Genomic DNA, 140,190 nt, shown 5'->3' with positions numbered 1-140,190 from the left:
TTACTGCCGTGGCCTGGTTGAGTAACTGGGATCCTGCAAGCGGTACCACACAGCATGACTAAAGTTAACAAAACAAAAAGACTCAGCTTAGTTTGCCCCCTTCACTCAAGGGGTTCCCTAGGGCTGAGAGAATTGAAGGGAAATAGGGAGTCAGTGCCAACAGGTACATCGTTTCCTGTTGGGGTGATTAAAATGTTCTTAATTGATGTGGTGATGGGTGCACAACTCTGTAGCTATATTAAAAAACAATTAATTGTACACTTTAAATGGATGAATTGTGTAGCATGCGAATTATATCACAGTAAAACTGTTACCAAAAAAATCATGTGATGAAAATCCTGGAAAATCAAGAGGGTTTGAGAATCTGTGAATTCATAATTTGTGGTAGGCAGAATTATGACTCTCTAAAGCTGTCTAGGCCCCAGTGTGTGGAGTCTGTGAGTATGCCACCTTATATGGTGAAAAGGACTTTGCAGGTATGATTAAAGTTATGGACTCTGAGTTGAGGGAGACGATCCTGGTTTACACAAATGAGCTGACTAATCATATGAATCCTTAAAAGCAGAAGTCCGATCCCAGATCCATCAAAGAAATGAACCTGACAGTAAGGATGAGAGATGCTATGCACTTGACCTGCCATTGCTGGCTTTGAAGACTGAGGAAAGGGGTCATAAGCTAGGGAATGTGCAAGTCTTTAGAAGCTAGGAATGGTCCTCAGCTGACAATCACCAAGGCACCAGGAATCTCAGTCCTAAAACCACAAGGATCTGATTTCTGCACCCAAATGAATAAGGAAAGGGCTCCTCATAAAAGGCACACAGCACTGCAATTCTTTGGTTTTAGCCCAGTGAGATCCACATCAGACTTCTGGTCTACAGGACTGTAAGATAACATATTTGTTTTGTTTAAGCCACTAAATGGTAGTCAATTGTTATGGCCGCAATAGAAAACCAACATGTATCTGTTACTTTATGTAGACTTTAACAAGCCAATATTTAAAACAAGAAAAGAGTGCCAGTCTTTCTCATGACTGGAGAGGAAAAGGTATACTCATGGCTGAAAATCCACAACACCTGTTCTTTCCTCCCTACCCCATGCAAAGACTGAAGGAGTAGAGCTCACTTAGTGACTGCTGCCCCAAAATAGAAACTGTAACATGATTTTATTTCTAACTCCTCTGCCCTCTCTGGTGAGTCATTCATCTCTCCAGGTCTCACTTTCCACATCTGGGAAGCAGGGTGAATTAACCCTGACTTCTGCCTACCCCACAGTTTAGAAAGAAAAAAAAATAAAAACACACAAAACTCAAACAGAGCTCCAGGGCACTCCTTGGCAGACACAGTTTGGGTCCCAGGACACCCTCCCCTCCATGGGGCATCATTCCTTTATTCTGGCTTCCTTCAGAGAGTTTTGGGTACACCTGGTCCCTCAGGATGTGGAGTATCTTGTCATGTGGCCTTGCAGCTGCTGTTAGCACAGAAGTGAGAAAAGCTTCAGGTATCCCAAGGTGCTGAAGCTCATCACAAAGTCCCATGGACAAAGTTTTTTTTGGTTTGGGGAGCCATACTCTCACACCTTGTTGTTGTTCAGTCGCTAAGTCATGTCTGATTCTTTGTGACCCCATGGACCGCACCATGCCAGGCTTCCCTGTTCTTCACTACCTCCTGGAGTTTGCTCAAACTTATGTCCATTGAGTTGGTGATCCCATCCAAACATCTCATCCTGTCACCCCCTTCTCCTCCTGCCCTTAATCTTTCCCAGCATCAAGGGTCTTTTCCAATGAGTTGGCTTTTTGCATCAGGTGACCAAGGTATTCAGAATCAGTCCTTCCAATGAATATGCAGGGTTGATTTCCTTTAGGATTGCCTGGTTTGATCTCCTTGCTGTCCAAGGGATTCTCAAGAGTCTTCTCCAGCACTACAGTTTGAAAGCATCCTGGGACCAAATTGTTTTCATGATGGAAAGAAAGCAAAGTAATGGTTCAGATCAGACTAGGAGGAACAGAGTCAGGAGGAGATTGAGATAGGACTCCAAGACAGGGAGGAGGGCAGAGAAATGAAAACATCTCAACTATGTGTGGGTGTGGAAGTACTTCTCTCATTAGGGAGAAGTGCTGTGACGCTCTAGACTCACTTCATGTTACTCCCCTGATCCACCCCACTGACACCTATGTGGACACAAGCATTTTCTTAATAAGCTGCTTATAGGTGACTTGGCTTTGGGATGTTTTCATTTATTTAAAAATTTTAAATTTTATTTAATGAATTTATTTATTATTGGCTGTGCCGGGTCTTCACTGCTGCATGCAGGCTTTCTCTAGCTGCAGTGAGCAGGGCCTACTCCCTAGTTGCAGTGCTCAGGCTTTCCATTGCGGTGCCTTCTCTTGTTGCAGAGCTCGGGTTCTAGATCACGTGGGCTCAGTTGTCCTGTCGCATGTGGGATCTTAGTTTCCCGACCAGGGATCAAACCCATGTCCCCTGCATTGACAGCTGGATTCTCAACCACTGGACTACCAGGGAAGCCCATGGGGTGTTTTTAAAGATGTTCTAGAGGTAACTGAAGATCATTCTCATGATATCTGTACAGGGATCTGGGAAACGGCCCCTCTGTTCATCCCTGTCTCTGGGCGCCTGCCTTCTTCCATCTGTACCTCCTTTGGCTTGGGTTTACATGGTATGTGAGTGCACAGTGCGCCCAGGGCCATGAATGTGGGAAGAGCTCTTGACTGAGTCCTGGCATTGTCCAATATGATCTGGCTGGCCCCTGCCCTAGACCCTCCTACCCACTTCCAGCTGTGGAGGCAGTCTGGCAGGGACCTGGCTCCTTAACTCTCCCCACAGTTCCCACCCAGCATGGCCAAGTCTTCGCTGACATACAGCAGCTCCCTGCAGGCCCCCAGATGGCCCCTGGCCCTGGTGACCATGGAGCTCAGCCCCGCTTGGCTCCCCAGCCTTCCTGGAACCCTCTTGCCTAATATCCTGTGTGGTAATCATGCCTGTTGGCCCTCCTTAGTCCTGCTGGCCACTGCCAAGTTCCTTCTGCTAGTTCCTGACATTCCTACCTCTAGTGAAACCTTCATGAAATAAAAAGCTACTAAAAGTTTTTTTTTTTTTCTGGTCAGAATGCCCCCTCTTGGGTGGTCCCACACTCCTCAGCACAGGTGACCAGGTATTCTCCTGTGTCTGGGATGGGAGAAAGGTGGGTCTGAAGAAGGGAAAGAGTTAAAATGCTCAGGAATGGGCATGGGATGGGGGAGCTATGTCCAGGAGGTGGTCCTGGGTGGTCCTGCATTAACTCAAGGTCACCCAGGGTCAGCTGAGAAGTAGGAAGAAGCAGCTGCTTTTCTGATGGCCATGGCCCCACTGGGGCACTAGCAGCAGTGTACAGCTGGGAGAAAAGTGATCACCAAGGTGAGGGTGAAGGTAGGCACAGCGCGATCACGGCGAAGAATGGGGCAAAGGACTGGCATACCATCCACTGAGTGCTGAGAGGCGGCTCACCGGTCATCTCCTTTATCATCACCCCATCATCCTACAGATAAGGTCTTCTTCCCATCCACTGTCTTGCTAATAAAGCCCTAGAGGTGCAAGCTACCACTTGCTGAGCACTTATCACAGGTGGATGGCTCAGCAGTAAAGAATCCGCCTGAAATGCAGACGCTGCAGAAGACGGGGGTTCGATTCCTGGGTCGAGAAGATCCCCTGGGAGGGCATGGCAACCCAGTCCAGGGTTGCCAGTCCATTCTTGCCTGGAGAATCCCATGGACAGAGGAGCCTAGTGGGCAACAGTCCATAGGGTCGCAAAGAGTTGGACACAACTGAAGTGACTTAGCACGCAGCACGCAGTGTCTTCAAGGTCACACGAGCGTAGGCAGCCTGTTCTCCCACCTCTAAATCACTTCTGGAGATTAAAAATGCGGGGCACCATGCTGCTCCTTCTACAGATGGAGAAATGCGAGGCCTAAGGTCAAGTGATAAGTTCTAGGTCCCACGGCTTGTGCCAGAATCTGACGAGGAGCCAGCAACTCGGCTCCACGACACAACGACTTCCCTCGGCCCTCCCGTGTCCAAGAAGGCGGCCCGGCCCCTACGACGCACGAGAGATTCCAGAGACGCAGAAAAAGGCCCGCTCACTTCGCTCTTAAGACCAGCTCATCCCAGCGAACCAGGGAAACATTTGAGAGGGGCCCGCCCGCCAACCCCTAGCGACCCGAGCTAGGGGGCGTGGTCTCGCCTGAGTCTCCGCCTCCGCCGCCAGCCCCGGCTCAGCCCCACTGCGCGCGCCCCTCGCCCGGTCCTGCTGCGCGCGCGCGTCCTAGGCCCGGGGGCCCCTCTCCGCGCGCCCCTGGCCCGGCCCTACTGCGCGCGCGCGTCCCAGGGCCTGGGCCCCACTGCGCGCGCGCCGAGGCCGCAGGGGTTTGACGCCCAGGCCCAGAGGGTCAGCCGCGCTCTCGGACACTGACGTGTCTCGGGTTGGGCCGGGACCGGGCGGTCGGGCCGGACTCGGCCTCGCCCCCCATCCCCCGCTCGCCGCCCCCGGCGTCGCTGGCGAAACCCGAGTGCGCGTTAGGCGCGGGGCCGCGTGACGCGCACCTGTCGGGGCTGGCCGGGCGGGCGGAAGAGAATGCGCCGGGCCCCGGCCTGGCCTGAGCCCGGCCAGCAGCACCGCGCGGCCCGCTCCGCCCCCGACGTTTCCCGGAGAAGCGGCCGGCTCTGACGGGCGTGATGAAGTAAGCTGCCTCCCCCGCTTTCTCTCCGGCTTCTTGGGCCGCAGGAGGAGTCTTTTACAGCCGGATGGCGGCTGCGCGCTCCCGCCCCTGCGAACCCGCAGGCCCCGGAGTCCAGCCCCGCGTGGCTGTAAAATCTTCGGGCGTTTGATTGGGAAGAGTCACCCCAGCCACCACCCACCTGCCCCAATTCTCTTCCCCGCGTTCCTTCCGCAAAATAAATTATTCACTTCCTGTTCCTCAGATGCCTTGGCGTGGCAGTGCTGCGTGGTGGCGGGTTGGCTGGAGGCAGCCAGGCCCCGTCGAGGCTGGTCCGGAGGGGCCAGCGGCGTCTCCTTTTCCTGGACTTTCTGGAATTCAGTTCAGTAAGAGGAGGAATTGGAGCGCCCCCCCGCCCAACTCCCTTGGGGATCGTCTTAATCTTTGGCACTAGCGCTCAGGTTTCCATCAGCGTTTCAAATACATCCATCCAATGAATGGTTTTCCAGAAGCAGACCTGTCTGGGTCTCTGAGAATCAGCGCGCACTCAAACTTGAGTGTTTAAACGGAAGTGAGAACTTCTGGAGAAGTCATAAGCTGAAATTTCTTGCCCACCCACCCCACTGTCCCCTCGGCAGGCCTGTGGCTCCTGAAAGGTAGTCAACGCAGGAAACCTTCAAAGACTGGGTGTATTTTAAGCTATGTTTTACACTAACTGGGGCTTCCCAGGTGGCTCAGTGGTGAAGAATCCACTTGCCAATGCAGGAGACACCGGTTTGATCCCTGGGTGGGGAAGATCCCCTGAAGGTGGAAATGGCAACCCACTCCAGTATTCTTGCCTGGGAAGTCCCATGGACAGAGGAACCTGGTGGGCTACTGCCATGGGGTCATAAGAGAGTCAGACACATTAGTACGTACTCTATAGTGATGCATAGAGTGTTTGAGCTTAGGAGGCTAATCTGGCAAGTTTTAGGAGCACCTGAGAGGAAAATGCTCAGTGTTGGGCATGAGCAGAGCTCACTTTTAGGCAGTGTTTTTTTTATGTAGCCCTTTCTTTGAGGTACATAGCTGCTCAGCAGATAAACACTCCAGGCAGACATTCAAGTTATTTTATCCAAAGACTAATAAAATTTACTATTGTGGGATGGTTTTAGGCCCTTTAAAGGGGAAACTGTCACATCTGTGGGCAAAGGGAAACCAAGAGGCATCTTTGGTCATCTGTGGCTAATCCACTTCTCATTTTCTTAAAAAAATATTTATTTGACTGCATCAGGTCTTAGTTGAAGCATGCTATATCTTTAGTCATGGCATGTGGGATCTAGTTCCCTGACCAGAGATGGAACCCTGGCCTTCTGCATTGGGAGCATGGAGGCTTAGCCACTGGGCCACCAGGGAAGTCCCTACCCACTTCTCATTTTATTGATGGAATTTGAACAAGGGAAAATGTCATTGCTTGTTGCCAGATTTCACCATGGATTCCGCCAGTCCCTAACCCACAGGCAGAGCAGGAAGTCTGGTTTTGCTTTCTGTTACCCTGAACTGGGAGTTGGGTGGCTCTTTGTCTACGAGACCTCTTACCAGCATTGCCTCCCAAAGTATTTTCACAGCCACGATCTGGGTTTGTTTTTTTTCTTTTGGCCAGACATTAAAATGAGGTGAATGCTACCCATCTTACAGCTGGAGAAAAGGCCCTGAATAGTTAAGTGAAAGTCCCAGGACTGCAGAGCTAGAGATTTACTCTACTGCTGTATTCTTTGGCCTGGATTATAAACCCCTTATGGACTGGGGCGGAGACTTCTTTAACCATCTCAGGTTTATGCCACTGTTGCTATTTAGTTGCTAAGTCACGTCCAACTCGTTGTGACCCCGTGGACTCTAGCCTACCAGGCTCCTCTGTCCACCGGGATTTCCTAGGCGAGAATACTGGAGTGGGTTGCCATTTCCTTCTCCAGGGGATCTTCCTGACCCAGGGACTGAACCCTCATCTCCTGCATTAGCAGGCAGATTCTTTACTGCTGAGCCACCTGGGAAGCCCTCTCAGCTTTATAGCCTTTTGATTTTTCATCAGTATGACTGGAAGTTCACAAAGTTGTCAGTGAGCTGTTCGTTGGCATTTTTTCCTGCTGTGTGAAGTCTGGTTTCCCAGCAGCTCCAAGAGACAAGCAAGAAACGCCACTTTACATGATGCTCTTGGTTTAATAATGACAGTGGCTAACAGTTCTTGGACGCTTACTGTATACCAAGCATCGTGCCAGGTGCCTTGTATGGGTTGTCTCCTTTTGTGTTTCTTATCAACTTGTTTTCCCACTCTGTGGTTGAGGTTGGTTAGTTAATCATGTCAGACTCTGCAACCCCATGGGCTGCAGCACGCCAGCCTTCTTTGTCCATCACCAACTCCTGGAGCTTGCTCAAATTCATGTCCATCGAGTTGGTGATGCCATCCAGCCATCTTATCTTCTGTCGTCCCCTTCTCCTCCTGCCGTCAATCTTTCCCAGCATCAGGGCCTTTTCCAGTGAGTCAGTTCTTCACATCAGGTGGCCAAAATATTGGAGCTTCAGCTTCAGCGTCAGTGCTTCCAATGAATATTCAGGACTGATTTCCTTTAGGATGGACTGGTTTGATCTCCTTGCAGTCCAAGGGACTCTCAAGAGTCTTCTGCAACATCACAGTTTAAAAGCATCAATTCTTTGGTGCTCAGCTTTCTTTTTGATCCAATTCTCACATCCATACATGGCTACTGGAAAAACCATAGCTTTGACTAGATGGACCTTTATTGGCAGAGTAATGTCTCTGTTTTTTAATACACTGTCTAGGTTGGTCATAGCTTTTCTTCCAAGAAACAAGCGTCTTTTAATTTCATGGCTGCAGTGATTTTGGAGCCCAAGAAAATAGAGTCTGTCACTGTTTCCATTGTTTCCTCATCTATTTGTAATGAAGTGATGGGACCGGATAGCATGATCTTAGTTTTTTGAGTGTTGAGTTTTAAGCCAGCTTCTTCACCCTCCTCTTTGACTTTCATCAAGAGGCTCTTCAGTTCCTCTTCACTGCTTGCCATAAGTGTGGTGTCATCTGCATATCTGAGGTATTGATGTTTCTCCTGGCAATCATGATTCCAGCTTGTGATTCATCCAACCTGGCATTTCACATGATGTACTCTGCATATAAGTTAAATAAGCATAGTGACAATATACAGCCTTGATGTACCCCTTTCCTAATTTGGAACCAGTCCATTGTTCCGTGTCCAGTTCTAACTGTTGCTTCTTGACCTGCATATAGATTTCTCAGGAGGCAGGTAAGGTGGTCTGGTATTCCCATCTCTTGAAGAATTTTCCACTGTTGTGATCCACACAGTTAACTGCTTTGGTGTAGTCATTAAAGCAGAAGTAGATGTTTTTATGGAACTTTCTTTCTTTTTTGATGAGCCAGCAGATGTTGGCAATTTGATCTCTGGTTCCTCTGCCTTTTCTAAATCCAGTTTGAACATCTGCAAGTTCTCGGTTCACGTACTGTTGAAACCTAGCTTGGAGAATTTTGAACATTACTTTGCCAGCATGTGAGATGAGTGCAATTGTGTGGTAGCTTGAACATTCTTTGGCATTGCCTTTCTTTGGGATTGGAATGAAAACTGACATTTTCCAGTCCTGTGGCCACTGCTGAGTTTTCCAAATATTCTGGCATATTGAGTGCAGCACTTTCACAACATCATCTTTTAGGATTTGAAATAGCTCAGCTGGAATTCCATCACCTCCACTAGCTTTGTTTGGAGTGATGCTTCCTAAGGCCCACTTGACTTTGCATTCCAGGATGTCTGGCTGTGGATGATGCGTGATCACCCTATTGTGGTTATTTGGGTCATAAAGATCTTTTTTGTATAGTTCTTCTGTGTATTCTTGCCACCTCTTCTTAATATCTTCTGCTTGTGTTAGGTCCATACTGTTTCTGTCCTTTATCGTGCCCATCTTTGCATGAAATCTTTGCATGAAATCTTTCCTTGGCATCTCTGATTTTCTTGAAGAGATCTCTAGTCTTTCCCATCCTATTGTTTTCCTCTATTTCTCTGCATTGATCACTGAGGACAGCTTTCTTATCTCTCCTTGTTATTCTTTGGAACTCTGCATTCAGATAGGTATATCTTTCCTTTTCTGCTTTGCCTTTAGCTTCTCTTCTCCCATGCCTCTCACGCGACTTGGGGAAGAGAGCCATGGCGCCAGGACACCTCTATAGAGGTTTCCCGTGACACAGACATGGCCACAGTCTGAAACGAGACAGATACCTAGCAGCACAAATGTTCCACCTGTGGATGGCATCAGGCTTTGCCATGCCGTAGTTCCTTTGGCCTAAGTATAATCGGTAGTTGAGGTTGGAAGAGGTTAAATAACTTATATAAGGTCACATAGCTACTAAGTAGCTAAGATCCCAGAAAGGAGGGCCTCCCCCCTCCCCCAACAAGGGCCTTTCAGGTTTTAACACAGCAACTCAGCCTTAAATGCAGTGTCCTCATGATGTCAGAAGTGAGGTGAGTGAATCACTGTTAGAGTGGACATTGGAGGCCAAGGCCATTCACAGCAGTTGGTGGTCAGGGCAACCTGACCTGAGGAAGCAGAGCTGCTGACCAGTTTGGGTCGCTTATGGGAGTGTTTAGACCACTGTAATTCTGATCTTGGAAGGGAGCAGAATCTGTGTCCACTAAAACAATGTTGTTATTGGCTTTTTTTTTTTTCCTAGTCTTTTTGAAAAATGTGTATTTATATATTTATTTGACTGCACTGGGTCTTAGTTGTGGCTCGCAGGATCTTCAGTCTTCATCACAGTGTCCGAACTCTTAGTTGCAGCATGTGGGATCTAGTTTTCCTTCCAGGGGTGGAACCTGGGCCCCCTGCATTGGTACTGTGGAGTCTTAGCCACTCCACCATGGAAGTTCCTCTAAAACAGCGTTTTAAATTTGTCATTTGGGGTTGTAGTCACACATTTTTTTTTTGCTTACCACATTGCAGCAGGTTTAATAGTGGCCCCCAAAGGTGTGCCCAGGTTGTAACCCCAGAACCTGCAAAGGTGACTTTATTTGGAAAAATGATCTTTGCACATGTAATTGTGGATGTTTAAATGAGATCACCCTGGATTTAGGGTGGATCCTTGTTTGTGTTCAGTCATGTCTGACTCTTTGTGACTCCATGGACTGTAGCCTGCCAGGCTCCTCTGTCCACAGAATTTTCCAGGCAAGACGGCAAGAATACTGGAGGGGGTTGCCATTTCCTACTCCATGTCACACATTTTAGAGGTAGGTGGGAAGAAGGTGCTGGAACTAGACTGCCTGGATTCAAATCCTGTCACCTCTAAGCTGCCTGACCTTCAGTAAGTTATTTTCTCTCTCTGCACCTTGGTTTCCTCTCTTCTCATTCTAAAAATGGGTACAGTAATAGTACCTACCTCATGCTGTTCTATGCTCAGTTGTGTCCAACTCTTGGCGACCTCGTTCATGGACTATAGTCCATCAGGCTCCTCTGCCCGTGGAATTTTCCAGGCAAGAATACTGGAGTGGGTTGCTATTTCCTTCTCCAGGGGATCTTCCCAACACAGGGATCGAACCTGCATCTCCTGTGTCTCCTGCATTGGCAGGTGGATTCTTTACCACTGCACCGCCTGGGAAGCCACCTACCTCATAAGCTGTGGCAAGAATTAAATGATGTGACACATGTGAAGCTCTTAGCCCCGTATTTTGCATTTAGTTAAATGCTCTGTAAATGTCTCTTTTATTATTTATAGTATCATTTCCGATAGCGAGCTGCCGCTAATGTGTGCTGTGTCACAGTGCTTGAGGTCACCATTAGAGATTCAGCATCCACACAGGGCCGCCCGTGCAGAGTTGACAGCGGTCTTGGGCGAATGGGATTTATTTGTTCATTCAGCAAATGTTTATTGCGTACCTTCTGTGGGCCAGGCCCTGCTTTTTTAAAAAATTAATTAACTGACTGATTTTGGCTGTGCTGTATCGTCATTGCTGGGCGAGGGCCTTCTCTTGTTGCCCAGCCCGAGCTCTAGGGAGAGAGGGCCCAGTAGTTGTGGAGCACAGGCTTAGTTGCCCTGTGGGCATGTGGAATCTTCCCAGATCAGGGATGGAACCCTGTGTCCCCTGCTTTGGCAGGCAGATTCCTATCCACTGTCCCACTAGGGAAGCCCCAGGCCTTGTTTTGGAAACTGGAGATAGGCAGTGAACAAAACAGAAAAACCCATGTCGTCATAGGCACTTAATTATAGGTTCTTGAGGGGAGGGGTGATAGACGATAAACAAAAAAAATCTGCTTATCACATGCAGATATGTACAGACATAAAGCAGGGGATGAGATGAGGGTTGGAGGTTTACACTTTTCCAGAGTCAGCTGAGAAAGCCTCACTGAGGTGACATTTCAGCAAAGAATTGAAATTAGTGAGGGAGTGAGCCACGTGGACATCTGCAGGGAAAAGTAGGTCAGGCAGTGAGAACAGCAAGTACAAGGGCCCTGGGGCAGGAGGATGGGTGGCTGGAGCCCAGAGAGGGGCAGAGTAGGAGAAAAGATCAGAGAGGTAATAGATGGAAGGCCAGAGTGTGTAGACCCTGCCGGCCACCGAACAGAAGGACAGGATCTGACCACAGAGCACTCCAGCTCCTGGGTTCAGGCAAAGATGGAAATGAGAGGCCAGGGAGGTGGTTTCACACAAAGGTGATGGTGGCTAGGACCAGAGTGGAGAGATGGAACGTGGCAAGAATGGTGAGAAGTAGTTGTATTCTAGGTAAATGTTGGTGACAGAAACCACAGGACTTGCTGTCACATCGGATGCCCCAAGGTCTCTGGCCTGAGCCCCTGGAAGGGGGGAGTTTCCGTTTACTGAGGATGGGCGATCTGCGTTTGGAGCGTTTGGGAGATAAGTCAGTTTGTTTTGAATGTGATACGTCTTGTAGACACCCAGCTGTTGGTGTCATTGCAGTTGACTGTGTGAGACTGAGTTTAGGGGGAGAAAGTCCAGGCTGGAAATAATAGCTTGGTGCACAGGCAGTTGTGTGTTGGTAAATGTTTACCATCCTCTGGAAGAGGTGGCAGTTGGTGGCCAGGAGCCAGCTTGATAGCATTTGCCAACACCTGCCGCATAAATAAATGTTCCCATGCCGGCCAGTTTCAAGCACGCCATTACAGAATACCTTCACCTTATAGATACCAGTCAATCCTAAAGGAATATTCATTGAATAACCCTGAATATTCATTGGAAGGACTGATGCTAAAGCTCCAATACTTTGGCAACCTGATGCGAAGAGCTGACTCATTGGAAAAGACCCTGATGCTGGGAAAGATCGAAGGCAAAGGGAGAAGGGGAAGGCAGAGGATGAGATGGTTGGATGGCGTCACTGACACAGTAGACATGAATTTGAGCAAACTACGAGAGAGAGTGGAGGACAGAAGAGCCTGGTGTGCTGCAGTCCATGGGCTCGCAAAGAGTTGGACACGACTTTGTGACTGAACAACAGATGCAGTAGGTTAAATAATGTCAAGAGCATAGATAATAGTAACATGAAGTAAATCAATTAGGGAGTATTGAGTGTTTAATATCTTTGTTTTTAAATATAGCTTCTTTGATTCTGAGTTCGTGTAATTCGGTTTTAATAGGGGCCGTGTTTAACAACTGACTTGACAAATTCCTGAAAATGTAGGAATTGAATCTCTCATGCAGCTATGTGATGGCTCTCACACACCATTTGAATTGCAGGGACCAAAGATTGACTTCACGAGGTGATGGGAGTAAGGATTCTATGAGTTTGGGGGGCATGTGGTCTCAGAGCCCATCTTGGGGTTCTGTCCCTTGTCTAGCTCCAAGGGGTTGAATGCAGGTCATAGTTGATGATTATGGGTTTGACTTGCCTCCACATAGGGGTGTCTGTACAGAAGGCCCAGAGAACAGAGGAGAGAGTGTGGGAAACATACTGGAGCTGGCGAGTATAGATGGGACCGGCACATCCCCTTGTACTTCAGCAAAAACTCCTCTTCACTTTGAACTTTTGTTTCACTCCCACACACTCTTGTAAAAAATACCAAGCTCATGAGCTGTGATTTGAAGAAAATTCCTCTTCCCCCTGCCTGGCAAACAGAAAACAGAGGTCAAAGGTGTGGATGTGTCACCAGGGAAGGGACAGAGTGCCAGCAACAGCTAGTGTCCACCTCCTGGCTCCTTTCTCCTGCCCCTTGCCTGCTGGGGCCAGAGGGTCAGAGCTGCTTCCTCCGGTGGTTTCCCAGAACCGGCTCTGCCACCCAAGTGCCCGCCCAGGCCGGGGCTGTGCCGAGATTGGTCTTGGGTGTGCCCCACGTCTGCCTCTCTCGCTTGGGAACCCTGCTTCTGGTCCATACCCTCTGACTGGCCACGTCCACGCTTGCAGCTTTGGGGATGTTAGCAGAACCGTACTTCAAAAGGTGAGTCTCTCAGAAGGTCCAGTAGGAACCCCTCACCCTGGAGCTGGAGGCAGCGAGAGGTGCTCTGGACTTTGGACATGGGCCTGTCCAGTCCCGACTCTTGGATGAGCCTGTCACACTCTGGAAAAAGCCTCCACCACACCTCACTTTGTAGCAAGGTGGGTGCTAGTGGTAAAGCAGGAGATGTAAGAGACGTGGGTTCGATCCCTGGGTTGGGAGGATCCCCTGGAGGAGGGCACGACAACCCACTCCAGTATTTTTTTTTTTTCATTTATTTTTATTAGTTGGAGGCTAATTACAATATTGTAGTGGTTTTGCCATACACTGTCATGAATCAGCCATGGATTTACATGTGTTCCCGGTCCCTCCTCCCATCTCCCTCCCCATCTGATCCCTCTGGGTCTTCCCAGTGCACCAGCCCTGAGCACTTGTCTCATGCATCCAACCTGGGCTGGTGATCTGTTTCACCCTTGACAGTATACTTGTTTCAGTGCTATTCTCTCAGAATATCCCACCCTCACCTTCTCCCACAGAGTCCCAAAGTCTGTTCTGTATATCCATGTCTCTTTTTCTGTTTTGCATATAGGGTTATTGTTACCATCTTTTAAAATTCCATATATATGTGTTAGTATACTGTATTGGTCTTTATCTTTCTGGCTTACTTCACTCTGTATAATGGGCTCCAGTTTCATCCATCTCATTAGAACTGATTCAAATGAATTCTTTTTAATGGCTGAGTAATATTCCGTAGTGTATATGTACCACAGCTTTCTTATCCATTCGTCTGCTGATAGGCATCTAGGTTGCTTCCATGTCCTGGCAATTATAAACAGTGCTGTGATGAACATTGGGGTGCACGTGTCTCTTTCAGATCTAGTTTCCTTGGTGTGTATGCCCAGGAATGGGATTGCTGGGTCATATGGCAGTTCTATTTCCAGTTTTTTAAGGAATCTCCACACTGTTCTCCATAGCGGCTGTACTAGTTTGCATTCCCACCAACAGTGTAAGAGGGTTCCCTTTTCTCCACACCCTCTCCAGCACCCACACCAGTATTCTTGCCTGGAGAATTCCATGGACAGAGGAGCCTGGCAGGCTCTGGTCCATAGGGTTGAACAAGATTCGGACACAACTGAAGTGATTTAGCATGCACTGCTGCTGGCAAGTATTTGGAGTAATAATTGTAAATGAGATTGCATCCTCCACACACTGAAGTTAGAGCTTCAGAGAGCTTGGTCTTTTAACTTCTGAGTGACTCTCAGTTATCAGTACCATGCTTCCTACTTCAGTCCTGTATTTCCTGCCCTAAACTGCCTATAGAAAGGTGATGGCCCTCTCCCACATAATAGAGAGGTTATCTCCTTTCCTTGGAAAACAGAGTTTCCTGGGAGGAAAGTGCTGTCGAGCTCCTCTAGCTGCCTCTCTTCACAGGTGGGGAAACTGCAGTTCCCAGCTAGGAACATGCAAGTTCAAGGTTACAAGATGTTTAGATTTTTCTGTGTACTAATCACCACATGTTCCAGTCCACAGTTGAATACACTGTCCTCCTGTCCTGGTGGCTCGTACATTGCACTCATGGTTTTCTTATTTATTAACTAAACATAGATGCAGTTCATAGTAGGATTGGCCGTTGGAATGCCACTTCTGTGGTTTTTTTGGCCAAGTTCAAGTATGTAATCTTAGGAGATGTATTTCATAGCCCATTGCTCTCAGAGGAGGCAAGGAAGCAGGAGAAAGTTTTTCAGAAAATCCTTCAGAAGAGGCTTGCAGCCCGAGAGCAGTTTAGGCCACAGGTGGCCATGGAGCCTCGATCCCTGTTACCTCTGCTCCAGGGGCTAGGAGCCTGGTCTTGACTTTGATGTAATTGGACTTCTCGGAACCTGTTTATTCCTCTGTTGGGGCAACAGAGAGGACATCTGTATACCTGTGTACCTATCTTCTCAGGGTATAAGGGCAAGCAGGGGGGGTGTCGCATAGACGTCTGGGTGTGTCTTGTACTGTCTGCAGGGCTGGGCTCTGGAGCTCCCGAGAGGAGGGAGCAGCACAGGTTTTCCTGGCAGCTGCAGCAGCCTGATGCCGTGCTGGGCAGGGGCAGGGCGCACGCTACATTAATTAACTTAGCGTTTGCTTTTTGTTGTTGTTGGCTTTTTATGTGTGTATGTGTATGCATGCAGTGTGTATGTGCTCAGTCATGTCTGACTCTTTGCAGCTCCATAGAGTGTAACCCACCAGGTTCCTCTATCCATAAGATTTCCCAGGTAAGAATACTGGAGTGGGTTGCCATTTTCTCCCACAGGAGATGTTCCCGACCTAGGGATCAAACTTGCGTCTCTTGCATTGACAGTTGGATTCTTCACCACTGCGCCACCTGGGAAACCCAGTATATATTATATGTACATTTGGCTGTCCTGGGTCTTCTGGAGAAGGGTATGGCAATCCACTCCAGTATTCTTGCCTAGAGAATTCTGTGGACAGAGGAGCTGGTGAGCTCCAGTCCATGGGGTCGCACAGAGCCAGACAAGACCGAAGTGACTGAGTGCACACACACACCACTGGATCTTAGTTGTGACATGTGGGATCTAGTTCCCTGATCAGGGATCAAACCCAGGCCCCTGCTTTAAGAGCGAGGAGTCTTAGCCACTGGACCACCAGGGAAGTCTCTAACTTAGCATTTGTATAGGGTTTTTGTCACTGGTGTCATCTCAGCTAGTCTTTGCAAACCTCCATTTAGTTTGGGGGGTATTAGCCCGTTTGATAGGTGAGGACTGACAGGTGACTTGATTGGATCACGCAGAGCTCGGACATGGCCTTAAGCCCAGGTCCTCTGACCCAAAGGCCACCTTCCTCCACTCGACTCGGGGAGCCATTTCACACAGCGCCTGGGGCCTCGGGCTCTGGAACTGGACAGTGGACTTGGCCTGCTGTCTGCTCATCTGTGAAATGGGATCCTTGCAGGACTCCTTCCCAGCGCTGTGTGGAGGGAAGGTTGAGACTGTGTGTTTACATCGTCTGGCACACGCTGACTGCTAGGTAGATGTCAGGTTTATGAGGCTCGAGGTTATCAGTAACCAGGTTTTGAAGGAGGATGGGTCCATTGCCAACATTCAAGGTGGCTTTGAAATGCCCATGTTTGCACCTGCCCTGGGCCCACTGGGGTCAGAGGTTCACTGTCCTGGCGAAGGCAGTAGGAGACAGGAATATGCATTTTGAGGTGACTTTCCTGGAGAATCTCCCCACAGTGCCAGAGACCCGGGTTCAATTCCTGGATCAGAGAAGATTCCCCTGGAGGAGGGGATGGCAACCCACTCCAGTATTCTTGCCTGGAGAATCCCATAGACAGAGGAGCCTGGCGGGTTACAGTCCATGAGGTTGCAAAGAGTTGGATACGACAGAAGCAACTTAACACATATACATGCACATGCATTTTGAAAACCCTGCAGCCGAATCAGATCTGATGCTCTCCTCTGACACTGGCCCTGACTCGGCTTCACTGCTCAGCATTCCAGACCCTACTTCTCTTGGTGGGCTCTTTGGGCCAGCTCTCAGCACCTTAGGCCCCATCCCCAGACCCTCTGCCCCAGCATCTGCATTTTTGAGAGAATTCTCCAAGAGATTCATAAGCACATTGAAGTTTGAGAAACACTGTTAAGGTTAAAAAACATGGTAATAAGAAAAGCAAACGCTCAGGACTGCTCCCTTCCTGACTCGTTTAGGAAAGGGTTGTTCCCTGGTTGTTTAGCAATCACAGAGTAAGCGGCCGTGTTGCAATAACTGATATTTCTGATGTGTATTTGTTTAAAGGGGGCTGGGGATGTAAGCAAGAGATAAGGGCATCTAACCTGAGCTCTGGGAGCCCGGAGAGGGCTGGGCAGAGAAGACTGCAGCAGACTTCAGAGTCAGAACAGGGTTAAGTGGAGGCCTGGGGGTTGGCTCAGGTTTTCTGCCATCTCCTGGGGTGGGGGTAGCAGTGCTGGCCCTCCGAGCTCCCTCACCTGCCTCAACAGGCCTGTCCAGACCTCTGGCTGCCAGTGTCCGATCAGGAGCTCCGAGATGCAGCTGCCAGCTGGCGGCTCCTCCTTCTCTAGGCTGTTCCCTGGGCTTCAGATTTCTCGCTGCCTCTTTCCCGCACTGACCTTGCAGCTTTTCCTTCCCTCCAAACAGGGGCGGTTTGCCAGTTAAGAAGGAAGTGCTTGATGGGCCAAGGATAGGGATCGGAAAGCAGAAGAGGAAAGTTGGATGGCCCCATGGTCTGAATTCGGGCCCGAGTGCTGATAATGGACAGTGGAAGAGGAGGCTGGGGGTGCTGTGCGTTGGGTCCCTTGGTCCTTCAGTTAGACCTCCCATGACGGGAAGGTCTGGTGTCCTATAGATTCTGGTGCAGACACTGTTGCTGGGTCCTCATCTTGGTTTGACCACTAACTGAGGCCATGTTGGAGATGAATCTCAAGAGAGGTGGGGAAAGAAGGGAAGGGCAGAGTGAGGGGAGGGGCCTGATGTCAGAGTGGGGGACAGATCTGGTCCCTCAATACAGCGGATGGTGTTGGGGTGAGGGGAGGTCTGCAGGGCCTTTTCAGAATTCCTTCTGTCTCTTTAAACCTCAGTTTCCCCATCTGCATAACTAGATTGGCACCTCATTGTTGAAGACTGTGTTAACCCTTTATGGGGGGAACACCTGCCATATAATCAGTGCCAAGCCAGTCATCCTCGTTCCTTCTTCAGTCCTCCCACACCCCAGGCTGGGCCCCAGGCCCCAACCTGGGTTTGAGAGCCGTATCACGTTCCTCCCCATTTCTTCTGTCTTTTCTCCAAAGCACTGGCCTTGGCGGGGACTTGGAGAATGGGAGAGCCAGGGAGTAAGAATTGAACATATCCAGCCCTACGGCCTCAGTCTGAACAGAAGGCCAGAGAAAGTAAACCCTCTTTGCGTCATGACAGGTCTGGGGCCTTGCCTTTCCTGCATGTCAGCTGCTTCAGTTTAGACTGAAAACCAGCCAAGAAGTTAGACTAACCTCAGGGAGACCATAGTGTGTAATTCCTGCCCATCAGCTCTGGAGTCAAGGAGCCTGATGCCTGCTTGGCTTCCCCTACTTTCTCACCACAGGACTTTCACCTGCCTGAGCCTCAGCTTGTCTATCTGTAGAAGTGGGGGACTGTGATAGTACTCCTCCACTCGTTCTTTTTTTCCTATAATATTTCTTTATTTGGCTGCGCTGGGTCTTAGTTGCGGCACATGCGAACTTCGATCTTTGTTGCAGCATGCAGGATCTTTAGTTGCAGCTTGTGACTTCTTAGTTGCAGCGTGTGGGACCTAGTGCCCTGACCTGGAATTGAACCTGGGCCTCCTGCAGTGGTAGCTCAGAGTCTTAGCCAGGGAAGTCCCCCCTCTGCTGGTTCTCTGCAAGGCTCTTGTCTGGATTCAGGGAAATCTGATGCACAGAAATATTTAGCTCAGTGTTTGGCACATGCCAGCATTCAGGGTTTGATGCTATTAACATACACTATAATGTATGCTAACCCATCCTAGTCCCATAATGATAGCCACCACTTATCTAGTGCTTAATAGGTGGTAGGCATTGTCCAAGACATTCTCAGCAGTCACTCATTTCCTTCTTTTAACAGCCCTCTGGTGTAGGTACCATGAATACCCTCATTTCTGATGAGGAAACTGAGGTACAGAGAGGTTAAATAATTGTTCAAGTTCAGGGTTGAGCTGGGAGTCAAACTCGGTTGGTTCCAGAATCCATGTTTTTGATCACAGTGCTGCAGCAATGATTAGTGGTCATTTTGTGGACTTCCCTGGCAGTCTGTGGCTAAGACTCTGTGTTCCCAGTGCAGGGGGGATGGGTTCTGTCCCTGGTCAGGGAAGATCCTGCATGCCGAGTGGCCAAAAAAAAAAAAATGTTAGTGGTCACTTTGTGCTTGGGGTCCAATAGATACGGGAAAAGCAGATGGAGAAGTGAGGGGGCGATGATGCCCCTCCAGCTCCAGATTGTCATCTAGGACCATGGCCTGCTGCTCTGATGACCCCGGCCACCTGTGCTCATGGACAAGACTGGTGTTGATCGTAGAGTGGACGGCTCCAAGCGCACGACCACGCTGGGGCCTCCCTGGGGGCTGCCGCTCCCGCACAGAGCGGCCCCCCTCCAGTGAGTGGCGTTATCTCTGCTTACAGGGCAGGCTCCCGGCCCACTGGCTGCTTGGCACAGAAACCAGGCTGTGAGGAGGGAGAGCGAAGCTGCGACTGAAACATTTTCCTGCAAAACAGGTGGCTGTTCCTTGCCAGGCAGGAAATGTTTGATAACCTAGGGATGATTTCTCCCCCCCAACATCGCAGACACTGAGCCATGTCTGATCCTTCCTTGTTGCTTCTCTGTCTTTCCTAGGCACCCAGGCGTCTGGAAGATGCTCATGGCGGCTGTGTGCGTGGCCCTGCTCAGCGGCTTGCAGGCCCAGGATCTCCCCGGACAGGTCTCCATCATCCTGCTGGGAGCCACCGGGGACCTGGCCAGAAAGTACCTGTGGCAGGGCCTGTTCCATTTGTACCTGGAGGAGGTGGGGAAGGGCCACCATTTTCGCTTCCACGGGACTGCTCTGACAAGCACCGAGCAGGGCCAAGAGGTTATCGCCAAGGTCCTGGAGTCCCTGTCCTGCCCCGGGGACATGGCCCCAGGTCACTGTGCTGAACTAAAGGCTCAGTTCCAGCAGCTGAGTGAGTACCGCCGGCTGAAGACGCCTGAGGACTACCTGGCCCTGAGCAAGGACATCAAGGCCCAGGTCGAGCACGAAGGCCTCCGGGAGACTGGCCGAATTTTCTACCTCTCAGTGCCACCCTTTGCCTACGTGGACATCGCCCGCAACATCAACAGCAGCTGCCGACCAGGCCCCGGTGCCTGGCTGCGCGTCGTGCTTGAGAAACCCTTTGGCCATGACCTCCACTCTGCCCAACAGCTGGCCGCAGAACTGGGGAGCTTTTTCCAGGAAGAGGAGATGTACCGGGTGGACCATTACCTGGGCAAGCAGGTGAGCCACAGCCCGGAGCCTGCAGGGTAGAGGGAGCTGGGGTAGGTAAGACCCTGTCCTCAGGGTGGCACCACTGAGTGTGGAATTGGCCCCGAAGGCATCGTGAGATCTGGGCTCCCATGGTCATTTTGACTCTGGGCAGGAGGTGAGTGGAAACGGCAGGACTGCTTGGCCCTTGCCCATGTGTCCTGTTATTTTTGTATCCTGTCTTCTGTTTCCCAGCCTGGGTCTGGGCTCTGATTCCTCAGCATGGCCCCGTGCTGTACCGAGGGGGCCCTGAGACTCTGGGGTCTGGGCCAGGCTTCCGGGTGGGCATGCTGTGAGAATTAGAATTAACCACATTACTCCGCATCCATCTGCCTTTTCTCAACACCTTTTCCTTTCCGGGTTCTGTTTTGAGTCAGAAGCCTGGTGACAAGATCTTAAAACAGGATAGGGACTCTTTGAATCCTTGCTTCTCATCCAGGCCCTATGGTGAAGCAAGGGGCTGGCCTCCTGGGTGAGGCTGGTCAGCTGGCCTGTTCAATCTGAGCAGACCCTCAGGGCCCCTCAGGACACCTCTCCCTGGAAACCAGAGCAGAAAACACATGAGCACGTGTGTTCTCTGGCCCTGACCAGGCCATGGGCCCAGGGCCACGTTGGGGTCATCACGGAGTCATCTGGGGTGGAGGCATTGCCTTACATCCAGTTCTCTTTGGAGCTACAGTGTTCCAAAGATAAGCCCTTAGACCAATGCCTGTCCTGGTAGGTTTTCACTTGTTTAGGGGAAAATTATATAAAAAAAAAATACAGGATGGTATTCAATTTGAAACTTTTCTTGCTCCAATTTTAGTGTTAAAACACCTTTCTTTTATTAAAAATGGATGGTAATAGAAGATCAATTCAGCTCAGTCGCTCAGTCGTGTCTGACTCTTTGCGACCCCATGGACTGCAGCATGCCAGGCTTCCCTGTCCATCACCAACTCCCGGAGCTTGCTCAAACTCATGTCCATCAAGTTGGTGATGCCATCCAACCATCTCATCCTCTTCCGTCCCCTTCTCTTCCTGCCTTCAGTCTTTCCCAGCATCAGGGTCTTTTCCAATGAGTCAGTTCTTCCCATCAGGTGGCCAAAGTATTGGAGTTTCAGCTTCAGCATCAGTCCTTCCAATGAATATTCAGGACTGATTTCCTTTAAGATTGACTAATTGGATCTCCTTGCAGTCCAAGGGACTCTCAAGAGTCTACTCTATCACCACAGTTCAGAAGCATCAATAGAAGGTAGAGAATCTAAAAAAGGCTGCTAACCCTGTGGAGGTCACTGAGAGGTTCTTGAGTCCTTACTGGGCTGTGAAGGCCTGGCATCCGGGGACTTTTGCTCCCGAGAGTGTTTCCTCTGAGTGGGATGGAGAGGTTGCGGGCCCTTCCGTGGGGTCAGGATTCCCTCTTGGTCCCCAGAGAAACCCACAGCTCCGCAGTCTTTCTCCCTGGCAGGTAGTGGCCCAGATCCTGCCTTTCCGAGACCAGAACCGTGCGGCCCTGGATGGCCTCTGGAACCGGCACCACGTGGAGCGGGTGGAGGTCGTCATGAAAGAGACACTGGACGTGCAAGGTGCGTGAGTGGTCCCCGCCCTGCATCAGTGGTTTGGCATTGGCCCCCAGGGCGCTATGGCCAGAGCTGTGTGTGTGCATGCTCAGTCACGAAATCGTGTCCAACTCTTTTGAGACCCCATGGACTGTAGCTCGCCAGGCTCCTCTGTCCATCAGATTTTCCAGACAAGAATACTGGAGTGTGTTGCCATTTTTCTCCGCCAGTGCTTGCTTAGAAGATTTCGCTGGTGTGCAGTCTCCTTTCAGGGCCTGTGTGTGCCCAGTTCTGGGCCATGCTCTACCCCAGGGTGCCCGCAGGCAAGCCCCAGATGGTGACGGCTGCCCTTAGGGAGCATGTAGTTGGGTTATGTAGACTTGGCCAAGGCACTGAAATGCTGGCTGGCAGTAAGCCCTGGGAGGTGAGCTGGCTTCCTTGTTGAGTGTGGTGGAGACCATCAGTGCGCAGGGCTCCCAGGCTTCTGCTTACAGCAGCAGCCCCCTCTGCTTTCATCTCCTCTCTTCTCTTTACCTCCCGTCCTTCCGGTTCATTCGTTCTCAGCTCAGTGGTTGCATTGTCAGGGAGGCCCTGCTGACTGTCCCAACAAGGTCCACTCCTGCTGCACATTCCAAGCGAACACGCCTCCCTTCCCTGTCCCTCCTTGGCCTCATCTCATTCCCCCGTCTGTCTGTCTGTCCCATTGGGCTGGAGGCTTCAGGCCACCTCCTTGCTGGCACCTGGCACGCACCTGGGAAGTGCTGACCAAACACTGCAGGAATCAGCAGTATTGACCTAGGAGTCAGGACACCTGCATGTCAGGCCCATCTCTTCCCCTGAGTGACCTCACTGCGTCCTGTCCCTCATCTGTGTGGCCACCGACTTGTGTCAACCACAGCAGCTGAGGCCCCTTGAGCCCTGGCTTTCTGTGACTCCATCACATCTCGTGAGCATTGGCTGTATGTGTTCAGAGCTTCGGTTCATTTACCCCAATGATAAAAGCTAGTTCCTACCGTGTCCTGAGGCCCCAGTAGCCAAATGGGAAGGGCGCTATTATTAGCCTCCACCTACGGATGAAGTTTGGTGATGAGCCCAAGGTCATGGCCGGATATGGTGTAGCCGGGTCCCCGTCCAGGCAGTCTGGCTCCAGCCCCGGGCTCTGCACCATGGCAGCCAGCTCATCCCCCAACTTCGTGCTGCCGCCCTAGGCTGCTGTCCCACCCTTTGATGTGGGCCTGGGCAGAAAGGTGGGCCCCAGACCCCTTGGGCCCAGAAGGGGCCCAGGAGGTCTGTGTCTCTTCTCCGCTCCGTTCCTCCCGTCAGCTTTCTCCCCTTTCCCCTTTGAAGTGTGTTTAGGGCTGGAAGCTCAGGGTGGGTGTGTGTGGGGGTTTCAGGGATGGGGACCCAGCTGCCTGCTGTCCCCTGATGCCTCATTGGTTCACCTGGGGATGTATATTGGGACAGACTCCAGAATGAATGATGCAAGTGGTGCTGTCAGGGCCAGGTGGGAGGAACAGTGGGCTAGGGTACCAGACAAGAGCCAGCCTCCAAGGGCCCTGCCATCCTAAAGAGGAACTGGGCTTCTCTGTCTGGAACCTGTGTGAGAAAAGGGTGCTCTCCCCACTGCAGTGAGCCTTCGTGGCTCTCCTCAGGCCTTCCAGATTTCCTCTCCTGTCCTCAGCAGGGGCTCAGGCTGTGGGTTTCCGCCTGGGGCCTGTGTGTGCCTCCTGTCCTGGCAGGACTGAGGGCTGGGCCATGCCCTGGCTTCATCCGCAGAGACATGACCTACAGATGACCTACAGATCTGGTGCCAAGCGCCTGGCTGGGGGCGGGTGGGGGCCAGCCCCTCTCTGCCTGGATGTGACACTGGGTCTTCTCTCCTCCCCCATTTCTGGCAGCTCCTTCCCCAGTCCTACCCTGTGATGTCTGGAGTCACCAATTGGTGTTGTTGCTTCTTATTTCTTCCACCTTGCCCCATCGTTCTTGGTTGTTGTTCAGTCACTAAGTCCCAACCAACTCTTTTGGACCCCATGGAATGCAGCATGCCAGGCTTCCCTATCCTTCACTATCTGCCAGAGTTAGTTCAAACTCATGTCCATTGAGTCGGTGATGCCATCCAACCATCTCATCCTCTGTCGTCCCCTTCTCCACCTGCCTTCAATCTTTCCCAGCATCAGGGTCTTTTCCTATGAATCAGCTCTTCACATGAGGTGGCCAAAGTGTTGGAACCATTCTTCTTGATATTTGATGTCATTTGTAGAATCCATATGAAGCCAGGAGCTAGGCAAAGGCCCTTCCTTGCAAAGGTACCTTTGAATGTCGGAGAAAGGAAAGCAGAAAGGAAGACAGAAAGGTAGGCCAAGGTCTGAGCAGATCTGTTAGTCGTGGAAAGCCCATGGCAGGGAGAATCTTGGGTTTGACTGCTAGTATGACGGCTGAGGTTTAGAGGGGAGGGCGGCCTGTGTCACTGCCTTCAGGGCTGTTATGTGGGACCAGAGCATCAGCCCGGTTGCCTTTGGGGTGTGGGTTCCGAGCAGTGGGTCTTATTTTTGCCAGCTCCAGAGTACATGCTGCTTCACTGGGCCCAGAGCAGGGCAGGTCTTGGGGACCCACCAGATGGGCGGGGCTCACAGCCAGGGCAGGGCTGGTTCAGACCACTCTCCTTGTCAAAGGTGGCCAGCGGCACGGCAGCTGCCTGGGTGCCGCATCTCCCTGGGCAGGTGTGTACACAGGCCTGATGGTGTAGGGTGGGATGACTTCCTGCCTCTGTGCTCATCCCTTCAGCGAGGGGCTATGGACCTGGGTCCTTGGGAACAGCCAGAACTGGGGGTTCTCTTCCTTGTGCCTCTGTTTCTCCTTCTCCCTCCCTCTCCTTCTGTCTTGTCTCTTTCCCCGGGGGCTAGGGGACCCAGAAGAACAAGCGTTCTCTGCATCCCAAGGGAGGGGCCTTGTGCGTCCCCGGCACTGATCCTCTCTCTCCCCTCCCGATCTGCTTCAGGGCCCTGCTGGACTCAAGCTCAGGCTGGAGAGAGAGGACAGGAGCTGGGGATCCTGCAGTCACCCCACCATGGCCAGTAACCCTGTGTCCAGCAGACCAGGGTCGTGGCTGTGCCGCCCCCTGGGGTTGGGGGTAGGAAGCTGCAGGAGGAGACTGCCCACCCTGCCTGAGGTCTCAGCATCTTGCTGTCCTGTGAGCTCAGCCGGCACGGTGCTGCAGAGGCCGGGGGCGGCCAGCAAGCGTCCAGGCAGGAGTCCCAGCCCCGTGGTCTGACCGTGAAGCAGAAGGACAGAGTGTGGGGGCCTTCTCCCCTCCCCCACTCCCCTCACTCACTCCTGTGCCAGGAGGCCCCCGAGGGACCCTGCTCCTAGACTGTGGCCTAAGTGCTGGAAGGGAGGGGGCTACGGGCCAGGCCTGGTCCCAGACAGACCCTGAGTGGGGGCGTCTGAGCAGCACGGGGGTTTGGATTTCTCCTCCACCCTGCCCCACCCCCACCCATCCCCTGGCTCCCTCCCTCCGTACCTCCCTCCCTGCTGTGAGAGGTTTTTTCTCCTCTCCTGCCGCAGCCTCTGGCCCAGAGGAGTTCGCTGCAGTTGAGGCTGCTGCAGAGGCAGGAGCGGGGGAATAAAGGAGGTCGGGGGAGGGGAGCGGTCCTCCTGCAGCCCCAGCTCCCTCTCATCCTTGTCTGGGCCACCCCTCTTGGAAGTCCCGTCCTGAGAGTCACAGAAGCCCTGCCCAACCCCCTGCTCCAGGGGTCTCCCAAGGCAGCCCTCTGGGCCATCCAGGGAGTGACATTGTTGGGGCCGCTAGCCCGTGTGTGGAGGTGACCCCCACCTGCCCTCATCACAGCCATAGGGTTGGGCTCTGCTGAAAGGGGGGCTGCTGTCCTCACGGGGCTGCCGTCCCCCCACCTAGAAGTGCAGGGAGGGGGTCCCAGGTCTGTGGCACCCCAGAACCCAGGCTCCTAATCACTGCGCCCGCAGCTTCAGTCTGTCCAAGTCCTCGGCAGTTGGCCTTCCTGCCAGACGTGCCCCGGGTATCTCTCTGCCACCCCGGTTCTCCTCGGGCTGGAAGGCTCTCCATTTTTTTTTTTTGGCAAGAGGAAGGAGGGAGCTTTCCTAAGGACCGTGTGGCTGTCCCTGCTTTAGGGGGGTCCCCGATCTGACATTGGTCACCCTGAGGCTTGGAGTGACTGTTCTGTACCCCTTGCTGAGGTACTGAGGCAGCCAGCATCTCCAGGTACACGGCAGCTGTCCTGTCTCCTGGCCTGGTGTCTGGGGGGCGGTGGAGGGGGGTGCTGGCAGCTTGCTCAGGAGGGCCGGCGCCCCTCCCGGCGTCTGCAAGGTGAGCCCAGAGCCGCTGCTGGGCCTCCAGCCCATCGGTTCGCTCTCTCCTCGGCCCTCTCCCCGTTTTTATTCTTAGCGGTCCCAGAACCCATTGGTAGAGACCGCAGCCAGCTTTTCATTTTGTTTTTGCTTTGCTGGGAAAGTCCAAATCTCCCACCCAGGGGAGGCAGCTGGGAGGGGCTTCTGGTCTAAGATCTGAAGGCTGCATCTTTGGCAGCCTCTGCATAGTGATGGCCATCCCCGTTACCTGTCCCTTGGGATTGTTTTAAGGATTAAGTCAGATAATGCGCATGAAAATGCTCTACAAATGGAGACTGCCATTCTCCTTCCAGGTGGGCTGGGAGGGGAAGCAGCAGCGTCTCTGACTCTCTGGGCACCAGGTGACTTGTAGGTGACTTGTGTTGGGTTATATAAAGACGGTAATTGATCTCCAGTTCTCTCTTATGTCAATTCTTCACCTAATATTTTCTCTCTCTCTCACTTATATATGTACTTAAATTTCCATGTATTGACAGCCTGCATAATGTATCCCTTTCAGTCGCTCTGTGTTTCTGTTCAGTCCTGTTTATATCACAGAATATGAATTGTTCTATTATTAGGCATCTCAGTTGTTTCCACTTTTTGCTATTTTAAATAGTACTTTGCTAGCTTTTAAAAAAAATTAAGGTATGATTCACATACCGTAAAATTTACCCTTTTTTAAAGTGTACCATTCAGTAGTTTTTAATATATTCACACAGTCATGCAACCATTATCTAATTATAGAACACTTATGAGCATTCTAAAAAGTATTTTTTCTTTAAGTGTACTTCTGAAGTGGAATGACTAGACCAGATGGGTCAACACGACCTTATGGCTGTTTTTACATCTTACTGGACTGTTTATCAGAAAATTCGCAACAGCTGCATCCGTCACTGGTGACATTCCTACAGCTCTGTCCACATCGGGCCCCCATCTTCCCTGTTCCCGCTGGCTTGGTGGGTTTGCAGCTGCTCTTCTCAGAGTACCTTGCATGGGGTGCTGCCTGGGAGGTTGTGAAGGGGAGCATGACCAAGGAGGAGAGTGATGGTCCCCCATGCCTGCAGCCAGGGACTCGATGAGCTCTGTGTGTGAACAATTCAGGAGCCAGGACCAGTGTGTGAACAATTCTGTGTGTGAACAATTCAGGACCAGTCCACTGGTCTTTTCTCCAGTGGCTTAAGCTGGCTGTGCTTTGTTCCAGGGGTCCCCGGCCTCTGGGATCTACTGCCTGATGGTCTGAGGTGGAGCTGATGTCATAGTAATAGAAATAAAATGCACAATAAATGTAGTGTACTTTTAATCATTCCGAAACTGTCCATGGAAAAATTGTCTTCCATGAAACTGGTTGGTGGCGCTAGTGGTAAAGGACCCGCCTGCCAATGCAGGAGATTTAAAGGATGGGGGTTTGACCCCTGGGTTGGGAGGACCCCTTGGAGGGGGGCATGGCAACCCACTCCAGTATTCTTGCCTGGAAAATCCCAAGGACAGAGGAGCCTGGCGGGCTATAGTCCATAGGGTCACAAAGAGTCAGACACAACTGAAGCTAGGGACGCACACACATGCTTTATTCTATCCTTGTTCACGTATTTTTAAAAATTAATGTTTTTGGTTGTGGTGGGTCTTTATTGCCGCGCTCTGGCTTTCTCTAGTGGTGAGCAGGGACTGCTCTTGGTTGCAGTGAGTGGACTTCTTGTTGCGGTGGCTTCTCTTGTTGCAGAGCACAAGCTCTCAGACACGGAAGCTTAGTAGTGGTGCCTCTCGGGCTTAGTCATTCCTTGGCATGTGGGATCTTAGTTCCTCGACCAGGGATTGAACCCAAGTCCCCTGCATTGGCAGGTGGATTCTTATCCACCATACCACCAGGGAAGTCCCCCTTGTTCACATACCAATGGGATTTTACCTCTCAGTTCTCAGCCTAGGAAAGATACTAGGAGTCATATGTGTCACTTTCAGGAAAAGGCAGTCCACAATAACTGGTAGTAACCAGAAAAAAATCACCTTGTTGGGTGCTGTCAGGAGGACCAGCCCCCACCTGGGCTTCACCGCCCTGCCTTTCCCCGATGAGGTGCCAGCCATGGGCTTGATCACTCCACTTTAACTGGAAAGACAGCTCCGCAGGAAAGGATCCAAGTCGACAAGTATATGGGCTGTGCTGAACACAGGCTCACTTCCCCTCCCACCCCCAAGCTTGAAATTAAGGAATGAAGGAAGCTCTCTTTTACACAGCAGGTAGTAAACCTAGGAATGCCTCCTCTCCAGGAGTGAGAGAGGATAAAAATAGGAAAAGGGCCACTTAGGGATTTGCTGAACTAATGACTAGTAAGCAGATAACAGGGCTCTTTAAGACTCTGCTGTGTTCTCTCAATCAAAAATTCAGCTGCTCTCAAAGCTTTAACTGTCCTCTTTGCACTCCTAAATCTACTCGAATTCACTGATGCCAGGATACACATTTTTTACATATGCGAGCCTCTCTGAAGTTGGGTCTACTGTGGATGGGGTGATAGAATTGAATTGGCAGCCTGTTTCCATCTTGTTGTTGTTTCAGTCGCTTAGTTGTGTCCGACTCTTTGTGACCCCATGGGTTATAACCTGCCAGGTTCCTCTCTGTCCATGGGATTTCCCAGGCAAGAATACTGGAGTGGGTTGCCATTTCCTTCTCCAGGGGATCACTTGACTCAGGGATAGAACTCTTGTCTCCTGCATTGGCAGGCGGATTCCTTACCACTGAGCCACCTGGGAAGCTAAAATATGAACTCCTTCAAGCCAGATCTTAGTTTCTGTCTCATTTTTGATTTGATGGAATTTAGTCCATCTCCAGCATTGTCTTTCCGAGCCCTAGTCTTATATATATATAACCTCCAGTTACCTCTGAGGTACTGATATTTTCACTGGATGTATATCACCGTGTCGGACCCAGCCGATTTAGAACTTAAACCATCACTGCATTGTTCTCATGAAATACTGTCTGCCTTTTCTAATTGTTTTTTTTGGCTGTGGTGGGTCTTCATTGCTGTGTGAGGGCTTTCACTAGTTGCAGCGAGCAGTGCCTGTTCTTCATTGCACTGTGTAGGCTTCTCATTGCAGTGGCTTCTCTTTTTGCAGAGAATGCTCTAAGAGCGAGCAGGCTTTGGTAGTTTCAGGGCATCGGCTCTGTAGTTGCAACTCGTGGGCTGCAGAGAGCAGGCTCAGTAGTTGTGGCACACGGACTTAGTTGCTCCTCGGCATGTGGGATCTTCCTGGACCAGGGATCAAACCTGTGTCCCCTGCGTTGCAAGGCGAATTCCTAACCACTGGGCCACCAGGAAAGCCCTCCAACTTCTTTATTTTCAAATAGTGGCTGTTCTCTGAGTTGTCAGTTGTCTCTGACAGGCCTTCTCTTGCAGCCCCTGTGATAATAAAAATGCTAGCCAGTGTGTATCAGTGCTTCCTGCATGCCAGGTATTGCTCCACACCCCATGCACTTGTTAGCTCATTGATGTTCACAGCAGCCCTGCAGAGCAGGCACTGCGGCCAGTCCTCTTTTATATGTGACGTAGAATCACTTGCCTGGGGTCACAGAGCTAAAAGAAGGCACAGCGGGTCCTTGAACCCACGCAGCCTGGTTGCAGAGACTGCAGACCATAATCCTGCACGGCCTTTCATGGATCCAGCCAGGCACCTTGCAGTTTTCCCTCATCCATTCAGTGTCTTTATGCTTCACTGTTTGCTCTGGCCCTTGTTACTTCCTTCAGTTGCAGCCAAAGCTGTCCATTGATTCCATTCCCACCTGTCCCCTCTCTGTTTATTTTGCAAATCATAGATGGCTTAATCTTCTCACAGCACCTCTCTCAGGGTTCCACCTCCCTACTCTAATAAAAAAAGAGTTTTATTGAGAGATAATTCACATATCATTTGTTGTTGTTCAGCCTCTGAGTTGTGTCTGATTCCTTGCGACTCCATGGATGGTGGTCTGCCTGGCTCCTCTGTCCATGGGATTCTCCAGGCAAGAATACTGGAGCAGGTAGCCATTTCCATCTCCAGGGGATCTTCCCAACTCACGGATCGAACCCAAGTGCCTTGCACTGGCAGGTGGAGCCCCCATCATGTAATTCACTTACTTAAGTGTAGAATTCAGTGGGCTTTGGTATATTCATAGAGCTGTGCATCCATCACTACAATCAGTTGTAGAACATTTTCATCAAAAGAAGCTCTGTATTCCCCCCCTCCCCTCTGATTAGCTGCCACCCTCTGATTACGCCCCTCATCCTCCTAGTCCTGGCAGCCATAAACTTACTCCCCGTCTCTATGGATTTGCCTAGACATTTCATGTAAATAGGATGTGACTTTCTGGGTCTGGCTTTTCTCACTGAGTGTAATGTTCTCAAGGTTCATCCACACTGTATAGCCTGTGTCAGTGTTTCATTTCTTTTTTTTTTTAATTAATTATTTTTAATGGGAGGATAATTGCTTTACAATATTGTGTTCATTTCTGCCACAGATCAACATGAATCGTCACAAATGTACATATGTCCCCTCCCTCTCCCACCCCATGCCACCCCTCGAGGTCATCACAGAGCACCAGGTTGAACTCCCTCTTAGTGGTTGTACGGAAAATTCCCACTGGCTGTCTTTTTTACATAGGGTGATATATATGTTTCAGTGCTACCCACTTCATTTATTTTTTATTGCCAGATAACATTCTGCTGTGTGGATGGATTCACCACATTTTATTTATCCACTTATCAGTTGGTGGACACTTGAGTTCTTTCTCCGTTTTGGCTGTCGTGAATAAGGCCGCTGTGAACATTCGTGTACAAGTTTTTGTGTGGACATATGTTTTCTTCTCTCTTGGGTGGTTTGGAGCTGCTGGATCGTGCAGTAACTCTGCTTAACTGGTGAGGTCGAGGACTTTTAATAGCTCCTCAAGCCCCTCAGTCTCCTTTCCAAAGCCCTTCCCATCTGTTCTCGATCTCTGCTTTTGCGAATCACAGACTGGCCGCTTCTGCCAGACTAGCCAGGCTCACCCCCATCCATCGTCTGACCTGTGTGTCGGGGCCTCTGCCCTCTGGCTTACGCTTGTCACCCCAACCAGGACATAGCCCAGGGGCAAAGTCGGCCCCCTACATACAGTTCTTTGAGACACACAGCAATTTAAAAAATCTGAATTATTTGTACACATGAGATTGTACTTAATGATCCAGTTTTTCGTGTTCTCTGTATAAATGACAAGATTCGGTCACTGTGGGCCCACATACCTGTGAGGCACTCCCCGCCTGACTGCAGCCGAGAGACACGGCCCTGCCTTGTCCTCCTCACACCTTTCCTGGCCCATGAGGTGCTGAGCCCCTGGCCCCTTGCGTCCACCCCCGCCACCAAAAAGCCCAGCTTGGTTTCCTGCTTCAGCCACCAGCCTCCACTTCTGAAAGCCACCAGGGCCCGTGCTGCTCAGCCCCACCCAGGCGCCCTGTTCTGCCTGCGGCTGTTTGCGTGGGAATCACAGTGGAGCCAGGGAGGTGGTGAGAACGGCAGGCTCTGGGACCTGCTTTGTTGTTGTTTAGTCGCTGAGTTGTTTCCAACTCTTTGCGACTCCATGGACGTAGCCCACCAGGCTCCTGTGTCCATGGGACCTCCCAGGCAAGAATATTGCAGTGGGTTGTCATTTCCTTCTCCAGGGGATCTTCCTGATCCAGGAATTGAACCTGTGTCTCCTGCATCTCCAGCCTTGCAGGTGGATTCTTTATCACTGAACCACCAGGGAATCCCCTGGGGCCAGCTGCCGAGGTTCCAATTTCATTTTTACCCCTTTACCAGCTGTGTGATCTTGGGCAAGTTGCTTGACTTCTCTGAACCTCAATTTCCTTACATTGTATTTATTTTTAATATATTGAAATATATATTTTATTTATTTGGCTGTGCCAGGCCTTTGTTGTGGCAGGATCTTTAGTTGCAGCATATGAACTCTTAGTTGTGGCATTCGGGATATAGTTCCCCAACCAGGGATCAAACCTGGGCCCCATGCATTGGAGTGTAGAGTCTTGGCCACTGGACCACCAGGGAAGTTCCTCTTTACATTTTAAAATGAGGGTAATAGCAGGACCTCTGTACATGTTGCTACTGTGAGGGGTAAATGGACTGATATATACATCTGCCATTATTGCTGTTATCTGTTATCTTTTTCTTGATGTCTTCTCAGTGATATTGTGAGTACTTTGGAGACCAGACCACCGTGGGGCCGGAAGCCGAGCCTTGGTTTCCCAGCTGGGGGCATTTAGGATAGTTTGGCTGCAGCAGCCGGGCTGGGTGTCCTGTGTGTCCCGGGATCTGCCTCCTTGACCAGAGCCGCAACCTCAAGCCCCACTCTCGAGGACCAGACACCTTCCCAGGAGCCGACTGTGGGTCTCACTTCCTGCCCCGTGACACGGGCGCCACTGCCACGCCTGGCCTGTAGGACTGAGCTCAGGCCAGGCGGCCCCTGCTCACTGTCCAGCTGGCCCAAGCCTGGCCAGGGCAGGTGGGCCAGGCAGGTCTGAATCAGGGGCCATTTCTTTCTGTTGGTTTGAATTAAGTATTGATAAGATAAAAAAAGAATGATTACACAATCCCAGGTGGCTCTAGTGGTGAAGAATCCACCTGCCAACACAGGAGATGCAAGAGACCCAGGTTCGATCCCTGGGTCAGGAAGATCCCCTGGAGGAGGGCATGGCAACCCACTCCAGTATTCTTGCCCCGGAGAATCCCACGGACAGAGGAGCCTGGCGGGCTACAGTCCATGGAATCACAAAGAGTCAGACATGACTGAGCAGGCACACGCACACACACACACACACACACACAATCTAGGTAACATGCAGAACTATGATGTAACAGATACCTATGAACTTGCAAACCTTGGGTCCCTCCCCCAGTCCTATCCCAGTTCCTCTTCTCTACAGTCCAGGTTTTAGGTGGACTTTCCCCTTGTTTCTTTATCGTTTCTGTGTGGATCCAGTTGCCTAAAAACGTGCTGTTTAATTTTGAAGAGTCAACACGCTGTGTGTGTGTGTGTGTGTGTGTGTGTGTGTGTGTGAGAGAGAGAGAGAGAGTGTGTTGAGTCTTTCTGTCTCTTCAACCTGCATTCAGGATAGTCTGCATGGATCTGTCTTCTAATAACTTTTTTTTCCCCCAACCTTTCGTAATCCATAAAACCTGTCTATGGAATTTCTTATTTCCCCTTGTATTTTTCATTGATTTGAAATTCTGTTTATCCTGGCCATATTATATTTTCAAAGCAGTTTATATATTTATATTACATCGTCAGCTTTATTTCTCTGAACATGGAACCTCTGAGGTGAATCCCTGGTGGTGTGTGTGTTCAGCTTCCCAGCCACACAGTGTTCTGCGGAGTGACTGCGGCGCTGTATCTGGTGCTTGAGATGCTGCAGGGAGCAGGCAGATGCAGTCCTCACCTGATGGAGCATCAGGGTGGCAAGGGTGGCAAGAACTTGGCAGCACCAAGTTAGTCAGGGGAAACAGCCGAAGATAGGGCCCTCCAGGAGGGCAGGCCGAGAGTTTGGTAGACTCTCCTGGAAGCCAAGACCTGAAAGATGAGCAGGAGCTGCTGGGTAACAGAGCTGATCCCACGTTACAGGTGACGCACGCAAACCTTCGATAAACAGCTGCTCTTCCGGTGGTAATGTCACCTTTTTCTGTACGTAAGGCTGTGAACTGGCCCGAGTCTCAGCAAATCAGCAGAATGTGAGCCATGCCATGTGAGGTGTTGTGGCGTTTGAGCCCTAAGCCTTAAGTCCACTGGCTTGTATGTATTTGAGTCACTGGTAGTCAGAATTGGTTCTGAGTCCTGGAGGAGGAAGTGTGTCGTGTGTGGTTAACCAGCTCCTGACTGCTCATCCCAGCCCTGGGCCTCTGACTTCTTCCTCTTGTGTAGACAGGGACGGTCGTGGACCCGCCGTGCCAGACCCTGTGGGTGTAACAGGAGGGGTGCCTGGCGTCTCCACGCTGTGCCAGGCACAGTGAGCATTGTTGACACTGCCAAGCTCTGTGGTCATGTTCTTTCTGTGTGTCACCTTCTTTTATCTTCTCAGCAACCCCATCCACTGACCACCTGCCATTTCCACCTGTGTGTTTTAGGCTTAAATACAACTGGTTTCCCCTCCATCAACCCCTTCCTCTACCCAGTCCCCTCATCTCAGGAATGTCACCATGCCCGTCTTCTGCTCAGGCCTGAGCAGTTACCTTCCCAGGAGCCAATTCCCCCCCACCACTGCCCCGAGTCCTTGAAGCTGGCTTTGGCTCCTCCTTTTCACTGGTGCTTGCCTGCATGGGTCAGCTTACATGCTAAGTTGCTTCAGTCATGTCCAGCTCTTTGTGACCCCATGGGTCATAGCCCACCAGGCTCCTCTGTCCATGGGATTCTCCAGGCAAGAATACTGGAGTGGGTAGCTATGTCCTTCTCCTGGGGACCTTCCCGACCCAGGATGGAACCCGCATCTCTACGTCTCCTGCATTGGCAGGTGGGTTCTCTACCTCTAGTGCCTCATGGGTCAGCAGGTCCAGCCAGTTCTCACTCAAGAAGCGCCGTCCACCCTCTCCAGCTGCTTTACCCCATCCCTTTAGTCCAGGTCACAGCATCACCCCCCGTCCCCACCTCTGGGCCACCACGTGGTCTGCTATAGTCTCCCTGCCCACAGCAGGCCAGGGCGTGAATGTGCGGAAGGTCTTGCCATCTCCTACTTCAGCTCCTGCACTGCTTTCCCTGAGCGTGGGAACAAATCAGCCTCCGCCCCTCATCCTGCAAGCCCCGCCCTCTCAGCCCCACCCTCCTGCTCCCCTTCTCCTGGCGCCTGGCTGCCGAGCTCGTCCAGAGCTGCTCCTGCAGGTCTCAGAGCAGACTCCCTGTTACCCTCTGGCATGAACTCTGTCTATAATGTCTTTATTGGCTTTTCCTCCCTCTGCTCAACTATAAGCCAAGGGCAAGGACCCGGCACTTATGTGGGCTTGGTAGGGGGTGACAGTGCCCTTTGAAGGCAGGATGCGGAGCAGAGACTTGGAAGTCAGGTGACTCACCCAGGGTCACGCACCAGCAAGCTGCCCAGGCCTTCACCGCGGTGCCTAGCTTTCTGGAACCAGGGCCTTCCCAGGCAGAGGCCTGGAGAGGCCCACGGGGTCTGACACCTCCTGGTGGGGCGGGTCTCGTTGGCTCAGGGCTGCCTGCCCCCTTCCTGCCCAGTTCTGCTCTGGCACTCCAGACTAGGGAGTGTGGCTGTGGGCACAGGTCAGCCACGTGCCCGGTCCTTATGACTCCTCCCCACCCCCCGCCAGGCCGCACCAGCTTCTACGAGGAGTACGGCGTCATCCGCGACGTCCTGCAGAACCACCTGACGGAGGTCCTCATGCTGGTGGCCATGGAGCTGCCCATCAACCTCAGCAGCCCGGAGGCCGTGCTGCAGCACAAGCTCCAGGCCTTTGCGGCGCTGCGGGGCCTGCAGAGGCACAGTGCCGTGCTGGGCCAGTACCAGGCCTACAGTGGGCAGGTGCGCGGGGAGCTGCAGAAGCCAGACAGCTTCCACAGCCTGACGCCGACCTTCGCAGGTGGGCCCCCAGGGCCAGGCACGGGCTGCTGGGCCGCCCCCACCCCCGGGCGGGAGCAGTCCTCCCAACACAGACCCCTCGGGGTGGGTCGGGAGGGGCTGGAAGTGGGATTTTCCCAAGGTGCTTAGAGGTGAGTGAGAGATGCCCCTGCCTCCCTGCCCTTCTGCCAGCCTAATGCAGCAGGTCACCTGCTGGCTCCCTCTGGACAGAGGGACAGACACCTCAGTGGTGATCTCTGTTCAGTCCACGGATGTTTCCAGGGCTCGCCCAGCTGGGCTCAGACCTGGCTCTGCCCTTGAGGAGCTTATCCAGCCCCCGGAGAGGCTGCAGGCCAGGGGCACCCCTGGTGGGCACGCAGCATGCCAGGCAGGCAGGTGCCCACCGGGGCCGTCCTCTGGGCACTTGCACAGGCTCAGAGCTTTCTGGGGGTGGCCGGCTCTCTAACACTGACATCACAAACCCCAGGACCAGAGCAGCAACTCTGGTCAGGCACCAACCGCGTGCCCAACACATCAGGCAGGTGTCGTCAGCCTCACTTAAAGGTGAGGGGCTGTGAGGCTCGGCTAGTTGCTAGAAACTTGCCCAAGGTCACGCAGAGATAGGCTGTGGGAAAACCAGGCTTGCAGCTCAGTCTGGAGGGCACTCTGCATCCGACTCTCACCGCCATGGGCCCCTGTAGGCCACTTCAGCTGTACTGCGGTTCTCTGCAGGCCTGTGGCTGAGACCCCTGGCTCCCCTTCTCCTTCCCCTGCCACCACCCCCCCCCCCCCACCATATCTGATGGCCTCAGCACATCCTCAGCACTCTACAGACAGGAAGGAAGCACCTCTCCATAGGAACACCTCCCCCCATCCCCATTCAGCATCAGTGCCACCTTGCACCCCGACCCCTGCCCCGTGAGACTTCTCACAGAATCTCCCAATTGGAGCTCCTCAGCCCAGCTCCCCTTTGTTTGGGGACGATGGTGCTGAGAGGCCCCTCAAGGGCGGTGGGTGCCCGAGGTGGCCCATGAGGCTGCTTTTTGAGCAGCCACTGGGAAGAGAAGATAATGGAAGAGGTGAGAGGTGGGGGTGAGGCTAGCAAAGCCAGAGGTTCCCAGAGGAGGAATCAGAGAAAAGGAGGCTGGCCAGCAGGAAGGAAAGAGGGGAAGGTGAGCAGGCCGGGAGGTCCCGGGTCCTGTGCCTGAGCATCACCTCCACTGTCCCCCTGTCGCCTGCCCCAGGCATCCTCATTCACATAGACAACCTCCGCTGGGAGGGTGTCCCATTCATCCTGATGTCCGGCAAAGTCTTGGATGAGAGAGTGAGCTACGTGCGGATCTTGTTCAAGAACCAGGCATTCTGTGTCCAGAGCGAGAAGCACTGGGTTGCTGCCCAGAGCCGCTGCCTGCCCCGACAGATCATCTTCTACATCGGCCACGGCGAGCTGGGCAGTCCTGCCGTGCTGGTCAGCAGGAATCTCTTCCGGCCGGCCCTGCCCTCTGCCAGCTGGAAGGAAGTGGAGGGCCGGCCCGGGCTGCGCCTCTTCGGCCTCCCACTCTCCGATTACTACGCCTACAGCCCCGTGCGGGAGCAGGATGCCTACTCCCTGCTCATCTCTCACATCTTCCACTGCCGGAAGGACTCCTTCGTCACCACGGAGAACCTGCTGGCCTCCTGGGTCTTCTGGACGCCCTTGCTGGACAGCCTGGCCTACGAGGTCCCGCGCCTGTACCCAGGAGGAGCAGAGAACGGACAGCTGTTGGACTTTGGGTTCAGCGGCGGCCACCTGTCCTTCTCCCAGCCACGGCCAGAGCAGCTGGTGCCAGGGCCGGACTCCGCTCCGCTGCCCAGCGACTTCCAGGTCCTCAGGGCCAAGTACCGAGAGAGCCCGCTGATCTCGGCCTGGCCCGAGGAGTTGATTGCCAGGCTGGCGGGAGACATCGAGGCTGCCGCCGTGCGGGCTGTGCGGCGCTTTGGCGAGTTCCACCTGGCGCTCTCGGGCGGCTCGAGCCCGGTGGCCCTGTTCCAGCAGCTGGCCACAGGGCACTACAGCTTCCCGTGGGCCCACACGCACCTGTGGCTGGTGGACGAGCGCTGCGTGCCGCTCTGGGACCCCGAGTCCAACTTCCAGGGCCTGCAGACGCACCTGCTACAGCACGTGCGGGTCCCCCACTACAACGTCCACCCCATGCCCGTGCACCGGCGCCAGCGGCTCTGTGCTGAGGAGGACCAGGGCACCCAGGCCTATGCCGAGGAGATCTCTGCCCTCGTGACCAACAGCAGCTTCGACCTGGTGCTGCTGGGCATGGGCACCGACGGACACACGGCCTCCCTCTTCCCACAGTCGCCCGCCGGCCTGGACGGCGAGCAGCTGGTGGTGCTGACCACGAGCCCCTCCAGCCCGCACCGGCGCATGAGCCTCAGCCTGCCCCTCATCAACCGTGCCCGGAAGGTGGCCGTGCTGGTCATGGGCAGGATGAAGCGTGAGATCGCTATGCTGGTCAGCCGCGTGGGCCACGAGCCCAAGAAGTGGCCCATCTCAGGCGTCCTGCCAGATTCTGGCCAGCTGGTGTGGTACATGGATTATGACGCATTTCTGGGGTGATGGAACTTTGGCCCTTTGCTCACCCCCATCCTCCCCTTCATTCACCCTCTCTCTACCCTCTCAGTCCTGCCCCCCCACCTGCACGTGCCGTCCTCTCTGGAATCTGACACCTCAGGGTCAGGCCTCCAGTGGGGAAGGACAAGACCCTGTCCCAACCCTGCGGCAGTCCCCATCTAGTGGTGGTGGGCCCCCATGGAACAAGGAAGAGATGGCAGCTCTGCTCTTGAAAATCTACAGATCCAAGTCAGGGGAGGAACATCCACCTTAAATAAAGGCCTGCAGCAGTTACATGTGGGCATCCACCAGCGCAAACAGGACTGTCTGAAAGCTCCCTGCTGGAGCAGGAGTGCAATCAGGGAGTGGTTAACCAGGAGGTACGTGTGGGCCAGGCACCTTGGACCGCCTCCAGCAGAAAAGCAGAGCGTGAATGGTGGAGCCCAGGTGCCCACCTTGAGCCACGAGCACCTGCTAGGACCTGCCATCCTTTTCTTCTCCAGCCTCCAGCTCAGCCTGCTATCCAGTCCCCTCCAGGGCCACCTCCACCTGCTCTGCATCTCAGGTCCTGTCTTCCTAGACCTCACCAGGGAGGTCTTCCCACCCACTCTGCTGCTTTGCTGTCCCTCAGACACCCTAGCAACAAACGCTAGGATGTGGAAACGGATCCAGGAATCTTGCGACTGTGCCATGGAGCTCCTTTTCTCAGCAGGTGGACTTTACCAATGGCAGGAGGCGCCGGTTCCCCAGCTCCGTCAGGGAGGACCCCTGCCCCAGGCACTTGCCCCTGTCTCCAGCCTCGGCCCCGCTGGAGCCTGTCTTTTGTGGGGCGGGCAGGCGCCAATAGCGTGGACCTGCCACCACAGCCAGATAGCTCTGCGTGAAACACTGAAACACACTGGACAGAGTTGGTCAGGCCATTCCTGGGATCTGCATTGAAGAGGATCCTTTGTGTCTCAGGGGACTTCCCCAATGAGTGTTTCTACTCTCAGTGTCCCCTCTTGTTTTACCTGAAAAGATCAAGTTAAATCTTTCTCTTATGGTAACATCTTACCTGGGGGGAGTGAGATGTGACATCAGGGCACCCAGACCATCCAGGCGCTCCGACCCTCACCCAGCTGGACCCAGGCCTTCCTGGCAGGGCGGCTGCGGCCCACGTCAGCAGTGGCTGTCCACCGCCGTCCCAGGGCCTTTGCTGGTTGTCAGCACCAAGAAGGGGCGACTGCTGCCCACCTTCTCACACTACCTTGTGGAGGCATCGGCCTCTTGTGTGCCAGCCCCTCCTGCCACTGCTCACCTCACCACTAACACATCGCTGAAGACTTGGGGGGCGGTCCCGGTTGAGCTTCTCATTTAGAGTAAACGGGTGCTCCTGAGAAGCCCTGAGCCAATAACAGCTGTTTCTCTGAAACCCCCAAGTGGTGGGGGGCATCTACAAAATTGTTTTATAAAAAAGTGAAACTTCTCAAAACACACTTAATTTCAGCTTTCCGCACAGCCCAGGGATAAAGGATAAAGCAGGGTTTTCTGTGGAACAGCGTCCCCATCTTATAGGCACAGTTTGTATCAGATCAGGCAGATACAAAGTGTCAAGGTCACACCAAGGGCTTTCCTGGGCAAGAAGGAGCATCATGAAATGTGTCTTTCAACTTGTTATTGTTTACACTTTCTTCAAGGCTGTTTACACTTCTTCAAGAATTTACAGGAATTCTTGCTTTGGAGATGTGTGCGCGTGAGGTGGGTGCTGGCCAGGGGCTCTGCACATAAAGGTACCTATTAACATTTGGTTTCCCCCAGCTTCCAAAGACCCCATCCAGACAGGATATCAATATTTATTCCCAGAAGACTCACCTGGGCCGATCAGAGCACAATGCCCAGATAGGGAAGTCTTTTCCCTTTCTGAAAATCATCGTTGTTTAGCTTTGAGGCTTCTGATGGGAGTAAACTGGGGGAGTGGACACGTGGCTGCAGGTGTCATGTCTGGCCACATGGGGGCGCCCTCAGACCATCCCTGCGGTCTGGACCACAGATGCTCATTCCCCCCCTCCCCCCCTCAGGCTCCTGAGCCTCCCTGGATCTGTAGCACTGAGGACCACCCCCTCCCCATCCTCCTCCCCCTCCCCAATCTGTTCCTTAGGAACTTCTGTGAGAAAAAAAGGGACCTGCACGTGCCCAAGTGTCGCTTCAGGATAAGGGGCCAGCAAACTTCTGATGTCACCGTTTCTGAGTAACAGCGAGTTACCATGGGCCTGAGCTGGGCATGTCCTGTTCTGAGAGGAGTGCCTTGCCTCAAAATGCACGTTCATCTTTAGAGAGTGTGCGTGGGGGGCAGGGCCAGGCGGGGGCAGGAAGTGCCAGGCTTTCCTTCCCAGAATCAAGTGCTCTGGGTTTTTTGTTGTTGTTGTTGTTGTTTAATTGTTAATAATGTTAGTTTCTGCCGTACAACAGGATCATCAGCTGTTTATACACACATATCCCCTCCCTCTTATGCCGCTTCCCTGGTGGCTCAGTGGTGAAGAATCCAATTGCCATTATGGGAGATGTGGGTTCAGTCCCTGGGTCGGGAAGATCTTCTGGAGAAGGAAATGGCAACCCACTCCAGTATTCTTGCCTGGAGAATTCCATGGACGGGGAGCCTGGCAGGCTACAGGGTCACAGAGAGCACGCACACGTGCACCTCCCTCTTGAACCTTCCTCCTAGCTCCCCCCACCCCGCCCCCCTCCACACCTTTCTAGGAAGTGCTGTCTTAAAGTCACACCAGCGTAGTCCACTGGGAGCCCTTGTCATATTCCTGCTTCCTCCCACTCCCCTTCCCCTTTTCTTTCTCCTATCCTGTGCTGATGGTTTTCAGACTTTCTGGGTCATGATCCACAGCAAGAAACACACTTTACATCATGAGTCAGCGCTCGCACTCATGCATGAATCTGCATCTCAAGCAAAAGTTCCATAAATGAATTCTCATCCTGAAAATTCTGGATACCTTCTTTTTAAAAAAAAATTTTTTTTTTTTAAATGCTGCTTATAATTCATTAAATCAAGCTGATCCATAGTTTGAAACGTGCTACTCTAATCTGACTTTACCCTGTTGTGTAAGCCGAGGTCCCAAGGGTTGGAAGGGAGCACGGGCACCCAGCCCACACAGGGATGCTGATGAGCACTCTGGAACTGGTACCCAGGCCTCCTGTTCCTACAGCTTCATGCCTCAGGCTGGTCCCAGCTGATGCTGCTGCAGCCTCTGTGGTGGGATGCTGACTGCTCCCACCATGAGGGAGGGGAGGAGTGGGTGATGGGAGACACATCATTTGGAGCCCCAGGGCTTCTGGAAGCGGTGATGATGTGTCCTATACAGAGGGTGGCAGACTCAGGACTAAACGTTTTCTGCTGTATGGTCTTATTTAGTCTTTACAACAACCCCGTGAGGAGGTGGAGGAATCCTGATTGACCGATGACTTTGAAGTTGAAACTGGAGTTGTCTAATGACAACAGGCCAGTTGTAAACTGGAAGTGGCCCACAGGGGTCTAGACATGTGCTCCCAGCCATTCTGCAGTACCACCTCCTTCCCAGGGAGCCCAGCACAGCTCCCAGAGTTTCCCAGACAGAGCCCAGGCAGCTGGAGCGGCCCTGCAGGCCTGTGACAGGAGGCTGGCCCCTCTTGGAGGCCGGCTTACATCCTCCTCTCTGAAGCAGGTTTGTTACCAGTTGCTGCAGGGAGAGATTTAGGGACTTTCCTAGCTGCTATGAGCTAGATTCTGATGTTGCTCCGGGAGCAAAGTTTCCTGCCAACCGCAAGTTAGGACAGTGCTGTCCTCCTGCCCCACTTCTTGTTCCTCTGCCGACAGTGCTTTCTTTCCAGTCCTGGGGCCTCCCGGGGACCAGCACAACCCGGGCTCTGCCAGCGGGTGGTATTTCAGAACACTCCCTTGGGGACTCTTGTTCCAGAGCTCATGGGCCCTGTTTCCCCGGTCTGGGACCTTCCTCCTCCCCGTTTGTGTAGAGAACCAGACAGTGTGGCTGAGAAAGGGAGGGAGACGCTTCCGCAGAAACTTAAGGGGCGGTTTCCTACAAGTCAGTTTTCAGAAACAGATTTTTTTTTTTCTCGACAAAAATACACACAGCCTCACAGAAGCAGCCTCTGCATCAGCTTTACCAGCTCTATTTTTATCTTAAGCAGACGGGGACCCATGGACCTCAGTCCACTCCGGGCAGCGTGTCTGTGTCCGAGAATGAACGAGTCACAGGAAAGGCCAGTGATGACAGAAGCGTGAGGGGGCCGTGGTGGCAGGTCCCCGAGATCGGTGCCTGCATGCCCCACAAAAGATAGATCCCAGCGGGGCTGGAGCCTTGAGAGGCGGCTGTGTCCCACAGTGGCCGCCTGCATGGCCCGGTAGGGGCCACCCGCTCCCCCCTCATCGATCTCCCAGCCTTCCCACCGCCCCGCTGGGAACCTCCCGCTTCCCCTTGAGGTTGCAGTGTGCACGTGGCGGTCGAGATTCCCACGAGGAAAAGGGCGGCCCCTCCAGCCTCATCCGTGCTTGGCAGCTGGTCTGCGCCTGGGGACAGCATTGGGAGGGATCCGCAGTGAAGTCAGCTCTCAAGGAGGCCCTGTGTTTTGACTGAGGTTGTGGATTCGTTCCTCCAAGAACCCCGCCTGCCCCCCGCCCCACTGCGCCCCACTGATGGGCCAGTGTCGGTCGAGGCATCAGCCTGCCAGTCCCGGGTCCCGCTTCCATCGCTCACTTGGAGGCTGGAGCTGGGCACCAGCGTGTCCTATGTGGTCCTTGGCTGCATACTGCGTCGCCTCCACATGAGATAAAAATCCCGCTTCCTGCGCTTCCTGCTCTAGAGGCCTTCCCAGGGCCAGGCATCTTCACCAGCCATTGGGGACCCACACCAGCCTGTGTTCTTGGAAGACGTGCATCTTCCAGGGCACCCTGGGACCCCTCTCCAGAGGTGCAGGCTCCTGGCCTCTGGCTGTCAGCACTTCAGATGGGGCTGGAGTGAGAAACTCCAAGGATTGCTCAGCTCATTGCAAAGCAAGGTGCACATTCACGAACACTGTCAGCACAGGAGAAAAGTGGCCTGAGTCTAGAGGAGGCACTTCTGACCTCACAGCAAGCTGGAGGAGTTGGGGGGATGATCCCTTTGATGAACTGTCCTCTCCAGCCAACTTTCGGGAGCCCATCTCTTTTGTAAAGTAGATGCCAGTGCTGTATCTGCATGGGACCATAGATGGGGAGGGGCGGAGATCTCAATTAAGTATGCTGCTTTTAGTCTTGGTGGTTCTTTATTCTTGCTGGTCTTTGCCTTCCTCTCAGGTGTTTTAAAGGAAATCTCTGCATCTTTTCTGTCCCTCTGGCATGGGAAGGGATAAATACATTTCCATTCACTGAAAGTCGCATGGAATATGGTTCCGCGCTGGTAGCTTTAGAAACAGAAGTGTAAATAGAACTACATATATTCATCAGTTTGGGTCCTTAGTTGTACCCCACAGACGTGTCGAAAGGTCGGTTATAAATGGTACGAGGTACTCGAGTATAAGAGGGAAGGATCCTGGAGAAGCTGGTAATCGAGGCTGAATGCGCATCTCTGAGACGGACCTGTACAGTCTGCCCCACCCCTCCTTGGTTTGGAAGAAGGGGGTGAGAGCAGACATCAAGGGGCCTCTGCCGGCTCCGAGAGCCACTGCTTCCCGAGCCCGAGTGAAGGTTTTCAGCCTCCTTGGTGCTGTGTTTAGCAGCTGTTGCCAGAAAGAGTCCTGGATGGGGGGTGTGGGCTCTGAAATCATGGTGTGTTGCAATCTGGGTTGTGTCCATGCGTTCTGTCCCGTGCGGGAAAGCAGCAATCCAAACAGGATTTCTGTCGGGAGGGAAGAGAGACAGGCAAGCTGTTAGCTCGGAGGGACTGTCTGTTCCCCTGGGTGGTGGAAGACCATGATCATGACCCCCCCCCGCCCCCGACCCCGGCCAATGGCGTGAACATGCTACACCTTTCTGCAGAAAGAGCAACTGCTCCTGGCTTTTACGGAAACCCTGAACACTTTTAACGCTGCCTCTGAAAATGAGACATATTCAGATCAGAGTTTTTAAAATGCCTTATTTGTATAACAAATGTATCATCTATTTTTTAAACAATAAAATTGTTTCCCCCAAATCCCTGCTCTTTATTTTTTCTGGGAGATGGAGTGTGATGGGCTGTGTGTATGCTTGGAAGGTGTGTGGCGAGGCAGACCCAGTTACCCTGCACCTATCACAGGTGGATCTGAGCAACAGCCGGTCCCCACTTGCTTGAGGGTCCCTTGGGCTCCTGGGAGAAACAGTGGGGGGCAAGACAACTGGGTTTCATAAGTTCACATGCAGCCTGAGGGACGTCATCTCCCCGTCAGCCTACCTGGCGGACCACTCAGGCAGCAGGCCTCGCCTGGAGGGCATTCACTGTGGTGTCTGAGGTGGGTGTCGGTCAGGGCACCTTTGGAAGCATCAGTATTTCAGTAAAATAATGCATACTCATAAGTGAATTCATACATTGCCAAAAAGCACACAAATGAATGTTAAATCACTGCAGTCCAGTCCCCTCCACTGCAGAAATGTTAGCAGAGCAATATTAGCAGAGGTGACCCAAAGCTCACGTCCTCACTGAGCTTCTGCTCCTCATGTTCTTGACCCTTCCGTGGGCCCTTTATTTGGGAGGTCCACCGTCCACCCCTCTTCAAGTTCCTCTTTCTCCTCCGCGCCCTCTTCACTAGCAGATTTCTCAGTGGCCTCGCAGTCACTTCTAGCCCCACATTCTGTTTGAAGTGGTCTCCGAGGTCACCTCTGATCCACTGGACACCGCCACACCTCAAGGTGGCCACCACGCACCACTAAGAGTCCACCGCTTCCACAGCAGCGGCCAACACAGCCCAGGCAGGAGACCTCATTTCACTGACAGTCAAGAGGTGACCGTCGGCAAGACCTGTCGGCTACCACCAAATCTGGGGGCCAGGACAGAGTCTGCTGACCCTGAGAGCAAAGCCCTGGCGGGGGTTGGGGGACCTGGCTTTCACTGCTGTCTCCTTGTCTTCCTTGATTCTCTTTGTGATTGTCTTTACCGGGGGGGCCCCCAAAGCTGAGGTCTGTCCCCATTCTTACTTCCAATCAAGAGGGGAGGCTGTTTGGAAAAACTGAATTTTCTCATTTGGATTTTCATTTATGTATAAAAAAGACACCATTAAGGGACTTCCTTGTTGGTCCAGGGGTTAAGACTCCTCGCTTCCCACTGCAAGGAGCACAAGTTCCATCCCTGGTCAGAGAACTAAGATCCTGCATGTTGCACAGCATGGCCAAAAAAGTTAAGAAAAGTTAAAAACAGAAAGTTGTCTGCAGTGCCTGCCACCCCACCTAGTAGTTTTTTCATGTTCAGCAAACTCCCTCCCTCAGGAGATGCTCTATCTCTGTGTCACACGGTTTTGTAGCCTTTATTTTTTGTTTGTCTTATTGTGAGCCTTCTCCACGCATCCCCATGGTCTTCATACTTGGTTTCCACACAAGTGTGAGACCCACTGATGGGAAGCATACTGGAAGCATGTCCCCTCCTCAGCTGTTGAACATTTAAGTTATTTTTAGCATTTATCAGATGGCACTAGTGGTAAAAAAAAAACCCACCTGCCAACACAGGAAATGTAAGAGACGTGGGTTCAATCCCTTGTCAGGAAGATCCCCTGGACAAGGAAGTGGCAACCCACTCCAGTATTCTTGCCTGGAGAATTCCATGGACTGAGGAGCCTGGTGGGCTACAGTGAGGTTTAAAATGACCCAGTACTTGTGAACCGCTTTGTAATCAAGAAACAAACCTGATATGACAATAATTATAACCACAATAATAAGCAATGGCCTAGGAAGGAAAGGAGATGCAAAAGGAAGCTGGAAACCTCTAGGGCAGAAGAGAGAGGAGGGAACCACGGGGTCAGTATGGTCACAGGCTGTGTCCCCAGCACAGCCCCTGAAAGAGAAGTGAGAAGAGGCTGCAGGCCAGGGTGACGGGCCCAGAAATCCCCTGGTGGTCCAGTGGCTAAGACTCCAAGCTCCTAATATAGGAGGCCTGGGTTTGATCCAGGGTCAGGGAACTAGATCCAATGTGTCTCAGCTAAGACCTCAACTAAAAGATCCTGCCTACTGCAACTAAGGCCTGGAACAGACCAATAAATAAATATACAAAAAAAAAAAAAAAAAGAGTTCTTGAGCCCAGGTTCCACACTTTGGGTTTTCAAGCCCCCAGATTCCCAGGCTGCAGGCTACTTTGTTCCTGAAAGGTGGCCATGACTTGCTGTTATAACCCAGACTCCTTCGGTTACAAGTGACGGAAACCCAACTCAAACTAGATCTGAAAGAAGGATGTCCCGGCTCTGCTCTTTGGAAGGGCCAGGGTGGGGCAGATTCAGTGGGACCGAAGTCAGGGAAGTCAGCCAATGCTGTTAGGCTCCTCTTTCATTGGGGCTGCCAGGTTAGCAAATATATCTACAGGACACCTAGTGAAGTTTGTTTCAGGTAAAGAACAAATAACATTTTATTTTTAAAAATGTTTTTAATTGCTAGTTGACTGTTGAGGATTTAAAAAAAAAAATTTATTTGGCTGCATTGAGTCTTAGTTGTGACATGCAGAATCTAATTCCTTGACCAGGAATCAAACCCAGGCCTCTTGCATTGGGAGCGCAAAGTTGGGCCACTGGACCAGCAGGGAGGTCCCAAGTATCATTTTAGTAGCAGTATGTCCCAGGAAACATTTGGGATGGACTTAGACTAAGACATTATTTGTTGTTCACTTGAAATGCAGGTGGCTCAGTGGTAAAGAATCTACCTGCAATGCGGGAGACGTGGGTTTGATACTTGGGTTGGGAAGATCCCCTGGAGAAGGAAATGGGAATCCATTCCAGTATTCTTGTGGGAAATCGCATGGACAGAGGAGCCTGGCAGGCCACAGTCCATGGGGTTGCAAAGGGTCAGACATGACTTAGCGACTAAACACATGCACACAGGAAACGCAAATTTCCCAGGGTGTCCTGTGTTTCGTCTGGCGACTCTCCTGTGCACGGTGGCCTCAATCCTGCCTCGATACATGACCTTCTTGTGAGGGATCGTGGCTGCAAACAGCTCACAGCATCTCAATGACCCGGGATGCCCAGGGGAGAGACAACCTCGGGCTCATGGCTCTGCCTGGGACACCCTAGGGAGGACTTTACTGGTTCCCGCAAGGGTCACTGTGGTGTCAGCACCAGGAGGGGCCCGGAGGGCCCACTCACGTCTCTCCGCCTCATCAGAGCACCCCGTAGATTCTTGGGTATGAACGGTTGAGGTTTTCTCGGTGTTTGTCAAGTGCTGTGCAATCAATGTAGCCTCAAGGCAAGGACTACGCGCCCCTTTTTTTGTAACTTGTGTGTGTGTGTGTGTGTGTGTGGCTGCACTGGGTCTTTGTGGCCGTGCAAAGGCTGTTCTTTAGTTGCAGCAAGCGAGGGTTACTCTCTAGCGGTGCACGGGCTTCTCATTCCAGTGGCTTTTGTTGCAGAGCACAGGCTGTAGAGCATGCGGGGTCAGTAGTTACGTCTCACGGACTTGGTTACTTTGCGGCACGTGGGGTATTCCTGGACCAGGGATCGAACCTGTGTCCCCTGCATGGGCAGGCAGATTCTTAACCCTGGTTGTGGTGGTGGTGGTTGTTTAGTCGCTAAGTCGTGTGCTACTCTTTTATGACCCTGTGGACCTTAGCCTGTGGGATTTCCCAGGTCAGAATACTGGAGTGGGCTGCCATTTCCTTCTCCAGGGTATCTTCCTGACCCCGGGATCAAACTTGTGTCTCTTGCATTAATAGGCAGATTCTTGACTGCTGAGCCACTGAGGAAGCTCCCTTAACCACTGACCATCAAATCCTGTGCTCCCCTGTGCTCAGATCCTTGTCCCAAAGCTCCTCCTCATGGGAATTCAGGTAGCACCCAGCTCTGGACTGATCCCTGGATGAGGTTGGGGTGGGGGTGGGGGGGGTGCAGATATCCATCCCTGGGGTGTTGCGATCAGCACGAGGGTCTTTCCCAAAAGGAGAAGCAGCAGCACCCAGACCCACGTGGACCTACCACTCAAGCTGAAAAGCATATTGGAGAGCTTCAGACTTTTCACCTGGTGCTTCCCAGGCCTTGGAAATCAGGGCCATCTAGTGAACAGAAATAACCACTTTAGCAGTTGTTATTCTGTGTTCTGGAGAGGGAACATCCACCCAAAAGTTTTTCTAATCATCAAGCTATTTCAGAAGTAAGTCATCCCCCAAGAAACCCAAGCCGAGAGTTGTGTTTACAACCAGCTTTGCAGGCCATCCGCTCCGCCGCCCACCTGTGTTCGGGAGCAGAGTTAGAAGGTGAGGTGAGAGGGCGAGTCCACAGGTGTCCCCTCGCTCCTGAAAATAAACCTGACCAGAGTGCTCTACTTGCCCCCACCTCCCCAGCAAACGCTAAAATTACTCTTAGTGCCTCAAAAATTCCAGGGCCACCACAGCCTCCCCAGTCTTAGCCGTGGTTTGATTCCTTGCAAATATTATGACTTCATGGGCTGCCATGGAAGGTTTTCACAAAATCCTAAAAGGCGGGGTAGATACCAGAGACAGCAGAGGTGCAGTTGCCCAGCTCTTGAATTTTATTTTTTATTATTAAAAGACATTTATTGTTTTAAATTGAAGACAATCTCTGATATGTGTGAGTTGTAACTGCTCTTAAGTAAGTGTTACAGAAAATATCCTGCATTAGAGCAGAGCTTATGGTCTCTCTTTAACTTTCTTTACTATTTCTAAGCAGTTTTCATTGTCCAAAGAGAACATTCATGAGTTCTTAATCAGTCATTTGTTGAGCACCTACTATGTGTAGCATTGTGCTACGTGACGTGAACAAAAGTCAAGGAAGACCTGATCCTGGTTCCTGTATGTGACAGTCAGGTTAGAGAGAGGAGACACATGCAATCGGCTTATAGATTCAGGACAGCTCTTGAATCTGGGCTGCCGTCCAGGCTGGTCGAACTAAACAGATGAGCTATGTGTGGCTGCAGGTGCCATACGTTAGTCACCTTCGGCTGGACGGTCCCTGGACTGGACCTCAGGCAACCTGGAGGCAGTTTGGGGCCCAGGGCCCGCTGCAGCCTCCCCTCTGAGGGTCGTGTCTGCATGGTCTGCCCGTGTCACAGCCTCTGCCCTCGGCTCTGGGATGGCCACCCTGGTGACTCACAAATAAGCTCCATTTTTCCTAAAAGGGCCTCCTGTAGCATGTCTCTTCTCTCCTCCAGTCTCCAGTCCTCCTTGCCCCCTCCCTCTTCAGCCCCCTAGAATCCACCCAGCAGCTCCCCGAAGGGATGCCCTTCCTCCTGCTCCACCTGAACTCCAGGCTGGGACCCAGGGCCTCATTCACTGCCCGGGAGGCGGCTGAACACAGCCCAGCAGCTGTGGCATCAGGCTTTGCCACATCCTCTTTCGTCTGTCTCAACATTTAATTATCATTGTTGAGCCCTGGAGAGAGGAGGCCCATGGCAGGCCCTGGCCTGGGGCCTGGGGTGCGGAGCGAGCTTAACACTATGCGGTTCACCCTCCCTCTCCCTTTCTTCCCTCTCTCACCCCCCACCATGAGGAGCCCAGTCCCCCTCCCCAACCCTGGAGAGGTCCAGGGAGAGAAGGTGATACACGAAGGGTCTTCTGTTTGCCTGCCTCTGCATCCTGCCCCACCCCCACCCTGGTCTGGGCCCCAGGAGGTTGCATGGACTGCATCTTATGCTCCCTAGGCCCCCCGGCTCCAACTGGATCCATCAGTGGAACAGGAGCGACAGAGTAATTTATTACCCCAGCTGTGAAGGGTCCCCTGGGTTGGCTGTGTCCTTAAAGGAAGGTCACAGTGCTTATGCAGCCAGACTCCCCGCGTATCTCTCCCCCTTGAGGTTCTAGCGCTTGTTCCCTGGCACTAGCCCTTCAGGCCTAGGGGTGGAACCAGCCCTCCACCCAGTCTGAAAGCAGTACTGCCCTCCTCATGGACCCAGGCGTCTGTAAAGAGCCCTCTTTGCAGCTCTTCTCAAATTAGCCTTAATTTGTGTGAGCTTGGACTGGCCTGAAGCCTGGACTGATACACTTTCCTTGGAATTTTCTACCTGGAGCTGGTGGAAAAGAGTGTTTTTCCTGTGACTCAGAGCTGTTTATGTGTTTGCCTGGGGAGCAGGCAGCCAGGCCTCCTGTCCCAGAGAAAGAAGCCACTTAGACAAGAGGCACAGAGTACCAAACATCCCTGTCGCCCCCAGGCTTGCCCCACCCATGTCTTCCCAGTGTTGTGAACCAATCCATCCCACTTCTTTTTCCAACTTATGGATTGGATTTTTGTCAGCAACTGCATTGTATAGTGGACAGATTATTCTAACACTATTGGAAGTCTGAAGAGAGGCATGATGGAGGCCATGGCAGAGCCAGGAGGGCTTCCTGGAGGAGGAGGTGCTGAGTTGAGTCCTGAGGGTTAGTACAAGTTCAGGTGAAGCAACCTGAATTGGGTTCGGGGGGCCACACAGAGTCCTGTGCTGCCGAGGGTGACAGTCCAAGTGACCACTGTGGGCAGCAGAGGCGACAGAGGCCAGACCTTTGGGCCTTGAAGGCCAGCCAAGGAGTGTGGACATTACCCCAGGTCGATCTCAGTTTTTCAGGTTTCTCGAAAACGTCACTACACAGAGTTGGGAGAACTTGAACCACAGGACAAACAAAGCACCATCTCCTAGAACAAAATCTGTGCTCTAGGAGTTGAAGGAAAATATTTTTATGCTAAAACAAACCTGGAGCAGAAAGTAAAATTCCATCCCTTCCCTATATAAAGCACGAGACTCCAAAGATATCTCATGGTGGTCAGGGTGATTTGGGGAGGAAATCTGGAGCATCAGTTCCTGGGATAGTGGGGTCATCAAGGGGGCTGCTAACTGGAGAGGGGTCCAGCCGGGTCTGGCTGTGTTGTGAAGGCTCAGCAAGACAGGGATCACCCAGACCACCCAGCCCTGCAGTCATCCATCCATCATCCATCCATTCATCCCACACACAACTCATCACTGTGGTGAATGCTGGGGACCCAGACATGAACAAGGCAGGCAGGGTCCCGTCTTCCACACCAGCATGTGATGCCCCCTCCCCACCAGGCTTCTCTGGTGGCTCAGTGGTAAAGAATCTGCCTGCCAATGCAGGAGACATGGGTTCGATCCCTAGGTAGGGAAGATCCCCTGGAGGAAGAAATGGCAACCCACTCCAGTATTCTTGCCTGGAGAATCCCATGGACAGAGGAGTCTGGCAGGCTGCAGTCCATGGGGTCACAAAGAGTCAAACATGACTGAGCACGCATGCACGTACCCTCCTCACTAGCCCAGCAAGGGTCAGCTACTCATCTCTACCGCCTTATAAACAGTTGGCGCCCTGTAAGTGCTTGCTGACTGAGTCAGTACTGCCTCAGGATGTTGCGTGAGGTTGTGTGGCCCTGTGTTTTGGATCAGCGGAGAGGCCTGGCTCCAAGAGGTCCCAGCTCCGACTCTGCCCACACGGCAGCTCCCCCTCGGGAGGCTCTCCTGCCAAGAGTGATTTCCTTCAGGGCCCGAGGCCTGTCCAAACAGCAAGGGTGTGCAATGTAGCCTGTGGTATGGTTTCCGCCCCTCAGTAGTATGCTGGGAGCAAGTAAGCAGATCCTACCGTCCTGGGCCTCTCCAGGGTCCCTGGGAGGAGACAGCACGCTATGGGCTTAAGGGTTGGACCCTGGAGTCAGAAACCTCTGGGTTCAGATCCCAGCCCTGATGTTCAGGGGCAGTGACAGCCCAGTTTCACCACTATGAACCTCGGTCTCCTCTTCCGCTGACTGGGAGGGTCAACCCAGCTTTGTGGGGAGGAGGCCCCGAGCCTGGGTTTCAAGTGGTTTCATGGGCCCTTCAGGAGAGACCCATGGCCAGAGGCACGGGCTCCAGTGAGAGCAGGTTGTGTGTCCCCCACCACACCCGTTCATCACACATTAGGGGTCTCTCGGGTGCCAGGGCCTTCGTCTTACACAAAGTGGGCTCTCAAGAGCTGACCTGGGGTGGGACCAGCAGGAGTCCGTGAGAGGCGGCAGTTCTGGGGTCCTGGAGAGCAGGCCAGGGGGCCAGGAAACACTCTACAAGTGGGGAGCCTCAAATTAGGTGTTCAGATGGGGCGGGACCTTCCTCAGGGCTCCCCACCTGGTGGGCGAGAGCCTGGCCCGGCTCGGAGGTCAGGAAAGACTGCTGTGGGCCTCGGCTCAGCCCCTCCCGTGTGTGGGCCTCGGTTTCACGATCCACAAGCTGGGGAAACTGGAGCTGCCAGAACCCCAGAGGATGGTTCTTGTTGTGGTCCGTGCACGGGCTGGAAAAGAATTTCCAGACATGAGGCAGAATGAGAGGCGAGCAGAGTTTATTAGAGTGGGAGACGCTGTTAGCACAGCAGACTCGCTCAAGGGAGAGTCGAATCTTTTCACAGGCTAGTAGCCAAATTTTCAGAGCTTCAAGATAAAGAAATTCCTACTGGAATGGTGGCATTAGGTAATTAGTTAGGATGCTATAGGGTGGGTGGGTATTTTACCAAATGTGGGATCAGGGGACTGGCTGGTTTAGATCCGGAGGCTCACAGCAAAAGTTGCTATGGAGCTTGGTCAGTCCCAGAGATTTTTATCCTGTGACCTTGGTACAGGGCTTCACACCTGTGACCTTGGTATAGGGCACCACAGTTCTCTCTCGGGTCCTGGCAGCCCTGATGGGATGTGACTCCCAGGTCTCCCTCCCCAGGGGCCTACTGATGACCTGGAAGCCCCTGGAAAGTGCAGAGTCTTCGAGAATGTGGCTGGGGAGGCCAACTTGCCAGCAAAGCTGCCCATCCAGCAGTCAGTCCTTCCTCCTGTACTTGCCAACGTGCCCAGGCTTCAGCTCCACCTCCTGGGGATCACCCGGAACCTACAAGTCCCTAAGGGAAGACCGATCTTCTCTCTTGGGTCTTAGATGTAGTCTCTGTGTCCTTCCCAGCTGCCCTGGGGGACAGAGGGGACCTCCACACATGCACAGGGCTTCCCAGATGGCTCAGCGGTAAAAAATCCACCTGCCAATGCAGGAGATGCCAGTTCAATCCCTGGGTCAGGAAGATCCCCTGGAGTGAAAGTGAAAGCACCATAGCTTGTCAGGCTCCCCTGTCCGTGGAATTCTCCAGGCAAGAATATTGGAGTGGGTAACCATTCCTATCTCCCCTGGAGTAGCAAATGCCAACCCACTCCAGTATTCTTGCCTGGAACATTCCATGGACAGAGGAGCCTGGCAAGTTACAGTCCATGGGGTCGGAAGGCATTGGACATGATGGAGCACACACACGCTCCACACCGGCACATGCTACAGAGTCAGTGGGGAACATTCTTGCAACTGTCCCTTTCTGGCAGAGAGAAACCAGCGCAGGTTGACAATCCCGTATGTGGCTTCAGGCACCCGCAGCACAGTCTCTCAGATATGGCTTCCAGACAGAGCTCAGCTCGCTCTTGGTACACGCCAGCTGCCTGGGTGGTCTGGTATCAGAATGAAATCCAGAGGCCAGAAGGAGCCTGGGTTCAAGTTGCCACCAATTTCCGGCAAGTTCCTTCTGGAGCTTCAGGCAAACCTACTGGCTGAGTAGGAAAAAAACAGACCCTTCACTTGAAACCAGATGTTAGCATCTGTCCAGGAAGCCTGGAGTGCTGCAGTCCACGGGGTCGGACACGACTGAGCGACTGAACTGAACTGAACTGCACCAGCCCAGGAAGCGGGCTCCCCCCCTTTCCCCCCACTGCCTCCCCGCTCCAATCCTAACTTGCAGGCTGGGTCAGCCACCTCCCCGCCACACGGCAGACGAAGACCCTGTTCAGAGGAAGCAGCTTCTTAGCGGGCACCTAAAAATATTGACTTGGGTTTTTTTTCTTTAAATAGAAAGGAAATTCAGCTCACTCCACCCCAGTCCTCCTCCTGCTGGGTAGTGAGTGGGCACCCTGGAGACCTCACCCAGACTCAGCTTCCCTGACACTGAGCAGCTACAGCGGTCTGGGAGATGGAGCTAGGACAGGGTGGAGGACAGGGAGGGACTCGCCCACTCCTGAGGGCAGATTCCTGGGGCAGGGTGGGAGGGCCTGACTTTTAAAAAAAAATAAATTTATTTGACTGCGCCATGTCTGTTTCTTTCAGCATGCAGTATCTTTCGTTGCAGCATTCGAACCCCGAGTTGTGTCATGTGGGATCTAGTTCCCTGATCAAGGATGGAACCCACACCTCCTGAAATGGGAGCATGGGGTTCTTAGCCACTGGACCATCAGGAAAGTCACAGACCCAATGTCCAAAGCACCATAAGTCTGGAGGCCCTGGGCATCTCTGTGACCTAGAAATCACAGGATGAAGGCATAAATGACCCCTGATGCCCCGGGACACCTGGCTTACTGACCTGGTCTCCTCTAGATCTTCTAGGCACCTGGCGGCCGGGCAGGAGCTCTCCCTCTGGCTCAGACCCCGGGGCTCTGTGCTCTGCCTGGGCCTGACAGCCCTGCTCCCATGTCTCAGTGGCCGGCTCAGGTGGGTCCTCAGAACATGGGGAAGAGCTGTCCCAGGGCCCCCTCCAGGCGGGATACCTGTCTTGATTCGGAGCCACCGTGGAACACTCCAGAGAGATGCTTACGCTCATCAAGAGATGCTTGACCGTCTCCAAGAGAGGAGTGAAGGGAGAACCGTGTGTGGAGTATGGTCCCCAGGTCAGAGCACAGATAGGTCTGGATGAACACAGGAAGCTGGCCAGCGGGGTACCTTGGGGAGAGGAGATGGGGGATCCCTTTGTACTGTTTGAAGCTCCTTTTTTGGACTTGATTTGTATTTTAATCAAAATAGTGCATGCAAATAGTTTTTAACATTTCAGAGTAAAGTAAAACAAGTAAAGCAAAATTCCCCAGCAATTTCCTGTCCCACCCCTCCCTACGCCCAGTTGCTATACCCAAGAGGTGGCTACTTACAATTCTTTTTTAGCTATTTCTTCTGATATTCACAGCTGTATTTCTCAACAGCTTGTTTATTTTTTCACTATGACATCATCCAAATGTAAGAAACCATATCGAATAACAGATAAGATGCTGACTTTTGAGCCAGATTACTTGGGTTCAAATCTAGACTCTGCCACTTACTAGTAGAACAAGAACGAATAAGTTATTTATCTCATCATGCCTCAGATTTCTTATTATAATGTGGGATAGTAATACCTGCCCCATGGGGCTCATGTAAGGAGTGAATAATTTACACATGTACTTTGGGCCTGGCATGAAATAATCTCTCAATAACTGTTGGTCATCAACATCATTTATTATTATCATCCTTTCATGAGAGTTGAGAATCCACACTCTCTCCTTCCAACTTCATAATATAGTTACATCATTATGTTTTTATTTTTTTTAATTTTTGGCTGTGCTGGGTCTTCACGGCAGCACTCAGGCTTTATTTGCGGCACTTAGGAGCTTCTCTCTAGTTGTGGCATTTGGGCTTCTCTACTTGCAGCACAAGCACACGGGCTCGAAAGTTGTGGTGCACAGACTTCCTTGCTCTGCGTCATGTGGGGTCTTAGTTCCCCGATCAGAGATCCAACCCAAGTCCTCTGCATTGCTAAGTAGATTCTTAACCACTGGATCACCAGGGGAGTCCCCACCATTCTGATTAAATAAACATTTACTGTATTTATTGTAAGGACTTACCTGGTGGCTCCACGGTAAGGAATCTGCCTGCAATGCAGGAGACCGGAGTTTGACCCCTGGGTTGTGAAGATCCCCTGGAGAAGGAAATGGCAACCCACTCAGTGTTCTTGCCTGGAGAATCCTATGGACAGAGGAGCCTGGTGGGCTACACAGTCCTTGGAGTCACAAAGAATCTGACATGACTGGGTGACTAAACACACATACATACACATACATCTAAATATGATTTATAGCCGAGCCACACGGTATACTATGATTAAATTTCCTTTCTGGTGTGTGTTTTGCTATGTTTTTCCTGTAGTTAATTATTGCCTTGTCTTTTAATTTTCTATCACTAATTCTTCCCTCAAATCCCTGAGAAAACTGTGACTCCCCTCTCAACACAGGCATCCACCAGTTCCACTTCTGGAGCCTTGCGGCCTCCAGCTCCAACCCTGCATGGTTACTCCCCGAGCGAGGGTCCAACATGGGCAAGGGCCGTGAGAATGAATACCCAGATCCTGGCTTCTAAATCTTCCTCTCCAGCAAAAGGAATCAGGGCTCCTTGGGGAAATCGCTGTAGCAGGGCAGGCATAAAATGAGCCTGGAACATCTCACTCTGTAGGAAAGGACAAGCAGTAAAGGTGACACGTGATCTGAAATGGGTCTTTCTGCTCTGAAGGCCTTTATTGGACGACTGGACGTAGGGTCTGAGGATTAGATATGTTCACATCCCAAAGCGAGGCTCCTGATTTGAAGGGATGCGTTGTGCTTAGGTAGAGGAGTAGCCTTGTTTTGGGGGGCATTGAGGGATCATGTCAGAACGCTCAAGTGATTCAAGAATTTTTCATTATTATTATTAATTTTATTATTTTTGTTGGGCTGGGTCTTCAATGCTGCTTTCTCTTCAAGGGCTTTCTCTAGTTGCAGCAAATGGGAGCTACTCTCCAGTTGTGGAACACAGGCTTCAGTAGTCGCAGCATGTGGGCTCAGTCGTGGCGCATGGGATTACAGCGCATGCTGCTGTTGCCCTGCAACATGTGGAATCTTCCCAGACCAGGGATTAAACCCGTGTCCCCTTGGTTGGCAGGCAGATTCTTATCCACTGTACCACCTGGGAAGTCCAAGGGAAAAAAAGATTCTTTACATTGTTCTTGCAACTTTCCTGTGAGCTTCAGGTCATTGAAAAACAACAGCAAAATTATTAGTAAAGGTAGAGAGTTGTTAGGGAAGTGGTCATGTCTTCTCTTTGCTATAGCAGCCCACAGATGATGGAGATGCTGCTGGTCTGGGTCCCTTCGTGAGGAGGAGGCAGGACTTCCCTATAGTGAGATGAACTTGGAGTGTGGATGATAAGTCAAGACTCTGAGCTCTGGGGAACTGGTACCATCATAATCTCACCTATCCTGACCAGCTTGGAGGCTCTGCTCAAATATCTGCCATCCTTGGCTCCCCTTCACCTTTGAAAGTGAGGCTTAGAAAGCTGATGGAGGGACTTAACCCGACAGTCCAGTGGTTGGGAATCCGCCTGCCAGTGCAGGGTACATGGGTTCGACCCCAGTCCAAAGAGATTCCACATGCCTTGGGGCAACTAAGCCCTTTCTCCACAACTACTGAGCCCGTGCTCTAGAGCCCGAATACCACAATGCAACAAGAGAAGCCACCACTGCAATGAGAGGCCCGAGTAGGGGGATGGGAGGGTGGGGGTGGTGCTTATCCACGGGTGGAGTGCACTTGTTTGTTGAGGCCCTCAAGTGTGTGAATCTATAGGTCTTTACTCTTGGACGATTTAGTTTTTCCCCAGAAGATCCCTCGGGTTTCTTGTCTTTGGGGGAAAAGCTTGGTCGCCAGTGCCCTGGGAGCTGGTGAAAGAAGCAGGGTTTCCACTGTTACCAAATCAAGCTTGAGTTCACTCACCCACTCACAGTAAAGCCAGTTTACTGCCCCTAGGTTGTGGTGAAGGACAGTTCAGTGTTTACTGCAGGCACCAAGCAAGAAGTCTAGGCAGCTGGTGTATAAAAGGCCTGAACTCCCCAAAAGCTTTCAGGGAAAGGTTTTTTTTTTTTTTTTTTTTAAAGACAGGCTGAGACTTCCCTGGTGGCACAGTGGATGAGAATCTGCCTGCCAATGAAGGGGTCACGACTTTGGTCCCTGGTCCGGAAAGATTCCACATGCCTCGGAGCAGCTAAGCTGCGCACCCTAGAGCCTATGCTCCACCACGAGAGAAGCCATGGCAATGAGAAGCCTGCGCACTGTGGTGAAGACTAGCTCCCACTTGCCACAACTAGAGAAAGCTAGAGCAAAGCAATGAAGACCCAGAAAAAGATAGGGGAGGGGAGGGGGGTTGTGATCAGTTTGTGGACATTCTTCTGATTGGTTGTGATTGGTGAGTGGTGAGGTAAGTGGGAGTCAGCATCATTAACCTTCTGGTTCCAGCCAGCCTGGAGTCTGTATGCTTATGGGCCGGATACAGTTATCTTCCACCTGCTGTGGGTTTCATGTGCTTAGCTACGCAGTCCTGTCCAATTCTTTGCCAACCTTAGGACTGTAGCCCTCCAGGCTCCTCTGTCCATGGGATTTTTCAGGCAAGAATACAGGAATGGGTTGCCATTTCCTCCGCCAGGGGATCTTCCTAGCTCAGGGATCGAAGCCGAGTCTTCTGGGTCTCCTGCATTGCAGGTGGATTGTTTACCTGCTGAGCCATCGGGGAGGGCTTCCCTGGTGTCACAGGTGGTAAAGAATTTGCCTGCAGTGCGGGAGACCTGGGTTTGATCCTTGTGTTGGGAAGATCCCCTGGAGAAGGGAATGGCTTCCCACTCCAGTATTCTTGCCTGGAGAATTTCATGGACCGAGGAGCCTGGCAGGCTACAGTCCATGGGGTCATAAAGAGTTGGACACGACTGAGCGACTTTCACTTTCCATTGGGAAAGGTCACGGTGGGGGTTTTGGTATCTGCAAATAGCTCAAAGTTTTAGCTCAGTTCAGTTCAGTCACTCAGTCATGTCCGACTTTTTGCGACACCATGTAATGCAGCACACCAGGCCTCCCTGTCCATCACCAACTACCAGAGTTTACTCAAACTCATGTCCATTGAGTTGGTGATGCCAGCCAACCATCTCATCCTCTGTCATCCTCTTCTCATCCCGCCTTCGATCTTTCCCAGCATCAGGGTCTTTTCAAATGAGTCAGTGATTTGCATCAGGTGGCCAAAGTATTGGAGTTTCAGCTTCAGCATCAGTCCTAATGAATATTCAGGACTGATTTCCTTTAAGTTGGACTGGTTGGATCTCCTTGCTGTCCAAGGGACTCTCAAGAGTCTTCTCCATTCTGTGCAACTGAACCACAGTTCAAAAGCATCAGTTCTTCAGCGCTCAACTTTCTTTATAGTCCAACTCTCACATCCACACATGACCACTGGAAAAACCATAGCTTTGACTAGACGGACCTTTGTTGGCAAAGTAATGTCTCTACTTTTTAATATGCTGTCTAGGTTGGACATAACTTTTCTTCCAGGCAGCAAGCATCTTTTAATTTCATGGCTGCAGTCACCATCTGTAGTGATTTTGGAGCCCCCCAAAATAAAGTGTGTCACTGTTTCCACTGTTTCCCCATCTATTTGCCATGAAATGATGGGACCAGATGCCATGATCTTAGTTTTCTGAATGTTGAGTTTTAAGCCAACTTTTTCACTCTCCTCTTTCACTTTCATCAAGGCTCCTTGGTTCTTCTTCACTTTCTGCCATAAGGGTGGTGTCATTTGCATATCTGAGGTTATTGATATTTCTCTCGGCAATCTTGATTCCAGCTTGTGCTTCATCCAGTCCAGCATTTCTCATGATGTACTCTGTATATAAGTTAAATACGCAGGGTGACAATATGCTCCTTTCCTGATCTGGAACCAGTCTGTTGTTCCATGTCCACTTCTAATGGTTGCTTCTTGGCCTCCATATGATTTCTCAGGAGGCAGGTCAGGTGGTCTGGTATTCCCATCTCTTTAAGTATTTTCCACAGTTTGTTGTGATCCACACAAAGGCTTTGGCATAGTCAATAAAGCAGAAGTAGATGTTCTGGAACTCTCTTGCTTTTTTGACTTTAAAGAACATGGCTAAGCATATTATCTGTAGTCCTTGGGGAGCAACTAAAGGTCCCTGGCTTTGTTTAATGGCTAAACTATGATTATTTTGCCTTGCTTGATTGTTTTCCTCCAGTCTGATTCCCACTCAGCAGTGGAAGTGATATATGCAAAATGTGTATCAGAATAATTAACGTGCTCACAAGGCTCTAGGCAGTCTGCCTTCTACCTGTCCCTTCAGTCCGCATGAATGCCCCCTCCCCCATCTCTCCTGGCTCCTCCAACTCCCTGCTGCAGCTCCTCCAAGTGTCAAGCTCCCACCTGCGTGAAGCATCATCCCAGGGCCTCTCTGCCTGGATTTTCCTTCCTTGCCTGCTAGTCATCCCCTGCCTCTCCTCCAGCTCCCAGCTCTCATCCTATCCGACCCGATTCTGTCTTCCCATAGCATGCTTTCCCATGTACCCCTTCCTCTGTAGACTTGCCGCAGGAGTTATTTTCATTCTTCCTTTACTCGGAGCTCAGCACACTGTAGGCTCTTGTATCAGTAGGCTGTTGCTGCGTAACAAACCACCCTAAAACACAGTGGCTTCCAGCCACAAATCATTTCTTCTCACTCACATTTCTACAGGATGGCTGGGGGCCAGTTGGTACCCCCAGGCTTGACTGGGTGACTTTGCTTTGGAACCTAGGGCTCCCTGATGTGGCTCAGAGCTCTATGCGTTCATCCCAAGGACAAAGGGGTAGCAGAGACCCTTGAGAAGCTCTTCTGATGGTCACAGAGGTGCTAAGAAGTAGAGCCCAGTGGTGCAAGCTCATTTCAGTCTCTGAATCACACACTGCTCACATCCCATTGGCCTAAGCAAGTCTGAGCTCCAGGTCACAGGGGTGGGGAAGGACCATCTCCAGTGGCTGGGTAGAGGACAATAAATATTTCTCTCCAGCAGTTTTCAATCAGCATTTGCTTGAGCAAGATCAAACATATGGGAATAAACAGATGCACAATTCCAGGAGGGTCCTGCATGCTTTGCAAGTTTGACAGGCCCGGTGCTGGCCTTCAGGAAAGTGTCTGGGAGATTTAATGCAAAGGTCAACATTAAGATCCCATGAAGAACACAGAGATGCCCATCCAATTTCATCATGGCCACAGAGGGAAATCCTGGGGGTGGACTCTCTCCTCACTTTCCTAATCACTCTAGTGATTTCTCCTTTCATTACACCGACCCTGTAGATGCCCCACAGCCCACAGCCGGCCAGCCCTGGGTCCACTGCCTGAGAGAGCGTGCTGCCCCATCGACCACACCCAGCAGTGCCCGCTCCTCTCAGTGACAGACTGCGTGTTCCCATGTCTGGAAGTTAGCTCTCAGACCCCATTCCCAGGGTCAGGCAGGAGGCTGACTGAAGCTTCCCTGCTCAGCCTGGAACCTCGGCTGGGCAGCCTTCTCTACTCGCAGAATCCTCCTCCACGATCATACTATAGGTTTGGATACAATTCTTTCTCTGTTTTAAAGTCTATTTGTTTAGTTTCGGCTGTGCTGGGCCTCTGTTGCTGCACAGTTTTTCGCTAGTTGCAGTGATCAGGGTCTACTCTTGTGGAGCACGGGCTCTTGGGCACGCAGGCTTCAGTAGTTTCAGCTCGTGGGCTCTAGAGCACAGGCTCAATGGTTGTGGCGTGTGTGATGCCTAGTTTTAGGTGCTCCATGGCACATGGGCATCCTCCCAGACCAGGGATTGAACCTGTGGCTCCTGCAATGGGAGGGAGATTCTTCACCACTGAGCCACCAGGGAAGCCCCTTTATACCTTAATTCTTTCTTCTTCCAACCTGATCTCTCCTGGAGAGACATATCCAGGACATCGCCAGTGAGGAAACAGAACTAGCATCACCAATTCCCAGCCAGAAAGTGCCAATTCCCTGCACAGAAAGGCTTTGTGCAGAAAAGTGAAAGGACTGGTGCTGTAAGCTCTTGGAGGCATTTTGCCAGCAGTGAGGCAGAATGGGAGCTGATTCATCTCATTCTCCAAGCTGGTCTCTTGTGGAATCAATGCTAAACCTTAGAAGCTCACAGCACAGAAGGAGAGCTCACTCCCAACTCCCACTAAAATGCTTGCTTAATGAGTGTGGTGGTAGAGCCTCCAGCTGGAAGAATGGGCATCCTGAGATGAGCATGGAATAGAGAGGTCAAACCTGAGTCTGGACTCATTTTCAAGGGGTCGACCAAACACAGCAAACTGCTGTGGGGGAACAGGCAAGAAATATGAGTCCCTGACTATCAGAGGTCTCTGCTTTGTCATTTGGGATGATGGGTGACCTTTTTAGAACCTTCTCATAGAGTTTTAAAAATGTATATATTTGTTTGGTTGTACCAAGTCTTAGTTGGAGCACGTGAGCTCTTAACTGTGGCATGCGAACTCTTAGTTGTATCATCTGGGATCTAGTTCCCTGACCAGGGATCAAACCTGGGCCCTCTGAATTGGGAGCACGGAGTCTTAGCCACAGGACCACCAGGGAAGTTCCATATATAGAGTCTTAATGGTTGAACTGAGTCCACTTGAATACACGTTTGTTCCTAAAGAAAAACAGTCCACAGAGCAAATTTATATAAAATGACTCTTTATTATCACTTTTTACTCTCTGAAATGATCTCATTTACTGTTTCTTTTCTGTCTCTCCCCCTCCCATGGAAATTCTCTGAGGTCAGGAGCCTGGTCTATTTTGTTTACTACTGTCTCTCCAGCCTGCAGAATAGTGCTGTTCAATACTTATTCATTCAGTTCTTCAATATTTAGTAAAATAATAAATACTTGGAGAGGTGCTTCACTTGTATTGGCATTTGACTATAATATTGAAGATGTTCCCATGGGGGAAAAATACACTGAAAGACTATTGAAAATGTCCAGTGGAGAGTCAAGATAGGCATCAAGGTCTCAGCCAGCTCACTTCTAGGCACTAAAAGTGTTTTCAAAGAACTTTACAACAATTATTCTGACAAATCCAAGGTCATCTATTCATTTCTTCTCAAGGTCATAGGAACTCTCCTCAAGCCTGGTTGCTACCCAATATCTGATTTAAAGTAGCTGAGGACTTCCCTGGTGGTTCAGTGGTTAAGGCTCCATGCTTCCAATGCAGGGGGCACAGGTTCAATTTCTGGTCAGAGAACTAGTATCCCACATGCCACATGATGCAGCTAAAAAATTAAAAAAAACAAAAACAAACTAATATGCTGAAACTTTGCTCAACATCACCCCCTTGTTCTGATGACCAGCAGTGTCTGATAGAGCTACACTGCAATATCACACTCTGCCAGCAGGTGTCACTGTCTGCTAATTATGTGATCCCGGAGTGAACCGCGCACCCCACCCCCTGCAAAAGAGTTAAGAGAGTATGTCTACTAAGTCCAAGGTGGCACAGTGGTAAAGAATCCACTTGCCAATGCAGGAGACATGGGAGACTTGGGTTTGATTTCTGATCAGGAAGATCCCCTAGAGTAGGAAATGGCAACCCACTCCTGTATTCTCCCAGGAAATACTATGAGCAGAGCAGGGCAGGCTACATTTCACGGGGTCAGAGAGTTGGACATGACTGACTGAGCATGCACGCACTAACTCATGAATGCTCTAAGATCAAAGTTCTGAAAGGTAAGGTCTACTCCAGTTTCACTTCATGACATAAGTATATCTCGTATTAAGAATGCAGAATGGGTATAAATTTGAAAAATATGTTTCAGTTCTTTTTGTTCTGGTGGATCTTGTCACATATTTGTGTTGTTGATTTCATGCTTTTCTAGAAAACTTATTTTTCTTATTGTCAATAACAGTATCTCAGACTCACTTTGTTGTACAGCATCAAATAACACAACACTGAAAAACAGTTATACTCCAATAATAAAATAAAGTAATAATATCTAAAATGGGCTTATTATCTTGACATTCCTCAAAACTTTCTGCATTTCAGTTTAACACAATACCTTGCACATGTTGTGCTTAATTAATAGTTGTGGCATGACTGCTACCCTTTCCCCACCACCAAATTCTGGGAAACATGCAGAGCGATTCAATAGATGAGAAACTGGGTCCTAGAAAGATTAGATAACTTGCCCAAGGTTACACAGCTGGTGAATGACAGTGCCGTGCTGGAAGATTCTTGAGACTACAAGATCAAACCAGTTAGTCCTAAAGGAAATCAACCCTGAGTATTCATTGGAAGGACTGATGCTGAAGTTGAAGCTCCAATACTTTGGTCACCTGATGGGAAGAGTCGACTCCCTGGAAAAGACCCTGGCTGGGAAAGATTGAGGGCAGGAGGAGGAGGGGGTATCAGAGGATGAGGTGGTTAGATAGCATCACCAACTCAATGGCATGAGTTTGAGCAAACTCCAGGATATAGTGAAGGACAGAGAAGCCTGGTGAGTTGCAATCCATGGGGTTGCAAAGAGTCAGACATGACTTAGCTAATGAGCAACAGCAACCAAGATTACACAGCTAGTGAATGGCAGCTGGGGTTTGCATTACTTGTCTAATACCAATCTCTTGTCCATTTTCTTCAACCAGCAAAAGGGACTCAGAGACAATGGGAGCCCTGAGGCGGTGGGAGCATGAGAAGGCAGCAGAAGTCTGCTCTAAAGGCTTGCAATGTGTCTGAGACAGCTCTGGACAGACCCTTTATCATCAGACAGCAGCTGAGGGACTTCTTTGGTGGTCCAGTGGTTAAGACTCCAAGCTTCCCCTGCAAGGGGCATGGGTTTGATCCCTGGTCAGGGAACTAAGATCCGGCATGCTGTGTGGTGTGGCCACAAAAGACAAAAAGAGGGGGGAGGGGCTGCGTGGGACGCAAAAAAAAAAAAAAAAGACAAAAAGAAAAAGCAGCTGACAGCTAATTTGTTATCTAACAATTTCTCCCTATAATTTTCCTGAAACAGATTAGAGAAGGGAGCAAACTGTGCTTCTGCAAGTGATAAAATCTAAGTGGAGGTGGAGGTGCAGTTGTGGGGGGAGATGACACCACCAGAAGCCCAGAACCATGCCCCCTCCCTACTCAACCCCATGGAATGACAGATAAGTGGTTTAAGACTTGAGTCAGTCTTCAAATTCCTGGATGGTATTTATCTGCTGATGTCACAATATATAACAACCCTGATACTGGGAAGGCCAAGAGAGAAGGGGGCGGGAGAAGATGAGATGGTTAGATGGCATCACCGACTCAATGGACATGAATTTGAGCAAGTTCTGGGAGATAGTGGAGGACAGGGAAGCCTGGCGTGCTGCAGTCCAGGGGGCTCACAAAGAGTTGGATACAACTTAGGGACTGAACAACATTTATCTTTTTAACAAAACAATACTGTTCGTGCTGATAGGATGAGTATACACCCCTTTCATACAATCTGGACTCCACTATTGCTCAACACTGTTCCGGGTCACTGGGGGATGACCAGCTTCCCAGCATCGATCGGCCTACCTGCCCACGTCCTGGAGAAGAGGAAGGCTCACTCCCCAGGGATTCCTCTGGGAAATTTAGGTCAGCGCGATCTTATTACCCAACTGGATCAGAGCTGATACGTGAAGATTCATGCAGAAGGAAGGGGGGGTGGGAGTGCTGAGGCTGTCTTACCTGGAACAGTCTGTTTCAGGGTCCTCACATCAAAGGTGGGGTCTCAGGTCCCAGATGGATGGACTGCCACTTGAATTATACCTTGGTCTGCCTCAGTCTAAATTTCCTAAAGGAAATCAACCCTGGATATTCATTGGAAGGGCTGATGCTGAAGCTGAAGCTCCAATACTTTGCCCACCTGATGCAAAGAGCCCACTCATTGGAAAAGACTCTGATGCTGGGGAAGATTGAAGGCGTGGGTGGTGGGGGGTGGGCAACAGAGGATGAGATGGTTGGATGGCATCACTGACTCAATGGACATGAGTTTGAGCAAACTCCAGGAGATGGTGAAGGACAGAGAAGCCTGGTGTGCTGCAGTCCATGGGGCCGCAGAGTCCGACACGACTTAATGACTGAATAACAACAACAAAGTTGAACTCCAAGCTCTGCTACCACGAGGCCTTTCACCAGATACTCCTGCTGATGCCGGAATCTTGGCCTCTGGGCAGTGGTGCCGAATTGAATCTCTGAAACAGAGTTTTGGCTGACAGAAAAGAATACCCTTATTGCTTTGCCAGGCAAAGGAGGCCTCTGTGGGCTCCTGTCTTGGAAAACTATGTGTCTCAACACTGGAGGATTTGATGAGGAGTTTTATAATAGTACAAGGGTGGGGTTGCTGGTAAGACTAGGCTGCGTGCAGGGCCTGCAGTCCTTTAATCTGGTCTCAGGTGATCTTTATTTTTAAATTTTTTGGCCACACAGTCAGGCATGTGGGATCTTAGTTTCCCGACCAAGGATTGAACCCAAGTCCCCTATAGTGAAACAGAGGAGTCTTTTTTTTTTTTTTTAATTTTTTTTTTAAACAGAGGAGTCTTAACCCCTGGACTACCAGGGAAGTCCATCAGGTAATCTTTCTGATGAACTTTGGTTTCTTCAGTCTGGCCTCAATTGGTCTCCCGAGGCATGGAGAATGCTGACATCTTCCCTTTGTTGGGTTTCAATTCTATGTACTTAGTCGTGTCCGACTCTTTGCGGCCCCATGGACTGCAGCCCACCAGGCTCCTCTGTCCATGGAATTTTCAAGGCAAAATACTGGAGTGAGTTGCCACTTCCTACTCCAGAGGATCTTCCCCAGCCAGGGATGGAACCTGAGTCTGTTGTGTCTCCTGCGTTGGCAGGCAGATTCTTTACCACTCATGTCCCATCAAGGGCTTCTGTTAAGTGTGTCCCTTGAGGCAGAATGAGGACCCTACCCCAAGGCTGTTTCTTGGTTGTTCCTCCCTTGACTCTACATAGCCCCTCTTCTCGGATATGCAACTGCTTGAAACAGCCCTTTAGAACTCAGGGGTAGGTGCTGGAGGCTGAACGGAAAGGCTCCCTGTGCCCAGGAACCCCTACAGGGTTCACTGCCTGATCTCTACAGTCAATGTAACAGTTCCACCCTTATAGTTATGGTAAAGATGAAATTACTATGGAACCACATTCTTCTTAACAGCTTCTCCAATGTGAATCTTCCGTGCCCTTCAGTGAACACTACACACTATTGTGGGTGAAGAATGTAAAGAGATTTGGTCTTTAAAAAGTTCTCTTTAAAATCTTCCCAGTTCTAGAGTGCAAGTGACTGCTCTGTTGAGGGGAGTGGAGGAAAACTCCTTTGGTGGCTTGGAGCCAGCTGACACTTTTACACGGACAAGTCTTGGTGGGGTGGGGGTGGTGGGTACCCACCTGGCACTCTTTCATTCACTCAACAAACATTCATGGGAAACCACCAGCTGTATGCTCAAGGCCATCAAGAAGCTGGTGATGCCCTGGTACTGGCCCCCCCTGGGTCTGGGAATACCAAGACACCTTCCCTGGGCCCACCTAGAGGGAAAATGCCTTAGTGGGGGGTGGGCTCCAGCAGGACCAGCAGTCCTTGGATTATCTGCTGGCCAATGAACTGCTCTCCTGTGCCCTAGAATTACAGAATTTTTAGTTTCTGGTAATTTGAGACGAGGGTTTCCTAGGTGGCTCAGCGGAAAAGAATCCACATGCAGTGCAATAGAAGTGGGTTCGATCCCTGGGTGGGAAGATCTCCAGGAGAAGGAAATGACGACCCACTCCAGTATTCTTGCCTGGAAAATCCCATGGACACAGGAGCCTGGTGGGTTACAGCCCAGGGGGTTGCAAAGAGCCGGACAGGACTGAGCGACTAAACAACAAGCAAAGCCTTGCTGCCAGGGTTATTGAAATAACCCTGACCCTCCCAAGAGACCAAAAAAATTATTATTAGTAAGCCCCCGCCCGCCCCCTCTCCCCCCGCGCCCACGCTGGCCCAGCACCGCTGCAGCCCTCCGGGTGTTGCAACCAAGGCCTCTTACCCAGCGGAGGCTGCCCAGAGTTTCCCAAAGACGCCTCCGGAGGGACCACAGCTTCGGCGCCGCCCGGAGCGCCCCGATGGCCTCCGGGTGGGGCGATGGCGCAGGCAGAGGAGGGGGGCGGCGGCTGCAGAGGCTGTGGAACGACCGCCGGGCACGTGACACACCATCCGCCCCGCGCCCCAGCCTCGGGCCCAGCAGCGCACTGCGCCCCCCGCGCGGCCGCCTGAACCCCAGCCGGGGGCGGGGCGAGGCAAGAAGAAGAGGGGCGGGGCGGGGCGGGGCGGGACGGGGGCGGGCCGGCCCCGCCCCTAGCGCGTTCCTTTTTCACTTTAAAGCCTTCGGTTGCATTTTCTTCTTTGCACAGAAGTCGCGCTCGGGCATCCTGCGCGCTCGCAGCAGGCACCAGGCTCCAGCGCTGGCGCCGGGGCCGCGGGGAGGAGGCGACTTCGCTCCCTGCGGCGGGAAGCCTCCTCGGCTCCGGAGAGCGGGCGGCGGCGGCAGCCTCCCCGGAGCGGTAGGCAGGGCCGGGCGCGGGGACTGGGTGGGTGGGGGTCCCGGTCGGGCGCGCGCTGGGATCGCAGCACCTGGGGACCCGGGCGCGGGGCTGGGGTGGGGTCCCGCCTGGAGACCCGGTACGGGTACGTGGGGAGCCCTTTTCTCGGCGCGGGTCCCGGGAGAGGGGCCCGGGGCGCCGCCCAGCGCTGCTGCAGCTGCTGCCCGTGCAGGCGCGGGCAGGTCGCACGGCCCCGGGCCCCACCTGCGGGGACGAGACGGGGCGGGAGTCCAGGCGGCCCCGGAGACCGTCGGACCCGGGATTGAGCCTTGGCGGCTGCAGACCTAAGAAGAAGCCCGGGACGCGCGGCGGCCCCCGGCGACTTCTAGGTGCCCGGACGCCGGGGGTGGCCTCGGGACCATCCCTGCGGCGGAGGCGGGGGCGCCGACCTGCCCCTTCCGCTCAGGGGTAGCGCGACCCCGCTCCACGGAGTTACTTTCGCTTTTCCCTCCCGCGGGGACCGAGATCCGCAGTGCGGCCCAACTAGCACCCTTGGGGGTCCCCAGCTCCGCCGGCGGCGCCTCCCCCGGGGAGCCCGCCGGGCGACACCCCTGGCGGCGCCGCCCTCCCCGCCGCCCCGGAGCCGCCGCGGCTGCTTGAGCAACCAGGGGAGAGCCGAGAGTTCTGTCGGGAAATCGATTAAAACAGAAAATACAGAGCAGCCCGTGTCAGTCGGTGGTAGCTGTCCTGTTCAAGTTCAAGGCAGAGGCTCCCGGCAATGCTAACGGCCCCGCGGGGCGATGGCTTGGTATGCCGGGGAGGGATGGCGAATTGTGTGTGTGAGTATAGTGTGTGCTGAGTATGTGTCTGTGTGAGAGTGTGTCTTTGTGAGCCTGTGTGTGTGCGTGAATAAATGTATGAATGTGCATGTGTGATGTGTTTGTGTGTGCGTGTGTGTCTTTGTGCGAGTTAGTGTGCACCTCTGAGTGTGTGTGTGGTGAGTGTGTCTCTGTGAATGTGTGTGTGTGCATGTGTCTGTGTGTCTGCACCTCTGAGTGCGTGTGTGTCCGTGTGGCATGAGTGTGTGTGTGTGTGTGTGTGTGTGTGTGTGTGTGTGCCATCCATGGTAACCTGGCAGCGGGGATCGCTGGCTCCTGGATCCGCTTAACTTGCCTTTTCCTGCTTGGTTCTCAAAACAGGGCTGCCATGAACCAGGGTACAGGGGAGGAGGGCAGGGTGCCTGGTACCAGCTGAGGAGGGTGCAGGCTCCTCCCTCCCGCTCTCTTTTTCTCTGAAAATGAACTGAACAGTTCGGGGGTGAGTTGGCAGGGGCCGCTTCCTGAGTGAGTAATATTTAATTAAATGCTCCAGCCAGTAGCATCAGAAACTGGTCATGAGTTGAGTTTTAACAGGTGTTGATTGTAAAAAAGCATCTCTGGTGACTAAAGCCTGGTGTCCTTGAAAGAATTCTCTCCTGGGTAGAACATTTAGGGGGGGGCAGACCTGGAATCCTGGTTTGGGTGTGAGGACAGAAAGCAAGCGAGGGGGCGGGGCTGTCCCTCCCTTTTCTGATGAACCCGTTCCTGACACCACCCCCTCCCCAGTGGCTCCCCCACTGAGGAATCACAGAGCTGGGGAAGCCGTGTCTTATTAATACTTATGGGGTATCCATCTGGGCCCACCCTTCCTTTCCTGGCAGAGGCCCAGAGAGGGTGGCTGGCTTACCCAAACTGCACAGCCAGAGCTTGTGGACCAAATCTCCGGAGCCCTAACTGTTGCTGGTTAGTTACTGTCATTGGTTACTGTCGCTAGTGCTGAGATCATGGGCCAGGCACTTCGTGTCTCCCCAGATGTCAAGTGATGGGCTGGATTGGATCATTTCAGTTTTCTTGTTCTCTTACTGCTTTGTCTTCTGCAGAATGTGCTTTACCCAGTAGATGGAGAGAGAGAGAGAGATGGGGTGGCATGGCCTAATGCAATAATAACTCTACAAACTTCCTTTCCTTTCCCAGTCTGGCTCCAACTAGGGAAGCAGAGACAGTAAAAACAGAGGCACATTGACCGCAGTGGCTCTGACAGTCACGAGCAGGGCAGGCCTGGCGTCAGAGAGGTCAGGGCTTTAGGGAGAATCAGTGGGTTCTGGGGCTTATTAGGATGGAGTAGTTCTGCCTGGGGTCCCCGATGCTGTCACTTTGGAGCTGGGAGAGACTGCTTTCATTGGGCTGCTCCAGCAAGTCTGAAACCACCCTTCATTGGGCTCCCTTGGGTTGCCTGGTAAAACTCTGACATGCCCCTGGGGAATCATCTTCCTTTGAAGCAGGGGAGGGTGTTAGGTGTCCAGCTGGTGGAGGCCCACACTGCCTGCTGCTTTGCTGAGAAGGATGGATGCGTGTTCCCTCAGGGCCGTACCTTCTCCCACCTTGCCTCTCCTCCTGGGTGAGCAGAGACTTGCCTGCCTTGTATTTTCACATTCAGTAAAACCTCTGATTCATACAGTTCGCGAGCTGTGCTCACGAGCTTAGTCTGGGAATTTTGCAACAATTCCTCCCAAGAGCTAGGTTCTGGCTGTTGTTCATGATCGATTTATCTTTGTTCCTGAAAAGTTTGAGAATGAGCTTCTTAATCAGGACAGAAGCACAGGGCATGCCTCGGTCCACCTAGGGATGCATAATCTCATCCTTCCTCCACAGGCCTGACCGATGAAATTCAGACTTAAAAGGACCTTTATTTTGGACTTTCAGCCGAGTGCTCTCCTATATCTCGGTTATCTGATAGACCCTCCACCCCAATCTAAGAGTAAAAATTCTGCTCCAGTAGGTGCCAGGCGCTGTGCCAGGATGCTAAGTGCTTTATGGGTGAGATCTTGTCTGATGCTGATGGTGGTAAGAATAAGAATAATAAAGAGAAATAATGTTATAGCACTGCTACTAGGCTCTGATCTGAGTCCTTGACGCATTAACCCTTGTCTTTTTCCTAAGAACTCAGGGCAGCAAGTGAGTTCTTTCGCCGTCCACATGGCTTGGCCAAGGTTAAGGATTTTGGCACCTAAGCCCTTAATCAGTACAGCCTCCCACCTCCATCGCCTTAGCCTTTTCTTAAGGAAGCATGTGTTAATTTTTAAATAAAAAATTGTTATGATTATGGAAAATTTAAAACATATACCAAAATTGAGAGAAATATAAGGTTCCCTCACCAGCTTCAAGTGTCAGCATGCACACACATGAATGTATATGCATGCATGCACACCCGCCCCCACCCACACATAAATACCTGTCACACACACACACTGTTCCTGGCTTGTGTGTGGCTTGGATGCTTAGTTGTGTCTGACTCTTTGGGACCACATGGACTGTAACCCACCAGGCTCCTCTGTCCATGGGATTCTTCAGGCAAGAATATTGGAGTGGGTTGCCATTTCCTCCTCCTGGGGATCTTCCTGACCAAGGGTTTGAACCGGTATCTCTTGCATCTTCTGCATTGGCAGCAAATTCTTTACCACTGTGCTACCTGGGAAGCCCTTCCTGGCTTGTTGGGAAGCAAATCTTAGACGTAATTTCAGGTCACCTGTAAGTTGTTCCTAAGAAGCTGTTAGGAAGCATTAAGTGTCCAAGGGGCTTCCCAGGTGGCGCTAGTGGTAAAGAATCCACCTGCCAATGCAGAAAACATAAAAGACGTGAGTTCGATCTCTGGGTCGGGAAGATCCCCTGGAGGAGGGCATGGCAACCCACTCCAGTATTCTTGCCTGGACAGTCCCATGGACAGAGGAGCATGGCAGGCAACGGTCCACAGAGTCACAGAGTCAGACACGACTGAAGTGACTTCATGCACGTAAATGTCTAAGATGTGGGCTTTGGAGGGTGAGCTGGGGTAAAGGTACTTTTCCAGACTTGGAGCTGAGGGTCTTTCCTGGCTGGGCCAAGGGGAGGGTGGCTCCTAGAGGGGCATCTGTCCTGTTGCCAGCCCCACCCCCGCAACCCCAAAAATGTTTGGGAAGCTTCCTGCTGTTTTGTGTTTTAAAAGTTCTGTTCCTTGCCCAACATAATGAAAAAATGTGTCTGCTGGTTGGGAGACATAGCACACAGGCTCCCTGGGCCTCCCTTGGAGGATCTGCCAAGGCACAACCCTGGCTGCGCCCCCCCCCGCCCCCAACCGAGGCTGGGCCTGGGCAAGGCAGGCCTGGGCTCTCAGGCAGGGCTGGACAGCAGGAATGTGGAAGTGGTTGATCCACAAGTGCTGCGCCAGACCTAAGCCTGATCTTAACCGTCTTGAATTCCCCCTGTGGGTGATGGTGGGCATGGGAGCCTCGGCCGCCCTCGGGGTACCTCTGGAGGAGTGAAGGGGGTGGTGGGTCATGCGGTCCCAAGGCTGTGGGCGTGTGGGATGTCAATACCACACTTGAGTAGGAATCTAGGATCAACCTGGTGACATGGTCTTGACAGGTGCCCCAGCTGTGAACAGCCCTCGCTGGACAAGCTGCTTGTGGTCACAGACAGCTGCCGGCTCTGCCCTCGGGACATCTGGTTGTTCAAAATGTTGCCTTGGGTTCCGTCACATCTGTTTCCTGCCGGGCGGATGGCAGTGACCACATTTTCAGGGTGAAATTGGCAGGTTTGGTGACTTGTTGGGCGTAGGGCATGAAGAAGTGGGGAGAGTTGCAGGTGTCTGTTGAGAGGTCAGAGTGACCTTTTAGGTGACCCTTTAGGGAGGGCTGGGGGCTAAGGAGACGTGGGCATACCTTAAGCCTGTTCCAGGTGGAGATGGTCTCTGCAGATAAGTCCAGATGGCAGGTAGGCCTAGGGCTCAAGAGAGAGGTCTGGGCTGGAGACAGAAACTTTGGAACCTTCTTTTAAAGCAGGTTAGTGCCATCCCACAAGAGAGTGTTTGGCATGAGATGAGGCGTGCCTGGGGCATGGAACCCTTATTCCCAGCATTTCAGCTAGAACTGGGGAAGAGACCCGGGCACTAGGATCCTCAGCCTAGTGTTCCCGCCTGGCCTGTGTGTCCTGGGAGAGTCCACCCCGACAAAGAGGGTGTGTGCTGGGGTCTCCATGGTTGGCACCTGAGTGCCCAGAGTCCATCTGGAAAGACTCCTCTTGGCTTAAGGGTTTGATTCTTCTCTCTCTCTTTTCTTATTCATGGTAAAATAAACATAACATCAAAATTATGTCTTAACCATCTTTACAAAATTATTTTATTTTTGGCTGCACCGGGTCTTTGTTGCTGCCCGAGGGCCTTCTCTTGTTGCAGCAAACGGGGGCTGCTCTCTGGTTGCGGTGCATGGGGCGTTTCATTGCCCTGGCTTCTCTTGTTGTAGAGCGGAGGCTCCAGGTACACAGGCTTCAGTAGTTGTAGCCCGTGGGCTCAGTAGTTGTGGCACACAGGCATAGTTGCCCCGTGGCATGTGGAATCCTCCCGGACCAGGGATCGAACTCATATCCCCCGCGTTGGCAGGTGAACTCCCATCCACTGTATCACCAGGGAAGTCCACATCTTAACCATTTATAAGTGTACAGTTCGGTGGTATTAAGTATTTCACTTTGTTCTACCACCATCACCCCCTCCATCTCCAGAACTCTTTTCATCTTGTAAAATTAAAACTCTATCCCCATTAAGCTCTAACTCCCCACCTCCCCTCTCCAGCCCCTGGCAACCACCATTCTACCTTCTGTCTCTGTGAATTAGACCACTCCAGGCCCATTAGATAACCGAAATCACATGGGATTGTCCTGCTGTGACCGGCTTACTTTTCCCAGCATGATGTCTTCAGGGTTCATTTGTGCTGTAGCCCATGTCAGAATCTCCTTCCTTTTAGGGCTGAATAACATTCCATTGTATGCATGGACCACATCTTGCTTATCCATTCATTCGGGGTTGGACACTTGGTCTCCGCTTTTTCATTGCTCTCCCTAAGAGTTACAGGCTCCCAGGAAGGGGCCCTCATCGTGGGCCTTCGGGGTCCCTGTGGGGATGCCGAGGAGGGGGGCTCTGATGGTGGGCTCCCCGATGTGACTGGCCCAGCCTCACAGCTTGCTGTGCCCTCCAGCTGGTCAGAGGTGGATGAGGCTGCTCCTGGGGTCATGCGGGGACCTGGGAGCCAGGGTCACAGCCAGCAGGGAGGGGCCCCAGGACTCAGGCTTCACTTGGCCGAGAGCTCCCAGACCTGCTGTTCAGGCGGGAGAAGCGGCCCCTCCAGCCCCATCCAGCCTCTCGTTCCCAGGGCAACACACACCTGGCTTCCACTCCCTCACTCCCCGGGCATTGGCAGGTCTTTCCAGCAGCTCCCGGAGGTCCCCGTGCTAACTGCCCAGGCTCTCCAGGACCTTCTAGTTCACGTCCACTCACCATCCTGCTGCTTTAGCGCTATGGCCCCCTCTCCGCTTAGAGAGCACTCTCCCCCACCCCCTTCCACCCGGACCACTGCTGCCGCCTCTTGGCCCTTGCTACCTTGTCTCCCCAACAGACCCCTCGCACCCCCACCCACACCCCCTCCTCACATCTCTCTTGGGCCACCCACTTCCTCATGCCAGCCCCCCTCGCCCCCTCCCAGCTTCAGTCACCCGCATCTGAATCCTGCTGACTGCTCCCACCCCTTGGACTCTTGTCATAGGACCTGACCACCAAGTTTTCTTTTTTTTTTTTTCTGACCACCAAGTTTTCAGTTCACAGATCGGCATCTTCCCCCACGGCTCCGTGGACCATCAAGGACTCCAAAACAAGCCTCTTCTTGTGTGCTGTTATTGACCCACTCGTGTTCATTCTTTCATCCAAATTTTTATTGAGCCCCTGCTGTGTGTGGCCAGTCTGCTGGGGCTGAGAATTCAAAGGATGGAGTTGAGGGGGGTTCCTGGCTCTCCGGGTCCTGTCTGTTGAGTGGGAGATGCAGGCTTGTCTTCCTGATGACCTTACCCTGGGGCGTAGAGGGATACTGAGAGAGAGAAGGTCATCGCGAGGCAAGTGGGCCTTTCAGGTGGAAGGATGGCAGGTGTGGAAGGTGCGTGTGGGCCAGTGTGTGGCTGGAGTGGGGCTGAATGAGGGCAGAGAGGATGGAGAACACCAGGGGATGAGTCTGCGGGGAGAGGGGCAGGGATATTAGGGAACACTCCCACAGGGAGGAGGGAACACTGGGGGATGCTCCCATGGGGAGGGGATGACACTGGAGGGTGCTTCCATGGGGAGGGGGGACTTTGGGGGCTGCTCCCACGGGGAGGGCCGGAGCCCAGTGGATGCACTTGGAGGGTGTGCTCTCGTGTGGACTCTTCAAGGCAGTGACTGTTTCGGGGCAATGACTGGTTCCGTCGGCTGTCTCCACCTTCTTGGCCATGAGTCCCCACAGCAGGGTGGCTGAGTCTTGGGCCTCCATCATGGTGGGGTACATGCTGCTTCTTACTCCAGTTTGCTCATTACATCTTCACTAGGCAGCTTTGACTGTGGAGAGCCCTCTGGGTACCGCAGAACTGGTGTGTGAGGCAGGGGAGAACCCGTCTTCCTGGGGTATGCCTCTTACCCTCCCGCCCAGATGCAGGAGGGAGTGTGGGGGATGTGGGCATAGGTGGGCAGGCAGGTTGGGCTTGGGGATGCTTGAATGCCAAGCTGAACAGTTTGGATGTGATGGAGTCACTATTGTAGGAAGAAGAACCACACACAGGAGATCAGGAGGAGAAGGGGCAGCGTAAAGGCAGGTACAGTGCTGGGCTCAGAGCACGGTCACCCACAGCCCCTTATTGGAGGTTGGCTTGTCCGGATGCTCTCCCAGGGGCTGTGTGTGGCCACACACACAGTGGCTCCATCTTCATATTGTCAGTGAGGCCTGTAGAATAAGTAGGTGCTGCCCCATTTTACAGATGAGGAAACTGAGACCAGTTCAGGGCTGCTGGGAGCTAGGAGCTGAACTGTGCAGCCTGGCTCCTGGGTCTACACACTTAAATACCACGCTCTGCCACAGAGAAGGGGAACAGCAGAAACGAGTGAGCTGAGAGACAGGCTAGAGGGCCACATGTCACCTGTGGCCTAGTATTGACCAGTGGGGGCTGAGAGGAATCAGCAGTGGCCCTAGGTTTGAGGAGGAATGATGCCCACCACACACACACACACACACACACACACACACACACGCACGCATGCACACACGCATGAAAATGGGGTTGGTAGTTCTCACTCCAGGATATCTCCATATGCTCTGTGATACTAGCTGATTATACTTTTCTTTTGTTAATCGAGCTGAGGTCCATAAGACACAAAACTAGCCATTTAAATTTCTTTTTTTTTTGTCCGTACCATACAGGATGTTGAATCTTAGTTCCTCGGCCAGGGATCAAAACTGCACCCGCTGCAATGGAAATGTGGAGTCCTAACCACTGGACCACCAGGGAAGCCCTCCAGATTACCCGTTCTAAAATGGGCAGTTCAGTAGCAATCAGTACATTCACAGTATTATGCAACCAGCTTCCTCTAGTTCCAGAACGTTTTCCCTCCAAAGAGAAAGCTTGTACCCATTGAGCAGTCCCTTCCCATGTCCCTCCCCCAGCCTCTGACAAGCAGTCTGAGTCCTGTCTCTATGGATTTGCCCATTCCGGATATTTCCTATACTTGGAACCATCCACTCTGGGGCCTTTTGTGTCCGACTTCTGGCTAATTATGTGGGGCACAGCAGATTGAAGTGTTTCCTAGAAGGAAGTTGGATTTCCTCTCCTGACTCGCTTGGGGGTCACTCAAAGGTGGAAACAAGAGCTTGTCTAAAACATCCACCTGGAAAAGGCAGGAAACTGCAGACACCTGCCTTTGGCTCCTTTTCCATCACCACTGACAACCCAGACACAGTTCCCTTGCAGTCAGCGGACTTCTTCATTGTTCTTAATTTTTTTCCAGTGATCTTTTAAAAGTGAGCACCTGAAATCTCAGCTCCCTTTTTAAAGCCCTTCAACAGCCACCGTCATTCCTAGGGTGAATTTCCAGAGTCGTGACACTCAGGGCATGACCTGGTCTCGAGTTCACTTTGTGAGCCCCTCCCGCCCCGCTCCTTCCATCTCAAGCAGCAGTGTCGCCTGTATCTTTTGTGGACCAGCTCTGAGGCTGAGGGTGGTGGTTCTCTGGGGTGGGAACTTTTTCCAGGATTGATCTCTGATAGCATTGCAGTTTGGTGCCACTTTCAAATCCTGTTGACCCGTCTGGGAGCAGAGCTTCAGTTTCAGCCAGGCACTTTCTCTTCCCCTTTCCTCCTAGTTTTCTGAGACCTGACTGTCTTTGTCTCATCTGCGGTGTAACCGAGAGCTTCCTGCCCTGCTCTGGGGCAGTGATGCCCTGACCAGCGTCCATGGGCAGTGGGATCATCTTCTCTGTGTCCACCCTTGACTCAGTCAGCGGCCATGGTGCCATGACTGTGGGTAGGGAGACGATGCATTGACAGGCACAGAAGCAGGGACGGTGGCCTGGGGGGGACCTTGAGATGTCACCCAAGGGCACACTGGCCTGGTAGTCACAGGAACCCTCTGACAACATTTCCCTGACTTTTCCTCCCATTCTTGGGCCAACACCTCCTTGAGGGTGTCTTGTCGCCCGTCTGCTCTGTGTCCGACTCTGCCGGAAATGGTCTTAGCTTGCATCAAACACCCCCGTGTGCCAGGCACCATGGCTGCTGCCATAGATGGATTCCACAGCCTGTGAGTCAGGCATGACCTGCCTGTTCACAGAGGAGAAAAGTGAGCATCAGAGATGTCTTCTGAACCGCAGAGGTGACATGGCTCTGTGGGTGATAGAGGGTTGGCCTGATCAACAGCTGTGTTCTTTCTGCTGTGACTGCTGAGCACACCGCCTCGTTTACTGGGCACTTACTGTTTCCCAGACATCATGCTGGAGGGGTGGGAAGCGGCTTGGGGCCCTCGAGAGTCTGGGGTCGAGCAGGTGGAGACGAGTGACGTGTGCTGGAGACGCTAGCTAGCTGACAGGTGTACTAGTGGGCCTGGTGGGGGGCTCTTGTGACTGTCTAGGGGGGCTTGCTCTAGACTGGGGGGTTTTCATGGTGGGCCGCAGTAGAGTGACCCTGAGGAGGGACGGGCTGTCGTGAGAAGGATCACTGGCAGGTTGCCCTGTGGCAGGGAGCCCTGAATGCTGGACCCAGGGGTTGTCAGTGGGTATGGGGTGACCCTGAACCCTCCCCCCATTTACCCCAAACATTGCTCCTGTGATGCCCGCATAAACTAGACATCTTGGCCCCGTTTGCTCTGTGGTCAGCTCTCTGACCTCTTGGAAGTATCGCTTCAGCGCCTCAGTCCTTTTGCCTGGATGCGCTGGACACTCGGCGAGCAGATCATTAACTGCTTGGCGATCTGGCCGCAGGGCTGATGGACACTGGGGTTTCTGGCTGGGGTGAAGCCGCTGCTCTGTGGCCCTGCGCCTTCCCTCGGGAGCAGGGGCTCATGGGGAGACCCCTGGAGCTCCTGCACCTGCCACGGGAGGGCCACACAGGCAATGGGTCGTGTTGTTGGACCTGCCTGTTGGGTTGATCCGAGGAAGCCTCACACAACCCTGAGATTAAATGCAGGACTCAGAGGGAGGCAGTTTGTGTGGAGGGTGAGGGGCCCTGCCGAGTGCTGGGGGTGGGGGCACTTGAGTGGATTTCTGGGGGAGGGAGGGTTCTTGCTTGTCTGAGGGTCTCTCAGTTTGGAGCTTTTAAGAAGCTCTAATGAGACCATTACCCTGCCTTTGTGAAGCTGGGTAGGATCATCGTAAGGGCAACACTGATGTGAACTGTTCTCATTATGTATAAATTATATATAAATGTGAGGGTCCCTTTAAAAAATTGTCCTCATCTTTGGAGAACTTTGATGTTCAAAAGATAGGGCTTTCCCCCCACTTCCTTCCAGTTCCAGCCTGTGGGGCCAATTTTGAGTTGATTTGTAAGTTTTGTCTCTTTGCCCCCTACCCCCTTCCTCGGGCCCTCCAGGTTCCCAGAGAGCATATCTTCCACACCATTGTGTCACTCTCAGGGGTGTCTAGACAGCTCGGGATAAAGGGTTTTTTTGTTTAATCCTTCACCATCCAGCCAGTGTCCCCTGAATGCCCGCTCTGTCTCAGCGGCCACGGTGCCCGCACTGAGAGCTGCCCACATAGCTCCGACCCAAGAGGCGCATCTCGGCCGAGTCCTGAGCCACGACTGGGGTTTCTCTCTGCTCCCCTCCACCCCCAGGGTGTCTCACCCCACTGAGGTTTTGCTTTGCAGTCAGTGTTTACATGTATTTTTTAAATGGAAAAATGTGAACACAAGCCAGAGCAGAGGCTGGTGTTGGGGAAGCAGTCACCAGCCAATTGCTGGGCTCGACTGCAGCCTCCTTCCTAGGCAGATCAGACGAAGGGATGCCAGTGAAGTTCCAGGAGGGTCAGGTGGGGCTCTTGTGCTTTGGCGGGTTGAAACTGTGTTCTTGTTTCCTAGGCAGCCCTGAGAAGGGGACACTGGGCATCTCATGGGCGTCCCATGACCACCTGCTAAGGAAGGCTGGGCGGGGCTGTGTGGACCCCATCTCCTCAGCCCGATTTCCTGCCGAGCCTCAGGGATGCCACACAGCGCAGCGGGAAGACAGGCCATTTGAACAGAGCACTTCAGCCTTTTTCTTGAGCAGGGTGGGATTTTGTACGAGGCTTAATTTAGGGGGAAAATTATTGAAGCTGCTGGAAATAATTTGGGGGGCTCCACTCTTAGAGGCAGATTAGCAGTGGTCTTCTCCACCCTCTCCTGCCCCTGCCAACCCCCCCCCCCCAACATTCTTCAGTAAACTTATAGGAGTAGATAAAGGTGAAGACCAGGGTGAATTGCAGCACCCAAGATGGTTCTGCCTAAGATACTGAGTTCTCTGGTGTTTGGTGCGAGGTGTGGTTTTAGCCACAGGAAGAGGGATTAAAGAAACAGAAGGTACACTGTTTGTAGGACATATATTAAGTTAACCTTAAAAATGCATTTCAGATACAGTAGATGCAGATAAATACAGTTTGACTCCACTTACACAAGGTACCTAGAATAGTCAAATTCATAGAGTCAGACAGTATGTTGGCCGATGCCAGAGGCAAGGGGGTGGGGGCTGGGGAGTTAGTGTTTGATGGGGACAGTTTCAGTTTAGGAAGGTGAAAAAATTCGGGAGATGATGGTGGTGAGAATCACATAACAATGTAAGTATACTTGGTGTCACTGAACTGTACAGTTAAGTATGGTTAAAATAGTATTTTTATATCATGTGACTTTTGGTTGGTTGGTTGTTTAGTCCAACTCTTTGCAACCCCATGGACTATAGCCCACCAGGCTCCTTTGTCCATGGGATTTCCCAGGCAAGAATACTGGAGTGGGTTGCCGTTTTCTTCTCTAGGGAATCTTCCCGACCCAGAGATTGAACCCATATCTCCTATACTGCAGGCAGATTGTCTACCACTGAGCCACCAGGGAAACTTTTACCACAATAATTTTTTTTTTTTTTTTTCCCAAAATGCACCAGGAAGGCACATTTGAAACACCCATGGGGACTTTTCTCCTCGGGTTGAACCACGCTTCAGTCCTAGTCAGATGAAGTCGCCGTGTTTAGACAAGGTAGAAAGTGGAGCTGGCTTCCCCTCCTTCAGCCATGGGGACCCCTTGAGGACCAAGTTTTGTCTCGGGTTAACTGTTTTCCCTGAATTTTTGTAAGACAAAGCAGGTAGTACCCACCTTTCTGATACTGTAGCAGTGGGAGGCTTAGAGTGTAAACAGTAGGGGCTAATGGATTCACTTCTCTGAGGGTGGAAACTGGGGCAGGGGAACTGCAGTTTTGCCAAGTTCCATAAGTTTGCCGAGTCTCCTACGTGCTGGTAGAGATGCAGGTAGGTACAGTCATAGAGGTTTCTTAGGTGAGCAGCTCATGGGCTGAATTTTGAGGACTGAGTGATCTCAGCGCTTGTCCTCTCATAGAAGCAGCACGGTTTGGGGAAGCACTTTCTGAAGGCTACCTAGGTGGAGTTTGGGGCTGTGGAGGATGCAAACGTGAGGGGATCAGCAACAGCAAGTGCCAATTGTATAAACTGACCTGGAGACTGTGTGTATTCCTGGCAGACCTGCATACATGGATCACCTTGTCCTTTTGGGTTTAGACCACTTTGCTTAATGTTTATTGAGCACCTGCTATATGCTGGGCACCATGCTCAGCCCTTTCCAGTGCATTAACTTATCTGGCTCCCTGGAATCTTGTTGAGTGTGTGTGTGTGTGGTCAGCGGGGGAGTGTTATTGTGCCCATTTCACAGATGGGAAAACTGAAGTGCAGGAATGCCTGGATCACACACAGCCATACTGGATACAGACCCAGCCTGTGGTCTGAATCACAGTTGCGTGCAGCCTCTGAGCCTGAGGAGGCACATGATCTGGTGGAGGTGGGGAGTGGGTCTGGAAGCAACAGTCACTGGAGGAGACCGTAGCCAGGCAAAGGAGGGAGCCAAGCTGGGGAGGGGAGAAGGGGTTCATGTGATGCTGCAGTGTGGGATCGAGGTGGGTCCAACCTGGCCTTGCTCTGTCACCGTGTTCAGCCCTTAGCAGTGGAGGCCGAATGTGCCAAGTGTCATTGGTGAGGCCGGGAAACAGAGATCCCGAGTCTTGATTTTTTTCCCTTCAGGAGGGACCCAGACAACTTGAAAATGTCCTCAGACTCCACTGGACAGTTTCAGCATCTCTGCTGAGCTGTTAGTAGGCCCAGCTGTGTCTGCTGACTCCTACCTCCCCTGTCCCTTAAATAAAATAGCTGGTCAGCTTGGATAGCTGGGGCTCCCCATCCTGTGAGCAGCCGTCCTGGCACCCACCAAAGGACCCTGCCTGGGTTTCCCTCGGCAAGAGTGGCACAAGTGTCTTCTTACATTGTTGTGTTTTCCTTCCAGAAAAATCAACCTTAAGCCTCAGATTTTAATCACCTTCTCGAAGGACACTTCCTGTGGATATTTCGAGTGACAAGTGGCTAAGGTCATGCTTCTAAGTAAAATTAGACTTTGAAACTAGGTCACAAACTCAGATGCCCCCAGGGGCCAGGAAGGAGGCACAAATGAAGCAGCCCGTGGACAGCTATAGGGCAGGGTGAGGACTGTGGCAAAGCGGCATGCGGGTGTCCTATACGAGGGGGTGGCTCTCTCACCTTGACATGTGGAGTCCAGGGAACTACAGCGTCCACTTCTTTCTCTCCTAAGGGAGGCCAGGAATCTGGATTTTTTTTTTTTTTTTTAAGTAGACAAATAACTTAAAAAACTTACTGGGCTTTTTGTTTGTTCTTAAAGAAACAACCCAGAATAGAATGTCTGTGCCCTTTCTGTACAGATGAGAAGGGAAGGGCCAGGGAGCCTGGTGGAGTCACAACCTGTGGCTTAAGGCGCTGGGACAAGACCTGTAGCTGCTGGTACCTGGCCTGGCCCAGTTTCCACCTGGCGTGCCACATCCTGGATAAAGCAGCAGGGCTGGGAACCAGCTCAGTCAATTCCCCTGCACCAGGAAGTACAGAGCCTTCAGACAATCGTATCCCTGCTGTCCTTTGCTCCCCTGCAAAAGGTGCGATTATGGTGCCTTTCTGGCACCAGGCACAGAGAGCTTCCTCTAGATTGACCCTGGGGATCTCTGGCGCTGGCCGAGATCTATTGTCCTCATTTTACAGATGAGGAAACAGACCTGCAAGTTCAACTGACTTCACGGAGGGGGAATTTGAACGTGAGCCTGACCCTGAGCCTCGGCTTGTAACCGTCCCCCGTCTATAGCAGTGAGGACATTTCACCCTTCACCTGGAGCCGGGGGACTCTCCCACAGATGGCCATGTGTTCTCAAGCTGACCCACCCCCCAGGGCATCCCCTGGACTTTGGGGAACCTGGTGTGGAGGTCGGTGCCCCCCTGCTGCCCTCCTGGTTGGGAACCTCGAGAGCACAGCTGGCTCCTCCCACGGAGGGACCAGTCTTCGGCTCACAAGGTTGCTGACTAATTCTCTTTGCAAACGGTTCGGTTTCACATGCTTGAGTTTCCAGTAACTACGTGGGTGGATTTGTTTCATTTAAGGGCAAAACAAAACAAAACAAAACACGGAGGGGGTTTTCTTTCCCAAGAAGAGAACTCGCCAATTATGGGTTTACTGCGTGCGGCTCCGGGCATCATGGTGCCGGTCGGCAGCCAGCGGGGCCCCTTGCCAGGCGAGCTCCGAGGTGGGAATCGCTTAGTCATTACCAGCGGGGGCCAGGTGCGGGAGGTTGGGGAAGTGCAGCGGCCACCGGGTCCTGCAGAGGGGCCCTGTGCTCCTCCCTGGTCAGCCCTGTCCCGCAGGGCAGGGGCAGGGGACCCAGGGAAGGTGCAAGGTGAGTGAGACAGCTGGTTTTGCTTGCTGTGGGGCTGGCTGCACCTCCCAAGGGACTGGGCCTGGGAAAGAAACACTGCCCAGCTGGCCAGGCCACCTGCTTCAGGTGAGTTGGAGATGGTGTTGTGCCCAGGGAACAGTAGATTTTGTTGGGGAAGGAGTGAGAGACAGCTCCCATGGTCAAGGGAGTGTGTGTGTGCATCTGTCTGCTCCCACAGGCTCCACCAGATGATGTCTGCATGCTGGTTTGGCGTGGCACTGGCCAAGCTGAGCAGACTTAACGTTGATGTTGGGCCCTGAGGCTCCTGCCATGCTGGGCGTGACTTTAGTTGCTGGATGATGAGGGGGTGTGGCTTTGTGGCCAAGGGGCTGATTGATGGAGAGGGCCTCCAGGGGCTCAGGGAAGTCAGTATTTATCAACAAGTCTGGGGATGTGTGGAGATCTCAGAGCCCGCCCACGTGTTGCCTTGGCACAAGTGCAGGTGCTCTGCTGGGTGGCAGCTCTGGTCCAGGGTTTCGCCCCTGGAGTATGCTGAGCATCTAGCCTGGCTTTGGGGGCTGGAGCAGTTATGAACCTGGCTTCAGAGTCAGATGGAGGTGGCCAGAGTCCTGCTCTAGTACTTCTTGCCTCTGTGACGTGGGCCTCAGTTTCCATCCATGAAATGGGGGTGTCAGAGGACCCTGTGGGTGGAATAAGTTGACATGGATGAGCTGCCAGGTACTGTCCTTGTTGTAACTGAACTCTAAGGCCTGGGCTGGGGCGGGACCTTACTGCTCATGCACCTTCCTTCTCTGAGGAGGGAACACGCCTTGGAATTTACAATCCTTAATCCTGGCCTTTGAGAGCTTGCTTGGAAAGGAAGAAGGGCAAATATACTGATAACTCTGAAATAATACCATGTTGGACAGAGGGTAATAAAGGCAGTGAGAGGCAAGTAGAGTTCTGGAGGATTTTGATGAGGTTTAGCAGGTGAATCCAGGAAGGCTTCCTGGAGGAGGTGACCTTAGGATGTGTAGGAACTGGAGAGCGAGGAGGAAGAGAAGAAGGGAAGCGATCTTTCACTGGTCAGAGGAAATGTGCGTGTGCTTAGGAGCTCAGATGGTCCCCAGTGTGTAGTACATGCTTAATAAATACCATCATCAAAATCAGCAGGACTCCAGGGTTTTCAAAGATGTTTTTATAGATGTGGGAATTGACACTCAAAGAAGCCAAGTCATTGTCCAGGATCCAGGTTGGAAGGCAGAATTCAAACTCATTGCCTTGCCTTCCTGGGCCAAGGGGTGAAGTGTGTGTGTGTGTGTGTGTGTGTGTGTGTGTGTGTGTGTGTGCGTGTGCATGTGCGTGCACGTGTGTGCACGTGTGCGCCTGCATGGGGTGGAGAGTGTCAGGCCACCAGGTGGGAGAAGACAGTTTTGAAGCCGTGTGCAGCTGATTTCCTGTGGCGAGGGGGCCGATCTTTTTGAGCCCCCGCAGTTACGCAGGCTTCTTGGGTGGATGCTTTTTATTCTCCGTTGACCTTCCGGCCTTGATCCGTGTGCTGGCTCTGGCCTGCCCTGGCTGCACAGACAGGAAACGGGGACCCAGGTGAAGACCTGAGGGGAGTCCCGACCTTGGTTGGGTTTTTGTGCCTGGGTTCTTCTGGAACTTCCCTGAGCCCTGGGCCTTCCCTGGAGCTCCCGGACAGGCGCGACGGTCTGACGAAGCTTCCCCTGGGAGCCAGGGGATGCTGTGAGCAACTGTGCCTCTGACAGCCAGGTGGGGACCAGAGGAAGCCACCACCTTCCTCTCCCTTTCCGGGCAGATTGTTCTGGGCTGATGCTGCGTGAGGATCGCAGGCGCTTCCTGTGGCCTGCTGGGGGTGTGGGGTGAGGGGTCTGGGCCGATGCAGTGAGGGGTGAAGATAAATGTGAGCACCAACAGTCCCATGATGCCCCTGGGTCCTTGGCCTGGGAGATGGCCACTCATGCCTCCCCTGGTCTGTGCCACCTAGGCTGTCCATCCTCCCTGGCCCCTGCCTCCTTTTTACACTTCCTCCCCTGCAGTGTGGGCCCTGCCTGGGGTGCAGCATCTCTAGGCTTCGGTGGTACAGGAGGCAGAACACGATGTCCCTCTTTGTCCCTGAGGCCACTCCTGCCCCTAGTCTTAGGCTTCCAGCAGTCTGGGAAGACTGGGAGGTTTTGTTTTTAATGTTTATTGATTGATTATTTATTTATCTAGCTGCACTGGGTCTTAGCTGTAGCACGTGGGATCTTTAGTTGCAGCATGTGGGAATCTTAGTTCCTCAACCAGGGATCGAACCCCAGGCCCCCTGCACTGGGAGTATGGAGTCTTAGGCACTGGACCAGCAGGGAAGTCTCAGGACCATGAGTTTTGATTCTGACTTTCTAACTGGATCCTGGGTAGATGACTTAGCCTCTTTGAGTCTCAGTTTCCATGTCTATAAAGTGGGTGTGAGGATCACCGCAAGGACTAGACAAAGGACTGAACCACGTGGTGCCTCGGAGAATTGCTCTTCTGTCATCTGGCAGTTCAGGCGGCTCACCCAGGTCAGTGCCTTGGTGGGGCTCTGGACACAGGAGGAACCCCCGAGGATTCTCCATCCGTGGTGGGGACAGTGGTGTGAGCTATAAACAGAAGGGTGTGATTGGTGTGGTGCACAGCTCCGAGGAGGGCCCCCTAGCCCAGGAAGCCCACCTTGCTGGGGGGTGCTGTAGTGAGTCCTAGAGAGCGGGTGGGGGCTGGGAGGTGGGAGCCGAGGGGCTGGTGTGGAAAGGGCAGCGAGCAGAAGCACCTTGTGGGCTACAGGCTGAGTGTGGACACGGCAGGCTGGCGAGAGAGACAGATGGAGTCACCCCAGCCACATGCTGTTGACTGACTGTGGGACAAGCCCCGCCCACCTCAGGACACCCCCAGTGGCTGTTCCTCTTCTGGGGCCTTGAAATGCAGGAGCAGGAGGGGAGGCTGTCTGCAGGGACCGAGACAGTGCTGGGGCCCTGTTGCTCCACGCCCTGCTCGGGACCCCGGGTGGAGGCTGGTCCCCTTTGGAGTTTAGGAAGAGATGGGGGATGCCTGAGGTTAGGCACTTGGGGAAATCCTGGCCTGTGAGGCTGATGGTGAGTGGGGAGAAGACCTACCATGGAGCAGACCCAGGTGTCCCCTCAGATCAGGGAGGGGGGTGGTGTCACAGTCTGGGAAGGGGCAGAGTGAAACTGAATTGCAGTGGAAACAGGTTATGGATTTTCTGCGGCTTTGATGTTCAGGCTCCTCCCACACAGGCGTGTCCAGTGTGGTTTTGGGAGGGGGGTGATGTTGGTAGGGCCACCTCTCTAAGGGCAGGGTTTCAAAGCACCATCCAGCCTGGTGTCTTGTCCTGGAGACAGGATAGACCCCTTGACATGAGCTCCTGAGTCCACACCCACTAGTCCTGTGGCTGCCCCAGCTTCTGCCTCCCCACTTCTGTATCTTGGATCTCATGGGAGGGCCCTGGCTGGACCTGGCCTTGAGTTGGCCACCTGCCTGCCCAGTCCTGGAGTCAGGTGGGACTCTCCTTCTCAGAAGGGCAGAGGGGTATTCACGCTTCAAACCCATTGAGTCAAGTGACTTCTATCATGGCAGTGGGACCACCTGCGTGGATAGGGTCAGAGTTCTCTGCCAAGCCCTTCAGATGTCCAGTTTGGTGTCTTTGTCTCACTGTTTCTGGGTACCTTCCTCCCTCCTTTGGTTTGTCTTTGCCTCCCTCTTAAATTTACATAGCAGTAACCTCCTTCTATAAATATTTACTGAGTACCCACTTTGTCATGGCCATTGTTCTAGGCAGGGAGCTTATAGCAGGAACAGGATAGATTGGAGGGTGATAATTAACCATTACTGTCTCTCAGGCCAGGACCACCCTCTGTGTTTTGGGTGCATTTCTATCTTCAGGGTCTGCTGGTAACACGTCCTCCCTACCCCCCACCCCCAGCTAGGTGGATTCATTTCATGTCACCCTGGGAACTGGTGATACAGATCTGGGGCTGGTCCCAGTGCTCAGTGCCTGGCCTGAGGGGGTTGTAAGGAATCCAGGAGGTGCTGTGGAAGCCCTGGGGATGTGGTGGGAGTCGCTGAAACCTCCTCCAGGGCGAGATCTTGGTTCTCTCTGGTCGGGTCCTGGTGTCTGCCTAGCACACTGGCTGGGACCAGGCACAGGCTAGTGGGAAAAACTTGTTGGAGGAATGAGTAAATGAATGAGCTAGCCAACCTCTTCACTGACCATGGGAAAGTTAGCATCTTTGATCCAATCACTCATATTCCATGGTTGTTTGTGGACTCTTGTCTCCACGAAGGTGGGGGCTCCATCTAACTAGTTCGGCAGCCAAGGTACCTAAGACAGTGCCTGGAACACAGTGGGGCTTGTTCAGCCAATTCTTTTTTAGCCATCACTTTATCTGGGCTGTAGGGGGTGCTGTAGGCACCCCTGAGTGGCTGCCCCCCACACCCCCTGATCATGTCCTTCCTTTCGACGTAGCCTGGAGGCTTGTTCCCTTGTGAGGACTTTTCATTACGTCGCTTATGTTTTTGAAGCCCCATCTCCCATCATGGCTGGTTTTCAGAGAACGGAATTATAGGAAGCTATGGGCTTTCCTGGTGGCTCAGACGGTAAAGCGTCTGCCTGCAATGCAGGAGACCCAGGTTCTGACCCCTGGATCAGGAAGATCCCCTGGAGAAGGAAATGGCAATCCACTCCAGCACTCTTGCCTAGAAAATCCCATGGATGGAGGAGCCTGATAGGCTATAGTCCATGGGGTCTCAAAGAGTTGGACACGACTGAGAGACTTCGCTTTCACTTTTCATGGTCGTGAAAGACTGGTGTGACCAGGAGGATTCACCCCTCAGGCTTTGGTGGAAAACCCTCCCCTCCTTTAAAAATAGGCCTCTTGCTTCTCCTCTGCTCCATCACGTCTCAATTCCTGAGTCTCTGCCCCCTCCGCAGGTCAAGGCAGTGGGATTGGCAGCAGTGTAGTTACAGGTACTGGATATAGTCCTATTTCCCTTTGAACCTTCTCCCTCTACACACACACACACACACACACACACACACACACACACAGAGCTGATAAAAAGCTCTTAAACCTCCTCAGTTTAGTCTGCTGAGGCCTTGCAGACGGTAGGCCTTAAACATTTGCATTCCTTGGGCTTAGCCGATTCTCTGGAGTGTCGAGTTTCTGGGTTAGTGGTACGTGGAGGGTAAAGCCAGAAGTCTTGACAAAGAAAGCATGTGTGTGTGTGTGTGTGTGTGGTGGAATTCCAAGTATTCTGGATGGCACAGAGTGGGCTTCAAGTACCAGGGCCCTTTCTCAGGGGAGAGCAGGCCCTGACCTGTCAGTCATCCCCTTGGTACCCTCGAGAGAGGTGTTTCAACAGTTTGGTTCTCAGACTTTTAGTGAACACTTACTGTTTAGCCAAAAATGGAAAAGAGGGCTGTCGCAGAAGCTCATGAACCGGGGCAGGAGACAGATATGGGCAGCTAGTGGATGCTGTGTTTCATCACATGTATGCTTCATGCAGAGGAAAGTTCACCATTCTATCATGAGCTGCCCATTGTCACTGTAACGAACCGTCAACTCCAGAACCAGCCCGATTTCAGTGATGTTAACATGTGAATCACGCTGAATCGTGATGGCGAAACTGTGACAGGATGGGGGCACTGGCCTAGCCAGGGGCATCACCGAGTTCATGGAGAGGTTCGGTTCATTCAGCTTCAGCAGGTGCCTCAGGGTGGAGGCAGTTTCTGGGCAGAGTAGGGCTAGGAATACGGCAGCAGCAGTGAGATCAATACCAGTGGGCACCACTGACCAACGTGTGGCCCTGTTCTGGGCCCTCACTGTTCATTGAGTCACTGCAGCCTCTTACCTTCAGGGGGAGCAGCTGCAATAAGTCTGATGTCCAAGTGGCAAAGGTAGACCCAGGTAATTCACACCTGGGAATAGCATCGGGCAGGGGATTTCAGTACCCACTCTCCCGAGCTCCCATCCCGTGAGGGTCTTTTTTCATTCTTAAAAAATGTTTATTTGTTTATTTGGCTGTGCTGGGTCTTAGCTGCAGCCTACTAACTTTTAGCTGTGGCATGTGAGGTCTAGTTCCCTGACCAAGGATCGAACTCGGGCTCCCCTAGATCAGGGGATCAGATCCTTTCTTTTTTTTTTAAATAGCCTTTGGACTTTTTCCAGATTAAATATCACTGATCATTTTTAAAATTAGTTTCTATTCGAGTATAGTTGATTTACAATGTTGTGTTAGTTTCTGCTTTAGAGAAATGTGAATCAGTTATATATATACATATATCCACTCTTTTTTAGATTTCTTTTCATACAGATCATTACAAAGTATTGAATAGAGCTCCCTGTGCTATACAGTAGGTTCTCCTTAGTTATCTATTTTATATATAGTAATGTGTATATGTCAATCTCTATCTCCCTATTTATTCCTCTCCACCCCTTGAGGACAGCCCCCAGGCCCCCGTCCTTCACTATCTCCCCAAGTCTGCTCAGATTTATGTACATTGAGTCAGTAATACCGTCTAACCATCTCATCTTCTGCCACCCCCTTCTTTTGCCTTCAGTCTTTCCTAGCATCAGGGTCTTTTCCAAAGAGTCAGCTCTTCACATCAGGTGGCCAGAGTATTGGCGCTTCAGCATCATTCCTTCCAGTGAATATTCAGGGTTGGTTTCCTTTAGGATTGACTGGTTTGGTCTCCTTGCAGTCCAAGGGACTCTCGAGAGTCTTCTCCAGCATCACAATTCGAAAGCATCAATTCTCTGGTGCTCAGCCTTCTTTATGGTCTCCGGGAGGTAGTTAAGGACAGAGAAGCCTGGTGTGCTGCAGTCCTTGGGGTTGCAAAGAGTCAGACACAACTGAGTGACTGAACAGCAACAAGCAACCCCCTGAGTGGCTCTTTATTAAAGACCCGAACCTCTGGGTCTAACCTCAGGCTTAGACCCTGGTGCCTAGGCTCCTGCTTCTTTGTCTTGGACCCATCCCTGTAGCTTGTCTTGAGCGACCGCTCCGTATGTCCCAGGCGCTGGGGTGCGTGTGCATCATCTACCCCTCAGGCCATCCGGGTGAGACAGAGGGTTATTGTCCTCATTTCACAGCTGGGGAAACTGAGGCCCAGAAGGTCTCAGGTCAGAGATGGGATTTGAAATCTGGGTTGGCAGCTCCCAAGTCCTTGCCTGTCTCTCACTTTCAGAAGTTGTCAACCTATACTCATTTGTTATTTTCCCCCAGTTTGTACCATGCCTTGACTTTTTGGCAAGTGGGATGTCAAAGCCCTGACTTGATGACTGAGACGGGGCATCTGTGAGTAAGACCCAGGGTGGCAAGTGTTTCTCAGAACTTCATGAGAAGTGGAATAATTCCTGGGGAGAGAGGTACTTATGGTCTCCTGGGCCGAATTCTAGAGAGGCCAGGACCGCCTCTGGTTCCCCTGAGTGTGAACTTGAGCAGAGTCATTCAGAGGGTCAAGAGAGCCAGTGTGGCTAGGTCCGGTCATCTGGTCCAGCCATGCCGGTGGTCAGCGGGAGGCCGAGGTGCGGCGGTGGGAGGCCCCCGTGTGGAAGGGAAGGGAGCGCCGCGTTGGACCTTCAGACACCTCCAGCCCTCCCCCAGCCCCCTGTCCTTTGTTGTCTGGCCGCGTCAGACGTCTGGGTTTGCAGGGAGGTTCCTGAATGGGCCTTGGAAATAGGTCACTCCCTTCCCGTGCCGCCGGCGTTGACCCACATGTGACCTTCCCCGTGGTGACTGTGTCTGGCCATCACTCTTTGATGCTGTCTGTGGAGGGGCAGTGAACAAGTGGGGGCAGGGCGGCCGCCCCTCCCCTCTCCGGTGGTGGAGGACTTTGCCGCCCAGCACCAGCGCCCGCCGGATGCGCCTGCCGGATGAGCCGGCCAGCGGCCCTCCTTCCCTTGGCCATATCGGAAAGGGGAAATCCAACACTCCCGACCCTCTGTCTGAGCATCCGACCTTTTCCGCTCCATGAAGAGCCCTGGCTGGACCGGCGGCTTTGACTGGATGCCTGCTGAACCGGAGCCGAGGGGGCTGGCGGCTCCACTGGGCCCCTCCTCGGCCCCCAACCCCGCTGCCTGGCTCGCGCACGCATGTGCGTTCTGCAGAGTGGCTGGGGTTTTTCCGTCTCTCCCCCTGGCTGGCCTGGGGAACTGTCCCTCAGAGATCGTGGTGGGTCTCAGATGAGCTTGCTGTGTGGCCCTGGGCACAGAGTTGCCCCGAAGGTCAGCACTTCGACAATGACCAGTGTCCGGAGTCAGTACTGGACAGCACTTCCCCTCACCTGGGCCTGGAACCCTGTCTGCCACAGAGGCCTTAATTTGGGCTTAATTTTTTGGCTTCATGGAACCCAGATGTGCCCGTTGCAGAGACAGGAGAACACCAGGTTCATCACCCTCCAAGGAGACGGTGTCTTTCTCACACCTGGCTGCCCTGGATCGCTGGCACCAGATTCCTGGAAAGTGGCCTCTGCTGATCCTTAAGGCCTCCTGGGCATCAGCGAGACAGTGGACGCTGCCCACACCATTGACACCCCGATGCTGGGGCCCCCTGGTAACAAGCCATACCTGTCTGCTGTGATGCTCGCACACCTCAGGGGTCGGCTGTCGGGTCTCGGAATCACAGGATCTCAAAAGCAGGGGCCTGGTGTGGGGCCTTTTCCCTCCCTCCTCTCGGATCCTTCCTCCTCTCGGATCCTTCCTCCCTGAGGCCAGTGGGAAATTCAGGAAATTCTTTCCTGCAGGAAGGAAGAATCAGGATACAGACCCAAAGAGGGGATGATGTGCAGGCTTGATGTACCATCTCCCCTTGGCCGCCTGAATCCCTCCTCAGGGTAGCCTGGTTGCTCCATTCTATCACAGTCCCTAGGTTTTTCTCCTAGGTTTTTTAGGCCGTGTGATTTTTGTGTGCCAAAGCAGGGGACTGGATCCCTGCTGGGTAATCACATGTTCATGCTTTTCCGAGCTAGTTGGCGGATCTGATGCAGCTGGAACGGGCTCCAGATGGACCGTGCTGTGCCGTGGACCCACTGCACCCACAGCACCAGCACATTGTAGGGCTCTTTCCAGTTCCTGGCATTGGTGAACTGTGGCCTGATTAGCTTCATCGCATTTGCCAGCCTCCTCTGTGGCAGGTTCCACTGCGATTCTGTGGCTCAGGAGGTCCTCTGGGAGGTTTCAGTGGGGAACGGCCCTTGCTGTCTTCTGTGGTGTGTCTAGGTGCCCGGCCTTGGAAGAGCTTGGACCCTGGACACTGTGTACCCAGCGAGGAGGCCAGCCCGGCTGGGGATGGGCAAAGTCAAGACAAAGGCCCAGTTGTGCCTTCGGAGAAAACCCAAACCTGGGTTTCCCTGCGGCCGAAACTGCCAGTGCCCGGCCCACCTCATTCCCATAAAGGGAACTTTGTGTGTGGCTCCCGGTGGTGGAGGCAGCCAGCATCGCCCGGCGCCCAGACGCTCCCTGGGAATGGGCGTGACCACCTCGGAGCCACAAGTCACCGCGATGATAACTTCTGTGACCCTTGACCTCTTAGAGCTGACACTGGGCCAGACGATGTCCAGACAGTCGTGTTGGGGACAACGAGTCTGTTCTCCGTGTCTGCAGGCCAGCCTTGTTGGGACCAGACCAGACACATTCTTTCTTGGAAAACCGAGTGGGTGGGGGGCTGCCGGGACAGGACTATGATAGGAGGCACCTCGTGAGCCAGTCTGTGCCAGTGGGTGGCAGGGGGCCGCAGGAGCCCTGTCTGGAAGCCAGCTCCACCCCTGCCCCCCGCCGGCTGCTGCCCCCTGAATAGAAGGCTTGTGTAGACACTTGACGCTGGGGCCCCAGGGCTCTGGGTGGAGTATGTGGCCAAACTGCTGCTGCTGCTCCTGGGATTTCCAGGAAAGAGCAGCCAGTGCAGGAGAGAAGTGGTCCAGGCCACCGTGTCTCTGGTACCAGTCGGCCAGACACACTGGGGATGGTTTGGGCTGTGTAGGAGTGTGGGCTATTGGGGCATTTGGGAACTGAGTTCTCAAGAAATGAGGGGTCTGCACATCAGTTGTGGGGGGGTTCCAGAGCAGGTCGAGGGCAGACATATGGATGCCTGACCCTCTTTAAGAAAGTGCTGAAGGACAGGGAAGCCTGGTGTGCTGCAATCCATGGGGTCGCAAAGAGTCAGACACAACTGGACAGCTGAACAGCGCACGTGAGAGTTCAAGCCTTCCCTTGAGGGGCTCTGTGCCCAGTACATAGCGGGCACTTGGTAACCTTGCCGAGGTGACCTGTATGTCTAGTGGATGCCCCCCAGATGGTTTTAATCTGGGAAGCCACACAATCAAATGAGCGTTTGAGAAGGCAGAGCCTGGGCCGGGCTGGAGGCTGGTTGGGAGGGGGCGTGCGGCCAGGGCCTTGGGCAGACTCAGGACAGAGCCTGGCCCCCCCACCCCCCTCACCCCCAGGACTGGGGTGGGGAGCCCCCTCCCACTCCCGCTTCCTTCTGGGGCAGCCTGTCACGCTGGCCCCCATGTGCCTCTCCATACACGTCCGTCTGGACAAGTTTGGGTGGCGGAGCTGGATCCTATCATTAGCTTTGCCCCCAGCATCCTCTCAGCCCTCTTCTTATCCGGAGAGCTGTTTTGTTCACTTCCCTCTTTTAGCTGCCGGCTAATGTTTGTGGCGGATGAGCAGGGTGTGTTTCTAAAAGCAGCCGGCTGCCCGGTGAGGCCGCCTTTTCACTTGGGTGGCCCGGCTTCCTGGGCTGGCATAAAACTCCCTGCGGTTGAATTTTTTTTGCTCCATAAAAAATCAAGGGAAGATACATTCAGGTCCCCTCATCCGCCCTGACTCATCCCGAGAGCAGAGATGATGCTTCAGGGGGCCTGGGGTCCGTGAGGTCAGAGTAACCCACCCACTCCACCCTGCACCCTGCCTGTTCCCACGAGTGTGGCTGGGTCAGCAGTAGCTTTGGAGCCATCTGGTGGAATGCTCTCCATGGGGCTGAATTTGCTCTGCTCTGACTTTGGTTGGTTGGGTTTTTGATGCTCATGAGTTTTCTTGGCTAACGAAGCATCACCGCTCAGTCACCCAAAGTGCCTGTAAGAAAGTCAGTGGGTGGGGTCCAAATGGCCCCCTAAGCAGTGGCTGAGAAGGTGAGATGCCGCGTCTCTCCCCTGCGGTCGCTGCCTGCTTCTGGCCTGGTGTTTCCTGCTGGGCGGGCTGGCCTGGGAGGATGGGACTGAGGGCTGGGAAACCCAGCCCTGGAACTGGGGGTTGAGTCTGAGGACCCCAAAGCTGCTGTGCCCACAGGCTGTCCTGCAACTGCAGTGCCCACCTTCCAGAAAGGGGCCACAGGGCAAGGTCACCCTTTGCTCTGCCTGCCCCCACCTCCCCAGCCCCGCAACCAGCCGTCTTCCCTCCCACTCGCCTGGCGGTGGTAACCCCCGGCCGGCTGTTCGGAAGGGGCTTTCCTCTTTACTGCAGTTTAGTCTGCGTTGGTTTAATTTGAAAGACTTGTTGCCTCTGAGTCAAAACATAAAAATCCCCTTGGATGCGCTGTGGTGTTCACTGCCTTGGGAGCCGCTGGCGCCATCTCTGGGGAGGTCCCTAATCCTTCCCTTCCTGCCGCAGCCAGGTGGGCAAGGCTCCTGGGTCCTTAGATCCCAGGCCTCCACCTCCCCTCCTCCCACCTCCATGCATCTTCTGGGGCAGACACTCAGGGCTGGGTGTCAGGATGACTCCCCATCCGTATCTGATGTCGCTGGCTGTGGACCAGCCCAGCCCCCTTTCTTGGGAACTCCCTGGCAAACCAGTGGTTTGGACTCTGCACTCTCACTGCCGAGGGTCTGGGTTCAAGCCCCGGTCGGGGAACTAAGATCCCTGCATGGCCAAAAACCAAAAAGAGAAACAACCAAAACAGAGAAAACAGCTCCCCTTTGTCCACATGCTAAACATGTAGAGGGTGCCAGGGGACTCCATGAGCTAGCTGCCTCCAGAGTGGCTGTTTCTAAGATGGTCTGCAGGGTTATAGGTAGAAATTAGTAGCTTTGTTTTTACTTTTATCTCCTCTTGTTGAATATCTGGGTTTTTTTGGTGTGTGTTTCATAATGTATGTCATCTGTTGATACAGAAGTATGTGAGTGTAATATGTGCCCAATATATGTCTTTGGGGAGATACCTGCTTAAAAGCTAGCAAACGGGGTGCATTACCAAAAAAAGGCTGATACATTCTGCTGTAAATGAGCTCTGGTTTGTGAAGGGAGGGGGCATCACTGGGGTCCAGGGAGGGCTGTGGTGGGGCATGTGTGGGTGCAGGGGACCGAGGGTGTGGCTGTGAGGTGGGCAGACTGCAGGATCTTGGCTCCTTCCTGTTTTTTGGTTACTGTGTGTCATTCAGGTACACATGGAGGCCTGGGCCTGCTGCAACAGGCTGCTGGAGGAGTTTGTGGGAGAAGTTTGGCTCCTGTAGACACCATGGTAGACGCCGTTTCTTTTATTTTTTAATTATTTGTTAAAGTTACTAATTAACTTGGCTGTACCAGGTATTATTTGCAGCATGTGGGATCTTCAATTTTCATTGCGGTATATGGGATCTTAAGTTGTAGTGTGCAGGATCTAGTTCTCGACCAGGGATTCAACCCAGACCCTTTGCTTTGGGGGAGCAGCATCTTAGCCACTGGACCACCAGGGAAGTCCCGGTGGACACCACTTCTTAAGATCTAGATCAAGGGTTCCCAAACTCTTAAGGGCCAGAGTGTAAATATTTAGGCCTGTTGGAACTACTTGACTCTGCTGTTACAGCAGGTGAGCAGGAATGCCAGAGGCAATGTGTAAACCAAAGGGAGTGGCTTCGTGCCAATAAAACTTTATTTACAAAACCAGGCAGTGGGCCAGATTGGCCCATGGAGTCATTGCTTGTCAAACCCTGGTCTAGATTAAGAGGAGAGACCCAATGGAGGCTCAGAACCAGCCGAGATTACCCACCAAAAAGCACGCCTCTGACCTTGCTCCACTGGACCCACCCTCAGGGGACTTGGGGGCAGGGTGTGACCCAGCAGAGAGTCAGTGGAGCAGTAAGCAGCCCCTAACATCCCACTGGAGAGCACTCAACTGGCAGCATGCTTTCACACCTTCTTTAGAGCCAGAGAAGTGTGGCCTTGGGAGGAGGCAGAGCCCTGCTCATCCTAGAATCAAGAAGCAGCAGAGCCAAGAGAGATTTGGAGGCCCTCCAAATTTGGAGTCCTGAGGGATGTGGAGGGAAAAGTGTGGAAAGAACATCCCCTTCTCTTCCAGGGTGAGAACCACTAGAGTTGAAACCTGCCAAGCTGGACTTCGCCTGCAGGACTTCTCAGAGCCTTGAAGATGCTGATGGGTTCTCTGACTCTCTTGGAGGGAATATAATATTTCCCCAAACTTAGGAACAATTTTTCAGGATCTGTCCAGATCACTTTAGGGACGAGCTGCTCTCCTTCAACCCTCTGTTTTATAGACCTAATGGAAACCTACTGCCCAGAGAGGCTGAATGTCTTCCTCAAGGTGACATAGGAGGCTGGTGACAGTGTTGGGATGGGTGCTGGCTTCCTACTCAGCCACCTTCTTCCTGGCGTGGCCTTGCTGTGACCTGAAGTCACAGGTATGGGTGTCCCAGGTTGTGCTTCTGGCCACAAGAAGATGACTTTGTCCCAAGGATGCACTGTATTCTTCCATCTGAAGCCCGCTCTGTCTCTGGGTTTCTTAACCTTGCACTGTTGACTTTATGGGCAGGTTCGTTTTGTAGCAGGCCTCCACCCATGAGATGTCACCCCAGCTGTGACCACGAAAAATGTCCCCAGACCTGGCCAAATGTCCCCTGGGGGTAAAACCACTCTAGTTAAGATGCACTGAACCAACATGTGTGAAGCCTACACTTGCTGGAGTTGTTGATAAATGGTAGAAAGATTTGTGGGAGTGCAGGAGAGTTTTCAGGGCTGGGGTAGGGGTGGGGGGGTGGTAGATGAGGCAGTGGGGGAAGCATCCCAGGCAAATTGCTGGAAGAGTCCTGAGTGTGTAAAGCAAGATGAGGTAACAAGAGGTGGTTCCGTTCTGCATTAGGGTCAGGTGAAGACAAAGGTGAGATCCCAAATGGATGGAGGGTGTGTGCCCTATGGTCAGAGGACTTCACTGCAGCGCTGGAGGGAAATGACCCTGCACGCAGCGAGTATTCTGGAAAGGTGATGAGGATGGTGGAGGGGACAGATGAGGGGGTGCAAAAGACAGTGGGCTGGAGATTGTTTCAGGAGGTGAGCCTAACAAACCGTCAGAAGTCAGCTGGAGTCCAGGAGACCTCTTGGACCTCGGCCTTGGAGGACAATGGGCTTGGGTGCAAATGTGTGTGATGGGAGGTGTGGAGAACATTCTGTGGGTAGTATCACCTACAGCCTTTATTCTCGAAACTTTGATGTTCTGAAGCTTTTAGAGTTTTTTCTTTTCCTGGGCCTGATGCCTTAACAGTCCAGGGAGGAAAATTGACCCAGATGACAGACAGCTGGTTCAGAATAGTCTGGGGACAGGTGTGCAGAGAGGAGAAACCTGACAGGCTGAGTGAGTCTTGAGCCACCATTTGGGGTGCACAAGGCATCCTATCTCAGTAAAGGTTTTAATCAGCTCCTGGGTATCTGCATTAGGGCGCCAGTCACACAGGGAGGGCTTGTTTCAAAGCCTAACAGGACAGACTTCCCTGGTGGTCCAGTAGCTAAGACTCTGCCCTCCCAAGGCAGGGGGCCTGCATTCTATCCCTGGTCACAGAACTAGAGCCCACATGCCACAACTAAGACCTGGTGCAGCCAGATTTAAAAAAAAAAAAAAAGGTCTAATGAGCTTATGGAAAGGGAAGGGACTATGCCCATGGACACAGGTGTTTAAGGTGATGGAGAACATGCAGAGGGCTCTGGAGGGTCTGCCTGGTTCTGTAGTGACAGCCTTCCAGGTGAGTGGGCGGTGTGGAGTAGGTAGCATGGACACGTGTGTGAGCCAAACTGGGGGAAGGGAGCAGCTGGAGGAATGAGGGAATGTTCCTAGAGAAAGCAGTTCTGTGGCAAAGTGGGCTGAGGTCAGTGTGGGACCAGACTTTGGTGCCTGTCCCAGATGTTTGTCCTTGTGATGATGGGTGGTCTAAGCAGAGTGCTAGAGACAAGGTGACTCAAACAGCAGACAGTTCTGGAGGCTGAGAAGTCCAAGGTCAGGGAGCTGGTAGCGCTGGTGTCTGGTGACAGCCGTCTTCCTGGTTTGCAGACAGCTGTCTTGTTGTGTGCTCATGTGGCAGAGAAGAAGATCATCCCTCTCCTGTTTCTTTCATAAAGGCACTAATTATATTCATGAGGGCTCCACCCTCATGATCTAATCACCTCTCAGAGAACCAACTCCTAAAACCATCACTTTAGGGGTTAGGGTTTCTACATAAGAGTTTTGGGGGGACACATTTAGTCCATAACATCTTTTTTTTCCTTCTTTATTCCTTTTTAATTTAAATTGAAGTATAATTGATTTACAATGTGGTGTTAGTTTTGAGGTGTAGAACAAAGTGACTCAGATATAGCCATATATCTGAAAGAACACATCTGTTCTTTCTTAGGGCTTCTTAGGTGTTGCTAGTGGTAAAGAATCTGCCTGCCAATACAGGAAATGCAGGTTTGATCCCTGGGTCGGGAAGATCCCCTGGAGTAGGAAATGGCAACCCACTACAGTATTCTTGCCTGGAAAATTACATGGACAGAGGAGCCTGGCGGGCTACATACAGTCCATGGGATCCCAAAGAGTTGGACACAACTGAGCACACATACACACACACACACACACACACACACACACACACACACACACGTTCATTCTTTCTTGAATTCTTTTCCATTATAGCTCATTACAAGATGTTGAGTATAGTTCCCTGTGCTATAAATAGGTCTTTGTTTATTTATTTTGTATAGTATTGTGAATCTGTAGATCCAAACTCCTAATTTCCCCCAACTCTTGGTAACCATAAATTTATGTTCTATGTCTGTGAATCTGTTTCTGTTTTGTAAATAAGTTTACTTGTATCATTTTTTAAGATCCCACATATAAGTGATATCATATGACATTTGTCTCTGACTTTCTTCACTTAGTATAATCTCTAGGTTCACCTGTGTTGCTAAAAATGGCATTATTTCTTTCTTTTTATGGCTGAGTAATGTTCCATTGGAGAACAATGTTCCATTGGAGAAGGAAATGGCAACCCACTCCAGTATTCTTGCCTGGAGAATCCCAGGGACAGAGGAGCCTGGTGGGCTGCCGTCTATGGGGTCGCACAGAGTCGGACATGGCTGAAGCAACTTAACTTAGCAATGTTCCACTGTGTTTATGTACCACATTTTCTTCAGCTATTCCTCTGTCAATGGACATTTAAGTTGTTTCCTTGTCATAGCTATTGTGAATAATACTGCTGTGAACATTGGGTTGCATGTATCTTTTCAAGTCATGCTCTAGCATGACAACATCTTAACCATTTTTATGTGTATAGGTCAGTAGTGTTAAGTACATTCACAGTGTTGGGCAATTATCACCAGCATCCAGCTCCCTAACTCTTTTCATCTTGCAAAATAGAAACTGTCTCCATTAAAGAAACAAACAAAAAAACAAACAAACAAAAAAAAGAAACAAACAACTCCCTATGTCCCGCTCACCCAGCCTTTGTCATCTGCCATCCTGCTTCCTGTCTCTATGCATTTGAGGTATTCTTGTTACCTCATGCAAGTGGAATCACACAGTATATGCCTTTTTGTGACTGGCTTACTTCACTTATCATAATGTTCTCAAGGTTCATCCATGTTGTAGCCTGTGATAGGAATTCCTCCCTTTTTAAGGTCAAATGGATCTACATGTTTATCCAGTCATCGGTTGATGGACACTTGTGTTGCTTCCACCTTTTGCCTATTGTGAATAATGCTGCTGTGAATATCTAGGTGTACGATATCTGTTTGAGACCTTGCTTTCAATTCTTTTGGGTCTATACCCAGAAATGAAATGTGGTCATTCTGTTTTTAGAACCTCCATACTGTTTTCCATAGTGGCTGCGCTGCTTTACGTCCCCACCGATAGTACACAAGGATTCCAATTTCTCCACATCCTTGCCAACATCTGTTCTTTTCTAATTCTTTTAACCTAAACCTTTTATGGAAGGGCAAGACACCCTGAGTAGCTCCATACCTTCCTTCCTGCCCAGGCATATATGTATGTGTCTTTGGGGACACCATTATTTGTGTTTTTAAAAAATATTTGGCTACACCAGGTCTTAGTTAGAGCATGCGGGATCTTTAGTTGTAGCATGCAAATTCTTAGTTGCAGCATGTGGGATCTAGTTCCCTGACCAGGTATCGAACCCAGGCTCCCTGCATTGGGAGCATGGAGTCTTAGCCACTGGACCATCAGAAAATCAGGGGACACCACTGATTAAAATGGGCTTTCCTTTCATAGTCTACCCTGTTCTCACTGAATGCATGTGGAGATGCCCCCAGGCTTCAGTGTGGTTCTACCTTGTTCTTTTAATTTCTGTGTGATGCATGGTTCATGGTATAGATGTGACAGAGTGGTCCACCTGCCACCTGATCAGTTGAACATGATGGCAACACTTAATTTGGACTGGCAGAAAATGGCAGTGCCTCTGTAATAAGCACCTGTGTAGATACCCTCTGTCCAGGTGCTTTTATTCTTGTGGCCCACGCTCCAGGAGCAGCATTGCTGGCTCAGTCCTCAGTTGATTTCCCCGAAGCTGCAAGGTTCAGAGTCCATTGGTGCACAACTTCGTCCCCTATCCGTCGGTAGTAGATGCCATCCCTTGCTGACTGTGTAGAAATCTGGGGCAGGGGGTGCAAGGTGATGGATCACATATTAGTACTTAATTTTTTGTTTCCCTGTTTACCAGACAGGTCAGGTGTTTTTTTCGTATAAGCTTATCACTTGCATTTAATTTTTGTTCCTGAGTTGCTTCATCAGGTCCTCTGGCCATTTGACCATTATGCAGTAAAAGGACCAGAAGCAAATGTGACAAGCTGTTGACAGTGGTTCATTTTAGGTGGTGAAAATATGTGTCTCTTTTGTACATGTTTGAGTTACATATTTTCAACAACAAAAAGACATATCTAAATGAGAGTGTTTTAGGAAGATCTGACAGGGTCAGAGAGGTGTTGTGGGCAAGGAGACCAATTTTGGAGACTCCTACACTAACTTTGCAGGTGATGATGACTTGAACTGTGAGAGTCGGGGACAGATTTGGGCAACTCTGGGGGGTGAGATTTCTACCATTTGATGATAGTGTGGAAAGCCAAGAAGAGGAGGAATCCAGGAAGATGAGGGGTTTGAATCTGGGTGACTGACCAGGAGAAGGAGGACAGAATTTGGCAGAGACGCAGAGGCTGGGAGGGGGCCACGTTTGAGTCTGGCAGGGAGCTGTGTGGGATGCAGGGCAGGGTTGCTGTAAGAGTCATGCTGTTCAATGATGCGGTCACCATAAGGGTGATGTGTCAATTTCAAGGGGAGATGCTCCCTGGAACCGTGAGAGCTGAGGAGCCCACAGAGCCCACATCTGTGATTAAGGAAAGGAGGAAAAACTGGTGAAGGAGCTGGGTGGGAGCCTTGCAGAACAGGGAGCACACTGTCACAGAAACCAATATTTCAAGGTCAAGGTCACAGTCAGGGTTTTCAAATGCAGTTGGAAGGTAGATGCTTTTTCAGGCCATTCAATGTATTGATCAGGAGGCCCTAATGTGGAAGTGCATGTTCCCTGAAGTGTCTGGGGCCTGAAGTCAGCTTGCAGGTTTCTGCAGCCTGAGTGCACAGAGGGTGACCAAGGTCACAGGAAGTGTGGGTGGCTGCAGAAGAGCCCTGGCACCCAGCTCTGTGGCATTCTGGTTTGGTTTCAATGGTGCTTCACCCGTGAGTGTGGACTGAGCCGCCCTTGGGGGCCGGCTGGGCACCTGCCACCCCAGGTGTCCCAGCTTCTGGTGTCACCAGAAGCTGCCTTCCTCTTGAGAATCTCAAGTATCTCCGTGTGTGCTAGTCAGTGTCTGTTCCCGAGCAGCCTCAAGGGACCAAGGGAGACATGAGTCATTTCCTGGATAGCAACCTGTCCCGGCTTCTTACCGTTTGAGGCCTGGCCTTTCATAAATGGATCTTCCTTTTTAAGTCCAACTCTGTTTTCCGCCAGTGCTGCCTCCTGATGAGGTTTGTGAAGCACCTGCAATGGGAAACAGCATATGAGCACCCCCACGGGTATTCAAGTCCTTCTCACTCCAAATGAAAAATAAGAGAGATTGGCCAGGGGCTTCTAAGGGACCCATTAGCCAAGTAAATGGTGACATTCTGTCTCTGCCGACTTTCCAGCATGACTCCTGGGCCAACAGCTCTATGTGTGGACAGCTTTGGCCATCGGTTGGCTTAGAGATGCTGATGAGGTGGGTCCAGGGGTGGTGGTCAAACACCTTAGCTTTGTCCAGCATTTGTTCCCGTAGCATCAGAATAGAGGGACCCACTCCCCTTTTCATCACTTTTTGTGTCTTGCATTTTTTTCCTTCCTTATTTTCATATAAAATGAAGCACTTTTTAAATTGTGGTAGAGTGTACATAAAATTTATCATTTTAACCATTTTTAGATTTTTGTTTGTTTGTTTGTAGATTTTTTAAAATTGAAGGATGATTGCTTTATAATCTTGGTTTGATTTCTGCCATACATCAACATGAATCAGCCATAGGTATATATGTGTCCCTCCCTCTCAAACCTCCTTCTCACCTCTCACCCTTTCCCACCCCTCTAGGTTGTTACAGAGCCCCCGTTTGAGTTCACTGAGTCATACGGCAAGTTCCCATTGGCTATCTATTTTACATATGGTAGTGTATATGCTTCTATGCTTCCCTCGTAGCTCAGTGGGTAAAGAACCTGCCTCCAACGCAGGAGACCCGGCTTCAATCCCTGGGTTGGGAAGATCCCCTGGAGAAGGAAATAGCAACCCACTCCAGTATTCTTCCTAGAGAATCCCTTGGACAGAGGAGCCTGGCAGGCTCTGGGGGTTGCAAGAGTTGGACACAACTTAGCGACTAAACCATCACCATGCTCCCACGCTACTCCATTTTAACGATTTTTAAAAGTACACCACTTGGTGGTGGCATTCAGTGCATTGTTGTACAACCATCACCATCATCCACCTTTGTGACTTTTCCATCTTCATGTAATGGGCAACTATGTCCCCATTAAATATTAACACCCCATTCCCTTTTCCCATGGCTCCCACTTTTCCTCCTTCTGTCTATGAATTTGACTACTCTTGATACCTCATATGAGTAGAATCACACAGTATTTGTCTTTTTTGTAATTGGCTTTTCTCACTTTGTATCATGTCCTCAAGGTACATCCATTTTGCAGTGTGCATCAAAGTTTCCTTCCTTCCTTCCTTTTCTTGGCTACCCCTCAGGTTTATGAGATCTTAGTTCCCTGTCCAGGGATCAAACTTGCATTCTCTGCATTGCAAAGTAGGATTCTTAACCATTGGACTACCAGGAAAATGCCCCTTTTGGGCTTTAAAAGAAGGTTATGGTTCTCTGGTTCTGTGGTCAGTGGCTGGAAGATGACCTTCAGAGTTAAGATCGGCTTACCCAAATGTCAGGTAGCAATAAGACCCTGATGCTGGGAAAGATTGAAGGCAGGAGGAGAAGGGGATGACAGAGGATGAGATGGTTGGATGGCATCACTGACTCAATGGACATGAGTTTTGAGCAAACTCTGGGAGATGGTGAAGGACAGGGAAGCCTGGCGTGCTGCAGTCCATGGGGTCGCAAAGAGTCGGACACAACTGAGTGACTGAACAACAACAATAATATTTATAGCCACCACCGAAACCCTGAATACACGTGAAAGGCGAGGTACCCAAAAAAGCAGCCCACACAGTGAAGGCCATGTAAACGTCAGGTATTGTCTGAGCACCTACTATATCCTGGGAAATTTTTGGCCTCTTCAGATATATTTATTATTCTCTTTGCAGATTAGGTATTTATCATCTCAATTTTTCAGGTGAAAAATTATAGATGCTTTCTCATGATGTTGGTTTAAAGCGGTATCTCTCAGGATGTAAACACACTTCAAGCTTTCTGTTTATGTAAAAGAAATGTTCTAATTCTTTCCTCCTGGTTCTTCACCTACCTCCCCCAAAGTACTTATGAAACATCTGCACCCACAGCTCTTTTTGTTAAGCTGTGCAAGGGTAGCTGCTCTGTGGAAAGAGGGGACGTCACTTCTCTGTTCCCAGTATTTTCTGGTTCTATCTGGAAAACCAGGGGGGTGCTGGCTGAACTTAGGAGCAGGCTTTCTTTTTAAAAAAATTAATTAATGGATTTACTTATTTATTTTTGGCTGAGCTGGGTCTTTGTGCTTTGTGGGCTTTTCTCTAGTTGCAGCGAGCGGGGGCTTCTCTAGTTGCAGTGCTCAGTCTTCCTGTGGTGACTTCTTTTGCTGCAAAGCATGGACTCCCCTGGTGCAAGGACTTCAGTTGTGGTGGCACATGAGCTCCCGGGCTCTAAAGCACAGGCTCAATAGTTGTGCCACAAGGACTCAATTGCTCCAAGGCATGTGGGATCTTCCTGGACCAGGGATCAAACCCACGCCCCCTGCATTGGCAGGCAGATTCTTAACCACGGTGTGTGCTTAGTCACTCAGTCATGTCCAACTCGTTGCGACCCCATGGACTGTAGCCCACCAGGCTTCCTGTCCATGGGATTCTCTAGGCAAGAATACTGGAGTGGGTTGCCATGCCCTCCTCAAGGGGATCTTCCCAACCCACGGATGGAACCCAGGTCTCCCACATTGCAGGCGGATTCTTTACTGTCTGAGCCACGAGGGAAGCCCAAGAATACTGGAGTGGGTAGCCTATCCCTTCTCCAGGGGATCTTCCCAACCACTGGACCACCAGGGAGGTCCCAGGAGCAGGCTTTCTGATCTGTCGCCTCTCTACCTGGCACGTGTGCCTGAGCCCGGACTCCCTGTCATGACATTCAAGGTCTTTGCCATCCAAACTATGTTCCCCCGTCTCTCTCCCTCTCTCCAGTTACTGCTCAAAATTCCCAAATGCCATTCTAATCTCCTGACCACCCTTTGGGTCCCAAATATACCTCCTCACTTCTGTTTGTGGTGGGGGAAGGGTTCTTTCACGGCAAGGGTCAGGGTGGTGTCTGTCTGCTTCCTCCCTCAGCTCACCCTTGCTATTAAAATCCCAGCCTTGGTCAGAACCCCTCAAAGGGGATGTCCCCGAGAGTCCCACCCCACCTCCACCCCCACCCATCTCAGCAACCCCCGAGGTCGAGCATCCTGCTTCTATTGTAGCTCTCTGAAGACATCATCTCTGCTGGGAGGCAGTGGTTACTAGGCAGTTTGCTGTCCTGTCTCCTCCCCACCACTCCCACCAGGCTCTGCCTTGGGGGACAGTGCATCAAATTTACCAAATGGATCGTTAGTGGTAAGAGAAGAGCAGGGTAAGAAGCTCTTTACTTTTTCCTGACGGCTTAAATTTTCCTTCACCATGTGAGGAGAAAGACTACCGAAAATGCCAGTTTGTGGATATTTAAACAGAAAGTGGCACGAAGTGACCTCTTCTCCAGCCAACCAGGCTCCCGCTGAGTACGGCAGCCACATTTGCCATGCCCAGGTCCTCAAGGGAGGCAGGAATGTGTTGAGGGGGAGATGCCAAGTGGGGTTCTGGTATCATAGCCCAGGGATGCTTGGCCCCTTCTTTTCCCTATCTGGGATCAAAGTCAAACCTGGATGTCTGAAAGGAACTTCTCCTTCAACTTAAGTGAGAGGTGGAGGGGTCTTTCTGATAGTTTTATCCAGTTGTCCCAGAAATGCTCCATTTCTGTTCTCAGCATCTCAGAGCAACATCTGAGGCTCTAACCCCAGTGTTAACTCCCACCACTCAGCACCCCCTAGAGAACAGCTCTATGCCTCTGGGGCAGGTGAGGGCAGGGACTGGACCCTGGGTCCCTCTGAGACAAGCAGAGAGAGACTAGGCCGGACAGCAGGGTGACCAGGTACTCACGTGAGCCAGGTCTTTACCTCCAAATGTGCCGATTTGATTTTTTAAAAAGCGGGGACTCCTCAAGGTGTTCAGCCTGTCTAGGGAAGCTGCCACTGCCGCTGTGACCACTGTCGGTCCCCCCTCCGCTTCCAAAGCACAGCCCAGGCCGGTCCTTGCACCTGCAGAAGCCCAGGCTCCCCCCCCGGGGCCACTGGCTGTGCTGGCCAGTGAGGTTGCTGACTTGCTTTAGCTTCAAGACCTCCCTGGTTTGGGGACAGGAAACTCTCTTTGGGAGGGGGCAGGGTGAGGCTGGAGGTGGGCAGAGATGCACCCCAACTTCCCCCCCTGCCCCCAGCTCCTCACTACCCTGCTCCTCTGGGTGCCTTACTGGGGAAGGGTCCCCCTCTGAGTACCACGGGGGAGGGGGTGCAGCTCCCACCCAGAGCCTCAGCCCCGCCCTCCTGATGGGACCCTGGGCTAATGCAAGTCTGCTGAGGCTGTGGGGCCTCCACCCTCCTGCTCCCCATTCCTATGCTTCCTTTCCAGCTTCTTTCTCTGCTTTCTCTCTGTCTCTCTGAGTCTGTCTGTCTCTATCTGTCTCTGTCTCTGTCTCTCTCTTTCTCTGCTCTCTCTCTGTCTGAGTCTCTTTGTCTGTCTCTACCTCTCATTTTCTCTCTCTCTCCTTGTCTCTCTGTTTCTCTCTCTGTCTCTGTGTATCTCTGTCTCTCCAAATCTCTGTCCCCTAGGAGGTCCGTGAAACCAATGTGGGCTCTCCTCTCCTGAGACCAGCGTGGCTTCTACAGGGTAGGAGAACTGACCAGTGTCCTCTGCAGGGTGGGGTATGGGAATTCAAGAGGGTGAGAGAGGCCCTGTTTGTCTGGGGTTTGGACCTGCCGCCACGTTCCCCATCTGAGGTCAGCCATCTGGCCCCAGAAAGGTGCCGCACCTTCCCCATGAGGGAGCAGGGGGAGAGGGAGGCTTGAACCCATTGCCTGGAGGACACGGAGGATCCACAGTGGGGGCGGAGGAAACCTCCTCCTGAACGTGCCCCCACCTGGGGGGACCTGGAAATGGGGTTGGGTGTCACTCAGCCCGCCCCCTCTCCACTGGGGGCTCCCCACGGTTTCTCCTTATGGGTCTGGGGTCACAACCAAGACCCCAGGCTCCGGGATGTCTTCTAAGAGGAGGTACGTGACTGGCTGTGGGTCCCAGGTCTGCTGACAGGCAACAGTTGGGGATCAGTGCCGGGCTGTACCTGAAGCACCCCCCTCCCTGGGGATAGTCCTTGCGGGTTGGCCATGGCCCGGGCACCGTCCTGGCTGATGCTTCACCAGCCCCGGCTGGAGCCTGGCAAACGAGCTCTTTACTCTTCGCTCGTGAGTTTCTGTTAATTTCATGGCAAGTTGCTTGGGGACAAGAGAGCTGATTGTTGCTGGAAAGGGACCTCGGAAGGGGGACCAGGCGAGTCTGCCCCTGCAGGCTGGCCAGGGTCCACACCTGCCAGGTGGGGCCCACCTGTCGTCTTGGAACGTACCTTGGGCACTGAAGTGGCACGCGGCCCACCTGGGACTGTGTGCCCCACTTCCTCTGAGGCTCCAGCCTTGCTCTGCCAGGGGTCCCTGCACGGGGTGGAAAGAGGGTCCCTGGGTCTTGAGGAGGATGCAGCAGCAGCAGGAGGGAGAGAATGGGTTACAAACCAGCTTCCCCTTGGGCCAGCAGCCTCCCTTCTGGAGGGCTTTTAAAAACTGGCCGATTACCTTGTAATTGTTCCCAGCAGTGAGGAGCCAGTCCAGTGTTTGTTTTGCCTTCTGTGTTCTCCCGGCCAGCGGTAACCAAGGGCCGCTTCCCCTTGGTGACGGTGGAGCTCTCTCCGGCCAGGGCTGATCCAGCCGGGCGAGGGAGGCCTGGGGACCCGCAGGGCCCGGCCACTGGCAGGGAGGCACCCTGCTCCTAGGGCACCAGCGAGCTGCCTGCACTCCGCTTCCGTCTCCCCCGGCCCGGGGATTGAGGGCTTCCCTCCTGGAGCTCCCCCATCCCCGGGCACTGGCCCGAAACATTCCAGAACTCCGCCAATCCTCCGGTAGGTGTCCGGGAGACCGTGAGGCCAATACTTGCAGGCAGGCCGTGTGGGAGTGGGTCATGGCCAGGATTGTGGACCTGGGCCAGGGTGCTGCTAGGGGCCAGGGATGACCTTCATTCTAGATTCCGGCAGGATCCAGGGTCCTGAGCTAGTTCTGGGGGAGATTTTTGCAGGGAAACGGAGACCTGCTGTGAAACAGCCCGGGTCGTGGAGGCCAGCCAGGGACAGCTCCGTGGCCGAGAGGGCCAGGATTGATCTCGGAGGGCCTGGATTCTGGTCGGGTGGGGTTGTTTGAAGTGAAAGCAAGGGCTGCAGGTGTGGCTGCAAGAAAGCATGAGGCTCTTGGAGGCTGCGGGCTGGCTTGGCTAGTCGGGGAATCGGGGCTATCTGGAGGAGCAGAGAGAGCTGGGGAGCAGAGGAGGGCCTGGGAGAGGTGTTGCCACTGCCTTGGGCTTCCCAAGACCCCGATCGACCGAGGGCTTCTAGAACGCCTGGGGGCCAAGGAATTCATAGACTGTTCCGTGCGCCCCCCGCCCTTGTGGGTCTAGCAAGGACGGGGCCCTGCCAGGCTCTGCCCGTGACTGCTGTTAAACTTGTCGGCTTCTAGATTTGGTTTCTTGGGAGCCCATTATGTTTCAGGACTGGCTTCCTGGAACAGGCTGGACAGGCCTCCGTTTTCTTTCTTTCTGATGTGTTTCCTGCCAGCCTCTACCTTGGGGAGGACCCAGGCCACAGCCCCCACCCACCTGGGCACACGGATCACCTGTGATAGGGCTGCTCAGAGGCAGTCGGCTGGGGCCAGGCCCACGACTCTGCATTTCCAACCAGCTCCCAGGCGATGCCTCAGCGGCAGACCCATGGGCTCCCCGGGTGGGGTGGGGGGCGTGACCAGATGCAGGGCGCTCTGGGTGACTGGCTACCTCGCTGCTAAAAGGATCACTTCCCAAGGAAGGAATCATCCGGCTCCGCGTGCAGGATCTCAGGCATGTCTGGTTTTCCGTTTGGGGGCCTGGAGAGGAGGTGCTGGCAGTCAAGATTGGGGTATCTGGGGGTGGGCAGGGCAGAGGGGGACCCCTGCCCAAGCACCTCTGTCCGACTTTCACAAGGATTTCTTCCACCAACCCAGCTGCCGATACTATTTAACCTCAGTGATTCATTGAAGTGCCTTTCAAGGGAAGGCATTTTACAGAAACGTGGGTCCCAGAGGCTTGTTTTGTTGGCAGGTCTTGCCGCCTCAGCAGAAAAGAGGTGCTTTTGATATGGGAACGGAAACTTGGGACAGCCTTAGAAACACACAGTCTGTTGGGTGGGAGGGGACCGTGGTCCTCCTCTGGTTACAGGACGGCGCTGCCCTGGGGCTGGCTGCCCTGGCTGGGCGCCAGGGAGGGGTCCCCACACCTGGGTCGTTGGTCTTGTGCCCCCATAGCTGCAACGAGGCTGCCTTCCTTGACACTGAAGTGTGGGGGACACATCCCCCGCTCCCAATGTCGCCTGTGAAGGTGACATGCTGCTGCTGTGATTTTATGGAAGGCCCAGCTTGCAGAGGAAATACCTTTCTGAGCGTGTTCTGTCTGGAGTCGCAGAGCAGCTCTGCAGAGGCGAGCGCATGAAACACGCGTGTGTAGCCCTCACTCCTGCTAGGTACCGAGGCCCTGGTCCAGCTCCACTGGCCCATCCTGGGCTCTCTTGATTCTGAAGTATGGCTGACAAACTTGCTGGGCAAAGCCAGTGCCTCCATCTGGCTTCCTCCTCCCTCTGCCCCAATTGCCATCCTGGATCAGCCCATTAAATGGTTATTGGACCAATTTCCCTTTTTTCTACTTCCCCTTTCCTCCTTTTGTATCTTCATATGTGACAAGTGGACCAGATTCACCCCAGATCCAAGTTGCTTTCCCAAGAAACTTCTCCAGATGTGTCTGTCCTGGCCCCCTGGCCCCAGAGCGCACAGAGGCATGGCAGACCCACTGCCCCTGCCGGAGCCGGCACATTGCTGGCGGGGCGGCATGGGGGATGAGGTAGGGGCATTGGGGGATTTCGGCAGAGGCAGACAAGACCATGGCTGGCTTTGAGTGGCCTCAGCTTCAGCATCACCTGGGAGCTTCCAGTGGAGACCTCTCTATCGCCATTAGTGAGCTTCCCATGGCAAGAGGCGGCCACAGAGCTGGGTCATGGACACCCCAAGGCAGCTGTTCTCTGGGAGAGTGCTGAGTTTGCAGTGGGGGATGGGTGTCAGAATTTGCATGGCTGCATTCCACCCCTGGGGAGGAGACATCTCCTCAAGAAGCGCTCCCTGCCTCCCTCCCTCTCTCTCTCCCTCCCTCCTTTTCCTCAGAACATTAAACTACACATACATGGCTACTGTGGCTCTTTATTAAGTGCTCAGCTGTTTTAAGTGTTGGCATCCCCATTTAAACTCTAAAGCAAATCAGTAGGGTTGAACAGTCATCATCCCCATGTCAACAGATGAGGAACTTGAGGCTCAGAGAGGTTGGAGCACTTGCCCAAGGTTGCCCAGCTTGTGGAGCTGAAAGTTAAACCCAGGCAGCCCAACTTCAGATTGCAGCCTTCTCCATCTTTGTCTGTAGTCTTCTCCCTTTTTCCTTGATCCACCCTGTTTTGGTTCCGAGAAGTCTTCAGTAGAAGCCTCAGAGCTACCCAGATGAGGATGCCAAGGGGCTGTGCTGGGCCCGGCCTTTGGGGTCGTTACGGCCCGCCTTCATTGGGGTTGTCACAGCCCGCCTACACTGGGGTCGTCATGGCCCACCTACATTGGGGTCATTATGGCCCACCTACCTTTTGCATGTTCAAGAACGGGATTTCCCCCCCAATATATCCAGTATCACCAACTCAATGGACCTGAATTTGGGCAAGCTCCAGGAGATAGTGGAGGACAGGGGAGCCTGGCATGCTGCAGTCCGTGCTACAAAGAGTCAGACACAACTTAGTGACTGAATTTCAACAATACATCTAAAACTGATATCATTTTTAAATTTATTTTAAAATATCTTTATTTATTTGGCTGCACTAGGTCTTAGTTGCAGCATGCAGGATCTTTAGATGAGGTTGCAAACTCTCAGTTGCTGCATGTGGGATCTAGTTCCCTGACCAGGGATCAAACCCTGACCCCCTGCATTGGAAGCATGGAGTCAGCCACTGGACCACTGGGGAAATCCCTGATACAGTTTCGATATACCTACCAAACTCACAAGAGACTGATGTATAAACCTGAGGCAGGCCACTCATGTAGCATTAGTGTTTGCCTCTGAAAGGAGCAAATGGGAGGCACCGAACCAGACCTCAGGGAAACAGGCAAGTGGCCCTCATGATTTGTGCCTCAAGTTTTGTGGCCTGATATCCCTGTTAGGCCAGGAGTAGACGGAACAAGAGCTGTAGTCATGGGGCCGGAATAGACCACCATTAGACCACTGGGCTCTGCATCTGTGTCTTCACTCACCACCACCTTTAAAGCTTAAGCAGCCCTTTGCTTACACCAGGTATGATATGATATCCTACGGGTTTATGGGCTTCCCAGGTGGCGCTAGTGATAAAAAGTGAAGTGAAAAGTGCTCAGTTGTGTCCAACTCTTTGCAACCCCATGGACTATGGGGTCCATGGACTTCTCCAGGCCAGAATACTGAAGTAGATAGCCATTCTCTTCTCCAGGGGATCGTCCCAACCCAGAGATTGAACCCAGGTCTCCCGCATTGCAGGCGGATTCTTCACCAGCTGGGCCACCAGGGAAGCCCTCGTGGTAAAGAATCCGCCTGCTAACGTAGGAGATGTAAGAGATGCAGTGTCGATCCCTGGGTCAGGCAGATCACCTGGAGGAGGGCATGACAACCCATTCCAGTATTCTTTTTTTTTAATTAATTAATTAATTTTAATTAGAGACTAATTACTTTACAATATAGTGGTGGTTTTTGCCATACATTGACATGAATCAGCCACGGCTGTACATGTGTCCCCCATCCCGAACCCCCCCCCCACCTCCCTCCCCATCCCATCCCTCAGGGTTGCCCCAGTGCACCGGCTTTGAGTGCCCTGTTTCATGCATCGAACTTGGACTGGTGATCTATTTCACATATGGTAATATACATTTCAATGCTATTCTCTCAAATCACCCCACCCTCGCCTTCTCCCATAGAGTCCAAAAGTCTGTTCTTTATAGCTGTGTCTCTTTTGCTGTCTCGAATATTGAGTCATCATTACTATCTTTCTAAATTCCATATATTTGCGTTAATATACTGTATTGGTGTTTTTCTTTCTGACTTACTTCACTCTGTATAATAGGTTTCATCCACCTCATTAGAACTGATTCAAATACGTTCTTTTTAATAGCTGAGTAATATTCCATGGTGTATATGTACCACAGCTTTCTTATTCATTCATCTGCCGATGGACATCTAGGTTGCTTCCATGTCCTGGCTATTGTAAACAGTGCTACGATGAACATTGGGGTACACACGTCTCTTTCAATTCTGTTTTCCTCAGTGTGTATGCCCAGCAATGGGATTGCTGGGTTGTATGGCAGTTCTATTGCCAGTATTTTAAGGAATCTCCACACTGTTCTCCATAGTGGCTGTACTAGTTTGCATTCCCACCAACAGAGGGTTGGTAAGAGGGTTCTCTTTACTCTGCACCCTCTCCAGCATTTATTGTTTGTAGACTTTTTGATAGCAGCCATTCTGACCTGCGTGAGATGGTACCTCATTGTGGTTTTGATTTACATTTCTCTGATAGTGAGTGATGTTGAGCATCTTTTCATGTGTTTGTTAGCCATCTGTATGTCTTCTTTGGAGAAATGTCTGTTTAGTTCTTTGGCCCATTTTTTGATTGGGTTGTTTATTTTTCTGGTATTAAGCTACATGAGCTGCTTGTATACTTTTGAGATTAATTCTTTGTCAGTTGCTTCATTCGCTATTATTTTCTCCCATTCTGAAGGCTGTCTTTTCACCTTGCTCATAGTTTCCTTCATTGTGCAAAAGCTTTTAAGTTTAATTAGGTCCCATTTGTTTATTTTTGCTTTTATTTCCATTACTCTGGGAGTTGGGTCATAGAGGATCTTGCTGTGATTTATGTCAGAGCCACTCCAGTATTCTTGCCTGGAGAATCCCATGGACAGAGGAGCCTGGCAGGCTACGGTCCATAGGGTCACAAAGAGTCGGACACGACTGAAGTGACTTAGTGTGCATGCACTCACATGGGGTTATATCTAGTTCAGGTTACACTCTGGATCCTACCACTTCCACCACTCCCCCATCCAAGCTGCATCCTTGCATTGAGTTCCTAACTGGTCTCTGGCTACCAACAGCCTCTTCTCAACACAGCAGCCAAGAGGGACTCTGTTAGAAGGGAAGTCAGATTGTATTCTCTGCATACACAAAGCCCTCTGCTTGTTTCTCTTGACACTGAAGCCAAAATCTAAAGTTCTTCCTTGTTACCATCAAGGCCTGGTGTGCCTGCCCTCCGTACACCTTGCACCACCTCCTCCTGTTCTAGCCACACCACATCTCTGTTGTTCCCCTGATCTGCCACACATGCTCAGACCTCAGGGCCTTTGCACATCCTGTTCCTTCTGCCCAGGACACCCTTCCCTTTGAATACTCACATGCTTTTCTCCTTTGCTTCCTCCAGGTCTCTGTCCATGTATCACTATATCAGAGAAGTCTTTCCTCACCACCTTCTCCCATCCCTTTCTCTGTCCTTGCTACTCTGCTTCATTTTTCTTTGATACTTATTACCTGGCCCCATGTTAGATATGAACTTGGGCAAACTCCAGAAGACGGTGAGGGACAGGGAGGCGTGGTGAGCTGCTGCCCATGGGGTTGCAGAGAGTTGGACACGACTTGGTGATTGAACAACTACAACAGTGTTAGATATTCATTCGGTCAAGGCTTGTTTGTTTGGCACCTGCTTTGTTTCAGACAACGTTCTAGGCATGGGGCCTCCCATCTTGAAGACAACAGATAAAAATCTATGTCCTGAAGCTCACATTGATTGTTCAGAAGATTGTTACAATGGCTATATGTCTCCCTCACCAGACAAGCTCCTTGAGGGCAATGATTTCTACTTCTATAGTATGTATGTTGTTCAGTTGCTAAGTCATGTCTAACTCTTTCACAACCCTCTAGACTATAGCCCGCCAGGCTCCTCTGTCCATGGGGTTTCTAGGCAAGAATATTGGAGTGGGTTGCCATTTCCTCCTCCAGGGGCTGTTCCCAATCCAGGGATTGAACTTGCCTCTCCTGCATTGGGAGGGGGATTCTTTACCACTGAGCCATCAGGGAAGCCCTAGAGTATGAATATGTATAATGTATATAGTAGGTGTCTAACAAATATTTTGGGAGTGAATTTGAATCCTAAAGCACCTAATTTGAACTTGGCTTTCCCAAATGCTCATTAGCTGAACATTTGCAGGCCACCCCTCAGGTTGGATCACTTCTGCAGTTGTCTGTCTTGTAGGTTTCGTCTAGTTTTGCCAGCTTCCACCTAGGGAAGATGCTTTCTGGCAGAGTAGGTGGAACATTCTCTAGCTTTCCCAGGCACCAGTTCCCGGTTTTGAATCATCCACTTAATTAAGGTTCTCGGAGACTAAGGAACAAAGAAAGGGTCTCAGGAAGCCCACGCTTCCCTATGGGGGATTAGCAGGTGCTTGTGGGATGGGTGAGAAAGCAACTCAGGTCTTTATGAGCACCTACTGTATACATATATGGCTTCTCTGGTGGCTCAGTGATAAAGAATCTGCCTGCCAATGCCAGAGACATGGGTTTGATCCCTGGTCTGGGAAGATCCCCTGGAGAAGAAAATGGCAATCCACTCTAGTATTCTTGCCTGGAGAACCCCATGGACAGAGGAGCATGGCTGGCTACAGTCCATGCGGTTGCAAAGCGTCGGACTTAGTGACTGAATCAATCAAGTATATACATATATATGCCTAGAGCATGGCCCTTTGGGGCCCATTTTTCCGTGTTTACCAGGAGTGAGTCTGGCCAAAAGGGGTTTGTGGGAGAAGGTAGCACCTGGCATGAGAAACTGAGGTCTCTCCAAGTCTGTGAGCTATGATCGGGAACACAGACACACGGGAATGCAGAAACTCCACCCATGAGAGCAGGTTTGCATGCGGCAGCAGGTCCAGTTACACGGTGCATTAGCCTGGGGCCTGCCTGGCCTGGACCAGCGCCCTGCGCTGTGGCATCATCGTGGCTGGCAGGTGGGCGCCGATGTCATCAACGGGGAGTGAGCGAGCACTGAGTGGCCTTGTAACACACGGTAGCCTTTGCCAGTTTGGAGTGGCCTCAGGGTGTTGAGCTGCTCCGTAAACAAGCCAGAACCTGGAACTCCGGGTGTTGTCTCTCCTCAACCTGCCTGCTTCCCAGAGTGGAGGATATGTGGATGCGGGGTCCGCGTGACATTGGTTCTCACACCTCCTCCTCCTCCAACCACTGGCACCTGTGTGTGTGTGTCGATTCGTCTCCTCCCTGCACCACATCATGGATGCAGGCACAAGGATGCAGGCATGCATTCCGGATTCCCCCAGAAAAACTCCATCCCCACGTGCTGTCTCAAAGCAGCAGGGCTGCCAAACCACAGCTCTGAGCTCTTTCTTTCCTAGGAAAGGAAGGGGGTAGGGTGGGGAGCGGAGAACTCAGCTCTAGAAGGCTCTTTGCTCCTTACTATGAGGCTCTTTAGTGCTGTCTCCCTGTGTAAACTTGGCTGAGGGGCCTGGTTCTGCCCGCTGGGTCTCCACAAGCTCTGGGTTCCTCCCAGCTCTGTGGCCCTTCCCACACCTACCTCCTGCCATGTGGATTTTTGAAAAGTGCATAGTTTTCATCTATTTGTGTGTTTTCATTTGTTGTGACATTTCATGTTAACAGTAACCATTTTCAAGAGGACGGTTCTGTGGCATCTAGTACCTTCATGATGCTGTGTAGCCACCACCTCTGTCTAGTTGTAAAATGTTTCACCACTCACCCCCCCCCCCCATAAAAGAGACCCTGACCCCTTAGCCTTCACTCCCCATTCCCCCTCCCCTGGCCCCTGGCAACCACCAGTCTACTTTCTGTCTCTATGGATTTACCTATTCCGGCTATTTCATAGACTTGAGAACACCACTGTGTGACCTTTTGGATCTGCCTTCTTTCCCAGCATGAAGGATTTGAGGTCCACCCATGCTATGGCAGGTGTCAGTCCTTTTTTCCTGTTTATGGCTGAGTGATAGTCCATTATATATGTTTTCCAATTGTTTATGCCGTCACGCAATGATGGACATTTGGATTCATCCACTTATGGTTTTGCAACAATAGGACAACAGTAAGGAACTCTGAAAGAAAGGGAAACTCATAAACTTATCACTGTAAACATAGCAACATCATTTTTGCTGCTTATTTTCTTCTCTTTTCACACATGTGCCTGTATACTTTTTTCTAGACTCTACTAGTAGGGCAGATATAGTTGTGTCCTTCCTTCCACTTAAGATTGTTGTTCATTCACTAAGTCATGTCCAACTTTCTGTGACCCCATGGACCGCAGCACTCCAGGCTTCCCTGTCCTTCTCTCTGAGTTTGCTCAAACTCTTGTCCATTGAGTCAGTGACAGATGCCATCTGTCTCCTCTTTCTCCTCTTGCCCCAAATCTTCCCAGCATCAGGGTCTTTTCCAATGAGTCGGGTCTTTGCATCAGGTGGCCAAATTATTGGAGCTTCAACTTCAGCATCAGTCCTTCCAGTGAATATTCAGGGTTGATTTCCTTTAGGATTGAGTGGCTTGATCTTCTTGCTGTCCAAGGGACTCTCAAGAGTCTTCTCCAACACCACAGTTCAAAAGCATCAATTCTTCAACGCTCAGCCTTCTTTATGGTCCAGTTCTCGCATCCATACATGACTACTAGAAAAACCATAGCTTTGGCTACATGGACCTTTGTTGGCAAAGTGATGCCTCTGCTTTTTAACATGCTGTCTAGGTTGGTCATGGTTTTTGTCCCAAGGAGCAAGCATCATTTAGTTTCGTGGCTGCAGTCACTTAAGATAGCAGAACTTTTCCCTTGCCCCTCATACAGTGATCCTTACAGCTAACATCTTGGATAGCTGTGTCCATCTCCATAGATGCGCCAGCTGGGGAGACCCCTTCCTGCCTCCTCGCCTCATCCCTCATGTGACCAGCTGGCACCACGGGAATCTGGTGCCCAGACCCTTGTGTTTGCCTGGAAGTTCAGGATGAATGTATTTGCCACCTGTGGGCCTGCTGTGGTCTCCCTTGTTGAGTTATCAGCCCAGATGTTCAGGACTTTCCAGGTTGACAAGATTGGAGGAGGAAGGCCAGTAACCTACAGGCCATTGTATCTTTAAAGGATATTTAAGTCCCTTTTTTTTTCACCAACTGGCCTGTGAGGCCCAGGGATTTGCCGCGTCCTTGGTATCCTGTTGAGTTCCGTGAAATCTCACCCAGGGAACCGTGATTAGGTTGCACTAAGAGACGCCCCATTCCTTTTAGAATCTTGCCCAAGTTCATTGGCTGTGGTCCATTCAAGGTCCAGTGGACAAACCTTCAGCCCAGTGAGTGCAGAAACTTGTGAGCGCCTTCAGACCCCACAGTTCCAACAGCAGGAAGTCTGATGGTAGGTTACTTTCACATTGGATTTTCTTTTTCTAAAAATAGACAGTGGGGTGGGAGGTTTTGCAGTCCAAGATTTTGAGGGCAATGAGAGGAGAGGTGGCCGTGAACTGAATGGGAAGACACACAGGAATTCCCTGGCAGCCCAGTAATTAGGACTCCTTCCATGCTTCCTTTGCAGGGGGCAGGAGTTTGATCCTTGGTTAGGGAGCTAAGATCCCACAGTCATGTGACACAGCTAAAAAAAAGAAAAGTTACCAAAATTGTGATGATGGAATATTACATAGCTACTAAAGCATAAAGTTGATGTAGGCTGGAGCTAATATATTAATACTTGGAAAAAGCAACTTGGGGGTAGTGTGTATGGTGTGATCCTTTGCTGTGAGTGGACAGTCCCTGTATCTGTGCTAGAGTAGGAGTGTGATGTTTTATTTCTCTGTGATTTCTTTTGAGCATGGACTTCTCTGGTAACTCAACTGGTAAAGAATCTGCCTACGATGTAGGACACCCCGGTTCAACTCCTGGGCCAGGAAGATGCCCTTGGAGAAGGGATAGGCTACCCACTCCAGAATTCTTGGGCTTCCCGGGTGGCTCAGATGGTAAAGAATCTGCCTCCAATGTGGGAGACCTGGGTTCAATCCCTGGGTTGGGAATATCCCCTGGAGAAGGAACAACTACCCACTCCAGTATTCTGGCCTGGAGAATTCCATGGACAGAGGAGCCTGGCAGGCTATAGTCCATGGAATTACAAAGAGTCCGATATGACTGAGCAACTTTCAAAAAAAAAAAGAGCATGTATAACATTTGAAAGATTTCAAATCAGGACAGAACAAGAAATTTTTAAAAATTGTAGTCATCAGTCCAAGCTTGTCAGTTCTCAATGTGGATTTGAGATTCCAGAATCTTGAGCTGCAATTCGTTTAAACTAGCAAGTGTCCTAATCCCTGGAGGGCTCATTAGAATGCCAACCCCACCCCCAGCATGCCTGATTCCAGAGATTAGGGTGGGGCCCAAGCATTTGCTGTCTCTAAGGATGACACTGACCTACTGATCCAGGGACTCTGCTTTGAGAACCACTCCTGTGAACATGTGGCTTCCCTGGTGGCTCAGAGTCTGCCTGCAATGAAGGAAACATGAGTTCATTCCCTGGGTCAGGAAGATCCCCAGAGAAGGGAATGGCAACCCAATCCAGTATTCTTGCCTGGAGAATTCCATGGACAGAAGAGCCTGGTGGGGTACAGTCCATGGAGTCACAAAAGAGTCGGACACAACTTAGCGACTAAAGAAGTCTTGTTAAAGGGAGGTGGGAGAAGGCAGGGAGTGGCATGTACTAAACACCTACTGTGTTCCCCCAATGCCATGTGAGTGCTTTAGCTACACAGAATGCCACTCTTCCCCCTCCTTTTACTCCTTAGGTGGTTTGAGAGCATCACCTGAGCCTACAGGTGGGATAAGTGAACACAGGCCCCTCTAGCTCTCTCAGCAGCCAACCCCTCAAATCTCTCTGTGAACTGATTCCTCTCACAGCCTCGCATCTCTCCTTGGCCTCCCCCCTGCTCGTTCCTCCTGGAGGGACATGGGGTGACCCATGGGACGACTCTCAGAGATGATCTTTCCCAGTTGGCACATCCCATGGGAAGAGGCCAGAGTGTCACCTGCTCACACTCAGGTCTCCAGGCCTAAAGCCTGGACATGGTCAGGCTTCGCTCTGAGGGTCCCGATGCAGGCGAGTGTTGTCCCAGGCCGCCTCACAGGCCACACAGAGCTGGAGTGAACAGGTGAGTGTGTGTCCTGCAGGCAGCCAGTGCAAGAGAGGACTCTTGTTTCCCCAGGGAGCCTTGTCCCGGCGCTCACCTGGGGGAAGGCAAACCCCACTTCTCTCGAGGCTGGAGCGCACTCACTGGGACCAGCAGTCCATCAGGGTTTGTGGGCTTCTGCCATCAGCCAGGGTGGAGTGAGGAGGGACCTGCATCCCTGAGCCTTCCCCCTTGGGCACCCATGGGCTCTCCCCTGGGAAGTGGCTGTGACACTGTCCTCTGCGCTCCCTTCCTGCCCCCTTCCCACTGACACCCCTCCCCCGTCCAGTTCCTGCATGGACCGGGCAGACCCAGTGTGACGGACCGCCCAACCTGAGTGACGTGGGGAGTCCACCATCTAGACTTCCTCCCCACTGGGCATCTGCTGCTGTCTCGGAAAGCTTTCTGGAGGTCACTGTGTGTCATTGTCACTTAGCTCCCTCCCAGGAGCAGAGCTGCTCATGTGAACAGAGCCGTTGTCATCATAACCTTGACTCGGCTGCAACCGTGACTTCTTTTTTTTCATGATTTTTAGTCTCTGAATGAATGTGAATGCTGTTTCCCAGAGGCCAGGCTCAACTGATTCGAGCCCTTTCTGAAAGTGCCATGAGTAATCTGGGTCCTTCCGTAGGTGTTTACGGCAGGTGCATCTTTTGGTCTTTTGAGGTCAGAGACTAGAGCTCCAGCCCGTGTGGGATTTTTCTCTCCAGAACCACTCATCAGAACTTTCCAGAAGGGTCCGATCCTTTTTGTTGATTCTGGGGGCAGACGCTGACTTTTCTAGCCCTGCTTGAGCAAGAAGACAGCTTTCCTGGATCTTCTTGGGTGTCTCTCCTCAAGGCTATAGGTGCATGTAGTAGAGGTGGTAATGACCACATAACATGGCTTTTGTCCTGCGGTTGGTGGCACCTTGGCCCAGGCTCTGTGGTCAGGCTTGCACGGAGCACACCCTCCCTGGGTGCTCCCACCACTGAAACGTGTTCTTGAGCCCCTGCTCACGAAGCACAAAACCCCAGTTAGCAGACAGAGCCTGGCAGCCACTCAGCCCGGCTGCAGAAGCTGTGTCCTGCTCTAATAGCCCATTGCTCAGGCCTGCTTCTCGCAAAATCCTCCACTGCAACCAGCGCTGTGTGAGGCGGGGAGGCGGAGGGAGGGAGCTTATTTGATCTGCAGGTGAAAGGAGGCTTTATAAATAGGTCACCTTGTTCCACATCCTGAATTTTATTCTTTCCCCATCACGTGTTGAAACAATGGTTTTACTGTTCTGGGGTCAGTCGGACGCACTGAGGGGGAACTGAGCTGAAAGCAGGGTTGGGTGTTCGCCTGCCATGCCACAGTGACCGCCTCTGTGTCCCCTGCCACACCACCCTGTCCCATCCATTTGTCACCTATCACCTTGGACGTGTCTCCAACAGAGGGTATTGCTCGCCCAACAAACATTTTTTGTCTTTAACAATAAAACAAAAGGGTAATTTTTAGCAGTTCCAATTGATCCGAAAGTGGTTTTTTGGAAGCCGGAACTGCGGAGCTGCTGATTTAATTGAAGGGACAGTGTCGCACTCCCAGCAGGTGCTGAGGGTGCTGTCCCAGCTGAGTCAAGGTTGGTGGTCTTGCCCCTCTCCAGCCTCTGCCCCCTGGAGGTCCTCCTTCCTCATCCCCCCACCTGGCCTTGGCAGAGCACAGAACCACGTATAGCCACCATGGCTGGGTTTCTTGTCTAAGGATGGCGCAGGTCTTTTCTTGTTTGGAGCCCATGGAGACAGATTATTGTTGTTTTTCAGTCGCTCAGTTGTGTCTGACTCTTTGCAACCCCATGGACTGCAGCATGCCAGGCTTCCCTGTCCTTCAGTATCTCCCGGAGTTTATTCAAACTCATGTCGGTTGAGTCAGTGATGCCTTCCAACTGTCTCATTCTCTGTTGCCCCTTCTCCTCTTGCCTTCAATCTTTCCCAGCTTCAAGGTCTTTTCCAATGAGTCAGCTCTTCGCATCAGGTAGTTAAAGTATTGAAGCTTCAGCTTCAGCATCCATCCTTCCAATGAATATTCAGAGTTGATTTCCTTTAGGATTAACAAATAGCTACCCCATTTTTGCTGGGAAAAAATAAAATTCGAGATGTAAAAGCAGTGCAATTAGAAGTCTTGGGAAAACTTATTGTAGAAATACTGTCCTCTTTTTGGGGGATGGTTCCAGAGCTGTAACTGGGAATTCTTGTCCTGTATTTTAAATGCCCTTCTGTCTCCTTCATGTATCTCTTCCTGGGTAAATTAAGTATTTCTCCTGTGCTTGCTTTATAAGAAGTGACACACGTGGAAAGACTAACAGTTGCTTTGGGAACAACTTGCTCTTGTGAATGTAGTGTGTTAAATCAGTATTTGTCCACCTTTTTATTCTTTTTTGTGTGCTTAAACATCCTTTTCATCGCAAAACAGAATACATGCATTAAATTTTTTTTCAATTCAAAGAATCCTTAAAGTTAATGCATCCCACCCCCCACTCTCCAGGATTAACTATTGTGACAGTTTTGGTGTTTATTCTTCTAGACCTTTCTCTATGTCTACAGACAAACGTGCACAGATAGCATTAAAAATTCTGTTCTTACAAACACCAGTTCATGCTCTGCATGTTGTTCTCCAATTTGTTTTTTAAAATATAACAGCGTCATGTTACATGTTACATTAAGTCAGCACATCTGAGGGGCCACCTCCTTCTCTCCACGGCTGCTGGAGTTCATGGTGCAGTGGGCATCTTTGCCCACATGTCCCTCTGTAGGGCTGTGGGGTTTTATAGACGAGACCCCTGGAAAAGTGGTCAGTGGGTGATTGCGGCATGTTTTACACCTGAATGGAGACTGTCACGTGGCACCTATTTGCCGAGAAGCATGTCCCAGGTGGAGTCTGTCTCTCTGGGATACATGCCCACACCCATACACAAACGGCCTTTTCCCCACATCTTCTCCTGTTCCTTGTGCATCCCACAAGGCTTGCTGGTCCCTCTGTCACCGATAGAAGCCTGTCAGTATTACTTTCCTCTTGCATAGTGAAAACCGTGGGTGTATCCAACAGGTGTTCTCAACCATGTGTGCCCAGGAGACAGAGATCAGTGTGCCCTTCCCTCCCACTTCAGAGAGGATTGCTGCTTTAGATCAGTAAAGGCTGGGTACCCTTCCCCTGGCTCAGGTCTTGGACTCCCAGACAGTGGGCTTCAGAGATGCTTCTGACTCCTCCCCACTCATTGGGGGTCACTGTTCAGCTCTGGGCTTCCTTCCCAGCATGTCCTCCAATTCTGGATCTGGTTGTCCTGCCCTCTGAGAGCAGAGAGCCCACCTAGAGGAGCCCAAGAAGCTGGAGGGAAGGTGCTGTGTGAGGCTTTGGTCTTTCTCTCAGTGGATAGCTGTGGCTCCCAGCAAATCCTCTTCAAAGCCAGGCTTTGGGATAGGAGTGCTGTTCCCCAGACCCTGAGCCAAGAGCACGTGATTGGCTGCTGGTGGTGACAGTGGGAGGAGGTTCATCCACTTAGTGCTGGGGGTCCACCTGGAATTCCATTGTGGATGGGCAACTCTGGTGGGTTCTTAGAGTCCCGGGCCACCCTGTCCCAAGGGGGACACCATGTGGAAGGCTTTTGCCCATTAGAGAGTCCAAGACACATCCTCTTTCACAGAGAACCATGAGCTTATTTTTATCCCAGCAAGGATGATGGGTGTGGCATCAGGTGGGAGGGGCGTGTTCACTCTAGGTGGAAAATGTCCAACCAAGTCAACCACAGGGCTTTGAAGACGTCCCTCCCTTCTGTTCCAGAGCTTTTTTTGTTAATGTTTATTTTTAATTTTTTAAATATTTATTTATTTGGCTGTGTCAGGTCTTTGTTGCAGCACTTTGGATCTTTAGTTGTGGCGTGTGGGATCTTAGTTCCCTGACCAGGGATCGAACCCAGCTCCCTGCATAGGGAGTGTGGCGTCTTAGCCACTGGACCACCGGGGCAGTCCCTATCTCAGAACTTTTGATCTCATTCACTGTCTTGAAAGGAAATGCAGACTCCATGAGGCCCTACCAGGCTTCTAGTGTGACGCGCGTGCGTGTGTGTGTGTGTGTGTGTGTGTGTGTGTATGCACATGTGCGTGTGAGAGCTGTACCCCTCTGTGTCGCTCCTCAGGGTAAAGCGAGTCCATCTGCAGCACCAGTGTGTGAATCGCAGTGTCCCCACCCTGTCACTGTGATTGCCCACCACTCCTGCTTCCCTTCTCCTCCCACTCCCCCACTCCCACCCCCACACCCCCCGGGGTATGAGAGGAGACGGGACCCTCACAACCACATGTTCTGCTCTGATCCTGGGGACGAGCTCTCCTCTTTGACACCCATCTTACAGAAGAGCAAACCGAGGCTCAGAAAAGCGTAGGATGAGTCTCAGGCAGAGGGCTGAGGATTAGAAGCCTCAGGAGCAGGGCTGGCAGAGGACTGATGCAGAGTCTGGAGGCGAGGATGGGGAGGAGCCTGGGGGGAGCACCCTGGCAGGCCATAATCCCAAAAAAGAGGGCTAGTGGGTCCCTGTGGCCATATTTGAAAGTAGACAGGAGATGGAGAGAAGGCAGGTGGCTGACTCAGACAGACAGCTGACCAGCCGCCGAGAGGTTACGCTGTCTTTTCTGACCCCTCGTTCTGGGGCTGGACTGACCTTGCTGCCACACGATTCCTCCCAGCAAACATCTCGTGCTTTCCTGCTGCCGTGATCCGTGTGTGGGACTGGCCAACTACCTCCTGGTCTGCTCTTGTAAATAAAGTTTTATTGGAACTCAGCCAGGCTTCTTTATTTATGTGTTGTCTGTGGCTGCTCCCAGGCGACAAGGCAGGGCTGAGGAGTTGCACAGAGACTCTTGGGCCCATAAAGCCTAAAGCATTTACCAGCTCTCCCTTGACAGAGAGTTTGCTGATCCTGGTCCAGCTGTGTTGTTCAGTCACTCAGTCGTGTCCAACTCTTTGCAGCCCCATGGACTGCAGCACTCCAGGCTTCCCTGGCCTTCACCATCTCCCGGAGCTTGCTCAAACTCATGTCCATCAAGTCGGTGATGCCATCCAACCATCTCATCCTCTGTCATCCCCTTCTCCTCCTGCCTTCAATCTTTCCAAGCATCAAGGTCTTTTCCAATCATTCAGCTCTTCTCATCAGGTGGCCAGAGTATTGGAGCTTCAGCTTCGACATCAGTCCTTCCAATGAATATTCAGGGTTGATTTCCTTTAGGACTGACTGGTTTGATCCAGCTCCAGTAGGGGTTACATGTGTGCACAGGCCCAGATGTACTAGCCCACGAGCTCCCTCTGTCCCTCTCTCCCCCTCTCCCCACCCCCACCCTATCAACCCTTCCCTCCTTCCACCTCTGACTTGACCTCAACCTCCTTGCTGTAGTCCTTCTCCATTCCCACTCATTTCTCCCCAAGTATTTTAAATTAATGGGTTGGAAGGACTTTCCCCCTACCACCCTTTCTTCCCACATGGCCCACCTGCCCAGGTCTCCTCTCCCCCAACCCCATCCCTAGCCTCCCCCTCACTCTCTCCACCCGTTCTCATGGGTGGGGTGGGGTGGGATCTTTGACCCCATGAGATTCAGGGAGAGAGGTTCTTCCTGCTATGAGGCTTGAGCCAGCTGACAAGACGGTGATAGGCTGGAGGGTGAGAAGAGTGACCTGCTCGCTGAGATAAGGGGATCCAAGCACTCCCACACAGGCATTTGCTAAGAGCCTCCCTCCCAGGACCCCTGGCTGCCTTGAGGATGGGGCATCTCTGGGGATCTTGTCCCAGCTGATGAGAGGAAGGCAGCTCCAGGGCAGCCAGAGACCAGACCGGAAGCCGGTCTCACTGCAGATCCCTCCCGTCCTCCTGGTCCTGCAGGTCCCTGGGTGCCCGGTGGGGAGGCCAGTGGTCCCAGGTTGCCAGATCTTCTGCAGCCAGTCCCTGTCCTCGTCCCCTGGCAGACGCTCCATCTTGCGCCTCAGAGGGAAAATGACATGCCAACTGCAGCCCCACGCTGGGCTCCCTTGTGTTGTCCTTGTCTCAGGCACCATCGTGCTCCTGGGAACAAGAGCCCTTGTGATGCTTCTCCAGCAGCCAGACACCCATGGCTTCTTGCCCAGCATCTCTGTATCCTCATTTAGTCCTGTTTATGTAGCCAGGAGTCTTCCTGCCCCCTTGTCTGGTCAGTCCTGGGAGAGCGTGAGAGCGTGCACGCTCAGTCATGTCGACTCTTTGTAACCCCATCGACTGTAGCCCACTAGGTTCCTCTGTCCATGGGATTCTCCAGGCAAGAATACTGGAGTGGGTTTCCATGTCTTCCTCCAGGGGACCTTCCCGACCCATGGATCGAGCCCACGTCTCTTGCATCTCCTGCACTGGCAGGTGGATTCTTTACCACTGAGTCACCTGGGAAGCCAGTCCTCGGAGCCTGTCCCCCAAACTAGGCAGCCAAGAGTCCCTCCCATGGGCCAGGGGAGTGGGAGGTAGGGGTTGTGATGGCAGGAAGCACCTTCCCTCTTGAGTGAGGCTCAAGAAACCAAAATAGCTTGTGATTTCCCCTTCTTCAAGGCGGACATGGGGACAGGAATGGCGGGGGTGACCAGAGTCCTATCTATCCCACATTTCAGCCCCTCCTCCCAGTGCTGCTGATGGAGAGGACAGATAGCGGGCTCTCCTCTCCAGCCCGTGGCTCTGATCTTCCTTAAAGGACACAGGGATGGTGTAGCCTGGGCGGAAATGAGTCGTCTTGGAGTCGGACTTCTTTCCCAGATGGGCTGTGGGGACTGGAGGAGCCAAACACTAGACAGCAGTTGAAGAGTGTGGGTGGGAGGGGGTGGCTGTCTAAAGGTGGGTCCAGAACCACCCAGGGGTGGCAGTGAGAGCCCTGTGCCCACCTGATTCTGGGCCAGCTGGGTGGGGGTGTTGCTGTGCCCCCTGGAGCCACTGAGCCAGGAGTTTTATGCCCACCCTGGGGTTCCCTTCCCTAGTGTGAACTGGTGGTACATCCTTGGAGGTGGCTGTGCTGGAAGAGAAAGGAGGGACTGAGAATCAGCATCTCAAACAGTTTCTGCTGCCACGTGGGGATTCACCTGCCCTCTAAACAGCAGGTGCTGGGAGTAAGCCTTCCATTGCTTTGACCAGAGGAGACGCCCACTGCCCTGAGCCGACCTTGGGATCAGGCCAGCTTGGCCTTCTGCCCTGAGAAACAGTGATGAGTTGGCAAGCCTCAGGCTGGACGCCTGACACAGTTGGGTGTAACACCTGCCCCCAAGCCCACCTCTCCACGCAGACTTCCAGGTGCACGGCCCCCTCCTTCATGCTAACCTAGCTGCAGGGACAGAGGGGATGTCACTCGGTGCAGAGGCTCTGGTCTGCCCAGAATCAGATGTGATGGGAGGGACATGCCTGTGTGATATATGAACCTAGTGGATTTCTCCCCTTCTCTCTGCACCCCCAGCTCACCTCCTGTTTCTCCTTCCATCCACTAGGCAGTACCGGATGCTCCACATCACCTAGCAGCCTCCCTTAGGAGTGCCGTCCCGGCCTGATTGAAAACTGGAGAAGTGGCCCCGCCATTGATGAGTTTGTCTTGGGCATCAGTGACCAGGTGAAACGGGAGGCCGACATGGGGCAGAAGGTCACCGGAGGGATCAAGACGGTGGACATGAGGGACCCCACGTACCGGCCCTTGAAGCAGGAGCTCCAGGGTCTGGACTATTGCAAGCCCACCCGCCTGGACCTGCTGCTGGACATGCCCCCCGTGTCCTATGACGTCCAGCTGCTCCACTCCTGGAACAACAATGACCGCTCGCTCAATGTCTTCGTGAAGGAGGACGACAAGCTCATCTTCCACCGGCATCCGGTGGCCCAGAGCACGGACGCCATCAGGGGCAAAGTTGGGTACACACGCGGGCTGCACGTGTGGCAGATCACGTGGGCCATGAGGCAGCGGGGCACCCATGCCGTGGTAGGGGTGGCAACGGCAGATGCCCCCCTGCACTCCGTGGGGTACACGACGCTCGTGGGGAATAACCATGAGTCCTGGGGCTGGGACTTGGGTCGCAACCGGCTCTACCACGACGGCAAAAACCAGCCGAGCAAGACATACCCAGCCTTTCTGGAGCCGGATGAGACGTTCATTGTCCCCGACTCCTTCCTGGTGGCCCTGGATATGGACGACGGGACCCTGAGCTTCATTGTGGATGGACAGTACATGGGAGTAGCTTTTCGGGGACTCAAGGGCAAAAAACTGTATCCTGTAGTGAGCGCCGTCTGGGGCCACTGTGAGATCCGCATGCGCTACTTGAATGGACTCGACCGTAAGTGTCCTCGGCTCTGTTTTTGGTGGTGGTATCCCTGGCCTCCCCGTGCCCTGCTGGTCCTGGCTGGGCCCAGCTAAAAGTTTACAGTTGTTGCAATTTAAATGTCTTTAAGTAGACACCCCAACATTCAGATCCTTAGACTCTTGCCTTACCTCTGATTAGATGGGATTTCTAGCTAGAGTCTCCAGATTACGTGGCAGCACCTCATAGCTGGATGGTGGATGGATGGATAGATGTGTGGGTGGATGAATGGGTGGATGGATGGGTGGACGGATGAATGGATGACTAAAGGAGTGGATGGATGGGTGAATGGATGGATAGATGGGTAGATGGATACATACATGCATGAATGGATGGATGGGTGGGTGGGTATATGACTAAAGGAATGGATGGATAGAGGAGTGAGTGAGTGGGTGAGAGACTAAAGGAGTGAATGGTTAGATGGGTGGATGGATGGATTGATGGATGGATAGATAGATGAGTGAATGGATGAGTGACTAAAGGAGTAAATGGATAGATGGGTGGATGGATAGATAGATAGATAGATAGTTGAGTGGGTGAGTGATTAAAGGAGTAAATGGATGGATTGGGGGGTGGACAGATGGGTGGATGGATGGATGAATAAGTAAAGGAGTGGATGGATGGGTGGATGGGTGGGTGGTTGAGTAGATGGGCAGATGGATGGTTGAATGAATGAATGGATCAGTGGATGGATGGTCTTTGACAGATGTGGTTTGTTTCTGGTTGAGCTGCCTCCAGGTTTGATCTGCAGTTTTAGCAGATCTTCTAGCACAGTAACCATCATATTATTGAGCTGGGCTTTGTGTCCTGGGGGTACTAGGGCTGCCCACATAGTGAAAGCCAGCGACCTCTCATCCATTCGACAGCAGATGCCTCCTCTCCTCCATGGGGTACACATGTTTCTCTTTGGAGCCCTCCTCTGCCCATCTTTCCCTTGCTGCTCCTGGCAGGCTCTGACAGGGTGAGGGCAGTGAGCCCACAGCTAGGTGGGGTGTCCACCTCACCTGTGTAGCCCAGCACCGTAGGTCCTCCTGGTACTCCTGGCAGGTGTGCATCCAGCAGGTAACCTCCCTGAGGAAGTCATTCAGACCTGGTTTAGGGAACCAGCGGGGCAAGTTCTCAGGGGACCCTGGCCTGTAGTCCTGCTTATCTCTTCCTAGTAGACAGTGACCACAGCCCCAGGGAGTTCAATGCTCCCCCCCCTTTTTTGTAATATTTATTTATTTGACTGCACTGGGTCTTAGTTGTGGCACGTGGAGTCTTCGATCTTTGTTGAAGCATGTGAAATCTCTAGTTGCAGCATGCAAACTCTTAGTTGCAGCATGTAGGATCCAGTTCCCTGACCAGGGATTGAACCCGGCCTCCATGCATTAGGAGCTGGGGGTCTTAGCCACTGGACCACAGGGAAGTCCTTTAATGCCTGCTCTGTGCAGACAGTTGAGTCAACTGTTGGGTCCAGGCTTCTGAGACTTGGTCTCTCCAAGAACGGGGCAGCCCTGGCCCCTCTGGAAACAGGTCCGTCAGTGCCAATGCCAGGAGTGCACGGCTTCATTGCTCATGTGCCCAGCTCCAGGACAGAACACAGACCTCAGAGAGGCTGGGAGGGGCGGGCCTGTTCCCCCATGGCGAATCAGGGCGTACACAAACAGAACTGTTCCCCTGCCGAGTCAGGACAAGGCTTGGCGGTGGTTCTGCCAAAGCAGTCCCAGAGGCCCAGATGGGCATGATCGGTCAATACCCTATCAGCTCTGCATTAGATGGAAGGTCAGATGCCTTTGCAATTTTTCTTGTTTGGGAAACTTAAAGGGGTGGAGGGGGAGGGGAATAGCATGGGCATGTGTTATGAGAAGCCCACCCCTGAGCTGGACTCTGGGGTGGAGGGGAGAGACTGGAAGTGCCCATAGGCTTGAGCCCCCTCCACACTCTTGGTGTCTGATGAGGATGCTCCTCTGTCCCCACCATAATGTCAGGCAGTGCCAGGGCCCCGTTGGCTTCTCGCCTTCCACTCTCCTAATCAGACATGAATGGGCCCCACTCTGCACTGCTGGCTGGCTTAAGAGGATCTGGATGGGAAACCTGTGAGGGTAAGGCAGCAACCCCAGCCTCTGCAGGATGTTTGATCTTATGTCCTAAAAGGGTCACTTTGGCTGCTGCGTAGAAATGGACGGTGGGGGCAGGAGGGGCTGCCGGGAGGCCAGGGAGGAGCCCTGATGGTTGTCCAGGGAAAAGGGCCAGGTCCTGGCGAGGGCCAGGGTGGACACCACCAGGGTGGGCACCATGGTGGGGAAGTGACGTTTGCAATACTCACTCAACATGTCACAGTGACTCTGCAGGTCTGGAGACAGGACAGTGGTCTGTGGAGATGGAGCTGAAAGCTCTGACCCTGGATGAGGTCACCAAGGAAAGGGAGGAGGAGAGGGCTGAGGCCCAGCCCTGGGGCAAGTCATCGTTTAGGGTTGATGATGATGAGGAAGGAGAAGTGGAGTAGCTGAGGGGCTGGGAGAGGAGGAGTGTTCTGGAGTCTGTCCCGTCCCAGCACGCCTTAGCTTGTGGACACATCACCAGGTGATCGCTGATGACCCTGACGAGGGTCTTCTGGATAGGGTGGGTTCAAAAGCCTGAGGAAGGGGCTGGTGTAGAGAGGAGGGTGGTGTGCTTATTTCCTGGGGCCACTGGAACAAATGACTGCCAACTGGGAGGCTTAAAGCAAGAGAAATGGTGTTTCATCTCAGTTCAGGAGGCCAGGTATCTGAAACCAAGTTGTGGGCAGGGTCAGTTCCTTCCTAGGGCTCTGAGAGTCTGCCCCGTCCCAGCACGGCTTGGCTTGTGGACGCATCACTCAGTCTCTGCCTCATGTGACCTCCTCTGGGTGTGACTTCTTATAAGGACAAGGCTCATCCGACTCCAGTATGTATGAGTGCTCAGTCACTCAGTCGTGTCCAACTATTTGTGACTCTATAGACCATAGTAGCCCACCAGGCTCCTCTGTCCATGGGATTTTCCAGGCAAGAATACTGGGGTGGGTTGCCATGCCCTCCTCCAGGGGATCTTTCCCACCTAGGGATAGAACCCGAGTCTCCTGTGGCTCCTGCATTGCAGGCGGATTCTTTACCGCTGAGCCACCAGGGAAGCCTTACTCCAATGTGACCGCATGTTAACCAGTTACATCTCCAAAGACCCTGTTTCCAATAGGGTCACATTCTGAGGTTTTCAGATGGACCTGAATTTGGTGGGAGGGGTGCTGTCCCACCCATAGTTCCTTCCCCTCCCTGGGCTGCTGCCTTTGGGGGAAATGAGGCAGTAAGAGACAGAGCCCAGAGTTCAGATGGTGGACATCTGTCAGGTGAGATCAAAGGGCACCCAAGTCCTCTGCCCAGGAGGGTTTGCTTTACTCCCCAGGGCAGCTGAGGAAGGAGGGATGTCAGAGTCCACCCAGAGAACAGAGCATGACAGGCAGAAGCCCTGGCCAAGTCTGACCAGATACATCTTCTTGGTGTCAGGCCTGGACGGGGCTCTGCAGTCTTCAAAGTGACTCTGGGCTCTGCAGTCTTCGAACAGTCTTCTTGCTGCTCCCTGGGTCGTCTGGAAAGTCCACTCCCTCCTCCGCCCAGTCCCACTTCACCCGGCTGCCGGGTGCTGACCTCAGCAGGGAGCAGCTGTTTGCAGAGTGGGTCAGCCAGAGTCATCAGAGTCCTGTGCACCCCCTCCTCCGCCTCACCCCACCCGGGGTGCTGCAGTGGGCATTTTGTCCTCCCAGTCTGCCTTCCCCCGAACGCCAGGTGGACCCTCACTGGAAGAGTCCCTGCCCCAGTGCCGGGACCCTGGCTGAGCTGGCCTGGACAGGGCCAGAGCAAAGGCTGTGTGTCCTTGCATGACCTCCACCACTGTCCAACCACCTCTGATCACAGACCACTTGTTCTGACTCTTCCTTGGGGCTCAAGGTCTCCGGGGCTGAGGCTGCAACCAGAGGGGCTGCTGTGTCTTCTTGCTCTTTTCTGAGAAGAGGGGGCAGCAATGGCCATTGAAGTGGGGAGACAGGGCCCAGTTTGGCTCCTAGGCCTGCCCACCCCACTCCTGGAGATGCAGAAGGAAAGGCCTATTTTTTTTTTTTTTTACAGTGCTGGGTCTTCGTTGCTGTGAGGGCTTTCTCTAGTTGCAGTGAGCAGGGCCTACGCTCTAGTTTCGGTGCTGGGGCTTTTCATTACAATGGTTTCTCTTGTTGCAGAACACAGGTTCTAGGGCACTGCAGGCTTCTGTTAGTTGTGACTCTAGAGCACAGGCTCAGTAGTTGTGTTGCACAGGCTTAGTTTCACTGCAGGATGTGGGATCTTCCTGGATTAGGGATCAAACCCATGTCTCCTGCAGTGGCAGGTGGATTCTTTACCACTAAGCCCAGGCCTTTTTTTTTTTTTTTTTTTTAGTATCTATTTGTTTGGCTGCTCCAGGTCTTAGTTGTGGCCTGTGGGATCTAGCTCCCTGACTAGGAATTGAACCTGGGCCCCCTGCATTGGGAGCATGGAGTCTTAACCAGTGGACCACAGAGAAGTCCCAGGAAAGGCCTATTTTTAAGCAGCAGACCAGCTGTCACTCAAAGGAGAGTCCTCCTGCACCTCTCCCCACCACTTTTAATGGCACCTCCCATTAAGGAAGCATTTCCTTGCAGTTCAGCATTTTCAAATTCTCCCTTTTTTGGTTCCCGGGACCTGGGAGCCATGAAGGTGGCGGGTGGAAACGTCTCTGAACTGGGCACTTCCTGACTTGAGACATCCATCCTTGACCTCACAGACCCAAAGTCCATTCACCACCCGTGGACTGGACACAGAACCAGGCTCTGGGGCTCCGGGTGGGCATCTCTTGGAGACTACGAGGTGACCCTGGCCGTGCATGTTCAAATCGGCCACCAGGTGGTTGCTCGTCCTGGAGATGTGGATGTGGGTACATGGCCTTGTCCAGTTCCTTGTCCTTCTGCTCCCGTAAATAGCGCCAGCTGCACTTCCTGATTCCTGAGCCACACTCTGTGCGGATGGAGCTGGATACAGACCCTACAGCCCCCCATTTCCCACCCTGGGCAAAAGGACTGAGGTCGGAAAGGCCTTCTGGGTCCTGGTAGTGACCAACCTGAATCTGTGGGACATATGTTTTTCCTGGCATAATGTCCACATCCGTCTCTGGAGCCTTGTGCTCAGTCTCTGCAACCAGACCAGGACCCTGGGCATCATGGTCTTGCCTCCTGCATAATCGGCAGTGGGTGGGGTGGGGGTGAGGATGACCTGCTATTTAGAAACATTTCTTCCTAAGGCTGTTGATGAGCTGACTTGATACCCATTTAGCCAAGAGGTGGGGATGGGAACTCCCTCTCAGCCCTTCCCACGGCCCAGCAGGCTCTCTATCATAGTCAGTGGCTTTTGAAGCTTTCTCAGGTGCCTTCAGACATGAGAGGAAGCCCCTCTGGGGCTGAGCCACATCCTTGAAGGAGGCAGTGCCGGAGGAGGATGGAGGAGAATTTCTGAGTGAGGCATGCGTGCTCAGTTGCTTAGTCATGTCTAATTCTTTGCAACCAGATGAACCATAGCCCACCAGGCTCCTCTGTCCTTGGGATTCTCCAGGCAAGAATACTGGAGAGGGTTGCCATTTCCTTCCCCAGGCAACCTTCCCAACCCTGGGATTGAAGCTGTGTCTCCAACATCTCCTGCATTGGCAGGAGGATTCTTTACCACTGCGCCTCCTGGGAAGCCCTCTGAGTGGAGGAGAGGAACCCAATTCCCCACTCAAAGGCTCGGAGGACCACTTGCTCCTCATCCTGACATTGTTGGCCTTCAGGAGCTCAGCCAATGGGACTCTGAGGAGCGTCTGGCCCAGACCCCTCTTCTTCCATCTGGGGAAGCTGAGGCCCCGGGGAAGAGAGCCATTTGCTCGAGGTGAGGCTGCTATGCAGGTGAAGGTGAGGAGCCGGGTCTGGGGTCTCCGAGGCAGGTCCAGTGAAGGAGACCAGGTCTCTGCAGGCCAGCAGGTGGGACGATTCCATCCCGACCCACCAGGAGTCTGTGGGATCCTTGACCCGAACAGATGGAACATCATTTAGTTAATCCTCCTTCCTCCAGGAAAGGCCCCATTTCAAAGCTTTCCATGAAAAACATCTACCACTTCCATCCTGTCTCCTGGGCTTCCCTGGTAGCTCAGACAGTAAAGAATCTGCCTACAATGTGGTAGACCTGGGTTTACTTCCTGGATTGGGAAGATTCCCTGGAGGAGGGCATGGCTACCCACTCCAATATTCTTGCCTGGAGAATTCCATGATGGAGGAGCCTGGCAGGGTGGCTGCATGGGGTCTCAAAGAGTCAGACATGACTGAGCAACTGACACTACTACGACTATCCTGTCTCTTGGGGCTGCCCAGGGGAGATAAAGAGCCATTGTTTGTCTTCTTTTAAAGCCTGGAACTTCATAAATGCCCTGTCAAGCCTAAGATGTATTCTTTTTTTAAATAACAGCTTTACTGTGATATAATTCACATGCCATGCAATTCACCCATTAAATTGCAGCGTGCGGTGACCTCTAGCTTACTAACAGCTGTGTAGCCACTGGTGTGGTTCATTTTAGAACACTTTCATCATCACCAAAGGGAACCCCTACTCAGTCATTCCCTGTTTCCCCCAAAACCACCAGCCTTAGGATTTGGTCTTCAATTGCTGAATTTTTATTTATTTATTTATTTATATTTTTGGCCACACAGTGCACGGTTTGCTGGATCTCAGTTCCCTGACCAGGGATTGATCCCAAGCCATCGGCAGCATAAGCACCAAATCTTAACCACTAGTATGTGATGTATATGAAAGTCACTCAGTCGTGTCCGACTCTTTGCGACCTCATGGATTATATGGTCCATGGAATTCTTCAGGCCAGCATACTGGAGTGGGTAGCCTTTCCCTTCTCCAGGGGATCTTCCCAACCTGGGGATCAAACCCAGGTCTCCTGCATTGCAGGCGGATTCTTTACCAGCTGAGCCACAAGGGAAGCCCAAGAATACTGGAGTGGGTAGCCTATCCCTTCTCCAGCGGATCTTCCTGACCCAGGAATTGAACTGGACCACCAGGGAATTCCCAATGACTGAATTTTTTAATGTTCTTTTTAATGTTCTGAGACACACTGGTGAATATTAAAGAACTTTCATCCACTTTTTAATTGGTGGAATGGGATCTCAAGGGAAATGCTGGGGGTCTTCTCAGTTTTTTGGTTTGACCTTTTATTTTGTTCACAAGGAAGTTTGGGGAGACCATGGACGAGGTCACAGATCCGCTCACTTCAGCTCCTTGTGTGTCCAGGACCCCGAGCAGGGACGGCCCCCGAGCCGTTCATGTGTGCTCACCTGTACCTGGCTTCATGGATGAGAGCAAGGAGGAGTCAGCCAGGCATGGGGGGGCGGAGATGAGCAGAGCCCATGACAACTCAGCAGCCTCTGGGGCCTTGGAGGGCATGACTTTCTGGTTCCTTCTGGAGCAGAGGGTTTATCTGAGATGCAGGCTGTGTGGAGCCTCTCTTGCAGGAAGCTAGGTCTTAGGCCCTCCCAGGGACACAAGGGCAGAGGTGCCCTTGCAGGCTGCTGCCAGAAGCCCCCTGGGATTCAGGGTCCTGATGCAGCTCTACCATGAACTGGGCCCCGACTGCAGGGGTTTGGATCCCAGCCTGTAATCCTGGCACTTCTGTCCCCTCTGCACCTGAGTGCCCTTAGCTGTAAAATGGAGAGGAGAACCGTCCCTGTGAGCAGTTGGGTTAACACAGAATGATTCTCCTCCTGAAAGACCAAGTGGGGTCTGGGACTGGATATATGTGGGGGAGAGTCCATGAAGAGGGCCTCTAGTTCAGTGGCTTAGAGCTAACCCTGATCCTAACCCTTGCTCCTTTTCCTGCCAGTGGTGTGGCCCTGGGCAAGTTATTTGTACTTTATCCCTCAGTTTCTTCATCAGTAAAATGGGGATGATGATCATGGTATGTATCTCCCTGTGATTATTAAATCATTCGTAACAACCCACTCCAGTGTTCTTGCCTGGAGAATCCCAGGGACGGGGGAGCCTGGTGGGCTGCCGTCTGTGGGGTCACACAGAGTTGGACACGACTGAAGTGACTTAGCAGCAGCAGCAACAACAGACCATCATGGGGATTAAATGAGGGCTTACAAGGGGGCCTGGCCCACTGAGTTTTCTGTGTTAGCAATTAATAACTGATTTAAAAGGTAAAATGAGACAGAAATCAAACCAATATTGTAAAGCAATAATCAATCAATTAAAAACAAATAATTTTTTTTTAAAAAAAGGTAAAATGAGGGGAACCTTCAGTGGTCCAGAGGTTAGGACCCCAGGCTTTCACTACTGAGGGTCCAGGTTCCATCCCCGGGAGAACTAAGATCCCATAGGCCACGCTGCATTGCCAAAAAAAGAGCTAAAAGGAGTTAATTTGTAGTCATCTGGGTATTAAAACTAGTATCAAGACTTCCATGGTGGTCCAGTGGCTAAGAGTCTGAGTTTCCAATGTACAGGGCCTGAGTTCGACCAACCAAGACCCTGTGCAGCCAAATAAATAAATCAATAAATATTTTTTAAAAAAACATCTAGTATCAGTCAGTGATGCTATGGCTGCTGCTGTTAGTGTTTGCTCTCAAACCACCCGGAGCCGTACTAACAGGCATCCTCTCTCTCCTCCTATCCGCAGCGGAGCCCTTACCGCTCATGGATCTCTGCCGTCGCTCGGTGCGCCTGGCCCTGGGGAAGGGGCGCCTGGGTGAGATCCACGCGCTGCCACTGCCCGCCTCCCTCAAGGCCTACCTCCTCTACCAGTGATGCTCCGCCTGGGACCGCCAGCACAACCACCCCCCCGGTGCCAACTCACTGAGCCACCACAGCACCACGAGCCTTGGACCAGCGTCCGAGGCGTGGGAGGAAGTCCCGACTTCCTTTTCATCCTCCCTGGCTGCCCAGCCAGACACAGACGGCTTTGGATACGGGCCCTTCTGCTCCCCTTCTGGACCTTGGCAGAAATCCCCCGCATGCCATATCACAGCCCCTCCTTGGAAAAAACACAGAGGATAAACTGCTGCCCTGAGCTCTGATCTGCTCTTAGGGTGGCCTGGGTGCTCCCCACACCTGCCGGGACCCCCTGGTGCCGAGAACAGATCCCAGGGGTGCTAAGAGGTGCTTAGATGGGGGCCAGCACCCGCCCAGTAGGGCAGCCACAGCGGACGAAGCTCAGGATGTCAGAAGCTCACCATGGCCACCGAGGCAGAAACCAAAATGAGACCTTCCCTAGGCGCATGAGCACCCAGCATCAGTCCTGGCTGCCGGTGCCTCCATACCCTGTATTTATTCTTTTAACAGTAACAAAAGCCATTTATTTATTCCATTTAGAAAGGACACTTTGTTCGGGTCACTTCTCTCTGGAGTGTTCTGTTGCTTTTCTTCCACCTGCCCCTTCCTGGGATGTGTGTGCCTCACCTGGCCCTTTCGCTGGGTCATGTTTGTGATGTGTCCCCATCCGGGCACAGGGGGACCTCTGTGTGGGTCCCTTGATCTACAGTTTCCAGGGGGCTCTGTTCCTGAGTGCCCGAGCGGGCCCCTGAAAGGGCACCTCACGTGCAATAATGAGTGTCTTGGGGACCTGTCTGCAAGGGCGGTGGCAGCTCCCTGCGTCCCCCCAGACAGCCACTTGTCACTCGGGCTCATCCATTTTTGCACGTGGTTTTATTTTTTTAGTCTTCTGTGGGGTTTTTTGGTGTGGGTTTGGTTTCGTTTTCGCTTTCCTACCTGAGATTTGCCACGTGAATACTCAGAAGCTCTGGCTTCCCCTGTTGAGTACCTGCCGAAACAAGACAGGGGGATGAGTGGGTCTGAGAGGCCAGGGGCAGGGCAGGGTCGGGGAGACCAGAGCAGAGTTGGTGCCTGTCTCCGCTTGGTGCCCCTGTCTGGGCTCTGGGCTGAAGTGGAGCAGCCTCAGTTCATCACGGTGCCCCAGAGCCATGGGGTGGGGCAGGGTGGGGTGGGGCGGGCAGCCTGCAGTGGGGGGGACGCACCCTCCCTTGCACAACTCCCCCACGTAGCAGACCCCAGCACCTGCCACCAAGTCACCTTTTCTTATGTCTTGAAGTCCACCCTCTTAGAATCTGCCTTCTGTTCATTTCTGTACAGGTACAATAGATGACTTTATTTGTTTAAAATGTTTAATATATATGCATATATATTTGTCCGTAAAAAATATGTTTTAAACAGCTGCTGTAGGGTACCTTTTTTTAAAAAAAAAAAAGTCTTCCAGTGGAGTATATTTTTTAAAGCACAAAATTGGTGCCAAGACTGGGTGAGGAATGTAAATTTCCCCTTGATCTTCGGAGGTTTGTTTTTCCCCCAGTGGGTGGGAGGAACCGAACCTGAGACGTTTAAAGACTGTCCTCACTCCTGTTTCAGGATGGGCCATGTTCTGATGAATGTTACACATGAGAGGGTCTCATTAGACAGATCCCAGCCTTATCACCTTGACCCAGTCGTCTCCCACAGACGCTGGACAAACCCCCAGACTCCTTGTCATCTCTCTGCACCCCCAACACCCCAGCTCCCCGAACCTCAGCCCCACCTGTCTTTCCTCTCAGCCCAGAGCCTTGTGGCCTGTACAGTTTTGAAACTCCTGTTCTATTTTATGATGGTTGATAATAGTCAGTAACCTAATAAAGGAAAGTTTATTAAAATACAAAAGCTCTTTGGAGTCCCTCTTTGAGCCCTGTGCTATGCTGTGCTTAGTCGCTTCAGTCCTGTCTGACCCTTTGCGACCCCATGGACTGTAGCCCACCAGGTTCCTCTGTCCGTGGAATTCTCCAGGTGGGAATACTGGAGTGGGTTGCCATGCCCTCCTCCAGGGGATCTTCCCTAAGGTGACTTTGAGTTTTAGGGGAAGGGGAAGGGCATGACGGACCCCTCCCGGGTCCATGGTTTTCAACAACAGATAATGGGGTGACTCCCCAGAGCCCTTGGTGGGGGGTGGAGTGCCATCAGGGGTCCCAGATGGAGGAGGAGAATCCCAGAGTGATGATCCTAGAACATCCTCATCCTTTTCAGAAGTTCGTGAGCCTGCAGCTCAGTTAGGGACTCGCTGAGCTAGTAGAAAGGATTCTGCACATCAGCAAGGACCCTTGGCTTATTGTTCAGTTGACTGTTGGCTTTTCAGAGTCCAAGCACTGGGCACTCAGCTAAAGGAGCTGGTCCTTCACCCATCTTTGCATCCCCAGTGCCAAGCGCATAGGAAGGCTGAATGAGCCCATTCTGCTAGCTGCTCCCCACTCCGAACCCCAGCGGAGAAGACAGGACGTTCTGGCTTAGAGGACTGGTGACTGATAAAGTGAAGAATCAAGAAGTTTACTAGATATGACCACACATCATGACTAGTTTCCAAAGAATTAACAAGAGCGCATTCCACTCCCTGTGTGTGTGCATGTGTGCTCGCT

At 52.2% G+C, this 140,190-nt stretch overlaps 3 protein-coding genes across 9 annotated transcripts; 2 read left to right on the top strand and 1 right to left on the bottom strand.

Moving 5' to 3' along the window:
• The first annotated feature begins 4,412 nt into the window (after nucleotides 1-4,412).
• Nucleotides 4,413-44,384, top strand: H6PD (hexose-6-phosphate dehydrogenase/glucose 1-dehydrogenase). Of its 3 annotated transcripts, none has more exons than XM_061160466.1 (5): nucleotides 4,413-4,729; nucleotides 19,522-20,158; nucleotides 21,630-21,747; nucleotides 35,383-35,652; nucleotides 36,875-44,384. In XM_061160466.1, the coding sequence occupies exons 1-5, from the start codon at nucleotides 4,725-4,727 to the stop codon at nucleotides 38,236-38,238; spliced, it is 2,394 nt and encodes a 797-aa protein (XP_061016449.1). In that variant the 5' UTR covers nucleotides 4,413-4,724; the 3' UTR covers nucleotides 38,239-44,384. The 3 variants fall into 3 exon arrangements, with proteins under 3 accessions (XP_061016449.1, XP_061016448.1, XP_061016450.1); XM_061160465.1 differs by lacking the exon at nucleotides 4,413-4,729 and adding an exon at nucleotides 12,956-13,141; XM_061160467.1 differs by lacking the exon at nucleotides 4,413-4,729 and adding an exon at nucleotides 19,385-19,403.
• Nucleotides 44,385-52,647: 8,263 nt separating this feature from the next.
• On the bottom strand, nucleotides 52,648-68,187 carry LOC133069197 (uncharacterized). 4 transcript variants are annotated; one of them, XR_009695810.1, is made up of 5 exons: nucleotides 67,980-68,187; nucleotides 65,641-65,746; nucleotides 55,987-57,079; nucleotides 54,883-55,054; nucleotides 52,648-53,895 (listed from the first exon to the last, which is right to left on the bottom strand). XR_009695810.1 is itself a non-coding variant. In XM_061160463.1 (4 exons), the coding sequence occupies exons 1-4, from the start codon at nucleotides 68,144-68,146 to the stop codon at nucleotides 53,839-53,841; spliced, it is 654 nt and encodes a 217-aa protein (XP_061016446.1). In that variant the 5' UTR covers nucleotides 68,147-68,187; the 3' UTR covers nucleotides 52,648-53,838. The 4 variants fall into 4 exon arrangements, 1 of the variants encoding a protein (XP_061016446.1); XR_009695809.1 differs by lacking the exon at nucleotides 65,641-65,746; XM_061160463.1 differs by lacking the exon at nucleotides 65,641-65,746 and having other exon boundaries at nucleotides 54,699-55,054; nucleotides 55,987-56,060.
• A 159-nt stretch (nucleotides 68,188-68,346) lies between these two features.
• SPSB1 (splA/ryanodine receptor domain and SOCS box containing 1) lies at nucleotides 68,347-139,444 on the top strand. Of its 2 annotated transcripts, none has more exons than XM_061160468.1 (3): nucleotides 68,347-68,493; nucleotides 127,857-128,687; nucleotides 137,418-139,444. In XM_061160468.1, exons 2-3 carry the CDS (start codon nucleotides 127,994-127,996, stop codon nucleotides 137,543-137,545), a joined length of 822 nt encoding a protein of 273 aa, XP_061016451.1. In that variant the 5' UTR covers nucleotides 68,347-68,493; nucleotides 127,857-127,993; the 3' UTR covers nucleotides 137,546-139,444. The 2 variants fall into 2 exon arrangements, with proteins under 2 accessions (XP_061016451.1, XP_061016452.1); XM_061160469.1 differs by lacking the exon at nucleotides 68,347-68,493 and adding an exon at nucleotides 118,371-118,573.
• The last annotated feature ends 746 nt before the right edge of the window (nucleotides 139,445-140,190 follow it).

The sequence above is a fragment of the Dama dama genome, chromosome 14, assembly GCF_033118175.1.
Source record: "Dama dama isolate Ldn47 chromosome 14, ASM3311817v1, whole genome shotgun sequence".
NCBI lineage: Eukaryota > Metazoa > Chordata > Mammalia > Artiodactyla > Cervidae > Dama > Dama dama.
The sequence above is the reverse complement of the archived record's forward strand: the minus strand, read 5'-3'. Positions and strand labels throughout refer to the sequence as shown.

What these genes read in the sequence shown, in the direction of transcription:
- H6PD (XM_061160465.1), top strand. Translation starts at nt 13,116, where the DNA reads ATGTTAGCAGAACCGTACTTCAAAAG. An exon ending in ACCATTACCTGGGCAAGCAG is followed by an intron (nt 20,159 to 21,629) that starts GTGAGCCACAGC and finishes TCTCCCTGGCAG; the next exon opens with GTAGTGGCCCAGATCCTGCC. An exon ending in AGAGACACTGGACGTGCAAG is followed by an intron (nt 21,748 to 35,382) that starts GTGCGTGAGTGG and finishes ACCCCCCGCCAG; the next exon opens with GCCGCACCAGCTTCTACGAG.
- LOC133069197 (XM_061160463.1), bottom strand. Translation starts at nt 68,146, where the DNA reads ATGGTGTGTCACGTGCCCGGCGGTCGTTCCACAGCCTCTGCAGCCGCC. An exon ending in CTCTGGGCAGCCTCCGCTGG is followed by an intron (nt 56,061 to 67,979) that starts GTAAGAGGCCTT and finishes TTCCTTCTCCAG; the next exon opens with GGGATCTTCACAACCCAGGG. An exon ending in CCTTACCGTGGAGCCACCAG is followed by an intron (nt 55,055 to 55,986) that starts GTAAGTCCTTAC and finishes CCTCTCCCCAAG; the next exon opens with GTACCCCGCTGGCCAGCTTC.
- SPSB1 (XM_061160468.1), top strand. Translation starts at nt 127,994, where the DNA reads ATGGGGCAGAAGGTCACCGGAGGGATCAAGACGGTGGACATGAGGGAC. An exon ending in CTACTTGAATGGACTCGACC is followed by an intron (nt 128,688 to 137,417) that starts GTAAGTGTCCTC and finishes TCCTATCCGCAG; the next exon opens with CGGAGCCCTTACCGCTCATG.